At 41.8% G+C, this 110405-nt stretch overlaps 2 protein-coding genes across 7 annotated transcripts; one reads left to right on the forward strand and one right to left on the reverse strand.

Annotated features, from left to right (window-relative positions):
* Positions 1–1292: 1292 nt before the first annotated feature.
* LRRFIP2 (LRR binding FLII interacting protein 2) lies at positions 1293–54892 on the forward strand. Of its 6 annotated transcripts, XM_056857635.1 has the most exons (26): positions 1293–1437; positions 8535–8621; positions 12578–12628; positions 14552–14605; positions 16969–17037; positions 18898–18960; positions 20019–20093; positions 20876–20923; positions 21002–21046; positions 23219–23266; positions 23377–23430; positions 26287–26355; positions 28806–28919; positions 31881–31925; positions 38600–38707; positions 39828–39899; positions 43902–44072; positions 44522–44614; positions 46006–46098; positions 48260–48361; positions 48586–48718; positions 49406–49455; positions 50397–50514; positions 51750–51829; positions 52387–52491; positions 54029–54892. In XM_056857635.1, the coding sequence occupies exons 1-26, from the start codon at positions 1348–1350 to the stop codon at positions 54137–54139; spliced, it is 2148 nt and encodes a 715-aa protein (XP_056713613.1). In that variant the 5' UTR covers positions 1293–1347; the 3' UTR covers positions 54140–54892. The 6 variants fall into 6 exon arrangements, with proteins under 6 accessions (XP_056713613.1, XP_056713614.1, XP_056713615.1 ...); XM_056857636.1 differs by lacking the exons at positions 12578–12628; positions 14552–14605; positions 16969–17037; ... (5 more) ...; positions 23377–23430; positions 26287–26355; XM_056857637.1 differs by lacking the exons at positions 12578–12628; positions 14552–14605; positions 16969–17037; ... (6 more) ...; positions 26287–26355; positions 28806–28919.
* Positions 54893–55447: 555 nt separating this feature from the next.
* On the reverse strand, positions 55448–85277 carry MLH1 (mutL homolog 1). Its single transcript, XM_056857644.1, has 19 exons — positions 85144–85277; positions 84279–84369; positions 84079–84177; positions 81923–81996; positions 78300–78372; positions 77266–77357; positions 75948–75990; positions 75253–75341; positions 72542–72654; positions 71282–71375; positions 70265–70418; positions 62708–63042; positions 62164–62309; positions 60168–60276; positions 59252–59315; positions 58253–58417; positions 57643–57735; positions 56518–56631; positions 55448–55650 (listed from the first exon to the last, which is right to left on the reverse strand). The coding sequence occupies exons 1-19, from the start codon at positions 85257–85259 to the stop codon at positions 55483–55485; spliced, it is 2232 nt and encodes a 743-aa protein (XP_056713622.1). The 5' UTR covers positions 85260–85277; the 3' UTR covers positions 55448–55482.
* Between the last annotated feature and the right edge of the window lie 25128 nt (positions 85278–110405).

Here is a 110405-nt window from a genome sequence, read left to right on the forward strand (position 1 = left end):
GTGGGCGGGATTGCAGATAGACAAGCAACATCTTAATCCAGTTACTGCCTATTTCATGTAAATACAAATAAGGGAGGAATAGTTGTGTGTAAGTGATGAGGCTTTTTGCTCTTTTATGTTACGTTTTGCCCTTCTGAGGTATTTAATTATGCAGGAATACCTTGAAGGATCCATAGCTGCGTGATAGGGTCATGTTGAAGGTCTCAGGTTCAGTCCTTGTTGTCAGGAACGTAACCATGTGTTTCAGGAAAGAAGAATCTTTTCAGTTAATGGATGCTGCTTCATATTAATTTGTAATTTGACCTTATGTGTCATTGACAGAGATTCAGCAGGTGTCACTATTTCTGTCCAGGTATATTTTAAAGAGCATGTGCGCATAAAAAAAGGTATGCCTTGTGTATTTATAGTACATTCTTAACCAGGATACCCAGTGCATTGCATATATTTGATACCCATTCTGCTGGCACAGACCCAGGCACCAGAGCAGATGGTACCAAATGAGCTTGTGAGTACGTACTACGTCCTATAGTATTTCTCTGTGTGAGACTAGAGAAGCCCACAATCTTGAGTGCCTGGAGTTTGATGAGGCAGTCGTGCCAAACAGAAGTGAGATACTGTACATCTGTGGTGAACTTGTAGATATTGGAGCCAACAGAATACAGAGAATGAAGATGACTTTAAAAATTTTTGAGGAGGGAAGTTGCAATGCAAAATTCAAGTGTGTTTAGGACACTAAAATATTATGTAAGTAGACTGTAGTTCCTTCCAATAAAGTATTGAGTGACTTTGTGTAAAATATTTGGAGCAGCTTTTCTTTAAACCACCTTAACTTAAACTCAAGTGCAGAACTGGAAATGGTAATGGGTGTAGGCTGTCTAAAATAATTTGAAACATAACTGTTTTGTTAGGGTAAAGGATATTTGGACTTAGAAAAGTAACATCTAAAACTAGATTTGTAGTACTATTTTTAGGCATGTGGTTCTTGGTGACTAGTACCTAGAAACACACTTATAACAGTAGGAGGTCTTCTAAGAAATTTTTGAAACGTGACTAACGATGCACTCTTGAGCGTGTTTATATCTCTGCTACAGTCAAATTATGCGTTTAGAATCCTGGCTTATAAAAGAACTAGCTTGTATTTAATAATAACATATTGATAGTATTAAGAATATATGTATGTGAAGGACACGGTGTAGAAATGGTCCTTGATTGCTTAAATCTTTGAACAATTAGTAGTACATATGTGTATCTAAAAAATAAACTTGTTAATCTTTTAACTTCATTTTAGATCTGGCCTCTTGGATCTGACCCTATCTTGTGAGAGAATTACTGAACGGATATTTAAACATGGGGACTCCTGGTTCAGGAAGAAAAAGAACGCCTGTGAAAGATAGATTCTCAGCAGAAGATGAAGCCTTGAGTCATATTGCCAGAGAGGTTGGTACAGCTATAATTCCTAGTTAAAATGGATATTATAAAATTGTAATATAGATGGTGCAGATTTTTTAAAACTGATACTATATTTACAATGTGATCTGAAGGTTGTTGATATGTATATTGATCTCTTCAAACTGAATAGCTGCAATTTTTATTAATTTAAAACAAATTGAAATACTATCAAAGCTTGTGCTAAAAATTCAAAATACTTGAAAATTCCGTACCGTACACTTCATGCAATTTGCCCCATCTTAATGACTCTGTAAACTGAAGAGACCTTGTGGTGGGACTTGTGTAGCCCTTCACACTGTTGCAGCAATGCTGGGCAAAGCTGCAGTGCAACATAGGAATGTTGCAAAACTGACTGTAGGTGGGGGGGTACAAATAAAGAGAGATGGCAGTAGCCATATTCACCAGATGCTGTTACACAATTGCTTTGGGGGGAAAGGGGGATTTGCTGCAAGATGGATTTTGGAGGCAAGGAGAGGAGATCGAGTACAAAGGTGGAGGATAATTAAGAGGTACGATTTTTGGTCACTGTGGTTTAATCATTTAAAGAAACTTTGTTGGCTTTGGTCAGTTGCTGTAAGCCTCTAGTTAGCTGTAAGCCTATTGTAAGCCTCTAGTAAGACCACCTTCAGTAAAATCAGTTGTTGTGCTATCTATTTCATCCTTTTATTATTGAGAGTAATGTAGAGTACAAAGATCATAGAAACCACAAAAATAAATTTGACATCAAAACACACATATAAAATCCATCTACAGTTACTCACTGGAACAAATAAAGTTTGCATCAGTTATTGTGATACCCTCAACTTAGCATCTCCTCATTAATCATCTCAATCTGTAAACCGTTATAAATCTTAGTTTGACATCTTTACTATACTAGACTCAATCCTCTTGATATGCTATCTGTTTTTCCATTGCATCTTTCAGAGGATTCGGCTCTAAATCCTGAACTCATATTGGGTGGGTGTACCTAGTCGATTTAGATGTATTCCCCTATAATTCTTAGTCAAGTTCTAATCTTAAATCTAGTACTTTCACTGTCTGCCACGTGCACTTGTCAGTTGCATTGTGCAGATTTTCTCAGATGCTAGAGTAGTGATTTGACAGCCCATTTTGAGCTCTGTAGAATAGGAATAGCTATCTTTCATTATTCATGAAGAATTCAACAAATACAGGTATATACAACAGGAGGTCATTTGTAAGCTTCTAGGCAGCTGCAGACCTTCTGGAAGCTTTGTGGTTTCAGGAGGATTTTGTGAGGTAATGTCACTTGGGCACCCAAGAAAGCAAATCCAGGTTAAAAAGAACCCAGGGAAGAGTCCAGTGGAAAAGAACATGTAAGCTGGGGATGGGGGGAAGCACAGGACTGAGAGTTCAGGGTATGCAGTAGAGCCTCAATATCAGATTGGATGTGCATGAACCTGGGGGCTTGGTGGAACTTTTGATATGGAAAATGGGGAATAATAGGAATACACAATATTTGGCTTTCCTGGGCCTGGAGATAGGCAGGGGGATTCTTGTGAAGCCAGAAGCGAGCCACTGGATTGCCCATAAGATCATTTCCAAATAAGGAAAGAAGTAGTTTCCTGGGCAGAAAGTAGTTGTGTTAAAGATTGTCTTTGTAACATCAAGAGCTTGGTGAAGGCAAAAAGTGCCAATAAATTATAGGACTTGAGTTATTAACTTTTTTGTTAGGGCAGTGAGGCAGAGTATCACGCTTGAAAAGCACTTGATTAAATCAAACTGAGAATAACAATGTCTGGTTGGGTCAGTTTCTCTCTGGATTCACCATTGTACCAAACGTCAACTCCATAGACAAGTTTGAATCTCAGTAAGTTTGTCTCTTCTAGACAAGGGGTTGCTGGAATTTCTTTAGTTTGACCGAACAGGTAGGCTGATTACAAGCCAAGGGGGAGAGACCTATACCAATCAAGTGAACAGTGAAGTTTCATGGCAATAATATAACCTGGTTTTACTGCATTTGTGGTTGGTATGAGCCACACATTTGACTGTTAGCTGTAGTGATAAAGAGCTGCTACTGAAGATTATCATTAGCGCATTAGACAAAGTAAAATCTTATTTCACCTGAGATAACAAATATAAACGCACTTGTCAATGAACTAATATGCAACGTTAAATGTCAGTAGGAATGATCAGAAACAATGATTCATATGTAATGACTTTCTGGATCAAACTACTGTAGAATGCCTGCCCATAATACCACAACATTTGTGAAAATTACAGGTATGAATGTTGGAAGTTGTATGTAACAATGCTGAAGATCGTTCAAAATTAATCATACAGAAATCATACTGAGATATTCAGAATTAAAGAGGAATTTTTGTTCTGTGTCCATTGACCATATTCAAATGCATGTAATGTCTGTAATGAAAAAAACCCCAAACATTTCACTACTGTTCTGAGGTCACATTTGATCATATGAACCCACAGTCACTACAGTGCCATCTGAGACTAGGTGGGTGGCAACTCAAGAAAGGATCTTCTTGGTAATGGCACTAAAATTATGAAATTCCTTCCTCAGGGAGATTTCTCTATATCATGTCTTCGGTCAATGGGTGAAGACTTTTCTGTTCTGTATGGCATTCCTTCACTGCCATCCTTCCTGTTTGTGTTAATGTGTCTTGTTTAACTGTTTTATATGTGTGTGTGTATTTTTTAATATATTTTAATTTTAGGGATTGTTTGCTGTCTTGGGAACACCAAACTGGGTGGAAAGGCAGCATAAAAATGTTTAAATAAATAAAATGATTTGCAGTGCTAAGAAAGTTTTGTGGAATAATCTCACGTGAATCTGATTTAAACTGAGTCAACCCATTGTTCCAATAATATCAGTGTTGATCACGCAGACTGGTGTCAGTTCTTCAGATTGTCAGATAAAGGTCTTTCATATCTCCTCCTATCCAACCCTTTAAGCTGGAAATACTGGGGACTGAACCTGGGATCTTTGGTATTCCAAGCAGATACTCTACCACTGAGCCATGGACCCTCCTATAAATTACTGTAAGATTAATTTCTCTAAACTGGAACTTCTGAGTATTAATGATAAGCAAAATCCTTTAGAAACTGGATAGGTTCTAACTAGCAAACCAAAGGGATACGTTGTTTGGGGGTCTTGTTTTTGGATGAGGTCCATAGTATGGTCTTAGACAATTTTGAACATGTAATTTTGAAGGTTGAACTTGATTTTAAAAACTGTTCTTTGTATAAACTGTTCTGAATGGGTAAATGACTTACCTGGGTTCTTACTACTTTTGTTCTGTTCTTAAATATTTCCCAGTCGTTGTTTAATAGAATTTGATGTGTCTTTAACAAGTTTTTTATACGTTTAACAATATCCTTGAATTGGGTAATAGGTTAAGGTGGACTTGTGTGAGAAAATTCCATACTGTAATCTTGGTTCCCTATTGTATTGTTTTGGGAACAACAAAGATAAATTTCTCATCTGAAACTGAGGGCATAATTTTCGTACCAGAAGATTTTCCCATCATCCTTTGGAGGCAGGAAATTAGTTGAAATCCTTTGACTCCTTTCCCTTAGAGCTGTTGATCCTTGGTTTTCTCCAGCCTCCATCAAGAGAACAGGGAAATCTGAGTTCTCTGCTTCATTTTCTTATATATGTTATTTTCTTGTTTGTACCATTCATGTTGCAATCCCTTGTCTTCATTATTGTGTTTGTGACTTCACTTAAAAAAATCATTGACTGTCTCAGCACAAACTAAAGTGATGGACAGCCAGTTCAAGCAGTGGCACAATTACTTGGCGCATTGAGCGCAGTTCTCCCCGAGCCAAGGAGCAGAAGAGTACACCACTTGGGTGGGTCAGCTGTGGACAGTGTGACTGAGGCCAGATGCACCATGGGCAGCTGCAGCTCAGAAGAGGATGCCAGCAGCCAGAAACCCCAAAGGACTGGAGCGCAGAGGCAGGTGGAGGCCCTCCTGGCAGAGCGCTGGATCATTGGAGGTCAGGAAATGAGGAGGGAATCCTTGTAGCTAGGGTCTGGCCATGCACTGGTCTTCCAGGACAGGGATGGCTAGCCTTGGCTGAAGGGTGAGGCATCAGAGGGGTGCAGTAATTGCTGAGGCACATGCAAGAGGGACCACATATGACTGGGCGAGACCTGAGAAGGGCAGCCCACCAGGAGCTGGGGGTAGAGCCAGATGAAAGGGGGCAGCTTCTTCTGGGCACAAATGTGAGGGAGTGAAGTAACATTCCCAATGAGAGTGCAAGATGGATACATTGTACACGTCAGCAGAGAAATAAAGTTATGTATGGCTGTTTCTGCAGTCAACTGATGAAAGCATGATGGAACGGAAACCCCTACCTAGCCTCCTGATCCTTACCACTCTGATCCCCATGGCTCTGGTCACGGCCCCAGTCACTCAACTGCAGCAGGAAAATTCCGCTCCCAGTCCATATCCAGCTTCACCCTTATTTTAGATGTCTGTCTATATAATTTCTGTCTTCAATATATAACTAACTCTTCTTTGTTAGTCTCTTCCCTAACATGTTTGTCACCTCTTGTGGATGTGGAGTTGTGTTTGTATCATGTTGCTTGGTCTTGTGTTTTTGTTTCCCTTTGCTGGGGCTTTGGAAGTCTCAGAACTGAGGATGAACGACTCTAAGGGGGAGGAGATTTACAGCCAATTTCCTGTCTCCAAAAGATGATAGGAAAGTCTCTCAATACTCAAAATGATGTCCTCAAGTTCCAGATAGAAGGAATGTTCATGGTGAGTGTACTATTTGCTGGACAATTGAACCATCCTCTGTTGAAATGCCCTCTCTTCTTGATTCTAGTTGGTAGAACTGTCGGCTCTTTAACCTAGTTTGTTCTCATTACTTAGGATCTGGGATAAATCTTCTTTATTGGCTCCCAAATTCTTCCTCATAATTCCAATTTATAGTCCTGGTTTCAAAAAGCTAGAAAAACTGAGGAAGTTGAAGTATGGCACAGACTGACATTATTTGGGTTTTTATATTTTCTCAGTGGAAGAAGTTGTGATATTTATGGATATTAGGCAGAAAATATACCATGAATGGTGTACTCTTTACTGTCCTCTTTAGATAAAGGGGTATATTCAAATGATGTAGTGTCCCTTTAATAGATTCAAGGAACTAACACAGTGAGCATTAATTCAAATCCTCCAGTATGACAAAGCTATATATCCAGAATATACGTTGTGCTGGGTGACTTAAATAAATTGAACAGTTAACTTTTATTTAAAAAAAATCTAATATCAGTGACTCTTAGTTGAAATACTGAAACACATTCATACTATCTTATTAGATGCTGGCTTTAGTTCAGTGCAGAACATAAAGTTTGTACAGATGGTATTATATTCTTCTGAGGATACAGGTACTTTTTGGCCTGTTTGTACATGGTTCACACTTCAGCACAGTAAATCTCCTAGTGAGGGAATGGTGGAAGGGTGACAGAGACTTAACCTGAAAGTAGACCTAACCAAGATAAAGAATAAAAGAGAGAGCGCAAAACAGTAGCACAAGACAGTAAGACTGAACTGTTCAATGGCAACAATACAGCAGCAATTTATATGTGACAATCCAATTAAAAACCGATTTGCATGCTCATAATGTTCAATTGTATTACCCAATTATAGTTCCTTTTACTTCAAATCATATCCCCCTGTTCGGCTTCTCCAGAGAAAACCCAGCCCACACAGAGGGGATTTTGGAATGATAAAGGAAAGAAGTAAGGATGCTATGGGAATAACAGGCTCTCAGAGAAGGAAGAGATACTAAGAAGCCAGAGTGGATAGGAAGAAGAAGGTGAATTCTGTGAAGGGAAGCTGGAAAGTATACTCTGTCTTGACAAGGAGGTTACAGTGATTTCAGCATTTGGTCGTGTGGAAGAAAAGGGGGGAGGGGAATCCTGTGATTTCAGCATTGGCAGCACATCCAGGAACAAACTCAGCTTCAGAGATTAACTACTCTCATGAACTTAGCTGTCAGTGGGGGAAAACTGCTATTGTTCCAGTTTGGTGAACAACTAGGATTCGCCCTGGTATTGGATCAAAACTTCTGAGCCTAATTGCGTAATGGGGAACATTAGGCTGTACTTCAATTGGTACAGACTTAGCATCCTGGATATACTTGATGGAAGTCCAGAATCCAGCCTGTGATAGCCTAGTGTCACAGGTAGACTTTTTTGGGTTAAATTCTACGGAACAAGATTATTGGCTTAGAACTGAGGTATGGTTGCACAGAATTTGGAATATAGTGTTAATGATCAAGTTGACTTGATATAAATGTTTCTAGGAAAATTCACAAGAATTGGAAAAGCCATGACATCCATTTGTTTCCTAGTGGAAACAAGTAAGTGCATCCTCTCCTTCCATTCAAACAGAAGTGTAAGGCTATATTGTCCAGAGAGGCTTTTTTCGAATTTGGGTTGTGGAGTGTTTAGTGTTTTAATATGCCAGGCGTCTGGCTCGTTTTTAATCTGTTTTAGTGTAAACCACTTGGAGCAAAGAAGAAAACTGTATAGTGTATATATACAGTATATGTAGTAAGTGAATTAATATATGAATACAATCAATGCTCTGGAAAATGCAATGCAAAAGCAGCTGTCTCATATGAAACTGCTTTGTACTGACTTAGACTGTTGGTCCATTAAGGTCAGTATTGTCTACTTAGACTGACAGCAGCTCGCCAGAGCTTCAGGTAGAGGCCTTTCACATGACTTGCTACCTAATCCTCTTAACTGGAGATGCTGGGGATTAAATCTGGGACCTTCTGCATGCCAAGCAGATGTTCTGCCTTTGAGCTACAGACCCTCCATATTTAAATAGTCTTTTAGAATCTGTGGTAATATAAGAGAGAGTTTGTAGTTTTTCTTTGCATATGTGATCTTGTATTCCCTTATGTTGTAATGTTATACTTTTCTAATAAAACGTTTCAGATTGATGTAAAGTCTAAGCAATACATCACGTCGATATTTAGGCCTTGTTAGTGTTTTCTGTTCATGTTTAATTAGTCATTTTTAATAATATTGCAATAATCTGACTCTTTGAGTGACAGTTTTTAAAAAGCATTTTCTATCGATGTGACAGGCAGAAGCACGGCTCGCAGCCAAACGTGCAGCCCGAGCAGAAGCAAGAGATATACGCATGAGGGAACTGGAACGACAACAGAAAGAGGTACTGATACAGTTACACTTAAAGTAAAATTATGATCATCTTAACTTTAGCACAGAACCTGTTTTAGAATAACACAAACTGGCTCTGTCATTTGACATTGCCACTTGTCTTTAGGCATCATTCTGAAAGCTTGCAAGATATTTTTCGAATTGATTTTTCAGATGTCAACTCATTCAGAGGCAAGATTGACCTCTGCAAAGAGCAGAACTTTCCCACTTCGGGGTCCAATTCTTCTGGCTTTCTGTAGACTTCAGATGGCCTTTTGAAACTAACATTGTAATCAGTTTTGTTGATTTCTATCTTTGGCCATGTCATAGTCTAATCCTTTGCTATTTTCTTTGTAATTGTGGTTCTTACGTATTAATTATTTTACTTAAACCATTTTGTGTACTTAAACCATTTTGTGTACGTCTTAAGTTTTCTAATTAAAAGCATGATAACTGTATGTAAATAAACATTATTCAGATATAGTTAAACGCTTTATAAGTGTGTACTTTTAATGCAAGGCACGAAATCTAATAGCTGACCAAATGAACACTCAGCATGGCATTTGGGATCCTGAACAGAAAAAATTTTCCAGTATGTTGACAGCTATGGCACATGTATCTCTCAGAACTTGGCACATAGATCTGGCTTGCAGAAAATCTATGTGCATGCTAGCTTTAAATGATGCTTTTTCGGGGGGGGGGGGATAAAAATAGGATTTGTTTTATTGTTCTCCATTAAAACTGTCAAGGGTACTGTGTGTTTTTGTGGTTTTGTTAGTGCCATTGCAAGATGGTGAAGCAAAGAATATCTGCGATTTCGTTTGGGAAGAATTTGCACTGTGCATTGGGCATGGAGAGGCACTCTCTTGTAATACAGAGGCTTCGGACGGCGTGGGAGGGCAAAAAAGGATAATACGCGTTTGGGGTAGTATAAAGAGAGATTTGGAAAGAGGGAAAAAAACATGACTGATCTGCTTGCCTGTGCTGGGACCACAGTTTCATATGAATTGCATAATTCAACTTGCCAGCAAATCTGGAAGTGAAGAAGTCTGCTCTCTTAACCCTTCCTTGCATTTATGTAGCCAGAGGCTGGAGAATATGCCAGCATACTGGCTATGATGGAGGAGCAATCTCTGGGGCATGCAGAGTGCTTTACAGTGACAGATTCCTACGTTGTAAGGCAGGTTATCTACCCAACCAAGGACCTAAAGCCTGTGAAAATATCAGCAGCTGAAGTAAAGTAGTAGGTGAAGCATTCTTAATGTGGATAATGGAGATTCACGTTGAGGGTTTGACAGTGCTGACAATCCATATAGCCCTGTGCTGAAAAATGACTGTACCTGTTCTATTTTGGGGCTCAACAAATCCCTGGTGCTAGGTCACCATGGCGACTAGAAATTTTATTGTGGTTCCTAGCAATGATTTTACTGTAGCTTCTCTCAGTAGTTCTTAGACCTAGTATAGAACTCGTTTTGTTGTATGATGTAAAAATGTGCGTGAGTGAGATTCTTGTCATCACTTGTTTATATGTTAACTTGATGCTATTCAATGGTGGTGGATAAATTCATTTCTTAACCAGTTGCTTTCTACACTGGCTTCAATATTCAGTTACATTATTTGATTGTTTTTTAAAAGCTCTAAATCAAAGAAAACAATACAGAAATATGAAAAAATTGTGAAATCATGAAAGTTTGTATTTCAGTGCTTTATAAACAATGCAGAGTAGAACACATCTATTCAGTTGGGATTTCATCCCTTCTCTTTTAGGGTATGTCATAGTTAAAAAGAAAAAAGCACAACCCAGATCTTTTTATACCAATGTGTGGTTAGTAATGCAGACCTTCTTTTGCAAGCAGATGCCACATACGTTTGTACTGACGTTTTCAAAATTGTAACCAATTCTTTGTCATCCTTACATACACTTAAAAAAAAATCCTTATAAAATACCTTTGGATTCCATAGCAATTCAGAGCCAGTAATATCTTTTATATTTTATTTCCTTATACTCCACCTTTCTCCCCCATGGGAACCCAAGATTGGCTTACAACAGTCTCCCCTTTGCCATTTTATCATCACAGCAACCCTGGGAGGTAGGCGAGAGAGAAATGTGACTGGCCCAAGGTCACCCAGCAAACTTCCATGGCAGAGTGGAGATTGAAACTTGGGTTTTCCAGATTGTAGTCCGTTACTCTAACCATTGGCTCCAATCTCTGAATTTGTTTCCAAAAAGTATATATTAAATTTGTCTTGGAGGTTTAACCATGCCGACATTCCACATCATCTAAATTATAAATATGTTTCCATCTCTGTGGCATTAAATACCACCTTAAATGAACTTTAAAACTATTTATGGATATATTTATTATACTCCAAGATATGTTATCCCAGATCCATTCCCATTCTTTTAATGTAATAAATCCTATTTCTCTTTTCTGTTTCCCTTTAAATTCTTTCCCTTTATTATCCAGATTGCCCTGTCTGGATCACCCAAGCTAGCCCAATCTTGTCAGATCTCAGAAGCTGCAGCAGGAATGCTAAACTGAACTTTTGGCATGCTGCGAGCCTAGACTTCAGTTCAGCATCCCTGCCGCATCCGGAGTTCATCTGTGGAAGGTAAACTGAAGTCTAGGCTCGCTCACAGTGCACCCAGCCTTCAGTTTAGCACCCCTCCCTGCCCCAGTTGAACTCCACATGGGGTTTGACTGCGGCGGGGAAGTTAAAGTGAGATCCCTGCCACCCGGCTTCTCTGGACTTTGGAGAGGCCTGGTGGTGGGGATCTGCCTGCATGTCAGCTCCAAAGGTCCAGATTTTGGATCAGTCTGGATTTTGGATGTCCAGATAGGGGATACTCAACTTGTAGTACTGAAAGCCTGTCCCTTAAATGAATCTCAGTATGTTGTCTAGGGAGTTATGGCTCCAGTATGTATTTCTGGCCACTGATCCTGCAAAGCAAGAGTTTGTCAGCTGACTCTCTGTATTTATTCAGAAGTCTCAGTGTTCAGTGAATTTACTTGTAGGTTAATGTGTGCATGTCTTCAAGGAAGTCATTGATTGCTAGGTGTTCTCTGTGCTTCTGTAACTTCCTGTAGAAAGATAGCAATGATTTATGGTATATAGGACCGACAGAGCTCTAGGAAAAGTGTTGCTTTTTTAATCTGTTGCACCATACAATGCAGATTATTTTAGGCAATAATCAATTGTAGCAATACTCTTGCCAGACAACATGTCACCACCCAGAAAAGTGGTAAGCTATATTGAGAAGCCTAACCTTTACAGTCCAGCCCTGAAAGGGGGGGCAGATCCCTCCCCAGAGGCTTCCCGGCCACTGAAAAGTGACTTGTGGGGTATTTTAAAAACAAACGGGAGAAAAATCCTCCATTGCCTCCAATGGGGCTGTGCCACCAAAAAAGCTGGTGCAACACCACCGCAATGCGAGGTGGCATTCCTGGGGCGAGGGGTGAGGAAGCTGCCTAATACCATCTCCTCTCCTTGGAAGGCCTCCCATGCTGGCATGGACTTTCCCTTCTGGTGGCGGGGACCGGTGGCTCCCAGACGCCGGCGTGCTTGCCCCCAAGCCGGCGTTGGTGCCACCTTATTCTGTGATAAGATGGCACCTATGCCAGTGCAGGGTCACAGCAGTTCCTAAGGAGCTTCACCCTCCCTTCAGGAATGGGCTCATTCATAGCCTTTGTTAATAGACTAAAACTGGAGGTTAAATAAGGACACAGTCATGATGCAACTTTTAAAGATGGCTCATTTCATACTGACAAAGGGAGCTTTGGCCCTTGAAGGCTTATACCCTGAAAATCTTGTTAGTCTCGAAGGTACTACTGGTTCTTGTTTCGTTCAGTATTTGAATATGAACATCTTGATTTTTTTTTCTGTATTTTGACAAAATCGGTGAGCAGGATGCGCATGTTGGAACCTTTGAATTTACTGTCAAATAAGATTATTTTTACCTTTTTGTAGCTTTCTCAACGTTCTTATGATAGAAAATGGGGACATATCCAGAAGTGGATGGTAGGCCAGGATTGCCCATTGTGTGTTGTAAGAACACTAATATGATTGCAGTGATCCACTTACTAATAGCTTGTATACTGTGTGCAATTTGATTGGTAGAGTATAGTATAGACACATAGGACTTGCATGATCAGGAATGTATGTTTGAGTAAGAAAAATTTATATACAGAAATTTACATGATGAAATAAAACATTGGAGGAGCCTGGGAGTTCTTGGGTAGGGGTCTTCAAAATGTATTGCCTGCTTTTTTGATGATTGTAAGTATCTTATTCGTATTGATTGGTTGCGTTGAATTGTTTTACTTCTGTTACCCACCTTGGTTTCCAGTTATCTGGAAGAAAGGTGGGCATATACATAGTTGAAATTAATTAATTAATTAAATTGAGTTATATGCATCTACTAAATAAACACAATTATAGCTTTCCCTAGAGACATAAAAATAGATCCGCATGACAAGCATGCATATATCTCTCCCATGGGACTTAAGATTACTTAACTTTGGCTGGATCATACCCTGAGTAATGATAATACTGAATAAGGGAAACTTCAGGAAAGAATTTCATATTATTCTTTGTTTACCGCATTACATAAATTCTATTCTAACCAAAATAATATCCCAAGCTTTCCTTGACCACTCTCCATCGTTATTTGGGACTTTCTGATATTAATGATAAGAGTAAGAATTACTCTTAATAAGAGTAAGAATTAATTCAATAGTCGGTTATTAAGAGCAATCATAGTTATCAATATTGATATAGAGATGTCTCCAGGATACCCATATGTATGTGTCCCATATAATATTTTATAAACATTTTCTATTCCTACTGCACAGTGCCCTAAAATCAGTATGATATCTAGATTTAAAATCCGGATAACTGTTTAAATATAAATTTCAATAAAGGTGAAAAATTCTTATGAAACTTATGATTAGAAACTGCTAACGTTAATTAACTGCATTCACTTCCTTTCCCTTATAATTAAGAAAGCTGTTACAGCATGTATGCTAGTGAGATTTTTGGTATAAATATGCTAGTAGAAGTAAACATAGTTTCTGATTATTAATCCCTAATTGGTGGTTGATTTTTAAAATGTCCATTCTGTCAGTATATTTCTCTGGACATTTGTTGTTGGACCTTAAGATAGTATCACAATTGACATCAGCAAAAATGTACAGTTCTTGTTGCATAATCCCACAGTCTCTACCTGTTTATATGTGTAATATAGTCATTTCAGGCTACTGAAGAGTAATGGGCTAGCAGAACAACTTGGAAATCCCTACCCCAAGGTTTCCCCCTTCAGGATTCACTAAGCACGGGGCAAAGTGCTTAGCACTCATCTAAGGGGCTTCAGCAGACTAATTGCTGCTTCTCAGTTTCTCTTATGCTGGAACATTTTCAGTCCTTGTTAGGATGTTTTCATCCTCCCCCCCCCCCAATTTTTTCTTTTGGTTAATTTACGAAGTCATATTTTTCTGCATACTTGGCAATCCCCTGAATACCCCCTTTTCCTCTTACTTGCTGCTTTTGTGAATGGTGCAGAGATGGCCGCTTTACTGTTAGAATATAGGGTTATTAAAGAAGTAAAAGTTATCATTGGCTGTTTCGCTAAAGGAAATGCTGCAGTGTTTCCAGCCATTTACCATCTTTGGTAGTTACATAAAAGAGCAATGCATGCAAACCTGCTATTAATCCTTCATATGATAATCCAGTTACTTACCACAGAGCTGAGACAAATTTAGACAAACTGGTGACACGTGGCAAATTGAAGGAGACTCAATTTAAAGAGTAGTCAGACCAGCCTCTGTGCTCAATATGGCCCTGTTTTCCACCAAAGTTTCTGAATCTTTTTCTGGGTTAAAAATACTAGCTGTTGTGATCTTATTTTTTTCTTAAATAATTTGATATCTGATATCCTTCTTGTAGGATGATTCAGAGAAGGCTAAGTATTCACACCGGCCCAGCCATCGGTCATATCTGGTTTGTACTAACTTACAAAATCTCCTTTCTTCCTCCCCCCTCCCCATTTCTATTAAACATCACTTCATTTGTTGTTTAATTTTGTGATTAGGGAGCTGATGGCTTTGTGTCTTCTCGGAATGCTGGTAGTCACAGGGTTAGTACTGTTTGCTTATCGTAAGCTATCTTTTATGTTTTTATAAATTATATAGTGTTTGAAATGCTTCAAAGATAATGAATTACCGTATATACCCGTGTATAAGCCGACCCGCGTATAAGCCGAGGTGCCTAATTTCTCCCCAAAAATGGGGAAAAATTAGGCACCCGCGTATAAGCCGAGGATTGGCTTATAACCCCTCCCCCCCCAAGACTTACCTTCTGGGCTCCTGGCGGCGGGAAGCGGCGGATCCGGCGGGGGCGGCGGAGCGCCCTCCCCGCGGCTGCAGCAGGCCTCTGTAGGCCGCTCCCGGCCGGGAGAAGGCGGCGGGGGCGGCGGAGCGCCCTCCCTGCGGCCGCAGCAGGCCTCTGTAGGCCGCTCCCGGCCGGGAGAAGGCAGCGGGGGCGGCTGAGCGCCCTCCCCGCGGCCGCAGAGAGCCTCTAGAGGCTGCTCCCGGCCGGGAGAAGGCGGCGGGGGCGGCTGAGCTCCCTCCCCGCGGCCGCAGAGGGCCTCTGAAGGCCGCTCCCGGCCGGGAGAAGGCGGCGGGGGCGGCGGAGTGCCCTCCCCGCGGCCGCAGAGGGCCTCTAGAGGCCGCTCCCGGCCGGGAGAAGGCGGCGGGGGCGGCGGAGCGCCCTCCCCGCGGCCGCAGAGGGCCTCTAGAGGCCGCTCCCGGCCGGGAGAAGGCGGCGGGGGCGGCGGAGCGCCCTCCCCGCGGCCGCAGAGGGCCTCTAGAGGCCGCTCCCGGCCGGGAGAAGGTGGCGGGGGCGGCTGAGCGCCCTCCCCGCAGCCGCAGAGGGCCTCTAGAGGCCGCTCCCGGCCTGGAAAAGATGGCGGTGGTAAGTTCCCCCCTCCCTCCTCCTCCCCCCCTCTACCGTATTGACCCGCGTATAAGCCGAGGCCGGCTTTTTCAGCCCTTTTTTTGGGCTGAAAAACTCGGCTTATACGCGAGTATATACGATAGATCCCAGGACTCCTTTTCTCTGAGGAATATTTCTTCAACAGCAGAAGATGCTCACTTAGCAAAGGAGGAATCCTTGGTTTGGATTCTGTATAGTATCAAAAAGTGCTTTTTGAGCACCTAGGAGAATCAACATGTTCCGTCACGGGCAAGAATTTCTGTACCCATTTTTCCCTTAAAACATATGATCATCTTAGTGCCATAAACTGAGGTGTACTCCTTGTACAACAACCATTAAGGGTTCGTTTTGAAGCTCAGGATCTCTTTTAAAAATGTAAAGTGTGGTGGTGCCAAAATGAGCAGAATACAACAGCAGCTGGCAGCCCACCATTTAGAATGTTTTGTGCCAAGTAATAGCTTTGGTTATGTTTCATCAACTGCTAAATTTCAGCTAAATTTCAAATAACTGAGAGTGTGCAGAAAAGAAACATCTGAATATGTAACACACTGTGGATTAAATAATAAAATTTTAAATTCCATACATCATGCAAATAATTTTTGTATCTTTTAAAATTGTTCAGCTAAATTAAGCAGCTTAAATTAAAATTGCAGATATTTGAGTAGAAATTCTTAAGAAATACTGGCCTGAAACATGCTAGCATGTTACTGCTATAAAGTATGTAAAAAAAATGAATGACTTGCATGCTGTATGGAATCTCACTTGCATTATTTAATCCATATTATGTTATATATTCAGTCAAGGTAGCAGTGTATGCACACAGTAATTAGAAGTGATGAGGAAGGTCTGGCAGTAGAAAACAACTAATGTTAGCATAAGTTTAAAATGGATTGAAAGATGAAGTTTTTTCTTAGATGCTAAATGAACTACCAAGTACATTTTGATAATTATAGAACTACGCGGGCGTGCTGGTTTGAACTGGGAAAATGGAGGGCTGGTTGCGTTTTTTAGAAATTTGGCATCCTAGTACATTTGTATGTGGGTAAGAGTAGTGTTCATTGATATGGCATAAAATGCCTCATCTGCATGCATTTATAAATATGAGAGAAACAATGACAGGGTGGGTTATATACTGTCACTCCTCTCAGCTACATAAAAAGTGGAACATTTTGTTAGTGCAAAATGCATTTCATTAATGCAAGGTGACAGCCTTCGGTGAGCAGTGTGGCAGGATACAGCCCATTACTTTAGCATAAAGGGAAAATAAATAAAATGTAGCAGTTCATATAAATCAAATAAAAACTTAGGTTTAGAACAAAATTTTTGAGGAGAACTTTTCAGTTTCATTATCTAACTATTTTGTTCTTAAGAGCTCCTCATTGGATGTCAGTGGGTCACACAGGAGCAGAGCAAGTACCTCCAGAAGGAGAGATCCTGTGGTGCGTAGTCAAGAGTTAACATTCTTTTAGTTTGTTCACATCATATTTTGTGCATACCAATGAGAAGTGGTGGTTGGAAAAGATTTTAATAAAATGCTGAGCCAGGAAGATGTAAGAACTGGCCTGATGAATGAGGCAGTGGGAAAGGTTATATCTTTACTTATAGGCCACAGTATCTTGGAGCATCCATAGAAAGTCTACAAAACAACTGAAAAATAGCATGTATAATATATAAAACATTATTGAGGGACTGCATTTCCCTGGTTTCCAGTTTCAACTATGTCTAATAATTTGCATTTCTGATGGTCTTTATTTTTTTACTTTCCATTATACTTTCACTACGATTTCTATTAAAATTTGTTTTTGAATTAATGTTGACTTTGTGCTCCTTGATAATCTTGTGAGATTATGGGAAAAGCAGTGTGTAGAAAATCCACATTCAGTATGTAGACAACAGTTCCTGGATGAATACAAGAATAGTTCAGTTGATGATTAATACTTCATCATGAATTAGGATGGTCAAAGTTATATTTATGATCTGGTTTGAAAAATAGCATGTATTTATTTTAAACATTCACTTTAAACATTTAATGCTGACTTTAAATTACATATAAAATGATTAAGACTGCAATTAAAAACATAAACAGGAAGGAGGGTCAACGCTGAGGATGACTGTAGGGGTTGGGTAAGTGCTCCTTAAGGTAAACTGGTTCCAACCATAGGGCTTTAATGGTCAATGCCAGCTCCTGAATGTAGTAGATAAGTCATAAGAAGCTCTTAACTGTTTGAGTAGGGATTTATATGGCCCAGGCTTAAGTGCATTGTCCCGTTTGCGACTATTCTCTGCCCTCTCTCCAACAGTGGCTCTGCAGATGTAGGCTCTGCTCTGTGGGACTACAGGAATTGTTGTACTTACAGATCATAGTCTGTGCTGTTAAGATGTAATGAAATTCTGGATGAAATACTTTGACATAATGTCATGTGGCAGGTTTTTCTGCATGGGTGATGAGTTTGGTAATCATCTTTACCAAGGGTTTTCTGCATGCTCTTGAAAATAATCTGAGATGTTTTCTGGCATTGTAAAGTTAGTTCGAATGAATTTATTCAAATATGTTTATCATATCCTCTTCAATTTCCTAGATTCCTACTACTGAATGTGAATTTGTGGGTCAATGACAGTTCTATTCATTGAGTTATTAAAGGAAGCTGCTTTCATATCACTGACTTGCACTTCAATTAAACTACATTTAAATGTATTAATTTAAAGCTTACTTTTTCCTTCATGTCACACTACAGCATATATTTAAAACATTCTATCTTGCTTCTCTCCCAAAGGATCTGAGGCAGCTTACAAACTATAATACGTATGTTTATCTTTATACTGAAACTGGTTATCTAATGTTTTGAAAGCTCTTTGAAATAATTTAGCCCATCAAAAATGCTGTACAGCCATCAATGTAGTGACTTTTCTCATATCCTCAGGAATACCATGACCATGCATACCATGCATATATACCATGCATATATACCCTTGTTGTAAAAGGTGCAGGTGATCCACCACCAGAAAAAAAATCATTTGTGACTTCTAGAGGTATATTTCTGTGCTCCACATCCTGTGATCAGACTCATGAATATTTGTCAGGGTGTGGAGGTAAAATAAGTGCATTCAGCAATTAAGAGGGGGCAGGCTATTGTACATTTCCTAGCTTTTGCCCTGGAAGAGAAGAATGGTGGTTGAATTCTATCTTTAAGAAGATATTATGATAAAATAAAATCATCACATGGTGGTTTCGAATTTATATTTCTATTGATGCCACTGCTCCTTGATGATTATAACTTTCTACAATTTTTCCTCAACAGAGCCCCGGTTATAGTGATTCTCATGGTGGGAAGAAGTCTTCCAGCTCACATAAAAACCTTTTGGTTAGTGGTCTTCATCAACGTTCATGAGTGGCTTCTCTGTGCAGTGTATTCTTATATGTGCTTGGTATATTGCTTATAAAAGCTGCATCTTAAGTCTTAAGTCTTGCTTGCACAGTCAGCAACTCATTGCCTACATTGTGATGGCAACTAAGCTGGTAGAGTCAATACAAACAATGATTTACAACAGGGATGGTAAACTTTAGTGAAGACCATTAGGACTCTTTAGTTTGTATGTCTTCTTGATTATACTGGGTTTGTCTATGTGGTTTTGTGCTGTCCCTTTTTGAGGCTTTTCAGAGACTTCTTCGGTAGTTTACCTTAATAATAAAGCTATGAAAAACTATAAATAAAATGCTTGTTTTTCTTTATTTTCAATGGGCATAGGAATGCAGTTCATTAAGCCCCCTCAGTAATGAGTGCTTGAAATTCCATTGAGGAACAGCCTATATAAGGTCAGAAGCTTGAACCAAAGTAAACATCTGAAACCACTTCAGTGAATTATTGCAACACAAATGAAAGATGTTGAAATACTGAAAACATTTCAGAACGGTTCGATCTGGATTTTTAGGATAGCAGTTTTTATGGGCTGTAACTGGTTACCGGTGGTAAATTCTATTGGAGCTAACTTAAGTCATTGAGTTTTATAAGGAACACTGTAAATTAGTCTGGTTACAATTCCAATTAGAAAAAATTATGGCAGTTTAATTTCACATTTTTTGCACATGGCCAAATTCTTTAAATATAATGAAATATGTTTTAAAATATTCTACAGTTAGGCACACCAAGTCAACACTTTGTTTAGTAAAAGGAATGGATACCAGTAGCACAATACAAAATATTTACCATACCTTGGTTGGTAAGGGCAGCTGCCCATAGTAGGTATATACAGAATGAGGATCATCCTGTAATATATTGGTATGCTTTATATTTAGATTTGTAATCTGGAATAAATTTAATGCTACTTCACTCTTTTAGAACATCATAATCGGTTGCATATGTCTTGTGTATTGGATCAAAATGAAATATGTTTGAATGTATATTACATTTTTTTTTGGCAGAGCGGATTTTACCATGACCAAAGAAATTACAGCAGCCTTAGACATAGCAAACCACTTTCCACCTACCACCCTCGGGTTTGTCTTGTTTTCTCTTGTTCAGAGAATGAAATACTTTGAGAGTGCCTTTTCTTAATTAAGACTTAGAGCATGACTGCTAACTTCACGATAGCAGAAAGCATTTGCGTCACTATTTGGGGACTTACAAGATTGCAAAATGTCTAGTGCTTATTGTGTGAATTAGGGTTGGTAGTATATATAGGTTATGAGTTCAGACATGCATCTACTGTTTTATAATATTGCTTGATTGAAGTTGCTTGTGTGTTGCAATGATACAGTTAGCAAAGTTCTGCATGGCTATTCACACTGAAAGTTCACTTAATTAAAAGGCTCCTTGGAGCATTCTTCCAAGTATTCCTCAGTTCTGAAAGTAGGCTTTGAGGAGAAGCTACAGTGAAGAGGTGGTAGGAGCGAAGAGGCCACAGTGTGTACACCTACAAAATTCCTTCAGATTCTGGTATTGGAAATTACAACCTGCTTTTTATGTATCACCATCTGCAAAGGCAGTATTCTTTATATATTCATAAGACTGTGAGGGGTAATAAGATTTCTGAGTTGTGATTAGTATTGTAAGGACCTTGGTTTTTAAGTAGATCTGCCATCATTCTTTAACTCTGAGACTGGTAAATCCTGTTCAACTGATTGAAGGAATTTTAGTCTGATATCTTTTTCGAGTCATTCCTTTGCATGTTTTTGTGACCACTGTTGTGACAATACTAGCGCTTGTTTTTGTGTCTTGTGAACAGTATGCTTCATTCGTATAATGTCAACAGTAATACAATATCTTATTATTGTCACAGTCATCTTCTCTCTACAGTGATCCTTTGGCAACATCTAAGAGTTACAGGGTTAGTACAACGTGATGCAATACATTTAGGTTTAGTAAAGTATGTGATGCTTAAATGAAACACACCTCTCTTCTATAGGTGTCTCCAGATGTAAAAGCTGGTTTGATAAGAAGTGCCAGTTTGGTTCGTATACAGATCTGCATGGTTGTCTTAAACTTGCCTTCTTAAGGATATTTGGGTTTGAGAGCATGGTGTTGGAATTGTACAAGTGTACAAGAATATCTTGGGGAAAGTCAAAGCTTATATAAACTACAGACTGTTTGCCATCTTTAGTAACACCATTGTTGTGCAAAAGTCGAGGCATGTCAGATGTCTTGCCTTTCAGTCAAATGGTAAATGCATATGCTAGAACTTCTGTGTTTCTGTGTTTGCTAATTTTATACGTGCATGGTACTCAAGCTTCACTTCTGCTCTTACCGGGCTGTGGGTGGGGGTTTTGGGTGCTGAATTGCACCCATTCTCCCCACCAGTAGCCTACAAGTATACATCCAGGGCACATCAAAATTGTAAGCAGAGCTATACAGTTTCTATAAGTGGCCTATGCAGGCTGCCTTGCATCAGCTTTAATTCTTATGGGACCTGCCAAATAGTTAGGACTCATGTACCACTCCATAGATTATGGCGGTATGTCTTTGTTTTGCTTCTGCTTTAAGAATGACATGAAGACATCCTCATGAAGGCATGGTGAATGCTGATTTCACAAGGAAAATAAAGGGTTATACGCACAAAGTACATACTGTAGATTTCCCCTGGCTTATATTCCTTAGTGCACTATTGAATTTTGTAGTGCTGGTGACGCTGCCTCTCTGGCAGCAGTTGACTGAATTGATGCTATCTGGAGTTATCTACTTTCTGGCAGTGATAGAAAGTTTGAATCAAACTTGGTTTATGATTTCAAACAAAGGCTCAAACTGATGAAAAAACCCTGACGCAGCCCTTTTCAGAGGAGGGGCTGAGGGCAAGGACAGGAGGTAAAACTATGTAAGGGTCAGTAGGAAGAAGTACCAGGAGGTAGGAAAGCTGAGATAGGGTGACTGGAGGGAGGAGGCAGTAGATGTAGGATATAGGAGTCAAAGGCCTAAGGAAAAGTCGGGAACAGGAAATGGGTAGTGTTGCTGACCCCCCCTTTTTTTCTTCCAGTGGACTTGTTCTATGCCTTTAACAGAAGTCTTTAGGTGCTGGGTGCTCTTAAAGTTGGTAAAACTTTGAGGAGGGGGAAGGCCAATTAAGGACTAGCTACTGCAGTGGTGGGACGGAAATCTAGCACGTTGGGATCCAGTTTGAATGTTTGCTGGAGAAAGGCTTCCTAAGAAAATCATGATCAAAACCTGGAAGAGTAGACCTTGGCAAATAGCTCTGTAGGCTCAAGCTGTACTATTTTCTGCTTTTCAAGAAGCAGTTAATTAATTAAAGATCGGATGGTTCACAAGCTTTTAGATTGTCAGATTCTTGCAAATGGCCAACTATTGCCTATTGAAAAGAATGCCCATCCCATGTTGGAGCTGGTAGAGAAGAAGTATATAAGGAAAATTGTTATGGCTGCTGCGTTAAGTTGTTATAGTGGTATCTGCTGCTGTGACAGTAGGACACCTGGTTTTATTCTTGCATTTTATGTACCTATTTACTGATTTTAGATTGTTGTAAAACGTTGTGAGCTGCCCTGAGCTTGGCTTGGCCAGGAAAGGGCGGTCTAGAAATCAAATCAAACCAGATGCCATTATTTCACACCTTTAACAGTGCTGCTTTCTTCAAGTGTGGCATGAAATTTATACAGTGTTTCTGCTGCTTAAAAATGTGACCGTTTCCAGTCTCGAATGTATGGGCAACAAATACATTGTTACTGCTTAGTTTTGAGTGTGCAAATCACAGCGCCTTTAGAATGATAGGCAAAGATGGCTTATGTTTTCTACAGGATCTCAAGATTATAAGTAAAAAGGATAGAAAGGAATCCTAGGGTTCTTCAGGTATAAATGTGTGCTTTAATTGATTAGATTAGATTCACTGTCTATGCCTTTGTGAAAACTAAATTGCAAGAACAAATATCAGTGTATATTTCACTTTCAACTTTGTATGTGAGTTATGTAGAAATAAAACACATAAAAGCTGCTGTGCTAGCTGTATTCACTGCTGCAGGCTTACACTCATGAGTTCTCACTTCAGAAAAATACAGCTTTTAGGCAGGTATACTTGCATTTTGTAAAGGTGCAGTTGAGTGCCATAATAGAATTCTCAGAGGACATACAGATATGATCTTTATTCTCCAAAAGTATACCAAATGTTCTCTTTGTTCTCTAGGCATCACTGTGTGGTGATGGACTGCATAATACATATAGCTATTATACTGTAAGTTACAGGGGTTTTTCTTCTGGTCTTTACAAAATATTTTTTAACAATATCACCAGGTAAAAAAATCAAACACTTCCTTTTCCCCTCCTTTGCAATTTTGGTTTTAGCCTTCTGAATACAGTTATTCTTCAAGAGCAAGTTCAGCACGAAGTAGTCCAGTGGTGAGAGCCTTCTGTTGGTTTGCATGTCCTGAAAATGTTCTTCTTATGACTAATATTCTCCTGTTTTATTCATTTGCATTAATCCTGCTACTGAGGAATATATGAGTTGTAGATCACTAACAAATACAGGTAATTAAACTTAAGCAAAAGTATAAATTGTTGACTGTTCTGAAGATCTGTGAACGTTTTGCTTTCAAAAAAAGTTCTTTTTGGATGTCACAGTATGGTTGTTTATGCATGTGTACTTTCACTCACATTCGTCCCCAGTCTGAATTGGTTGTTCCTTGGAGTTCTGCATGAGTTTTCCGTCCATTAGCAATGACCTCATGCCCAGCCCTTGCAATGTCCGGGTCTTCCCATTCCTCTGTTAATCGGACTCTCCCCTCTCCCCTGAGCTCAGCCTGGCTGAAATCTCCATGCAGAAAGCAAAGTGCAGGGCACACAAGCTTGGTTTCACTCACAGCCAATTACAAAGCAGCAGGGATTCAAATAGTTCCTGCTTTCTCAGAGCTCTTTCTGAGCAAAAGAAAAACTTTTTAAAACCAAGGCTTGGATTTCTCCCCCTCCCCTTTCAGATTGTTCCTTGTGTGTGTGTTTTGTTGTTGTTGTTCTTAAAATGCTTTTTTATGTGGCAATTGGGTTGGGGGGATTTTCTCTCCCAGTAAGCACTATATGTAAGCCAATTACAAAGAAGTATTTAGGGGGGTGGGACTTGATTTGAGCTTGGAAACTGCTGGTGCATAGATTCCCAACAGGAAGGTGTGGGTCCAGCCAGCAACAAACCACAGGTAAAACTCCCATGCATCAATGATCTATGAGGTATTGTAATTAGATTTAAAAGGTAATAGACATAACACCTCTAGCAAAATTATGGGAATTAGAAATAAGTGTAAATAAGTGTAGAACATGTCACCAGTGTTTTATCTGTGTTGTGCTGGTCCTGGAGTCAGTTTACTGAGAGATTTATGGTAGGTAGAAAAGGGCGTGTCACTTTTCTCCTTCAGCAACAGACTGTCTTGTTTTGTTTTCTATACAAACCGTATCAGGAGCCGGTGTTGTAACAGCCTTGTGGGTGACTGTTTGTTGCAGGCTCAAGGAGGCCATAGTCTGTTGTGTCTCCATCCGAGCCATACACTTTGTACATGATACTTCCTTGCATGTGCATATTTTCCATGCACTGAAAGACCACTGCAAAGTCACCCATTTCCCCTCACTGGGCACCAGTAAGGGGGAATGGAAGGTTTCTGTGTGCCTCCCTTACTCCTGTTCACTCTATACCCACTCTGAACTCACTTGTTTGACCACCTGGATGGGGATATGGAAAGTGCACGCATTCCTGCTCTTTCCTTCTAAAAGAGTGGCACGCTTTGTTATGCCCTGTGGTGGCATATCCAGTTGCTGATGCTATCTGACATCTTACTCTTACGTACAAGTGAACCACCAGGAATTCTTTCCAGTCTGTTCTGTTGGCCCTTCTTACATGCTAGGTTGTGTTTGACCTCCAGCACTCATGAATCTTAATGCAGTGTTTGGGACATTATATGAGACAGGACAAGTTTTTTTTTTACTTTGAAAGTGAACATCTAAATTAGTTTAAACCATGTACTTTCCTTAACTCCTAAGAGGAAAAAGAAAGGACCACCCTTGGCGACACTACTGCAGTCAAGGGAAAACTTTCTGTCAATTTCTACCTACTAAGTAGGCTGGTGCTCCTTGACAGAGATCCAGCAAGGACTGTATTCTATCTCTGTGCAAATTACAGAGAAGATACCCTGCTTCTCCAGTCCTTGGCCAGTAAAATTGTCTCTGTGCCCATTCTACCCATTGTGGTGATGAACATTTTGTTTAGCTGTAGGGTGCCCTCAGGGTGTTGTGAAGATAGCATTTCTCAGCACATTGATTTGGTTTCAGGGTGGATAAATATAAAAGATTTTTTATCTGATTTTTATTTAAATCAGATTTTAAAAAATAGAATGCTTTTGGAGGAAAAATCTATCTAAATATAGTTTTCTGTTTAAGGTACATTATCGTCCATGCCTCTTCTTCACAACAAAAATGTTACAAAATAAACATACAGAGTTGAGACAAAAGACCTTAGTCCCATTGTTCCTTTGCAAATTTATGTAAACAGAACCAACCCCTTACCTCATATGTGGTAAGTTTCAAGAAGTTCCGTGAATAAAAGATTGGAGTGGAACAGATCTGTACAAGGAGCTAAGTGTGAGAAGAGAGGGGCAAGCAGTAAAAATGAAAGTGAAACCTTTGAGCCGTCTGCTCCACAAGTCTTTGGATCTTTCTGCGTAGAGCCAGAGTTTTATCATATTATTCTCTCCCTGGAGGAGAAAAGCTATAATGGCAGTAGGCCATAAAAGAGACCCAGTTTGGGAATATTTTAATGAAGTTCCTCTACCTATAGGTAAGGCGGGCATGTGTGCAAAATGCAAACACTGCAACAAAGAAATGCAAGGCCTGGTGGCCCGAATGAAACTGAACATAGTTCACCTCACAATAATATCATAATTGTCTATCTGTGTATTTCTAATAGTATAACCAAATCAGTCGGTTTTTGATATAGCTGTAAAACTAATCTGAAAAGTTATTCTAAAAACAAAACCTTCATCTGGATAAATAGTAAGATTATACCAGCAAGAATGAGTCTTTATGTAGAAAACAACGATTTAAATCTAGTCTTACTAGATTTAAATTGTGATATAAGTCAATTCAATTTAAATCAAATCCACCCTGTTTTTAATATGCATGCGAGTCACTAATATTATATACAGATAATAGACCTTGAGTCAATCAAAGGCTTATCTATTTGAAACTTAGTTAATTACCTGTCTTTGAATCTTATAGTTTACAGATGATGAAGCAGGGAGTACTGTATCATCTAATCGCGCCATGCGAGGGCGGAGGGATAGCATGGTGAGCTGGGTTGCATGATTTGTATCATGTATTTGCTGTGTTCTATTGGTATCAGCTTATAGCACATGGAATACTGTAGTCCTAATTGCAAGATTAATAAAAGAATTGGCCCTGCTCCCATTGTGTGCTCATATAAAGTAGTTTCCTTCTATTTTATTATTGCATAAGGTGGAGTTGCATGGCACTTGTGTCTCACAGCTGAGAAATATGTCTGTGTTGCTCTGCCATCCTCTTGTAAAAACCCATCCATTGTAATGAAAGCTGTTTTACTACTAATAAAAGTATGTGTTCAAGGCATGGAGAAGATGTTTCTTGCACAGAGTGATCATATCAATGTTAATGAATTTCTGTATTTACTCAAATGCAAGGGTGGTTTTTGCCCCCAGGTATGCCAGCAGAAACAAAAAGAAAGAAAGGAAAACAGGGGGTCATATTACATTTGTTTACAAGTTAAAATTACATCCAGTAATTAAAAAAAATGTGTGACTGTTCCTGAGCTTTTGGGGTGGGGCGGGGAGGCGCAGTACCTGCTTTGAGGATGCCCGCAGCAGGCTGAGCTGGGGCCCAAGGCTCCAGGGCAAAAAGAGGTGTCATCTTCCACATCTGCTTCTTGTCTTTATTGGGCTTGCCAAGTTAAACAGCACTTAACTCCTACTGCACCCCAGGCAGTTCAGAGTACTCCCAGGTATGCCGTCCCATTCCAGATGCGTTCCCTGCTCCATCTCAGTCCCGGGCTGACTCCCATCTTACATGCCCAACCCAGTAATTGGACCCACCTTTCCTCCCTGGCCCTCCAACCCTTCAGCTGTTGGTCCCAGTGTGCCCACAGCCATAAAGGGACTCTTTCCCCTTGCACATCTGCGGCATGTATCAGCCATCTGTGCCCAGTCACGGACATCCGTGGTGACACCCTTCCTATAGGGCACCTTCCTGCACTGGCCTTGTCTCGCTGTTGAGGTCTGGTCCCTCAGCCCCAGTCCTTAACAGTCAGCTCCAGTCCGTTCGGGTTACCACAGTTCCATTTTTTGGAGGGTCATCTTACATTCAGGGTTGTCTTCTCTTCAAATAAATACAGTAAATTTGTGGCTTTGTTTGTAAATGAACTTAGAAATCCTAGATCTGTTCAATAACTCTCTAATTCTGCTATTCCGTTATTAAAACACATATTCATTTGTAGGCTCTAATTCTTGATATTTATAATAATCAACGTAATGTCATGGTAGAGTTTGAGTAGGCTGGAAGCTGGGAGATTGTTTTGCTTGCTCTGTGATCATATAAGAAATGGTGGGGAAAATAATTAAGTGGGAGTGCATGTTGCCCCGGCATTTGAAGTTCTGAAAATAGCTGTTGTGTTGCTGGAGGGAAGGCAACCCATCCTGGTCCTTTATCTGGAAAAGTCAGACGGTAGTAATGAAGGGAGGTAACAATGATAATGTAGGTTGGCTCTGTGTGCAAATGCAAAGGTTTAGATGCAGAAGGGAGAGCAGCCCTACCATGGGAGAAGGGTTGTTATGTGTGTTAATTCCCTCCTCTCATACCAAGGGCCCAGAATGGGTTACTATACTGTTCTCATTGTATTCTTAACTCTGTAATGTTGAGGCTGAAAAATGGTGGCAGCTCTACCAACATCTTCAGTTCACTTGTTCTCCGGTTCGCATGTGCATGAGAAGGTTGGTAATGGCAGTTCTGCTTTTTCCTCAGTATGGCAAATAAAACGAAAGTCCAGTGGCACCTTAAAGGTGAACAACATTTATTTCAATATGAGCTGTTGCGAGTCAGGCCACTTTTTCAGATAGATTATGTGAAGGGGAAAATCATATTGGGAAATCTTGAGGGGGAGATAGATATGTGAAAGGGAAATCTTATGCAGAAGATTGGGGGTGGCAACCAAGATGTCCCAGTTCAATTTTCTCTTCACACATCTCTCTGAAGAAGCGGGCTGTGGCTCTCCAAAGCTCATATTGAAATAAATGTTGCTGGCCTTTAAGGTGCCACTGAACTTTTGTTTTATTTGCAAAGCAGACATAACACAGTTACCCATTTGCCACCTCATGGTGGAACCCCATGTTTCACTAATCGTTTGAAAACCACTAGCATGAAGAACTTAAGCCCTGTTGAAAGGTAAACCTCATTCATCAAAGGAAAGCTTCCTCTAAACTAATTTTAATAGAGAAATAAGAATAACATGGCTCACTTGCTTGTTGAATTATTTTAAATTCAGGGTGAACCTATCTGTGGTCTTTGTCTTTTCTCCTTTGCCAGTTTTGTTGTACTGTGTGGTTACATTCAAAGGATGATAATGTGCTCATGATTTTCCAGAGTTGTCACAATGTAGCAATAATTTTCATTTCAGATATATCTGTGGTATCTGGAAGAAATACTATGATTTTTAATGGAAATGTTTTATTCAATCCATTTTTTTCTCCTTCTGTTGTCTTTTGTCATTGAAGTCAACTGACTTTTCAGATCATAGTGAAACTGCAGCTGATTATTTTAGCCGTTCAAATCGTAGGGGAAGCATTGTTTCTGACTTGGATGATGTCAGCATTCCAGACTTGAACAGTGTGAGTGTGATTAGCATTGTGCTGATGTCATCGCTGATTTACTAATGATTATCTTTTGTCTTTGGGGAGTGGTGCCAACATTGTACTAACATTTGGCTTTAGTAGCAAACATGACTTGGTAATAGATATTTGTTGCTAGCAGTGCAGAACTTTATACAGTTGCAGGCGGTACTTATTTCAAATACAGTATCTAACTTATGAGAGCCAATGTGGTGAGAGCCAATGTGGTGTAGTGGTTAAGGTGTTGGACTAGGACCCGGGAAACCCAGGTTCAAATCCCCACTCGCACCATGGAAGCTGGCCAGTCACACACTCTCAGCCCTAATCCTGGCTAATATTTGGCTGGGAGACCTCCAAGGAATACCATGGTCGGGATGCAGAGGCAGGCAATGGCAAACCCGCCTCTGAACGTCTCTTGCCTTGAAAACTCTACGAAGTCACCATAATTCAGCTGTGACTTGATGGCAAAAAAAATCCAGTTTGTCATTCTTTCAAACTAAATGTAAGGAGATATAGGGGATTGCTTCTGTTAATTTGATAGTAGTGTTCATAAATTCTGCAGATACATATTTGGGAGGATATTTGTGAGGATGCATAGGATCAGGCAATAAGCGTTCTATGTAGCCTTAAAAAAGAATGGATATCTTACAGTCACAACTTGCTTTTGAAGCAGATGCAGAATAAATGAATACAGAAGTTGGACAAAAATCCTTCAGCAATTTGTAATTGGGGGAAATAGTGTGTTCAAGTTACAATTGCTTGTATAAGAACAGGAATGTGGCAAAGACTCCAGAATGCCTCTTTTTTCAGTTGTGAAATGTTGACAGCTAGCCTATGAGTATTTACCACAGAATTGTTGGATCTTGGATCATTTTAAGTGATTACTCTACTAAAAATCTTTTTCCATGTGAATAATTTTTTATTTGCCTTGGCCTCTGTGCCCTGTACCCTCTGTACCGTGTCACTGTGAAACTCGATGCTGGACTAGTAGATGAACCACTAGTCTGATCCAGCAGGGCTGCACTTAAGTTAGTATGACAGTATACTCCCCCTCCCCATTGGTTCTGTTGGAGGGTAGAGTTATGCTTTCCATAGTGAAACTAAGTGTAGGCGTCGAGAAAAATGCTTCATGTGGCAGTACATACATGACACTTTTGATAACGTCATTGTGCACTTCATGGTTTCAGATCGTGATTGATTGTGAACCCTAGTTAGCATTTAGTGTGGGAAGGATAGTGCTGTAGGCCTCAATTAGATTGGCACGGTCAGTTCATGTGTGAGTAGAGATGTAAAATTTCCAGAAACCTTGAAGCCATAGGGCAAAGGGACACATTTTTTGTGGGTTTTTTAGAGGAAAAAAAGGGAAACTTTGGGGAAAGTATGAAAAGTAAGCATTGCCTATGTTTCTATCAACTTAAAACTACTTTTACTGATTTAACAGCATGAAATGCGTTATTTATACCTTAGTCAGCGTATGAAATTGTATTATCTGGCATATTTTTAGAATTTAAAAAGTATAAATATCTTCGTTTTTTATAAGAAAAATTGCAAGTATACACAATACTGTTGCACTCCATGTCACCATAGTACATATACCAGGGGTGTCAAACATAAGGCTCAAGGGCTGGATCTGGCCAGAAAGCCATGGCCCGGCCAAGTGACATGTATGTCATATCCGGCCCTCGTAACAGTTGAGTTTGACTCCCTGACATATATCTTTAATTTTTGCCATTTGAAAAGAGTAAAAGCTGAAGGCAGAAAACAAGTTCTGTAGTAAACAAATGAAGGTGTATTTATTTAGATAAACTCTCATAGAGACAATAGGTAGGACTGCCAGCATGTTTGGATATTAAGCTAAACTTTATAACATTGAAAACAAAGAGTTGGGTGTTTTAAGTATTATTATAATAAAATTATTAAACACATTGCGGCATATTAATTGTTGCTGAAATTATTTATATTTAAACAAAAAAAATCCTTGAGTTATATTGTGTTATATCCCAATATTGTGTGTTGGGAAAGCCCTCAGACTTTTCCATTCTATATGTTTTGAATGTGAAAAACACCGCCTTCAGAAGCATTTTACTCATTCTAAAAGAAAAGAAAAATATTTATCAGGAGTTTCAGATCAAGTTGGCTTAGATGATGCCAAAAGACTTCTGCTTAAACTACTTATTGAATACAAATGTTGTGGAAAGGACAGTCAGATCCATGCCTTGTAGTGTTAAGTATAGATTGTTCATCAGCAATGGCCTAGTGTCTGCTCTGCCAAAGCACAATTCTGAGTTGTGAGCAGGACCTATAAAAACCCGTGCTTATTAGTGTGTTGCTGGTTTTTGTTTTCCATCTGGGGGCATCCTCTCATGCCTTCTGAAATGTCATGCCACAGAATCCTCAATCTTCAGGGATGATGTTTTGGGGAGCATGGGAGCTACAGTTGGAAGGTAGAGGCAGAAAAGCCCCTATGCCTGCCTAGCCACCTGCATCCTGATCTGAGTGTGCATAAAGTGTGCAGGGTAGCTGCCAAACTCAAGCTCTTCATGTTTTCATTAGTTCAGAACATTTTTGTTTTACAGTAACCAGAATACTCATTAATAAGTAGGATAACTTGTCTTCCATTATTCCAGTTTTCGGCCCTGGCCCCTGCCTGGTGGAATAGCCTCTTAGAATCATAGAGTCCTAAAAAAAAGTAGCATGATTTAAGTGTTTATGATACTGACTTGTAGGACTGGTATCACATATGTATGGGACTGTGTGCTCTCCTGTGCAGCTGAATTAAAAGCAAGTTCTGTGTTGATATATGAAGAAAAGCAAAGAGGAGAATCTTCAATTTATAATAATTTTTGCATTTTAATGCTGATCTGGCTTTGTGTTTCCTAAGATTAAGAAGCATCTCCGTATCCAGATTTTAAATACAAATGAATGGGCTTGAATTTATATAGCTATTTCTTCTTTTTTCAGCAAGAAGACAAGTGTGACAAGCAGTATTCTGACTTCTATGTAAGGGTGAGTTTTTAAACAGATTGGGCAGGTTTTTTGTTACAGGTAATTTTAAAGCTTATAGGATTCTACAAATGAATGGCAATTTGAAGATGAATATTGGGATATCTGCAAAAGCATAGTAGGACTTTACTTGACTTTCAGTCAGCAGCACTCCCCAGCCCCTACTATGGTCAATGCTTGTTCAGTTTCCAGGGGACTTTAGGTCACAAATGTTCAGTGTTTGTGGTAGTATTCTCTTTCAGAGGGTCCAAAGGGCATCTTCAGGATGGGTGTTTCCGTTTCCTCTTGGTTCAGGAGGCAGGAATCTAATATGTAAATTTTCTGGCCTCCTGAGGTAAACGCCCCTTATCGCCATTCTATTTCCTGCCTTTATCGGGAGAGCAGCCCTTTTGGGCAGCTCTTGCTTTAAGGAATAGATATCTAGCCCCTTTTTCTCCTGATTCTTCCTTCCCCTTTTCTTTTCCACTTCTAGTCCCTCCTATCTATATCTGTACCCTTGTCTTTTCCTTCTCTTAAAATTAGTTTTGAAAAGGGGGGGTGGAAAGCTTAGTGAACCCTTCTGCCTCACAAAATGACTCCTACATTGCACAGGACGATTTGGATCCTAGCCTGCTTTCTGGGGCCCCATGGAGCTCTCCTCCGATCTCCAGCCAGCTCTCCTGCAGCCATTCCTCCGAATCCAGGGGCAAAGCGAAAGTAAAATCCGGCGCGAGCGGCGCCAGTAAGCGCAAGAGAGCCGGCTCGGCTATGAATAAACGCGCTAAATGCCCCCTCCCCCGCTCATCAGCTGCTCTGGCCAAAAGCGGAGGAAATTCCGCGGCGGTTTGCAGCTTGGAGGCTACAACGGCAGCGGCCGTTACTCCCTCGCAGCCAGAGATGGGGGAAAATAAAGAGGCTGGTGGCTCGCTTTTGGCCATGGAAACCCTGTCCTCAGGCGGCTCGCCTTCGGATCAAGGACGGGACGAAACCCCGGAGACTCCAGCTACCAGTAGGGCGGTTCCTCCCCTTATCCAAGATGGCGGTCTAGCTTTTTTAAAGGCAGAACTCTCAGCCCTAATCAGGGATGCCTTTACTGAGGGCTTAAGAATGGCTCAGCCCCCCTCCTTCCCCTTCTTTTCAGGGAAGCTCCTCTCAAGGAGCTCATGCCTTGCAAATCTCTGCAGTCTCAAGAGGCAGGGCAGATAATTCTGGGGAGGGTAGATGGCCCACAAAAGCAGCCCTAAAGGACTCCTCTGGGTCCCAATCCTTCCAAGTGCAAGGTGGCAACTCTTCAGCCTCATCTGGCGAAGAGGACAATGACAAAGAGGCGGGCGAGTTCAGTTCAGATGGGGAGGAAATTATTGAGCAGCCTAAACAATCTAGGATTTTCAATGCAGAGGAATTTCCTTTTTTATTGTCTAATACCTTAGCAGCCCTTGACCTAACAGAGGACACTGAGACGTCTCTTGCACAAACAAAGAAGGGAACCAAGGAATTTTTCCACATGCATGACACCCCAGACAGGATAGTTCCAGTTCCTGACTATTTCCTCTCCCACATGAGGGTGGAGTGGGAGAAACCAATGGCTTCCAAACAGTTTCCCCTTTCATCTAGAAAGTGAAGAAGGTCAGGCCATGATCAAGGACCCTGCCGATAGAAAAACGGAACTAGCTTGTAAAAAGGCCATGAGGCTTCTGCCTTAGCAATCAGTTCGTCCATTACTTCGGCCTTGGTTTCTAGGGCAGCTATTATCTGGACAAGGAAAGTCACACAGCTCATACCTCAGGAAGAGAAGCAAGCCTTTGAAGGGGTATCTAGAATCTTGAGAGCAGTTTCTTTTCTAGCTGACTCTACCCTTGATACTATGTCTTTTGCGACCAGAGCACTAGCCACTGCCTCAGCAGCTAGAAGAGCACTCTGGTTACCCCCTTGGCAGATAGAACACCGTTCTAAGTCTGTCCTCATGGGGTTTCCATATCAAGGCAAGAGGCTTTTTGGGGATAAATTAGATCCCATCCTGGTAGAAACCAAAGATAAAAAGCAGGCCCTACCTAAAAGTCTTCAGAAAGATTCCAGGGGTTTTTCTCAAACCACTTCCTTCAGGACTTACCACACCTTGCAGAAATTCAGACCTGATCAGCGCAGGTTTCAGTGGAACCAAAACCGTAGTTCCTTTCGCAGAGGGGGTAGGTTCAGTCGGTCAGCCAAATTCTCCTCCTTCCAAGGTAACAAAGGGGACAAACCTGGTCGCCAGAACAAGCAGTGACGCCACATCTCCGCCTGTGGGAGGAAGGCTCAGCCTATTTCTTCATCAATGGTCTTCCTCCCAACCAGACCATTGGGTAGAAAGCGTCATCACTCACGGTCACCAAATAAAATTCTCACACACTCCACCCAACAGATTAGCTGTCTCCCCAACCTCAAAGAACAAACTCAAACTTCAAAGGACCTCAGAAGCGGTTCAACATTTGTTGAACATACAGGCCATAGAGACAGTGCCTCTGCAGGAGCGCTCATTAGGAATTTATTCAATTTTCTTTACAGTGCCCAAACAAAACGGAGGATGGAGACCCATACTAGACTTCAACTTTCTCAACAAGTTCCTTCCACTAAAGCGTTTCCGGATGGAAACTTTGAGGTCAGTCACAGAGGCCCTAAGACCACTGGACTTTATGACGTCTATAGACCTCACAGAGGCTTATCTTCACATTCTCATTTACCCTCCTCACCTTCGCTTCCTCAGATTCCTATATCAGGGAATGCATTTTCAGTTCAGGGCCCTCCCATTCGGGTTAACCTCTGCCTCGAGCGTATTTACCAAAGTGGTGACACTTAGAGCAGACCTGCGCAAGGAGGGGATAAGAATTTTCCCATACCTCGACGACATACTGGTTTGCGCAGATTCAGAACAGCAAAGTCTCTCTCTCTCACACACAACAGGTCTTAGAAAAGTTGACATGTCACGGTTTCATCATAAACTACAAAAAGAGCCAATTGTATCCCTCACAAAGACTAAAGCATCTTGGAGTAGACATAGACACAAAGCAGAACAAACTCTTTCTCACGCAAGAAAAGATCAACCTAATATCTTCCCTAGCCAAAAAAGCATACTTAGCCAGGTCGTCCAAACTCATGTCCCTAGCGAAACTGCAGGGACACATGATAGCTTGTATTCCCACCATCCAATGGGCTCGTCTTCATGCAAGGCCATTGCAATGGCTTCTCAGTCCTTACCAGGCAGACATCCAGAGGAAAAGAGACAAAAACATCATCCTTTCAAAAGAAGCGAGAAAAAGCTTAAGATGGTGGTCTCTTTGGACCAACCTGTCCAAGGGTCTGAGGTTCATTCACCCCATTCCAATACAAATCTTCACGGATGCATGTCCTACGGGTTGGGGGGCAACACTACAGAAACTCCTGGCGCAGGGCACCTGGGAACCCCAAGAACAAAAACTCGACATAAACATCTTAGAGTTAAGAGCAATATTCAGGGCCCTTCAGAGCTTCCAGAGTCATATTCAGGGAAAGGACGTTCTCATCAAGATGGACAATGTGGCCGCAAAGGCACATTTAAACAAACGGGGGATCGAGGTCTTCAGCCCTGCACAAGGAAGCGTTACACATTCTGATTTGGGCAGAGACAAACCTGATGTCACTCTCAGCCGAGCATATACAGGGTGCTGTCAACATTCAAGCAGATTGGCTCAGCAGGGAGACTATCAGCGAGGCAGAATGGTCCCTTCATCCGGAGGTTTTCCACATGATCACGCAGAAATTCGGAACTCCTCAGGTGGACTTATTTGCATCCAACAGCAACCACCAATTAAACAGGTATTTCACCAGGTACACTCAACAGGGAGCGGAGCAGACAGATGCACTGATATGCCCGTGGCCCAGGGAACTGCTCTATGTGTTCCCACCTCTCCCTCTCATTCCAAGAGTCTTGAGAAGGGTACGGCTTCTGAAAGCACACGTTCTATTCGTAGCCCCATTCTGGCCCAGGCGCCCATGGTTCTCATCCCTGGTGCAGATGTTAAACAACAACCACTGGAGGCTACCAGAAAGACAAGACCTTCTGACTCAGGGCCCAATCTGCCATCCCAACCCAGGTTAGTACAAACTGACCATTTGGGAATTGAACAAAAAAGACTTTCAGACTTAGGCTACGATTCAGACATCATTCACACTATTCAGGCAGCACGTAGACCGTCTACACAGAGAATTTACAATATGTCCTGAAAGGCTTACACTAGGTGGTGCAGACGTAAGTCAGTCAATCCTCTTAAACCCAGAACAGCAGGCATTCTGTCATTTTTACAAGAAGGGCATAAAATGGGTTTATCCACTTCCACACTCCGCAGGCAGCTGGCTTCTATAGCGACCATTGTTCCCAGGATTGCTGGTTATAAATTAACAAAACACCCTCACGTTAAATCTTTCCTCAGAGGGATAAGCCTTATTTCCCCTCCTGTCAAACACAGGTTCCCCACCTGGAGCCTGCACACAGTACTAACAGCCCTCACTAAGCTACCTTTTGAGCCACTCACACAAGTAGGCCTCAGGTGGCTGAGAATGAAAGCCCTGTTTTTAACGGCTGTAACCTCTGCATGCAGAGTTTCTGAGTTGGGAGCACTTTCTATCAGACCAGGATTCATCACCTTCCACAAAGACAAAGTCGTCCTTAGCCACGACCAGTCCTTTATTCTGAAATGTAACTCCAAATTTCATAGAGAGCAGAACATATTATTACCCTCCTTCTGTCCTAATCCAAAGAATCCCAAAGAGAAGGCCTGGCACACCTTAGATTTAAGGAGAGCATTACATACATCTCTCGCACACAGCCCATACGAATGTCTGATGCTCTATTCATTAACATTTCTCCACCTAATCAGGGCAAACCTATGTCTAGGGCATCTATTAGCCGGAATATCTCCTCATGCATTAAGACAGCTTATCTAGAGAGCAAGCTACCTGTTCCAGGGGATATCACTGCCGACTCGGTGCAAAGCGCAGCAGCTTCCACAGCCTTTGATAGACAGGCTCCTATCGAGGAGATTTGCAGGGCGGCCACTTGGTCCTCAGTGTTCACCTTCGTGTTTCATTATAAATTGGACCTCTACTCGTCAGCAGCCGCCGCATTCGGCAGACGAGTACTTCAGAGTATAATTCAAGACGTCTAACCCTCCCAGTTAGGGGACTGCTCTTGTATGTCCCATCCTGAAGATGCCCTTTGGACCCTCTGAGAGAGAAAGAGCCTTGGTACTTACCGTGAAGGCTTCTTCTGCTCAGAGGGACAAAGGGCGTCTTGCCCGCCCAGACGTCTGCTGCTAGTTTTTTCTGGGTTATTTAGTTAGTCACCTTTGACAGTTCTATACGGGTTAGTCTTCTTCTATTTATAGAATTTTTTCTGGGAATAAATCTCTCTGCAGTTGTTCATAGTATGTTTATTTCAAGTTTCACTCATGATAAAGGCTCGGAAAGTTTTGAAGTGGCAACAAGGGGCGTTTACCTCAGGAGGCTAGAAAATTTACATATTAGATTCCTGCCTCCCGAACCAAGAGGAAACGGAAACACCCATCCTGAAGATGCCCTTTGTCCCTCTGAGAAGAAGAAGCCTTCACGGTAAGTACCAAGGCTCTTTTTCTATGAATATTTGCTTTGCTTACATATGGCTTAATTGTGCTTTAAGTATGCGAATAACCCATTCAGTGATTTCTTCGATTTGGTACTCCCTGGAAACCTAAAATATGTGTATAACATGTTAGTGTGACTATTTTTTGTTGCTATTGCTTATTTGTATATACGCTTGAATTTACAGATCATAGTTTAGATGACAGTGTGAAGAATCCATATGCTATTGGCGATCTTTGTCTCAAAAACTAATTATAAAGAAGTTCTGTATACTTTAGCTATTGCTCTAAGTCCTCTGCAAAAAGAGGACTGGGTCTGTTCTGCTAGTGGAAGTGGTTTATTTGGTGGAAGCAGCCTTCTACTGCAGGATGTAGCAGTTTCCTAGTGGAGGAAGGCACTTCTGCTTGCAGAACAGACGCATGATATTCAGCTGCGGGAAAACCCAGCCCTGAAAAAATCACAAAGGATATGAATGTACTGAACTATCAAGAAATTTAAGAAACCTGTTGCTACAAAAATATTAGCATTAAATGAAATATCTAGAGCTAACCACATAATATATCTAGGCCTACTGCTGGGTAAGCAGGTGGCACCTGTGGCTTAGGAATGCCTTTTACCGGCTTCAGTTGTTAAGCCAGCTGTGGCCTTTCCTGGGCAGAAAAGATCTGGCCACGATGGTTGCATGCCCTGGTTACATCTAGCTTAGATTACTGCCATGCGCTCCACATGGAGCTGCCCTTGAAAAGTGTTCGGAGTCTTTAAGTGGTACAGAATGCTGCAGCCTGGATGTTGACTGGAGTGGGTCGTGGGGATCATATCTCTCCAGGGTTGGCTCCCAATTTGTTTCGGAGCACAATTCAGGGGGCTGGTGCTGATCTTTAAAGCCCTATATAGTTTGGGACCAACGTACCTGAAGGGCTGCCTACTTCCCTTATGAATTTACCCGGCCACTGTGGTCATCTTCAGAGGCCCTCCTACGGGTGTCCCCACCTTCTGAGAGAAATGCTGTAAAATAAAATAGTATTACAACATCCAGGAACTTTAACATAGTGTGTCTGTTTTCCCAGCCTTCATCTCGCAATTCAGCAACTCCTTTGAGTGGAAATTCATCTAGACGAGGAAGTGGGGATACTGGCAGTTTGGTGGATCCTGATACCTCATTAAGTGAATTGCGGGTGAGCAAACTTTGGTTGCCTAGAAAGTTACTTTCTTGTAGCCCTTGAGAAGGCAAAATAGGCTTGAAATATGACTTCGGACGGTTTTGGTGTATAGAGCTACTTGCTTCAGATGTCCATACGATAAATGAGAGGAAAAACTCAGTTTTGCTAAGAACAACTCCACTATCATGATGTCAACCTCTTGGCCCACCCTTTGTCTCTTGGCAGCAAGTGAATAATTTGTGGTTGTGCATGGGTATCAATATTCCTTTATGGAAATCGTTTCCTCTTTGATCCCCATTCCTGAGATTTTGGGGTCCCTTTTCAGTACCTGCTACCACCTGTTGTAATAAGGAAGCTTTATGGTGCCTGAACTGGAATTAAAAACCCTCTTTCTTGCCACTTAGAGTTTTAGCCATATAGCCCTTTGAAGCTATACAGTTTTCAAAGGGTCTCTCTGTCTTCCTTTAAGATAAAAATGGTCTCTCACCCCATGAACATGACAGTGTGATATGCTAGGCATATTTCTTCCTATTCCTTCATGGCCTCTATGGCTGCATTTATTTTTGCTGAGAAGGCCACAAATTAAGTTTTTTTCCAACTGTTTGAAAAATGTTCCAGAGTAAAATTAATTTTTAGATTTGTAAATAGAAAAGCAATTTCATATTTTTATAGAATAATTATTGATTAGTGTTCTAATACTTACCATCCCATAACAGTCTAGGGAAGAAGGATACAAGCTATAAGTTATCTGGAGTTGGTTCTAGTTCATTATCGTCAATGTATATATTTTCATTGTTATACTAAGACCATAGTACAATGATTTTTGTATCATAGAGTAGAAAAATATTTTATAATTGAAGTTTGGAGCCCAACTCTTTTTTGGTCAATAACGCATAGGACTGAAACTTAGGCAATGAACATTTAAATTTACAAACATAATAAATGTTGGCCATTTATTTGTAGAAAAGGTTAAATTAACAATGCATGTCTTAAATTAGAAAATAAAGATTTAACTCTTAGATAAATTTGTTCCACTGAAACGTGCCAAGCCAATTTGTTTTTGTTTCAATCTCACAATGTCATAGTAAGTTATTTCCAATGTTCTTATGCAGTGGTTCATTCCTATATCCTGCAGGATATCTATGATCTTAAGGACCAGATACAAGATGTAGAGGGGAGATACATGCAGGGCCTTAAAGAACTAAAGGTATCAGGATTTGTCCCAAGCATGCATTCACTATGGTAACATGTTGGTGATGGAGTTCTTGCTGGTTTCACTAACAGCTTTACTAACATACCACTTCATTTTCTTTTGAAGCATGCGGCTAACCTGCAAATCCTAGAATGGACTATGTATAATTTATATAGCTAACTAAATCTGCTTATGCTTAAACGGTTATATGAAAAGGACAGTGAGGTTCAATATTAAATACAGGATATGTTCTAGTAAACAATATGAAAAGTTTATCTATGTCTTTGTGTGGGACGTACTTAATGGCTAATAATTTTTCTTAGCACCCCTCAGATAAAATACAATTTGGTTGGCTTCTTTCAAAAAATATTTGCTTATTTAAACACTTACTTTTTGAAAAGGTTCGGAAAAGACTTCGAGAAGCCCTGCTCTGGCGTCCCCCAGAAGATGGACCTAAATGGATATTTGAACAATCTTTTATAAAAGGCTTGCTAAATATCTAGGATTATTAGAAGCAGCTTCCTTTGGCCTCTCCCTGCTACTATCCCTTGTTTACTGTCCAGTCTGCAGCAAGGAAACCTATGAAAATGCACTTTGTGATTGGGTTTGCTGAATGAGCAAAACCTCTTACCCTAAGAGAAGCTGAATCAGTGTAATCTTCCCATTTACTTATTCATGCTGATAAGGTGTTTCCTTAACTGCATATCGAGCAATCAGGCAGTTACTTACCTAGAGACATAGCTGGATGCTGCCATCCTGTTTCCTTAAAGCCTTATTTCTGCTACTCACCAGATCCTCCTTTCTTCATCCATAAAGGAGAAGCTTTTCTGTGCCAGATTTTAGGAAATTACCAGTCCTCTTCTTCCAACTGCTTTGCCATTCAGCATCCTCAGTTGTTCTTTCCAAATCTGTCTGGGTGTTCTTTTGCACAATATGTGAATATTAGTGGCTCAGAGTTCTCATCAGATGGTGCTGCCAGTGAATTATCGGAGAAGGTGAAAAAGGAACCAGGCATACCTCTGTAACACCTAGTTCCAGCTGCAAGCCTCTGTTCCTTCCAGCTGCCACTGCTAGAGGAGCACGGCACACAGTCAAGCACTCTTCCATCATACCTGAATTTAGATCACCAAAGAATCTCCTCCATCTAGTGATATTTGTATTAAATTTTGTTTGCCGTCTGCACTAGTTTTTGATTAGTCCCCTTTAAGAGGGGAGTGGACATGTTCATGGAGGAGAGGGGTATTCATGGCTACTAGTGGAAATGGATACTAGTCATGATGCATATCTATTCTCTCCAGGATCAAAGGAGAATGCCTATTATATTAGGTGCTGTGGAACGCAGGCAGGATAATGCTGCTGCAGTGGTCTTGTTTGTGGGCTTCCTAGAGGCACCTGGTTGGCCACTGTGTGAACAGACTGCTGGACTTGATGGACCTTGGTCTGATCCAGAATGGCTTTTCTTATGTTCTTATGATTATAGTTTTACTAAGTTTTTTTAGAATGGCAATGCCGCAAAATAACTTGTCTGTCTACCATGTTCTTATGACTCCTGCAAGTTTGAGGTGCTGGTTTAATCCTTTTTTCTTAACGGGCCAAATTGCAGGTTAAAAATAATGGTACATAACCACAGCAAGATTTCATCTGATACAGCTTAACCATCCAGCTCTTTGGGTGGCTAGTTTCCTAGTTTTGTCAAGATCTGATCCAGTCCAATGTCTCCCTCAAACAATATTACTATATGTACTTTGAGCAAGATGACTCCCCTTTATATACGTAAGGAGTTACTTATGCATGGACTCTGGGACCAGGGCCTGAAACAAACCAAGATGCCAACTCTGTCCCCATATCCACTCTGACAACACAATAAATGGACCTAACAACACCAGCTACACCATCTCAGCTCCATTCACTTGTTCATCTTCCAGCATTATATATGCCGTCAAATGTCAACAATGCCCTTCCACTCTCTGTATCAGACAAACAGGTCAGTCCTGACATAAAAAAATTAATGGATATAAATCCGACATTAAGAACCACAATGCTCAAAAACCAGTTGGAGATCAGTTTAACCTTTCATAAGAGTGGCAGTCCTCAAACAAAAAACTTCAAGGGGAAATTACAACTGGAGATTTGAATTCATTGACAAATTCAGAACAGCGGATTCCCCAGGGCTGAATAGGGACATAGGATACTTATCTCACTACATATGCTAATGTTTGCCCCAGGCATTTCCCCTCTAATCAAGTTGATTTCCTTTGCAACCTTTACAACACCCCTCCCAGTTCTGACTGGAATATACTTGTATCTGACGAAGGGAGCTTGGTCTCTCGAAAGCTTATACCCCAAAAATCTTGTTGGTCTCTGAGGTGTTAGTGAACTCTAATCTAATTTAGGTAATTTTATACCGTAACTGATCTCTGCATCACTAGATATTGGAATTGTCCCCACCAGTTCACCAAAAAATGATGAGTGGATAAAGAGTTGGAAGATGGTGATAATCAGAATTCTAGCTCAGAAGAAAAACTATGGCATCCTTTGCTACTCTTTATCTTAAACGAGAGCCCCTCGTCTCCATGAGTGTGTTCCTGAGAAATATAGGAGCATGGAAGTATCTAATATAAATTAACATTCTTACTCATCTGGTCTCTTTATCCTCCTGCCCAGAATATTTCCCCGTACATTTAGCTTCACTGTTTGGATAGTATGTAAATTACTACTGGTATGACTATTTTGGTATTATTTGTGTGAATTGCCTTTTTATAATCATGCAAATTACTACTTGTATGATTATTTTTATTAATTTCATATTAATTACCTTTTTATAATCATGCTGCTCTGTTCTGCTACTGAATCATTTGTGTTGTATTTCTTGTTATAACCAAAACAAAAGCTGATGTTTAATATGTTGATAACAATCTCCTTCAGCATCCAGACTGAATGTTCATTTGCCACTTGCAAATGTGCCCTTCTGTTCTGCTTAGTATTTTAATCATTCTGCTTTTGTAAGCTTCTCCACCTTAGTCCTCGCTCATCTGCATTCTTCAGTTCTCCTTTACTTGGTAACTAATCATGTATAAACATATTGGCGTGACTGCCCCTTGTAGACGTTTCATGGACCTTCATAATTGTTGATGCTACTGCTTTGTGATGTTTCTTGTCTGTTTGGAGCCAAACTGCTTTGAGGCATTTGGGGGATATTATATTTGGCACCTTTCTGGATTGCTTTTTTGAAGCAGAGTAACACTCCGATAGACTGGAAGGTGATTTCTAATAGTGCTCAGTACCTTGCGTAAAAGCACACCTAAACATTGTGCAGAGTGCATTTCAGAAGGAAAGTCTGACTGCATACCATTATCTCCTTTCCCTCTAAGGATGAATAAATGTATATGTGAACTTATTATGCAAAAATATTAAGTTGATCAGAATCTTATACATTTTATTTCATATATATTTATGAATTACATTTGCTAGATAATATCTTCTTGCCTGTATTAATAAGATGATTCCATTATTCCTGAGAATCCTTTATTGTAAAATATTCCTTTTTGGTGAGGAAAAACCTCTAAAGTAACCATGTCTGCAGATAACATTTCTTATGAAGCAATATTAAAATTATGGAATGGTATCCAAATGAATTCTAAGTGACTGAAGGCCCAACCCTAATCTAGACCTGGAAAACTTCAGCATACTGAGGGTTTTAACTGAAAAGAACCTCGATTAGATGATGGGACAAAGACCTTACATCTGTAAACTCAAAAATGAAAGATGAGACTGCACTTTCTTGAGGCTGTTTTATGGAGCCAATTCTGTAAGCTTGCTTGGGTTGTTGGCAGTTGCTGTAAAAGCAGGGTAGAATTAATCATGGAAATAATGCAGTCAAGCAAAGAAGAGAAAAAAACTACAGATATTACTAGGGTCTTTAATTAAAAATGAGTTAATGTACTAAAAGAACAAAAGCAGTATTACTTGGATAGAACATTATAAATGTTTAATAGTAAGTTGTCCAATGTTTACCAGGAGTCACTTGCTGAAGTAGAAGAAAAATACAAGAAAGCAATGGTTTCTAATGCCCAACTGGATAATGAGAAAAACAATTTGATCTATCAAGTGGACACTCTGAAGGATGTCATTGAGGAAAGAGAGGAGCAGTTAGCAGAATACTACAGGGAAAATGAAGAAAAATCTAAGGTACTTGTACTTTATATATTCCCTCTGTATTGGACAGTGTGCCCTGATTAGCTAATAAAAAAGCCTTGAGTGTACTTCTGCATACTGATATTTTTAAACCTACCAGGCCAAGTTAATTAAAAAGAGTTGACTAGTTTGAGTTTCATAGTCCACTATTTAAAATGTTTGTATGTGTTAGTGATACAAGCTCCTCCCCCCTTTATTTTTAATAGCACAGATTCCTTAAACTTAAGAATCTTTAGCTTATTCTGATGAATAATAGCGTATAATGGATTTAAGACAGAATCCTGGTGTTTCTTACGGGACAATGGACTCAGATTAATAGGAAATGTATATTAATATTCCAGACATGTTTGCTGTTGTTTTGTTACCAAATATTGTATATATTAAGCTAATATTACACTCAGTGTTAAGCTTGAGATGATTGATTGATTGTTGTCTTAATATAGGAATTGGAAAGGCAGAAACATCTGTGCTCTGTTCTGCAGCATAAGGTAGATGAACTTAAAGAGGGCCTTCGTCAAAGAGATGAACTTATAGAGGTAACGTGTCAAATAACTTTCATTGAACTAGATTATGTTTTTATTGTTCAACTGAAACTGTGGTGTATTTGTAGACATCACTTACATACACTGAAGTGAGCTTTACCAGTCAAAAGGGATTGATTCTGCTTACTCTGTATGGGTTAGCAGAAAATCTTTTGTATCTATTTTATAGTGTTCCAGTATCGTTCATCTTGTATTTTGTAAGGTCAGTTCCAGACTGAAATGATTCACCTCTTGCCTCTGAATAATTCCAACACTTATTGCAGTTTTTCTGAGTTACTGTGGAGAATATACCACTGAATAATTACTGAATCGCAAATATTTCATAAAGTTGTATGACGTTTGAAAATATATGTAATATTCACAAAGCTCACTTTATGCATAACTTAGCATAAACAGTACCAAACTTGCCTCCCTTATTTGACTTCAGTCTGAAATCATTTTGCTGCTTTCTGTTCCATTATAGATTACCATTGTAAAGTGGGCATGGTAGCATATTGTTTCGTAACATTAATACCTGGCCCACCTCATGATTTTGGTGTCAGAGGGGCTTTGTGGCTGCTTCCCCAACCCAAGAAATAGGTTGGTGGAAGTTTGCCTTAATATTCACAAGTCTACTGCTTGTTCTTCACCATTCCTTGTAGTGTCTGCTACCTTGACTTTAAGGGGCCTCTAAAATTGAGGGATATTAATCTATGGCTTTTAATTTAGAAGCTGTCCTGGAAGAAAACCGTTATCATTCTTAAGATTTTGGAAAAACTGAGGAACAGTTGAAAAATTAAGAAATAATCTATAGTGCAATTTTTTCTTGACTGCACAGATTGAGTGTGATGTATGCATAGAGACAGCATATTTGGTTTTAAGTTGTTTGAAACGTGCACACACAGGGAGAAGATAACTGTAACAATCTCCTCCACAACATATGTGTTTGCATGTGCAGAGTTTCTTGATGTTAGCAAGCATTCAGTCCTGCAATCTCTTCCTGCAGTGCAAAGTGGCACGATCGAGGAACAGTCACGACATGGACTATTTGTGCACATTTCAGTACAGGTTCATTCACAGTGCTTGAGCGGATTCAGGCCGTCAGTAGGATGGACCTGCCGGATATTTGTGTTTGTTAGTAGTATCAGTATGAATTCATAAGTGAGCTAACATTGTGAAAGTCCTTGCAACAAAGATGTTTCCATTCACTACATGGAATATATAGCACACATAATGCTTATCAGTAACTTTGTTTAACAAATGGAAGAAAATCTCTTAACCCCCTGTCTTTATTTATAAAACCTTCATCTTTGTCTTTGGTTAACTGCTCACTCCTGCCTGTTGTCTTGCAATTTCCTTTATTTCTCTCTTTCCTCTCTTTCTTCTTTTCCCTGTGTGTACTGCAGGAGAACCAGCGCACCCAGCAGAAAATAGAGTCTCTAACCAAAGAGGTGTTTGACCTCCAGGAGACAGTTAATTGGAAAGATAAAAAAATTGGGGTAGGAGATCAATTCTGAAGCGAAGAGTGATTAGGAATAGGCTGGTATAGGTTGGCATTAGGTTTGTTGATGGTCAGAGGGATGAACTGTTGAATGAAGTGCTAAGGGGTCTTCATTAGGCCAAACAATAGTTTTGCTTGTGCTAGACTGCTGCTGATTCTGCACTCCCCCTGCTTGGTGCCCCCATGCTGTTTCTGAGGGCTCACGCCACCCCTTCTCCAGAACAAGATTCTGGAGAGCATGGCAGGCGGCAGAAGGAACTGGGAGGGGAACAAATTAAATTTCCTGAGTGCAGTTTAGGACCCAGCTCATTGGTTGCGCTGCTTGATTCCATCCTAAGTTTGCAATGGAGCGAATTCTGAGAGAAAGGGCTAGTTATACACGCAGCATCCATATTTGATATACTAGCTCATACATGTATCCACTCAGAGAAAACATTGAAGTGATTTGGCTTAATCTGATACAAATCTATGTAGGTAGGTCTCAATTAAGAGAAAGTAAGTTCTTGCGATGCCACAGTTAACTTAAGACCCATTGCTTTCAGTGGGACTTCAGCATGATTCAGTTTCTCTTACTTGGAGCTTTAGCTTTATTGATCCATTTTAAATGGTTTCCTCTCCAGAGTGCTAGAATGGGGTGTAGATTAGATGTTGTAGACTCTGTTATGGTAACAAACCAAGGTAAAATTAAGTTTTGGTTTTTTTAAGTCTTCAGTTCTTATGGTGGTTAATTCTTCCTGATAAAATGAAATCATATTATTTGAGTTAAATTAAAACTCTAACTCTTGTGTTGTGGGTCAAAGAATGGAGAGAGGGCGAGCTTATGTAAAATAGTATGCTTTTAAAAATGCCACAGCTAGTTATTGTAGGACTTGATTTAAAGCATAATGGAAAGATACAGGGTTTAAATTTAAGGCTTGTTTGGGCAGCACTTCCCCTCCTAGGACTGTTCCCAGATACAGATCAGCATCTGAACTCCAGCTCCGGCACTCCCTTCTCTACTTGTGAAAACCAGGTTCCACAATCAGTACATTTCTTTACAGTTTACTCTTTTTGTTTGTGTGCTTGCTTTTTCATAGAATCATAGAGTTGGAAGGGACCACCAGGGTCATCTGGTCCAACCCCCTGGACAATGCATGCATTTCACAATTACCTCCCCCACACACCCCCAGTGACCCCTACTCCATGCCCAGAAGATGGCCAAGATGCCTTCCCTCTCATGAACTGCCTACGGTCATAGAATCAGCATTGCTGGCAGATGGCCATCTAGCCTCTGCTTTAAAACCTCCAGGGAAGGAGAGCTTACCACCTCCCAAGGAAGCCCGTTCCACTGAGGAACCGCTCTGTTAGAAAATTCTTCCTAATGTCTAGACGGAAACTCTTTTGATTTAATTTTTTTATTTCATATCAGAGATTAACAACCCAAAAAAATTTTTTTTTTTTGTTAAGTGAACGCAAGCTCTCACTCCTGAGCCTGGGAGTTTAAGCCCAGGAAGAAAAACTAGTGTCTAAGCAGGCCTTAACATTCATTGTCTGATATGATAAGAGTGTTATATAGGGATTACCCTAGAAGTATTTGCCCTCTTCGGTCTGTTGGAAATTGGAAGAGCTGATACTATGAATAGAATTTTTCTAGGAGCTCTACAAAAATGCAGCAAGCCACTTACTTTGTAATTAACGCCCCCACACACACAAATCCCCCCCCACACACACAGAAAACTGGATTTGTTAGTTGGTGTGTGCAGTTATAAGTTGCATGTTTAAAATTTCAAGTCTGTATAAACTATGAAACTAGGCATTTCTGCTCTTGACTTAACCAACAAGAAGCCCAAGCACACATCTCTAGCACAGGGACTGTTAGCTCATTCTGCTTGCACATGAGTGCTGGGCAGGAAGCCCAATACTCCTTTTGAAATAGTTTGTTAGAATTGTATTTATAGTTTATAACTTAATAAATGTTTAAGGTTTGCCAGATCTGTTGCAAATGAAGTATGCTTGTGCCAGGCCTGCATTTCTGGGGAAACACAGGGCTGTAAAAACCTTTACTTTCATCTTTTTGGCTTCTCTTTTTGTTCAATGCTTACCTTGCAAGACAATCTCTCTTTACCTATCACATGTTCTTTCTCTGTGCCACTTTCTTTGTGCTGCCTGCCTACACCAAGGCCCTAGAGAGACAGAAAGAGTACTTTGACTGCATTAGGATTGAGCGAGATGAGCTCAGAGATGAGCTGGCTGACCTCAAGGAAGCAATGAAGACAGGAGAGGTAGGTTAGCTGCAGCAGCGCTTTCTGCTGTAAGAATGGGGGATAGAGCCACAACCACCACCACGAAAAGTACAATATTGCTACTTCAGCATATCCTTCTTCCTCCTAAATAGGGAACACATTTAACAGGAGCTGTTCATATATATTGTTTTGATTAAGTAATTAGCGTATCATCAAGTTTCACCTTGCATTTACGTAGTGTTTACTTTTTTGTGTGTGTGCAGAAAAATGGATTAGTTATAATCCCAGATGGCACTCCAAATGGCGACGTCAGCCATGAGCCGGTAGTTGGCGCAATAACAGTGGTATCACAGGAAGCTGCTCAGGTGTTGGAATCGGCAGGGGAAGGACCACTAGGTAAAATGTGTAGAATTCTTTTTCTAAAGAATGTTGGTCAATTGTGATTTGGATCCAGATGAGCACGTTAGGGCCTCATTCTATTATAAAATGATTTAATTATCTTACGATGAACCAAACCATTACTTCTGTGCGGCTCAAATTTACAGTCATGGCTGTATAAGCATATATTTATAGAGTAGGAAACATATCTACAGGTTTAAATTTATTTTTAAAAACATAGAAGCAGCATTATATGAAAAGTCCTTGAAGTATTTAAAATATATGTGCAAGAAATAGAAAAATATACCTGAGTATAATAGTTTTTGTATCTGTAAACGTTGGCCTTACTCCAATGTACTTTGTATTATACCATAGTCTGACCTGCTTAAAAAAAGGGGCCTTGCAATATGTGTGGATCCATCCATTTGGCTCGTCTTAATACATGTTGAATTCTGGAAGGTGTGATGCTGCTTTTTAATTGTGGCACACTTACTTCCAAGTAAATACAGTTAATATGGAGGTCTAAATCAGCGTTAGAATTACATCCTTAATTTCCTCTTTTTGTGAGGTTCTTCTTCGTGGCCTGTATCTCTAAGAATATTTAAATGAAATCCCATGCAAAAATGTTCTTTGCTGCAACAACAAAAAAAAGCTGGCCTTCCCATATCAAATGTCTCGTCTTCTAACTGATTTATTTTCTTTTAGATGTTAGGCTACGAAAGCTAGCAGGAGAAAAGGAAGAGTTATTGTCACAGGTAAAAAAAAAATCCCCTCAGAATCAGTCACGGAAGTAGCAGTAAATGTTAAAAAATGTCAATAGTGATGCTTTTATCAGTTTTTGTAAAACACAAATTGGGGGAGTTATGTAACAGGCCGTGACAGTAGTTCAGCAACAGTGCATTTTCATTGTTTAACTCTCCTTACAGGCCTATGGCATTGCCCTGCTTCCTTTTGAGATCCTGTCCAGTTGGCTAGTCTTGCTTCATATTTGAAAGAATACGTGAGAGTTGCAAAAGTCCCTCTGAACTACATTAGTCCTTTGAGTCCCTGACCACCCCACGTCCTGCAGTTTAAACATAGTATCTGCTTGAAGAAAACCCCACAGAAAACAGAGGAAAAGAAACTAATTATCCTAGTGTGCCATAGCACTAGAGTGGATTCCCATTTAAAGGAACCCAGAGACGGAGTGCAGCAATTTGCAAAATCTACATGGAGCAATTAATTAATGGCCATCACATAGAGAACCGGACTCTGTGTACATATTCAAAACACTTTGTGCAGGTGCAGTGCATCAATCAATGTCCCAGACTTTTTAAAGGTTCAGTCTAGATTGCTGATGCTTGGTTCCAAAGGTGAATTATACATGTGGCAGTATGGTTTTCCCTTCTGCAGTTTCTCTGTCTTGCATTGCTTATTAACATTGGCCAATAGAAACAACTGATCACTAGTGCTGGTAAACTATGGTGCTGTTGTTGTTGTTTTTAAGCCGTCTGTGTACCTGTGTGTATCTGCATCATCTGAGAACAGCAGTAGCATCCTAGAAAATTTGATCAGATAAATTCATAGTCATTATTTAAGGCTGGGAATTGTTGTGACCATAAAAAGAAAACAATTGCTGGCGATCATGGATTTGTCAGGTCGAGTAGTCAGTGGCAGGCTACTCACAAAAACATTAATAACATTATTTTGATTTCAGATTAAAAAACTGAAGTTACAGTTGGAAGAGGCACGGCAGTCTTCTAGAAATGATGGCACAAATACTGATCTAACAGGATTGGAAAACGGTTCTGATTTGCAGTTAATTGAAATGCAGAGTATGTATATTGTCAGTCTGCAATTCCATGCATTTGTGAAGAAATTGATACTTTTTTCTACATTCAAAGAGGACTTATGGTAGGAACAAGCATGTCTGGAAAAATATTTGTTTCGATCTTAGCTCTGTGTTCAAAGGTGGCTTGCAACTTTGTGCCAAGGTCATCTAGTGTATGAAGTGTAAGGAGGAATACAAAGAGACCGTGCATGGTTCAAATTCCTGTTGGGCCTCTCTGGCCTTCCTTATCATTCTTCCCAAATACCTCACAGAGAAGCTGTGAGATTCAATGCGAGAAGGAACATTTACACTCTTGGAAATGTGGTTAAAACACTGTTGTAAAAGATGCTACTAAATACCACAGAACAGGTGAGGCCTGCCAGTTAAATTCCTGTGAATTTCACGTTCCAGTTGCTTTATATCTTCATCCAGAGCGACATTTTATCTAAATAGTTTAGATGAAATGTGCAGTCATGTAGATTGCAGGGGCTTATTTTGCTATGTGTGTACATATATTCAGCAGCTACAATTGTTAATGAGTTCCTTGTGTGCCCATTGGTGTATGCATGTCATTGTCACATAGCTGTGCATATGTTGTCCTGTATATCCATATACATTTGCCTAGGTGCAATGTCATATTAGTCCTTAGAGCTAGAGAGCTAGGATTTTGATTATCCATTTTACATATAATGCAGCCATCTGAAAAAGAATTAGAAAACATCACTTTCTTTTTGTTGTTGTTAGTAAAGTCACTTTTAAATGTTAGAAATGGCTCTTGGTGTTCATCCCTTATACTTGAAACTGTAACCAGTGCATAAACAGGGTATTGTAGAATGCCTCAAAGATGACAAATTTGGGAAATGTTCTTTTTTTTTAAAAAAAAGGAACCCAGTGATTTTTTCTAACAGTAATGGCTTTTGCCATTAATCCCTGTAAAATAACAGGTACTGCATAAAGGGTTGCAAATGTACAAAAGAGCATCCCCACTCAAAGAAACAACTTACTTTTTCTCGGAAAGTTGAAGTATTGTTTACCAGGCTCCATCACAACCTCAGTCTTGGAATCTGTTAGGCTGGCGCTTTTGTAGGCGGCTGAAACTTTTGAAAACTGATACTAATGTATGATTTTCCCTTGAAAAACAGAAATTCACCATGCAGACCAAAAATTCAAAGCCCAACTGAAGTAGCAACTTACATAATGTCCAGGAATTTGTGGTTTAATTTTTTTTCTTTTATCTAGGAGATGCCAACAGGCAAATAAGTGAATTCAGATTTAAACTTTCAAAGGCTGAACAGGATATAACTACTTTAGAACAAAATGTAGGTATTGAAGTTCTGGTACATATATACAGCTATTTGTGTATATATATCTCTTTCTAATTTCCCTATTCTTCTTTATAACCTGTTGCCAGTGTGCAAATCCTTTCCCTCCATAAGCAAATGATACCTAGGACTTCATGGTCCTATGGAGGAACTGCTCTGTAGATGGATCCATCCTTACACAGGAAAACTGTTTGGGTATATGGGTGAGTTGGCAGATATGAATCAAGACCCATATACCCTTTGAGCGGGGGAAAATGAAGACAAAAGAATTGCTTCATTGTGTTGTCTTGGAACGGAGGAGTGGCATACATACTTCTGCTCATATATCTGATTAAATTGTGATAGAAAAAATCATTGGTTAGTATCCTTTGTGGCTCTGAGGCAGTATTCCCTACTTTGCCCTACAAGCTTAGTTTCCTAACTGGTTACCACAGATGTAACCAGTTTCTATGTCCTTGTTGTAATGCTATATAAGGCAAGGACAGAAAAGGTGGACACTGCTCGCATATGGGAAGGTCAGTGAATCACTGCTCTAAACCGATTTGGTCTTTCAGATTGTAAGACTAGAAGGACAAGTGTTAAGATACAAAACTGCTGCGGAGAATGCAGAAAAAGTAGAAGACGAACTCAAAGCAGAAAAAAGAAAACTTCAGCGAGAGGTAATTCTCCTTTTCCTCTGTGTGAACAAATCATAAATGTTAATGACTATTTTCTATGCTTAAAGGTGAGGCTGGGCTATTTTTGCATCAAAAATGAAAAAAAAAATGTTCTGCCTATAGGATGCTGCCACATGTTTCCAGCAACTGTGCTCAGGAAATTGCCTCCACAAAAGCTTCTACCCGAGCTAGCATCAGGACCGGGAGATATTACTGAGGAATAGATTCCTGTCCTGGGATGCTGCTGCACTTCTGCATCCTATTGGTTGGGGTGGGGGGAAGACAACTATGTATGCTAAATTTATATCCTGCCTTGCATTGCTGTATTTAAGATTACTAACAAAACTATCGCTTGGATCCAATGATAATGTGGAAACGGGCTTAGCACGGTTCTGCTTGTGCAAAACCTAGTGCTTTCCTTCCTATGAAATTGGATATGCAAGTGGGGGATACTTAGTACAATCAGCTACTGTGGTCTCTTTTGTGTGTGTTTCTACTTCGGCAAGAGCTTCAGTGGAAGGGCAAATTATGCATTGGATCCAACCCTGTATCAACAAAAGTGCATGCCTCACAAGATAATTATTATATCTGCTGAATCTTGAAGTAAACATCACTGCCCCTCAAAGGTCTTTCAGAGGTAATAAACCGAAGGTGGGATTTTGTCCCCTATCCCAGCTGTTGCCAGTTTGTAGTCTTGTAGCTTTATTGGACTGTGTCTGGTTAGCTTTTTTTCCCACTCCTCCTCCTGTTATTCCAGCTTCCTGGATAAGGAGAGAATGGGTTGCTAGGACAGGAGTTCCCAGTCCTTGCTTCGTATCTGATCAAATAGCACCAGTTCATGCATCTGAGAGTTACTAACTGTAGCCTCTGCCTCCTTAATCCCCTGCACTTTAGGCATAGGTTATCCTCTTGACTCAAATGTTCAGAGTGAGAAATTCAGATTTATTATGCATCTGTTGATAAATTGAATGAAGAATGAGGTCAAAGTGAGTCACAAATTTCCAGTCACGGCAAGGCGAGCTGGGAAGAGTCCACTGTTCAGAAGGGGCGAGCCAAGGTGGATGTAATAGGAGCACATTTGTGTGTTTATACCTGAACCTGCTGGAGTAATGTAGAGACCAAGAAGGGGAAGACCTAATTTTTCATAGCATATGGGTGCATGGATGACAGAAAACTGAACCCTCCCTACCTGCAAGTTTCTGCCAGGGTGCTGCAGGGTATTAAACTACACAAAAGGAGAATGCACCCTGTTTGATTTTAAAATTAGATCTCATCTTCCTGATCATGTATGATTGCTGTACATATAGGGTTAAACACATTTCCTTTAGTTGCATCTTGCCTGGGTTAAATTCAGAGTTGGTCGAAGGGGCTGAGCTGGCAGAGGTTGTTTTAGAATAACCAAAATTCTGGAGCTTGATTGTTGTTGTTTTTATTTAAAAACTCCTCATCGATACTGCATTGTTTCCTTTATGGTGATTTAAGACAGTCCTGCACATCCTCTCGAACATGTTATACTTAATATGTTTTTCTTTTTTTTAAGTTAAGAACAGCATTGGACAGGGCAGAAGAGATGGAGATGACCAACAGCCACTTAGTAAAAAGGTTGGAGAAGATGAAGGCAAACAGATCGGCACTTTTATCTCAACAGTAGAAAAGAAGTTTAAAAAAAATTATGCACTGCTCCTTGAAATAACTTCCCTTAGCTTGTTTTAATACAGACTTTCTTTGGCACAAACTTTAAACACTGAGCGGTTCAGTGAGTTTTTAGTTTCATAATTAAGTGGCGAATATTTTGTAACCTGAGAGAATGAAAAATGAGTTTGAATTTCTATGTGGATGATGAGTTTTTAGCATCTTAATTCTAGAATCTGCTATAAACTATTTTCACAATTGTGAGATCAAGTTTATTCATTGAACTCCTTCCACCTGCTTTAATAATGCTTGGTTCTTGGAAACAACTGCATAGATTGAAGAGGATGCTGCATTACAAACTAACCAATGACGTGCTGTCAAGACATCACATGGCACAAGTGCCTTCTATATGGTGCAATGTAGACTTCAGTGATTAGATTAAAAACCTTTGGAATTGCATAATGTTTTATTTTAAGATACATTTTGGGGTCTGTTTGCTAAACTTTATACATTTTGATGGAAGACACTTTTGTAAAATATTTAAATTTATATAAAATAGAAGTGACTGTATAAAATTTGCTTTGTTGCATGGGTGATGCACATCTGAGTTCTCAGCTCCCAAAAGTACTGTCCCAAGCTGCTCTTAACAAAAGAGTAGTAACTGTTCTCTTTGTTGTACGTTGTAAAACCTGGTGTGATCTACTTAAGGGTGGAGTGAAACATTGGGTGGGGAAAATGTGGCAGAAAAATTTATTAAATGGACACTTTATTTACCAAACGTGATATTGGCTAAGTCTGATTATGTCTTCTACCTTAAGGTTATTCCTTGTACATTAAGATGGAGATTGTTCACAGGAATTATAACTTGCTAAAATACCAATGTATCTTCAAAGCAGGACTTTGTTACCTCTGATTATATTCATTTCACTGGCTGAATTGGTTAAAAACTGTATCCAGATTCAGCTCCTAGAAGGTCAACTGAAGTGGACAGTCAGCTCAGCTGCACTGAAGACAGACTTTTTGAATTTTTAGTAAGCAATTGCCGTCCAAGATATTTGACAAATCTATTATCCATGGGCGTACTCGCATTTTAGTGTGGTGGAGTTACAGCATCAAGAGAAAGTAAAGAACCTCTGAATGTACCTATCATATTGTACCTATTTACTTAAGCTGCCACGGAACTTTGCATATCATGGGAAGTAGCCAATTCAACTAAGAATAAAAATCTAGATTTGCTAGTCCTGCTTTCCCTATTCAAAGCTGAACCTCATACGCTGCCCTGTGCTCCTTGGAGAAAGACTGGTATAAAACAGAAATTGACGAACAATAAATAGATGCGGGCCTTTATTTATATGTCTGTATTTAGCACCTCTCAAAGACTTTGTACAGGTCTGGTAGATTAGCAAGCTGCAAAATGGTTCCATCTTCTGTAAAGTTCTTCGGAGGCATAAGATATGTCCTAAAAGCTTTGTAAAGCACATGTTCCACTGTCCATTTCCACGAGTGTGTGCTAGGTCCCAATTCATCAGCCTGAAAATGTTTTTAAAAGCTTACATTCAAATAAATGTCATGCATTTTAGTTATGTCTTAACATTTGTAGCTTCAAATGGTGCTATCTTTATCCTAAGAGTACTTTCCCCGCTTCTTTTTTGCTGTCAAGTCATATCTGACTTCTGGCGACCCTGTAGGGTTTTCAAGGCAAGAGACGTTCAGAGGTGGTTTGCCATTGCCTGCCTCCGCATCACACCCCTGGTTTTCCTTGGAGGTCTCCCATCCAAATACTTGCCAGGGTCAAGGATGAGTGTGTGTGACTGGCCCAAGGTCACTCAGCAAGTTCCCACGGCAGAGTGGAGATTCACACCTGGGTTTCCTAGATCCTAGTCCAACACCTTAACCACTGTACCACGTTGCTCAGTTTAAGAGTACTAGTGTTTCTTTAAGAACATAAAACACGAATATTTCAGTGCTTGAGTTATTTACCCTGCTTGTTACCTTTTCTACTGTGATATCCAGCTTGTGGAAGGTATTTCTTTTGCAACACAGCTAAGAATACAGGAATGCCACGTGATTCTTGGTTGATGGCAGATTTGGAAGGAAACCAGCTGGGATTCAGTCTTCAGACTCTCATCTTCCCAGCTATTGTGATGTTACTATTCCTTACTCAAGAGTAAAGATGGCTGCAACTAGAGCCAGTCATATGGAAAGTCACATAGATCCTTTAGCAAGTTCAATTTCTTTTCTCGCTATGGGACAACCTACATATGGAACAGCCAATCTTTACTGTTCAGTCAACCTTTAGAAACTCCACAATGCTGCATGATGAATAGGATTTTAAGGTGCAGCATGATAATCTTTTTACCCTATCATCTGTTAAAGACAGCCAACTGAGTACAGTACCTGTTGAGCATTAAGATCAGGCTCATCCATTATATACTGCTTTCTAATGGAGTAGAACATGGCACATTCCTTACTGAGACTTTCAAAGCATTCTTTTTCTTCATCCCAGTTTACCTGGTGAAAGAATGTGGAAAAACACTGGTGTAGGCTTAGTTTAAGTAAATTGCAAATGTGTTTAAAGAAATCCTTTTATTGTAGCATACGTTGTATGATAATAAGGACAATCTGCATGCTTAAAATATTGAATTGCTTTTCGTTCTAGAGGAAACTCGGCTCTTACAATATCAACCCAACACCAGCTTGAGTTCTTAAGGTGGAGCTTGACCATAATGTTGTGGAATCCCTGGAGGTCTGAAATACAATGACTAGACTTCATGTGGCAAGTATTTCTAAGAGCATTCACCATAGGGAGACATCTCCATAACGACCACATTCCACTTATCAGTGGCCTGAATTGAAGACAAATTCACATGAAAGTGGACTGCACTAAGCATTTCTGTAAGGGCTCTACAAGAGAATTTGCATTAACCTATGCAGTTCATGCTCAGTTTAAGAACAGGACTAAGTGATGACATCCCCTCTTGGAGGTAGGTAAGTGGAATCATATGGAAATAGGCATCTTCTAGGCCCTGCCTCCTCTAGTGCAAACAGCTGCACACACACTAATGGACAGAATAGTTATGAAAATGAAAAGAGCAGAATCTTCCCCTTATGTTCAAACTGACAACTAAAATGGGCATGTGAAGACCCCAAAGAATGCACAGAAAAGCCCAGCATTTGTTTTTGAGGAAGTTTCTATTGTTTGTAAAGATATGATTTGTGATTGGGCATAAAATCCCTGCTAATTTCTCAGATAGGATTTTCTATGGGTAGAAGGGGGATTGCTCTCCAGGGCCCAGCATAATTCTTCACTCCTCCACATGACTTGCAAAACCAGATTTAAATTATGCACATTTGTATACAGTTGTGCTTGACCTGCTCTATTAAAAAAAAGAGAATCTACAGTTCCTCCCTTGCTAACTCTTCTGTCACTGAACAGCACAGGGACCGAAGATGGTGGAAGACCCAATCTACTTGTTAATTTGAAAATACTATTCAGGTGAATATGGCTGAACATCAACATACCTCAGTGGCTAATCGAAGAACCAACATGGGTAGACCTTCCAACAAGGGGATGTAGTTGTCTATCAAAAGTGGTAATCCTGTAAGATTGCCATCCTATAAACAGAGTATTTTTCCATCATCTTGAATGCCCAGTGTTCTTCAAAGTACATACTTGAGTATCAGATTCAGCTAATAGCTATAAACCAGTTAAGTTGCACATTTGCAAAATGCAACTGCTGTCTGTTTGTCACACTTTGTTTTTTAATTGTTCTGTTTTTAGGAATCAGCACAGCCACCACCTATAATTCTTTTGTTTATTGCAACTGTTGCCAAATACAAAGATCAAGAATAAGGGATCCCACTGATCCATGCCGTAAGAATCAACCTAAAATTTCCACATGGCATGATTAAAAACAAGAACCAGCTATGGGTGATGTGCTGTCTTCCAGCTACTTCCAATTCGAGGAAAAATATTTAATGCATTCTATATGGAGCTTTTCCTTAATGCCTAAATCTTTTCTGTACAGTGTCCTACCTCATGTAAATATTGTGAAAAGAATTGTGCAATAGGGTAACGCTTGTAATACAAAACTGCCTCATGCTTTACAAAAAGTCATAAACTTATAATTACCTCATCAATTTCCAGGGAGAAATAGTCTTTCAGCATTTCACTCTTCTTTGTTAGAAACTCAACAATGTATTCAGCAAGGCCTTCTTTTGGACCATCTTCTTCTGTCCAACCACTTTCAGCATTCTCCAAGGCTAGAATGGCTAGATCATAGAGGGGAGCTGGCTCCTAGATTTACCAAAATATGTAATATAGTCACCACATATTTGTTCATGCACAAATGCACACGTGGTTTGAGTTTGCATCCATAAAACTGTCACTGTGAAACTAGGAAGTTTCCTTCACTTGTGTGTGTAAAGTGCCGTCAAGTCGCCGACTTATGGCGACCCCTTTTGGGGTTTTCGTGGCAAGAGACTAAAAGAGGTGGTTTGCCAGTGCCTTCCTCTGCACAGCAACCCTGGACTGCCTTGGTGGTCTCCCATCCAAATACTAACCAGGGCTGACCCTGCTTAGCTTCTGAGATCAGGCTAGCCTGGGGCATCCAGGTCAGGGCTTCACTTAACGTGCATCATTAAGCAATGTTGGCCATGGGGAAGTTAGATGTCACCATCTTTAAGGCTCTGTTATCCCTCCCCCATTTATGTGAAAACCAATCTAGTCCAACGGGGGAGAAAAACACTCAATATCTCAGAGCTCTCTCAAACGAGCTTTTTAATTTTATGCGTTTTTCTCTGAATACTGTTGTATTTTCTTTTTGAGTGTGCTGCATGTTCTTTTATAAGAGGTTTCAATTTTAAAGCTTACTTGGGGGGGGGGGAAGCCTCATATATGCTATACTGAAGATGTGTTTTTAGCCAAACTATTTAGTAATTAGGATAAATCAGTGGGGTTTAGGAAAGAACCAGGTTCTGGTAAAACCTAACCCAAGATACAGCAGCTGCAGAATCACCAATAGCAATGAATTACCTTCTTTTTTTAAGCGGTTCTCAAACAAATGGAGAAACTACACTTCATTATGGAATGCTAAAACAGCTAACTTGGATCCAAGCAGCATATACTTACAGACAACCTTAGAATGCCAAAGTTTCCAAAGTCGTAAACAAGGATCTGGTAGAACATTTCTTGACTGGAAAAGAAAAGACAATTTGCTCTACGCACATTGTTTTCTTTGCACTGGGCATCTACAAAAAGGAAAATCTCACTAACATGCTAATAATATATCTATATTAAGCTAGAAGTTGGAAGTACATATGTGGGTTCCATTTTTTTAGGAGAGTATTGCAGCAATCACTGGATATTTGGTGATAAATAGAACAAACTTAACGAATACCGGCACACAAGTATTCAACCGTCACTAAAAACCTAGGACAATCCACAGGCATTATAAAGAATTTCTCCAGCCATTTTTTTAAGAATCACACCACCTTTCATGACCAAAAACATGTCTGCACAGTGCAAACAACAATGAGATAAAGCTCCTGGGCTGCCAGGTGCCATCATCCCAAGCTCTAGAAGAATTCAAACCAGCAGGCTTCTGAGTCTTAAGCAACCTCAGCTCCTTTTTGACACTCACCTCTCACTGGTAACCAATGAGCAGGCTGCACCCTATCCGCTTTACCCCACCTCTTCAGCTCTCTTACATAGCCAGCTATAATTCAACCAATGCCTTCTGGTTCCTCATGTCCAACTGCTCTCTCATTCCCCATTTTTCTCCAGACTGCCTTATAGTGAAGTGTGTCCTCATCAGAGACAGCCACACAGCCCTAAACGCAAATATGTTAATCGTCGTGTCTCCAGGGCAGTCCCATGCGTGCCTGCACAGAAGACACCTGATGAACAACAGCTACGGGTAATGCTACAACTCATAATAGTGTGCCAATTTCTAATTATTTTCTTCCCATCTCAAACCACTGAACTTGCTAAATGCCAATTATTTTCACCAAACAAGTAACACACCTAACATTGCTCAGGCTGTTACCTGAGTTTTGTGGTATTCAGAAGATACAGTTTTGTCTGATACTGCACCAGTGCCCATTGAGGATTAACACATCCAACGAAGGAGTGATTGTGAAGCATCTCCTGAAGACCTGGAAAAAGACCAAGTGTGTTCAGAACAATTGACGGGATCAAAGATCTCCCTCTTATTTTAAGAGCTCAGCTGCTGGAGTTCTGAGGCACCACAAATTTAAAGAAGCTAGTCTATCTCCTTTAATCCAGTCAGCAGTTCTTTCAACTTAAAAAAAATTGCATTTGGCTACTCATGCTGCTTCTAGACTTGTCTTTTCCTTTTATGAAGCGCCTTATTTTCTTCACTTTTCACTTGTCAAGGGTTCCAAATTTACCTTGAGGATTTTATGGAAACACTGCATTTCAAGTAGGATACAGAAAGTGACATTAAATCGTACTGCATTTGCGTATGGTGACTTTCTTCGTGCATAGGGTATACTTTGTGAACAATTCTAGACCATTTGCATGTGGGAACTGCATCATTCATCATTGTGACCACAACAAACACAATGCCTGCCAAGAAATAAGTTGTTAAGAATTTAACTACACAAAATGCCTGCTAAATCGGGTAAGCGCCATGGTTGTCTGACCATCAGCATTAAAAGGCAAACTAACTACAATGGAACGTAGCCCAGTGATGCCAAACGGACCTTAATAATCACCTACAGTACATCCCAGGGCCTCACAACTTTTTTGGTGACAGAGCATTGAGTTGCATGTTACTTTTTTGAAGAGCCTATTTAGCTTCAGAGCTAGGCACAGCTCTGGGTCAGTCTGGGAGACGCAGCCAGGCAGGCTCACCACTCCAGCTCAGTCCTTACCATGACCACAGCTGCCTACGGAGTAGGCAAAGTTATTTATTGATTTGTAGTGATCTGCGAAGGCCCAAAGGTTCTTTGGAGAGAACTACTTGAAGCTGCCTTATACTGAATCAGACCCTTGGTCCATCGAAGTCAGCATTGTCTACTCAGACTGGCAGCAGCTCTCCAGGGTCTCAGGCGGAGGACTTTCACATCACCTACTTGCCTATTCCTTTTAACTGGAGATGCCGGGCATTGAACCTGGGACCTTCTGCATGCCAAGCAATTGCTCTACCACTGAGCCACCTTGACGATTTCTGTATCACTTCAGGGAGATACATTTTGCCTCCAAGCATTACTGTGTTTGCAAACAAGTTAGTAAGCCTTTGCTTGGAAGTAAACTCTGCTATGTCAACAGGACGTCTACTTAAAAATTAGGTTAAGAGCAAGCGACACCCCCCGCCCCGCCAAGAAGGATGTGCAAGCTATCTACTTTCCTTCTAATAAATATTTACTGGGCCTGAGAGCAGAATGTAACTTGACATCTCTGAACTGCTTCTGTAACTGGGCATAAGCAGCCGCCAAGATATTCTCATTCCAATCAGGGCTGCCTTCATTGATAAGCTTTTCAAAATCAGCATCAGAAATCGGTTGCCATCTAGCCTCCAAGAACAACAGTAACACTTTCCAGTGTTGCTCACAGCAGAACCACCTCAGTGTTCTGCATCCCTAGCCAAAGAACATAAATAACACTTTGTTTTTCCAGGCCAACATTTTGCAGGCCATTCGCAATCAAGCACAAGTTGATACCTTATAAAGAAAAGCCAAACATCAGCATTGCCGCCTCTAAGCACTCTGGTGAATGACCTTTGTTCTAGAAGTTTTGGTGGCGGTGCATGTTAAATTCAACTAAAGAGTAAATTGTTTGGTATGCAGACATGCGTATCTTTAGACAGAGCTGTTAGTGCCGAAGCTGGCCTCAAATACCTTAGCCTACCAAGCAAGTGCTCTTACTTAACCTGCTACTCTGGCCAGTATATCTGAGAAAACACACATGATGCAAATGCTGATGGTTGCAAGCAGCTGAAAGTAAACTTGTTTTTCTAGGTTCATGAAAGGTGTCCAAGAAACATATAAAAATATAGAAATTAGGACCAATAAGCTTACTTGTGTGAACCTGGTTACTAATTTCCTCTTGAAGAGTTAAAACACTAGTCAGGTTAATAATTCTCCTTCTAGGGACGCAAGCGGCAGTGAGATCCTGCCTTACATCTTCCTCCATTTCCACATCGCCATCTGTTCGCTGTTTCTTTCTGCAATACAGACAGAGGAAAGGCATCTGATACCATTTTTAAAGGCACAGAAGCGATCAAAATAGCATGCTGTGATGAACTGAAGACTAGCTTATGCAACCTTCAAGAAACTCCTTCCATGAAAACCATTCAAGAACATTTTTCACAGTCCATTTATCACAAGCTTTACTCTGCCTCCCCCAGTGGTATGTATCCAGATTATGCCAGCCAGTCCCAAAGAGAAAAGGATAGCAAATTCCAATCCAGATTTTCGTTGGAATTTTGCCTTCTACATATAAGAGCAGACAGAACCAGGACCACTGCTTGGCAAGAAAAAAGAGGAAATCCCCCCCCCAATAATATAACCATAGCGATAGTCAGCAGAGGACAAAGCAACTTTCAGCAGAGATAATTCTTACCTAGAAGGTATATCTTCAGAAGACACCGGTTGTCTTTCCATTGACCCTTCTGGTTTATTCATAGTTTCTGCTCCTGTAGCTCTTACATCAAAATCACTGCATTCTTGTGGTCCAGACTCCTTGCAGGCCTGCTTGTTACTGCTTTCCTCTGCAGCAAGTCCTGAAGTCTTGGATTTGTTAGCCGGCTGAAGGAAAGCATCTAGTTTCTGGTCTCTGGAATCGATGCGAACCATCTGGTGGGCATAGACTTTGTCTCCTGTCCCTTGATTAGCTGAAGAAGAACTTGCAGGTTTAACGACATCAGCAGAAGAGGCAGTAATACCTGGAAGCAATGTCTTCGTTGAAGAGACAGTTGGAAGAAGGGAAGCAATTTAGCTGTTTCAGAAACTGTACAAGTCTCTCTCCAAGAATGACACTTATACTGGGGCAGAACAAACACGAGGTGCCACTATGGGTTTATTTGCAAGACCAGGGTTATGACATAGCTAAAATAATTACAGACCTTAAATATGCAAAGTGGCTTTTGAAATAAAGCCTTATCACACTGCACACTTCCTTGTTTGACAAGAAGTCAGGCCCTATTATGAAGACTGTACCATCTACCAATAAGAACTTCACTTATGGAGCACAAGTATTCCATTCTGAGCCAGGAGATTCATTCACTTGCTCACCCCTTTCTTTAGGAGTTAAAACCATCCAGCATTTCTTTCAAGCACATGTTGATTACATTTCGTAGCTTCACCAGAGAGCACGTAAAAACTGCTTTGCAAAGCCAAACTGAGCCAGGAACTTCCAGTTGGCTTCAGCAGTTCAACAGTCTTATGTTGAACAGTCAAAAGCATTTACTTTTTCCACAGGTTTCCTAACCTTTCAAATTCTTCACTAGAGCCTTTTTAAAACATAGACCTCTGCCTGCCTCATAGCTTTCAAAAAACCCCAAAAGACGGCATATGTGAACCATCAACCAGTGTGTGGCACCGTAGGCTACCACACTAAACAGTTCACTTCCACCTGGAGACAGAACAAGATCCCTGACCTGCCTGAGGAATCTCTAAATCAGTGGCTGTCAACCTGGGGCCCTATGCCCCCCCCCCCCGGGGACCCCAGGATATTCCAAAGGGGCCACAGGTGAAAACTGTGTAAATGGGGGGCCACTGCATGAGACTAGGGGGCCACAGAGGGAAATGAGAAGTGAAGAAAATAGAAAACAGTGGTAGAGGCTTTGTTCTCCCTTGTATGTGAACATTGTTGTTTATTAGTGTGTTGTATTCCCTTTTTGTGGGGTATTTTTTCGTAAATTTCTGTTTCCCGATAAGAACTGCATGTGTGCGTTTTGTGTGGCTGTTTATGCTTGTTTGTTCCTTGGCTATTTACAAACAAAACATTTAAATAGCTACCTTTCTACCGGTAGGACAGGGTGCCACAGGAAGGAAACAAGGTCGGAAGGGGGCCACGGTTGGAAAAAGGTTGAGAACCACTGCTCTAAATCGTGTGTGTCAAACATAAGGCCCAGTGGCCAAATCCAGCCCCTTGAGGGCTCTTATCTGGCCTGCGAGGCACCACCCTGTCCCGATCTGGGTTGGGGAGTCCGCTGCGGGTTGGCCAGCTAACCAAGGCAGCCACCTGCCTCAGTTCCGAGGTGTCAATGATCAAACACTGTTAAATAAAAGCACTGCGCTGTTCCTATTAAAATACGCAGAGCTTTATTAGAGAACGATTGTTAGAATATTTTACAATGTTATCAATTTTAAGATGATAATTTTAACCAGGGGTTGCTTTTATTGACCTTACACCTTTATATGTATCGGCAGTCTGTGATTCTGCGGTGCAAAACTATTGTGTCTGGAACATGATTGGTCAGTCGGCTGTATTAATAAACTAGACTTGAAATTTGACATTATAAGAGTATTACCGTTGTAAGTATGTTCATATTTTAAGTAAAAAATAATCATTAATTGTCTTTGCCTGTGTCTTCTATAAAGTTTGTATCTCTGGTGCCTGACATTAAATTTTATGGTACACCTGGCCCGGCTCAACCAAGTGACATTTATGTCATATCTGGCCCTCATAACAAATGAGTTCGACACCCCTGCTCTAAATCCTGTCTGACTCAAACAGCTCTGTTGTCCCACCCCCGCTTCTCCCTCTGAGTGTTCTGGAGGGCCCTCATTGGCCATTGCTGGCATTTTCAACCAGACCACCAGGGTACAAAGGGGACTGGCAGCTATGAAAATGTGGACAGATTCTGTTCTATCATAGCAGGTTTTTAAGATGTCAACATTAACGTCCGAAATAAGTGTTTGTACAAGTGAAGCCTCTTCTAATATTTCAGTTAATTGCTATACTGATAATTGTGGGTAGTTCTCTGCTACAGTCATTTGCTTTCCAGTAGAGTAAGCTGCTTGATACATAGACAAGTAATGTAGGTATGATTATTACAGAAATAAGAACACAAGTAGTTTTAAATGCACTAGTCAAAAAGGGCAAGAGTCCAGTAGCACCTTAAAGACTAACAAAAATATTTTCTGGTAGGGTATGAGCTTTCGTGAGCCACAGCTCACTTCTTCAGATACAGCTAGAATGTGAATCCATCGGTCTTTAAGTAGAGGAACAGTATGTAAATGTCAATAGGAGGCTTGATTGGATTAGGCGTGATATGCAGAAGAGTCTGTGATGTCCAGGGGAGAGATGGGTGTGGAGAAATCAGCATTGGTAATGGGCCATGAATGCAAGGTCTTTATTCAGCCCAGGTAAATGCATTGACTTTAGTTTGAATATCAACTGTAATTCAGCAGTTTCTCTTTCCAATCTCCCTTTAAAATTCCTTTGTAAGAGAACTGCTACTCTTAAATCTGCAACAGAATGTCCTGGAAGGTTGAAATGTTCACCCACTGGTTTTTGAATACTGTGGTTTCTGATGTCAGACTTATGTCCATTTAATCTTTGTCTAAGAGACTGACCTGTTTGTCCAATGTAGATTGTGGAAGGGCATTGCTGGCATGTGATGGCATAAATCACATTAGAAGATGAGCAGGAATATGAACCTGAGATAGTATGGCTGACATTGGTGGGTCCAGAGATGGTGTTCCTAGAATCTATATGAGGGCAAAGTTGGCACCTTGGTTTGTTGCAGACCTTGGTGCCAGAGTCCATGTTCTTTTTAAGTAGTTTATCATCATGGGTGAGAAGTTGTTTTAGGTTAGCCGGCTGTCTGTAAGCAAGAAAGGGACATCCCCCAGTGCTTCATTTTAAATGCATTTTAAATGCACTGTTGGTTAGCTGCGTACAGTTAGGGAATCACGACCTGACTGTCAACATCTAAAAATCTAAGTCAGCAATTTTAATAGAACTGTCTGAAAATCTTAGTCGCAGTATGTAGGCTATGTGACAGATGGTGCTTTCTGCTGGTGACAATGTTAGGGCTCTAAACCTCTTAATCTGAATTAATATGTTAATCTCAATGTCAAATTCCTTGCAGAATTTGGGGATTACGGACCTTGTCCACCCCCCATACATGACATTTGTTTATGGAGAATCGTGTCTGCAAGTAGCATGGTGAAAGTTGCTACCGGGGGGGGGGGGTATATCCTCAGGTAGATCATAATGCTCTGGAATATCCACATTGTAACAACACTATGTCATGCCATACGTAACAGTTTAGGCCCCAAAGCAGGCAACTCTTGAGACCAGGGCACACCTATACCAACATGCAAAATCATTTCACATGTGATTAGGGCTTTCCAGCAGAAAACCCACTAGAGAGAAATAGCTTTATACCAATTCTTGCCTACCTCGCTTGCATAAATGGATACTTAACTTTATTAAGCTGGAAAGGGGACAAAGAATGTTATATATAAGTGGCTTTCAAATGTCCTACATCAAGAAACTCTTTCTAAGTCACTATTCTCTTAGAGCCACATTTGCCAATAAAACTGTGTAGAGCCGTTTACAGGAATTGGTTGGTTTGCAGCACCAGCATACCCTTGTGAAAACCACTGACAAGAACTGAAGCATATGCAGAGCAGTAACTAAAGCGATCTACAGCTACAGACTTCCGGCAATGGTCCAAAAGACTTTGACCTTTGACAATCTTGGCCCACCTCAGAAATACTGCAGCCTTGACATTTGCAAGGGTGTGCCCAACTACGCAGATACAAAGCGGCATCAAGGTGAGACAATTCACTGGAGTATTTTTCAGTTGAGGGCCAAACGAAACATTACTGTTTATGAAACCTGGACCCAGCTCTTTAAAAACAGTCATGTTTAGTTTGGCCCTTAGAGTCATTTTGCTTTTCCATCTGGCGATGGAAAGCTGTGCTTCTTAGAGCATTAGTATCCATTTGGGAACAGAACAAAAGGAAATCTTGAATGCAGAATAAATGGATGCTGCCACCAGGTTCTGTAATTGGTTCACAACAAATTGATTTTCAGGGAGGTACCTCTATGCTCTCTCATGCTTATACTATTTTTTGGCAGACAAGCATATTTCTCTTAGTAGGAAGCTATATGCCGCTTTTATTGATTTATACGCTGCATTCAATTTCTCACTAGTGTCTGTGGAGCAATTTGGAACAGTTCCACATGCCGCCAAGACTACTATTTTTAATTAAATCTTTGTATTTTACATCTTTTGTTAAGGTTAGATGGTTCATCACTGGAAAGTATTCCAATCTAACTCCAGTGATAAAAAGAATTACAGGGCTGTATTTTGGCCCCAGATCTTTTAAAATTTGTATTTATATGATCTCCCTCTCAAGTTAAACTACAGTAATTTACATCTTCCTAAACCGAATGCTCATCATCTGCTGATTTTATTGTACAAAGGTGATGCTATTTTATTATCTTGTACGAGAGTAGGGCTGACCTGTATACTTTGTGAAATGGCAAACATTTGCCAGAGGGTTATTAATTACAGCAAATTGAGAAATTTAGTTTTTTAGAAAGCGTGTATATAGAAAAGTTAGTCAGTCTTGGATAATTAAAGGGTGGGCATCTGATTGAGCAAGTGTGCTCTTTTTGTTATCTTGGATTTCATTTTTCAGCTTCAAATATCTGGTGTACTCATCTTAATCAATCAAGTTTTATTTCGATACAATATCAGCTCTGAATAAAAATCAAAGTTAGGTTAAATAAATAAAATAATAAAAAGTTGATTCTGGGAAGGATGATTTAAAGAAGAGGAAAGATCTTCGGAGAGAAGGAAAGACGCACCTGACCATAAGACGCACCTAGTCTGGGTGCCAGGTCCCCCTAGTTTTAACCCTCGCCTCCCCCCCACGCGCACTCCCATTCCACTCGGTGGCCGTGCGTAAGCGCGGGGGCTGCGCGTCTCCACACACGCGGCCCGAGCCCTGCCCCCAGACACACCTTCGGGCGGGAATGTTTACACGCGCTCCTGGGCCCTGCCTGCCCGATGCCCCCAGCCAGGCGGCAGGAGAGTGGCCAGCGCCTCGAGCTCCTGCAGCTGCCCTTGCCTCGCACCCCTCGGCCACCTGCCCTCCTCCTCCTCCGCCCAGTACAGAAAGGGCGGAGGGGGGGAGAGCGTGCTTTCGCCCACTCACCTTGGCTGCGCCCCAGTCCGGAGAAGTTCCCCCCTGAACTGGCAGCAAAGGGGTCACTTTGGGTGGCGGGGGGGGGGGCTTCCAGAAGAGCGGGAGGTGAACTGCTGGGGCGGCAGGAGGAGGAGAAAGCCCAGGAGTCGCCTCTACGGGGGCTGGCAGGACTGGCTCCCTCACAGGCGGCCGCGTGTTACAACCGTTTCCCCGGGCTCTCGGAGGCTCCTCCTCTCTCTGGTGAATGGAGGGCGGGGAGGAAAAGCCCTGGGCGAGGCGGAGGAAAGAGGGCGGGAAAGGGACCGCCTTCTTCTCTCCACCTCCGCCAGCACTTTCCTCTCGGCGATTCGGCTCCAGTTACCGTAACACACACATTCACTCCATAAGACGCACAGACATTTCCCCTCACTTTTGAGGAGGAAAAAAGTGCATCTTATGGAGCGAAAAATACGGTAGCCGTTTACGAATCGCACTAGACCGGAGGCAGAATTTGGCTACTTGAATGGTTATCTCCCGAGAAGAGTCTGCTAAGAGAAGGGAAACTTTAACTTCTTCCGATCTTCCAGGAAAGGATGACAATATGGGGAGAATGTACTGCGATCTTATGTTGTTGTAGAAGGGACATTGCAGCAGAACATGTTCTATTGTTTCCACTTTCTGTTTTGCACGGGCATAGTCGTTGGTGAAAGCGAGTACGGAGATACCTGCCTTCTAGGAGAGCTGAAGGTAAGGCGTTGAAACGCGCAAGAGTAAAGGCCCTTCGATATTTGGATACTTCCAGGAATCCAAGGTAGTCTGCAGGGTGGAAAGGTTTGATGTATTGCAAGATGGGTGAATATTTATGAATCTGAGCCCTATCTGATTGAAGGGCATGGTCCAAGAGTCTCTGTTTGTTTGTTTCCTTAGCTTTTTGGTGTCCTAATGGCAATATGGCTTGAGAAGAGAGGCCGTGTTTCTGGAGCATCTTCTCTATTGCACTTTGCCAAATTGAGCATTGATTACATCTTAATCATGTTTTGGAAGGAATGAAAGCTAGTTTAGCTGCTGTCACAAAGTCCTTTTTTCAGTCTGTGGTCCAATCTATTCCATTGGTTTTGGAGGTTTGAGCAAAAATCCTGTTCTTACTATATGGAGCCCCTATTTGGATCTCAGCAGCTTTAGCCAGTCTGGAAGTGCTATGGGTTTCATTTTTGCGTACTCTTCTGCGAGCTCCTAGATACATTTCAAGTTCTAATTTACTGCTGGAAACTGGTTATAGTCAAATTTCTCTTATGCCTTGGGTAGCTGCAGTAAAATTTAAACTTTTTTTTGTTAGATTGCGAGTCCTACCAGAGCTCTTAAGATGGACTCAGTTTGATTTCCACAGATCATCTTAGGATAAGTTAATGGAGGACAAGCTGTTGAGTTTAGGCTTTAATTTGTCCTTCTATTGATATACCAAATGTTAGAAGGGCAGCTTTGGAATTACTGAGATTTTTAGCCCTTCTTTTTCCTGTTTTGCTGTTTCCTTATTTTACTTTTCTCTAACAGTTCCAATTTTGTCAACTTTTTTTTCTTGGCTACAATAAATGCTTTACCACTTGCAGAACTGTTCTGCGAGGGTATTAGCCATCCCCAGGGACTCTGCCCTTGTGGTAGAGCTGTAATTGAAACTTGACCTCATTTTGTATTTGGTTGTTATTTGTATTTATCTGTAGGAGCTAAATACATATTGCCTTTATTGAGCAGGTTCCCTTGCTGTTCACATGATTTTTCAACTGTTATATCTTTTGGCTGGTAATGATAAGCTTGTTACTTTGTCTACTGTTCCCTTAGAATTAGACAGACGTGTGTTAAAAATATCCCTGGCATTAAGTCTTAGTGGGACTGTTGTTTTATTAGTTTCACCAAGTTACTTTGGAGGCACAGAGGTGCTCTGATTTTGAAACAGGAACACGAAGGATCAGCATGTCCCCACCACTAAGGAAGCCAACTGTTCTTCTTTTGGTTAAAACCATTCACTTACCTGGGTGAAATACATCCTTGAAGAGTTTGAGCCCAACAATTTGCTCTCTATGTGCTGCTGCACACGCTCCAAGATGCTGTCTTCATGGAGAAAGTGAACCTCATGCTTTGTGGGATGCACATTCACATCTACATTCTGGGGGGCTATTTCAAGGCTGCAAAGGATTTTGAAACACCACCACGTAAGGCAATCAAGTGGTAAGCTCAGCACCAAAGTAGTAACAGTGAGTGACATTACTTACAGATTTCAAGGTTCTCTATACTTGTCAAATATGCAGTGCTTCAGAGCTTTTTCGGTTACAGAGGACATTTTCAAATTTCTCACACATTAGAATGCTATTCAGTTATTCAAATCAACACCTGAAGGTGAATTACACCATCTAGCTCAATATTTAGCACGGGGTCACAGGCAAAGAAAGGACACCCCTTCATCTGCTACCTGAGGTACTTTAACTGGAAACACTGAGGACTGAGCCTAGACCTCCCACATTTTGTGCCCTACCGCCAGTCCACAGTCCAGGAATTTTGTTGAATTTTGGCTAATTTTGTAGTGTATCAGAAGGATAAACACAAGGTTACATTACTGGAATACCAGAACAATATGAAACCTATATTCACTGTTTTCATTGTTAGAATTCCCTCTCTGTTTGTACTTGAGTTTCTATTTGATAATAACCTTTCAGTCAGTAAGAGAGCCAGCATGGTGTAGTGGTTAAGAGTGGCGGACTCTAAACTGGAGAACCGGGTTTGATTCCCCACTCCTTCACATGAAACCTGCTGGGTGACCTTGGGCCGGTCACAACTCTCTCAGCCCCACCTACCTCACAAGGTGCCTGTTGTGGGGAGAGGAAAGGAAGGTGATTGTAAACCACTTTGAGACTCCTTAAAAGTAGAGAAATGTGGGATATAAAAACCAACTCTTCTTCTATGTGACTATGCTCATTTTGTTCACCTAGTTATCCCTCTTTCTTCTTCTTGGCCATCCGTCCTTAAAGTGGAGGCTATTTTATTACTTTACCTTATGTACAAGAATGGATGCATATTTTTGGGTAAATAAGCGGCATATACAGTTTCTATTGCTTTCCGCAAAGCGCTTGACTCAACCAGTCGATCTGCAAATAGAGCAAAAAGCAGGAGAGATGGTTATGTTAGTCATTCATTTATTTCTCCACAATGCCATTTTTACCCCCATCCCTGTTAAACAATACGCCTTCAACTTTTCATTCATCCAACCAACTGGAAAATATGCATGGTAAAGCTTAAAAAATCTAAACGGGGTGGATCCAACCATCCATCCAACAGAAGAAGAAGAAGAAGAGTTGGTTTTTATATAACGACTTTCTCTGCCACTTAAGGAAGACTCAAACCGTCTTACAATCACCTTCCCTTCCCCACAACAGACACCCTGTGAGGTAGGTGGGGCTGAGAGAGCTCTAACAGAGCTGTGACTAGCCCAAGGTCACCCAGCTGTCTTTGTGTGTAGGAGCAGGGAAACCAACCCAGTTCACCAGATTAGCGTTCACAGCTCATGTGGAGGAGTGGGGAATCAAATCCGGTTCTCCAGATTAGAGTCCACCGCTCCAAACCACCGCTCTTAACCACTACACCACGCTGGCTCAGAAGAGACTCTTAAATTGGAGGACACCTCCTCAGATTGGAGGAAGGCTTTCCAAAAGGAAAGGTGGGGTATAAATATTTTAACAAACAAGTAAGTAAACCTTGCTCAGCTGAGCGTAGGACAGAAGCAGGATCCACTGTTCTGACATGCTCTCCCCATACACACAAGCTGAATCTCTACCAGATGGCCATTTATTCCAGTGCCAAAATAGGAAGTGCAAAGAAAACTTGCACTACAATTATGGCTTAGTCCCTCAGCTGTTATACCACCTGTCCCTATACTCTAGATAGCAGCAGCAATCCTGCCTGCTAGCATTCATACAGACTGAGTTTGTCTGGCACACAGATTCCGCTTGCAAACCCCTCAGTCTAAAATGGCCCTTAAAATCAAAGCAAAGCAAACTTGTACTGTAACAAATACAAGAAAGCAAAATGTTGGGACCTTTTATTATAAACCACTCTGATTCTAAATCTCCAATTATGTACTCTGCAGGCAGAAAACACACAACATCACTACCTGCTTTCCCTTCTCCCTTCACTGCTTTTTTTTCCACAAAAGAAAAACAGTACTCAGCATTTGGCACTGTTGCCTCTTGTTAAAAGAGCCAAAGAATGTTCTACCTTAAAGCAGACTGAGAGAAACACATACTTTTGTACTTACGATTTATAAAAAGCAAAAAGGTGCATTTCTTCACTGAATAGTTTGCATTGGTCACATAGCCCGTCATTTTAAAAGCCAGCATTTCATCTTCGCAACCCACTTCAATCAGTTCTCTGGAGACATTTTAAATAAAATGGCAATTTGTTTTTTCTTAGTATTAGGATCACTTTTCTAGTACAGGATACAGCCTTGGTAAATTTGCTTATTTAACACGTTTATATACCATGCTTTTCAGCCAAACTGATAGGATCCAAACCAGGTGCCAATTTCCTGTCTCTGCTCCCCACCCCACCCCCAACAACCTTCTATACCCCCTGAAATTGTGCCCCCAAAGAACGCTACATTTCCAAGAGCATCATAGGCATCAAAGTGGATGCCGCAGTTAAGCTTCTTATGAAAAAGGTTAAAAAAAACCTTTACCAAAGACCATCACCCACCCCTGGGCTGCTTTTTAATATTAAACATCCACCACAATCCAATCACAGGTATCCCATGTAATGTGCACAGCTTGAATCTTAGGGTTGGATCCCACCAATCATTTCTGCTGATGGAAGGAAAAGGTGATTTCCACAAATTACACTCCCCCGCAAACGTTCCTGACAATCCCTCCGTCCACCAGAAGCAGCATTTTGGGGGATATTTTGGGCTGTAGCAGGGACAAGGAGAGAAGCAAAGACGTCACACTGAGACCATGAAAATCCTTCCATCAGCAGAAATTTTCACTCTTCCTACAATAACTTTCCACTGAAATATAATGTTCACAATACAATGGCAACCAAAGCAGACACTATTTCAAGTGAAGCCTTACTTACTAGTATTGTACTAATAACTGGAGTATGAATGTCCTGTCCTTTCTACCTGCCAATATATCTTAACACACTAACCTTCATAACGTGCTTGTGTACTTTCACCTAAAGGTAAAGGTACTCCCCTGTGCAAGCACCGCGTCATTCTTGACCCATGGAGTGACGTCACATCCCGACATTTTCTAGGCAGACTTTGTTTACGGGGTGGTTTGCCAGTGCCTTCCCCAGTCATCTTCCCTTTACCCCCAGCAAGCTGGGTACTCCTTTTACCGACCTCGGAAGGATGGAAGGCTGAGTCAACCTTGAGCCGGCTACCTGAAACCAACTTCCGTTGTGGTCGAACTCAGGTTGTGAGCAGAGCTTGGACTGCAGCACTGCAGCTTACCACTCTGTGCCACAGGGCACCTACTTTCACCTACATCCTTTGAAAAAAAATCAAAGGTCAGGTGATCAACCTGCAGGACTCTGTACACAGCAGAGGGAGATTAACAGCCATGTGAGCCCTTTCGAATGGATAACACAACCGTGAACCAACTTCTATGAGGTGAGTAAGGCCCTCTGCTCTGCACTCCATTGGCTAGCATGCTTTGCACAGTGACTGTCCAGCCCTAAAGCCGTAACTGTCATTTCTAAATATAGAAACCATCTCTCACTGACCTTTGTGCCAATGCTGGCACAAGTCCTAGAGAACAGGCAGACAAAGATTCTGCTTTATTTGCCCTGGGTTGTCTGCGCAGTTACGGGACAGATGTTCTTTCTACGACTGCAGCTGAAAGTCTCAAGGCATCGACAGGACAGCTCAGGTGTCTTTTTTTAAGCAGACACTGTCTTTAAATAGTGTTTTAAAAACTAATTTAAATATAAGTGTTTGTTTATGGCTACATTAAGGCAACAGTAGCTCCAGTGCAATCAGAGGCTGTTCTATACAAACAACTGACTAAGGTTAGGGTGTCTCAGATCCTGACTGGAGCTAAGAGGGCCACCCTGACACATCAGCTAGCCCCATTATGGCTCAGGTAACTGTGTGTGAGAGGGGGGAGACTGAACACTGCCTCTTATTGTTTTCTGGGCTCAGAGGGGACAGTCTTAACTCCCCTGCCTGGGAGAAAAGTCTCCTTGCAAGCCCCCAGGATGAAACAGAGAAATTTCCCATGGGGGAGCTCTGACCCCCCCCCGACCCCCCGGAGATTTGTCCACGGCATCACACAGGCTTGCAAATGGAATTCATTGTGTGTGTGTGTGTGTGTGCGTGCGGGGGGGGGGGTCAGAATGACAACTCTCACTTCAGAGAGTAACTCAGAGTCGGTCTCCCACCTCTCCACCCCCTGCCAAGTTTCTTGCCATTCCCTTAGTTTGAGACACAGCAGGAAGTCCCCCCATGAGTGGAGGGAATCATAATACTGATCACTCTGACCTTTCTCTGCAGGGTGGGGAGAAATTTCTTATCATGTCGCAGACCAGGGTCATGGGGAGAAGTGGGGGTACACACAATATAGGTCCACAGACTGCATGCTGCCCACAGACCATAAGAAAGGTCCTGTTGGATCAGACCAAGGTCCAGCAAGTCTGTTCACACAGTGGCCAACCAGGGGCCATATGTTGTACACGAAACAAGGGATTCCTAAAAATTTCAGTACCATATATTCCCCTCTAGATATGTACAGGGAAGAGGATATGCAGAGCCTTTCGGTCAAAAGTGCTATACAATTTTCCAGAACCTCCTTTTCTTGGTGCCCTTTGGTAAATACACCAAAAACATGTCATACACTAAAGCCATTTTAATATGAATTCTAACAATATTCCATTCCACAACATATAATGCTTCCAATCTAAATGTTTTTATGATACTATTTTAAATTGTTCAAGATTCATCTGTAAGCCAAACTGCATTTGGGATTGATTTACCTGCTAACGGCATTCCCAAAGATGGACCGAATATTGTCTACTGTTGTAGCGTTTGACAGTGTTCTGACATCTGCCACGGTCTCACCTTGCTGAAAATGGAAGACATTAACTTCACATATACTAGTAGGCATGCTATGAAGAACAACAAGCAATACAAGAGTCAGACTGAGTGGCAAGCTATACAGGTAAAATAAACTTGTCTTGATTTTTTTCCCCCAGTGCGCCAATATTTATTAGACTTTTGCAGAAAAAGACTACCCGGCAACATACTGACCGAGTTCCCAGGCAATATGCAAGAAACGTTTTTTTGTCCCAAGACATTATAAACAAAATGGTATTTGGTTATATTATAACCTTGAACAATACAGGGCTGTTGTGCTTTTTTGTTTGTTTGTGTGCTTGGGCAAGTGATGGCTTGAATTTCAATATGCCATCATCCAGTCCGTTGCCATTTACATCTGAAAATGAGAGGGTTGGATATCATCCACACACTGATGGCGCCTCACTCAAAATCTGTGGATGACTGCTCTCACCAGCAGACAAGGGGAACCATGGGAGGGACCACTCCCACCGAATAAATGATGGGAGGCTAAAAAGTAGCCATAGCGATCCCCACCCGGCACCTCTGTAATTTCAGCACAATTATGGCCACAATCTACATTAGTAGTACTGAAGATGCAATTTGTTTAACTTACCTTCTTAACCGAAAAACTGATGCCAGAGTTATGAATAGCGTATCTGGGGAGACAAGATTTTTTTTTAAAGCCCTAAGCTAAAGCATATAAAATAGCAAACAGCAAAGATTTTAAACACATATTATTTCCCCGTAGTGACATCACCATGATATAGCTTTCTCTCCCTCTTGGTAATTGGTTCTTCTACACTTATGCCGTGATGCCATCCTGGTGTCCCTGACCTTACAAACAGCGGCCCAGTAAAATGGAGCGGAAACTCTAAATCAAATGGCATCATGCCACACATTTTATTTTACTATGTATTACTGAGGGGAAGGCAGGTGGTATGATATAGCCTGATCTCATCAGAACTTGGAGCCTAGCAGAATTGGTACTGGGAAGGGAGACCGCCCCTACCCCCCAAGGAAGATTCTGTAGACGAAGGCCCGGCAAACCACCTCTGCTTTTCACTTGTCTTGAAAGACCCTTGGTGAGGGTCACCATAACTCGGTTGTGACATGATGACACGTAGGTACACGCTGTTGGGAAACGGATAAGGGAGAGACATGGGCAACCACATGGCTCCTGTAGGGCCTACATTATTTAAGGGATTTTTATTACATATTTCCTGCATTCAAATTAAGCATGATTGGTCTAGCGAGTGCTCAAGCAATTGGGGTCAGCTCTATGATCCACAACAAGGCAAATGGTTTTCTTCTGCTGGATATATAACCCTGGGAGCAGAAGCAGCTCATCAAACAGACAAGCTTAATAAAGAGACACTGTCCTTCAGTGTTACTCCTCTGAAGATGCCTGCCATAGCTGCTGGCGAAACGTCAGGAAAGAAAATACCAAGACCACGCTTACACAGCCCGGATAACCTACAAGAACCAATGAACTCTGACCGTGAAAGCCTTCGACAATATTTTAAAGCTTAATGAACTTACTGCCCTCTCCCTCACTGTCTCAAATCTGCACAGACAAGTCTGCAGTCCTTCCTCAATCATCAGGTCCATGTCCAAGATCATAAATTTGTGGAAATATTCAACTAGCTTCATTGGGATTCTTCTCAAGGTTAAAACCACGCTCCAGCTGTATCTGTGCCACCATACTGACCTCAGCAGGAAAGCTCTCCTGCTATTCTGAGTTATTAATATATCAAAGATGTTGATCTTGGCTTTTACTAGAGAGAAAATATGCCAATCTAACGATTTGTGGGAGCACCCCATTATTTATTTACTTCAATTTATATCCCCCCTTTCTTCCCAACAAGGCCCCATAGCAGATTACGTTGCCCCGCAAATAGCAGAAACTAAAGCCCCTTATTTTAATACACTACCGGCTAACAACGTCCAGTATTTTTGCATATTCTTCACTTGGATTCTTTAAAGCTTTCCTCCTGGTGGCTACATTGTAAAACAAGTCTTCGACCTGCAGAGAACAGACAGGTTAAAGCAGAAAGCAGACAACAATTGCACTAACCACAGTGTCCTTTAGAGCCAATCAAAAGAATACACTGACTGGATTTCATAACCGTGATTACTAGACAAAATTTCAGTTTTTAATCCTAACAGTGAAATATTTTTCATTGATTATCCTATGCTTGGTTACATCTAATAAGAAATCTCAACATTAAGTGTTCTGGTATAAACCCTATAAATAAAGTTACACTTTGTACAGGACAAGCAGATTGAAAACAGAAGCTTTAAATTTGATAACATAAACACAGGCAAAAACTGTATAAAATTAGTGGATCTCCAGAGCCAGTAATATAGAGAGTGCATACCTTAGTCAGACTGAAAATCAACTAAAAATTGTAAAGAAGTCCATAAGATGCTACATGTGAGAAGTACTAGAAACTGAAACATATGGAGACAATTCTCAACTTTACTACAGGCAAATCTGAATAACACTATTTCAAGAGATAATGCTATGAACTCCCACAAAGGGATACATAAACCTCATGTTTCAGCTTTTAGGATAATCTCTAGTGCTTCGTTTCTAAATAAATAGATGCTAGGGCTCAGATTGTCCTGAAGCTTCATCTTCTGATGTGGAAGCCCTTTTTCTTTAGTCTCTGAGATGCTGATGACAGCCAATACTTTTTCAAGTGATCTGGGGCACTTCCATTATCACTGCTTCATATGTTTGGGGTTGGGGGGGGGAGTAAGACACTGAAAATTTCGTAAATTAAGGCCCAAATCTTTAACTCCAGTGATGAGGACAAGACATTTCTCAATGCCCTTAGGGAATTGTTTCCAGCAGCAACTTCCATATACTAGAAATTTGCTGCAAAGAAATAAAATCTACAGGACTAACTGGGAATGGATCTGGCCCTGTAAAACAAATGCTGATAAGAGGCAGATAACCTACTGCAATCAGAGTTCCCTGGTTCCCAGCGCAAGGTTTGGGTGCGGCTTTCAATTTCCCATCAGAATAGAACGCCCTAAAAGCAGAATAAAGCAGTCACCACTAGATTACTCCACAAGTTATTATTTCAAGCTAGCAGTGCTTTCGAACAAGACTATCCTCTCATCGCCCGGTGACTGGCAGGCAGCCTGCTTAGTTCTTCAAAGATTCACAATTGTATAGCCATTTGGCAGCACACACAGAGGCCTGTCAACAGACGGCGGAGCAGTAACTGGACAGCACTGACTTTAGATGAATGAAGCAATGCCTTCAGTTGGCAGGAGGAAAAAACCACCACCACCACAACAAAAACGCTCCCAGCAGCTTTGCACTCAAAAGCTGCAAGCCTGCTCAAGCTCCTCTGAACACAGTGGGACTTATTTTGGAATAATCGCAGATTGAGCTGCGTCAGGTTAGGCAAGGCAGATCCCAGTTCCTCACAGAACACCTACAATTTAATAAACCATACTGGCTGGGGATTATTTTACACCTATGTGCTCAGTTCAGAGAGAAGAGGTGGATTAGAAATAACCTGCACTATTTTAGCATTCACTGTACAAATAAAACATCTTAAAGGGACATTTGAAATATAATTGCTGCTCTTTGTATCAATAATACGAAGACGGACCTCTAGTGGCTAGATGTTGGGTTGCATAATGCTGACAAGGAGGGGGAGCTAGTTTTCTCTTTTGGAGTTTGTTATTTGAAGACTGATGATCCCTGGAAATTTCACTTCTCATTAAAACCATTTTAAACTACCACAGCTGTGTTAATTTTTCTGTAGCATATATCAGTGCAAGTCCTTCAGAAGTACTATTCTTTTTGTATGATATATTATACTTGTGCTATACTCCTCAATACTGCTTTTGTGCTCACTGACAATCTGCCAAACTCACATTTAAAGACAGTTATGTAGTCTTAGTTGTGATTTCTTCTCTGAACAGATCTCCACACAATACTATAAAACAGTTTGGGGCTTTGGTATAAGCAAAACACAAGCAAGGGAGGGCTGTGAGGAATTGTGCTAGGCAGAAAGTTTTTGACAACTGCCCCCCCCCCCTTATCTGCCTACTCTAAGCTTCAGGGACTCGAACTCACTGGTTTTTCCTCATTTTTTCTTTTCTTTATTATTTTATTTATTTTATACAATTTATATCCCTTTTGCCCTCATCAAGGCCAACAAAATAAAAACACACATAATAAAAACATATGTTAAGAACCATTTAACCAAAACAAAAAACACATCATTCAAACAAAACTAAGTTAAAATATACATACAACAATAATCAACAATTAAAAACAGGGCAGGAAAGAAGGATCACTGAGGGACAGCCTGACAAAACAAGAAAGTCTACTGGCAGAAGATGGCAACAGAAGGGGACTGGTTAGTTTCTCCAGGGAGAGAGTTCCAAAATTACTAAGCTACTTTCACCTTATTACTGCTTCAGTTATTCCCTTCAGGAGCACATTTCGTCCTGTAATTTTTCAAGATCTCTTTCTCTCTTCTGGTTAATTTACAAAGTCATATTGTTCTGCTTGTCTGGGGAGTTTCCCAAGTAAGAGACATCAACTTTGTGCCTCAGTGGTCATGTTGTGCAGCTTTCATTATCAGCTACGTAGGAGGCAGCTGATTTACGATTCAGTACAGGGCTATTCAGGGAGTGGAGCTCATGCGATAATTTGCATCTCAGTCTTGTTAGCAAGATTAGCACGCATTTGACTTAATGCTGAAAATCATATTTGAGAATACCCACAATGGCAGGAATGCATGCCCTACAACAGCTGCCGCTAAACTCTATCTGAAGACATAAGAATCGCAATCAATTTACCGGGCCCTGTACAGTAAAAGAAGTTAAGCAATAATACTCAACACCGATATAGTATTTTAGAGCATTAAAGGCGTTCTGCATACATTATCTCAACAATCCTCTTAACAGTTCCATAAATCAGACCAGTCTACTTTCCATAATACACAGGTTGTGAACTTAAAGACTGTGATTACCTAACAGAGGTAGACTGGAGCAAGATACTTTGTTCCGTAGCTCAGTCTTAGCTACTGTGCTGCACTAAGATTCTGTTTAATAGCTGAGAGAGCAAGAACTCACCCAGGTAGTCAAGTCAAGTTTATTGTATAAGGCCGTAGGCCATTACAATCTAAAACAGTATAATAGCAGGTTAAAATAGGCAGAACCAAAACCATTAAAAGAATACAAAAATTTAAAAAATTTAAAAAAAATTAATTAAATTAATTAATTAATTTTAAAAAAATTAAAAAAACTGAAATACCCCCAGTAGGCTCTAACCAACTTTGCCACCCTTCATGGTTTGCTTTTCCCTAATTTTCTTGGCCACCAGACCATACAGTGCCAATCTTTTGGAAATATACGGGTCCCTATCTGACAACAAATAGATTAATCTGTCAGCCTCAGATGTGACCCTAAAAGAATGTTTGCTAGAAACTTGTTCTGGGGCTCAGTATATAAAGGGCAGACCAGGACATAATGGGGGAGATCTTCCACTGAAGCCCCGCATAAACAAATGCGTTGAGCCAGCGGTATTTTTAAAAAACGGCCTGCAAGGAGCTCCATGGGCATGGTTTGAAAACGCAATGATGTGAGGGCTGCTCTGAGGCTGTATGTTGTAATGTCTGCCAAGTATGAGGCTCTGAAATGGTCTTTTTTAATCAGTTTAAACCATGGGGAGAATTTTGTATGGGCAACCAGATGGTTATCGATTAAAGCATCTTCTTTATAAATCCAACCTCGTAGTTCTGAATCGCTCCCTGAAGACCGGAGCATATCATCTGGGATGGAAAAACGGGAGATAACTCACCCAGGTAGTATTGCAATGCACGTGCCCAATATCTTGTTTAAACTCGGTGTTTGTGTGTGCACTTTTAAGCATGCCAGGGATCCAGGCATTTGGATGGCACATGCTGACAGGGCATGTAGAGCAGCTAAGGGGCCTGCTCTGCTCAGGAGGAGAGAGGAGGGGTGGCTCATACTCCCTTCCCCCTCCTCACTGCAGCCCCCAAGCTTACATGGCTCTTTCTCCGCACTGGTCCCGCAACCACAGGAATTGGCAAAGGGAAGGGAACTGATGGGGAACATCTTTCCACCAGCACCCCATCTCATAAACATTTGTCTCATTCCTGTCTGCAGCTAAAAAGCCTGGTTGCGGAAAGAGCCGAGAGCCTTTTTAGTATGAACCAAACAGCCCTTGGTTTGAAGACTACAACCACTGAGGGAGCAGCCACTGGATTTAAAACCCACACAGAGCTTGGTTTTGAGGAATTTTTTTTTTTTGATTTCTTTCTTTAATGTATTTTTCCTGTTTATATTACTGTTTGTTTAAATTGCGTGTTTTTGTGAGCTGTTTCAGGCCCTATCTCAGAGAACAGCACAGTACTAAGTTATCTAAATAAATAAGCACACTTTCTAGCTGTCAGAAGGGGCTACTGGTATGGAGAAAAACATAACAAAACTCCATGCACTTTTTGCACAGAGATGATATAATACAGGCAAGGAACCCCTTTAATCGTTCTTTCCTACATATGTTTATTGCATTTAAGAACTAAATATACATACCTGTATGCACACTTTCCATCACTTGTTTTAGTTGTTATGGTAACATGGGCTACATGACTTATACTAGCCAGAGCCTGGAGAGAAGAAATGCATGCTTAGAAACCAGTTAAGTCGGCTAACAGTGTAATCCTAAACAGAGTCACTCTCTTTTAAATTCACTTAAGTCAACAGAGAAGTATAACTCTGGGGTACCTACTACTTTGTTGGTATATGTTCAACGTACCTATTACAATAATAGCGAATATCTTTTAATTAGACCCCCTGAGAATCTAATTAGTTGGCATCTCCAACAAGTGAAAAATCTCATCAAATCAGGATTATTATTTTTTTAAATATGCAGCATGTAATTATGGACAAAAGCGTGGGTCACTTGAAAGGGGGATTAGTTACATTCATGGCAGAAAGGTCCATCAGCGGCTACTAGCTATGTGAGTTTGACTAAAGGAACCTACATAATCAGAGTCGGTAAGTTACCAATATTAGACCTTGGCCTCTATGCCCTGTTGATGGTCCTCCAGAATAACTGGTTGGCTACTGTGTGAGACAGGATGCTGGTCTAGATGGGAGCACTGGTCTGATCCAGTAGGGCTCTTCTCATCTTCTTCAGGTATAGGCTAATGGGGGTCTGAGCTTGGTGAAAATGACAGAGAGAAAAATCTTGGGGTTGTAGTAGACAGCTAAATAAAAGTATCTCCCAGTGTGCTACAGCAGTGAAAAAGGCAAACTTTATGTTGGGAATTATTAAGAAAGGGACTGAAAATAAAATGCTTTACTAGGTTGATAACTGCACACATCGTATAAGGGAGACATCTGTAAACCAGTATTACAACTAGAGTCAATTTTACCAGATGTTTGAGTAATTGGTAATATAGTATACAACCTATATACATGCCTGGTTTGATTTAAACTGTTTGTATATGTATATATTTTTGTAATTACATGGGCAGGTGTTACATGGGCAGGTGTTACATGTTACATTGACCACTGATGAAGGCCAAATAGGCCGAAACGCATCTGGCATGTGGTTAGAGACATGAACCTCAGGAAATGCCATTGTGCTACTTTAATGTTTTTTAATAATTTTAATCTAGACATAGCGCTTCCAATAAATTATATTTTCTTTAATTACATACATATATATTTTATTCCACCCAACCTTGGGTACCCAGCTTCTGTTTTCTAGGTTGGGTTTTATTCCCCTCTTTTTTCTTCTACCAATATTATAATGTCCCTGTACAGATCTATGGTGCATTTGGAATAATGTGTGCTGTTGTCGTCATCGTGTCTCAAAAATGACATTGCCGAACTGGAAAAAGTACAGAAGGCGGCAATCAAGATGACTGGGGGTTGGATCATCTCCCCTATGAGGAGAGCTGAAAAGAGTGGGAGTTTTCAGTTTAGAAAAAGGACGTTTAAAGGGGGCATGACAGAGGTTTATAAAATTACGTGTGTGTGTGTGTGTGTGTATGTATGTACGTATGTGTGGAGAGAGAGAGAGAGAGAGAGAGAATGCTTTTCTGTCGCTCAGATGTACTATACATACACACAGTAATCCAGATATTCGATAACTCTACAAAGAAATGCAAGTTGCACAGCAACCGAGGAAACAATTAGTTTGTTTTTGGATGTTTTTGCTGGATATATATTTAAATATATCCTCTTAAAAGACTTTTTCCTTGTTTGAAAATTGCAAATAAAAGGTGATATCTTCAATTCAAGGTACTGGCCATTACATATAAAGTATGACCAATGTAATGCAAATATTTAATATACGTTTCCTGAATCAAGGCAAGCTCAATCATAGATTGGTTTTAGCTGCAATAGTGCAAACAGCAAAACACTATTTATGGCTGCAAACTTATGTATATTGAGCTGGGAGTAAACTCCACTATATACAGTGGACATGAACAGGTTTGTGTCCTTACTGAATGAATTCTGGGCTAAATTTATACATTTCACCAGCCAGCACCAACCTGCCACCCCAGCAAAGCAACAAGTATGTAGCGTATCTGAAATTTCTGAAACAGTGTTTGCTTTGATAAATGGAACTGTTGATATATTTTGGATGGAACAGAAGAGGGAGATAAACAAATAGAACTTCAATGCTTTATAAATAAATTTTATAATACCCTTTTTTCTAAACATAGTTTATTTACCTCGCCTCTAAACCCGTATGTCGAAATACTAGCTAGATCTTCAAAAGTCTGCAGTTTACTTGTTGTAAATCTTTCACAGACAATATCCAAGTCTTCTTTCTGCAGAAAAAGACAGATGTCAGTAAGTAACCTCTTCAGAGTTTTCTCAAGTGTTGCTAGCATTACATTAAATGTACCCTGACTGCTGTAGATTTACTTACCCTAATACCACAGCCGTTGTCTTGTATCTGGATTAATTTCAAACCACCATCCTTAACTGTCACCTGGACACTACTGGCTTTGGCATCCAAGCTATAAGCACAAGAAACAGATTTCAGCCCTCAGAAACAAATTGCATGGTGCCACAACATATTCTATTTCAATTCACTTTCTATTCTAAATGAGCCTGATTTCATCATTTATCTGCACAAGAGCCAATAACTAGACAATTCTAGAACTAATTATTCTGTAGCTAAATGCTTTCCTCACAAATATCTAGACACATCATATAATTCCCCACAAAAACTGTACATTACAGGACCTCAGCAATGAAGTGTCAATAATTATGGGGGCTTTTAAAACAATTTTAAGGTATTTTATGGCCTATGATGTCATCCCCCCCCTTTTTACAGGTTTAAGGTCATTTAAAGCTCAGTTCAAGAAACCCACTTGTAGCGTCTTAGCAGATAACTTAATAGTGTTTCAACAAAAAATGCTAACATTTACAATTAGAAGAAGAGTTGGTTTTTATACTCCGCTTTTCTTACCTTTAAGGAGTCTCAAAGTGGCTTACAACTGCCTTCCCTTCCCCTCCCCACAACAGACACTTTGTGAGGTAGGTGGGACTGAGAGTTCTGAGAGAACTGTGACTAGCCCAAGGTTACCAGCAGGAGTGGGGAAACAAACACGGTTCTCCAGATTAGAGTCCACTGCTCTTAACCATTACTGAAAGCTTGATGCTCCGTTTGTAAATTTGCTGGCCCACCTCAAGTCAGGGACACCTAGCGTTATAAAAGTTTCCAACAGCATCCCATCTCTAGACAAGGAACACCACAAAGCAGATACCCCCAACAGACACAAAGTTACCAGTTCTCTATCATCTCCTTAATAGCATTAGCTGGTCTTTGGATGACCTCTCCAGCAGCAATGCGGTTCACCACAATCTCATCCAACCGCCGGATCACACCAGCCATCAGAGCCATGGTTGGAGTGGAAGGCTTAACCTGCTGCAGAAATTATAACCTGTAGAACACACAGAACTTGAAGTTATGGGATGGCAGGGACCTATGGTTACCAATTATGTGATGGGAAATTTCTGGAGATTTGGAGATGGAGCTTGGGGACAGTGGAATTTGGGAGGGGAGGAACTGTTTCTTCTTGGGGAACTAGGGTTGCAAACCTCCGGGTGATGGCTGGAGATCTCCCTCTATTACAGCTGATCCCCAGGTGACAGAGATCAGTTCACCTGGAGAAAATGGTTGCTTTGGAAGGTGGACTGTATAGCATTATACCCCATTGAAGTCCCTTTTCTCCCCCAAACCCTGTCTTCCTCAAGCTCCACCCCCAAAATCCCCAGGTATTTCCCAACCCAGAGCTGGCAACCCAAAGGGAAATTTATCTCTGTATTTTGGAGATCAGTTATAATTCCAGGAGATATCCAGGTCCAACTTGGTTGCAACTCTACTTTGGGAACCCAAATGTACTGAGGAGGGGAGGGGACTGTGTCTCAGTGGTAGAGCATCTGCTTGGCATGCAGAAGGTCCCAGGTTCAATCCCCGACAGCTCCAGTTAAAGGGACAAAGCAAGCAGGTGATGTGAAAGACCTCTCTGCCTGAGGCCCTGGAGAGCCACTGCCAGTCTGACTTTGATGGCCCAAGGGTCTGATTCAGTATAAGGCAGCTTCATGTGTTTAAGGACTGGGGTTACACAAGTGATGGGTAGGGTTGCCAGGTCCCTCTTTGGCACAGGAAGATTTTGGGGGCGGAGCCCAAGGAGAGCGGGGTTTGGGGAGGAACTTCAATGCCATAGAGTCCTATCGCCAAAGCGGCCATTTTCTCCAGGGGACCTGATCTCTATTGTCTGCAGATCAGTTGTAATAGCAGATCTCCAGCTACTACCTGGAGGTTTAGGTAAATAAAAGTTAGCCTGCTATACAGTTAGTTAGCAAATACAAAATATCAGAAAAACAAGCATTCAACAAATGCAAAGTATGTCTTTGTTCAATTTGGGCATATAGTTAACATACAATTATATAATCATTGTCTGTGCAATATTATGCAGGATAAATCATGATTTATCCTGCACAATATTGCACAGACAATGATTATATATTGATTAATTTTGTATTTAGCCAATACAAAATAGCAGAAAAACAAGCATTCAATAAATGCAAAGTATATCTTTGTTCAATTTGGGCATATAGTTAACATACAACTATATAATCATTGTGCAATATTATGCAGGATAAATTATCCTGCATAATATTGCACAGACGATTATATAATTGTATGTTAACTATATCATTGTGCAATATTATGCAGGATAAATCATGATTTATCCTGCATAATATTGCACAGACAATGATTATATAATTGTATGTTAACTATATCATTGTGCAATATTTTGCAGGATAAATCATGATTTATCCTGCATAATATTGCACAGACAATTATTATATAACTGTATGTTAACTATATGCCTAAATTGAACAAAGACATACTTTGCATTTATTGAATGCTTGTTTTTCTGCTATTTTGTATTTGCTAACTACCTGGAGGCCGGCAACCCTAATGATGGGGGGTTAAGCCGGCTAATGGGATGAGACTGGAACTCTGGGCCAAGCAAGATGGTCCATAGTGGCCACGACAGGCAGGGTGGGGAAAACGATCCTTCATCCATCCATAGAACAGAAAACAATACAAGCGAATAAAGCCTAACGAAGGGGGCAACGCACCTGCCCCTCTCACCTGAGGGGGCGGAAAGCCCACCTTCACCTGGGTGGGAAGAACTTCCCGAAGAGAACCGCGCGACGGCGAGAGGCGGCGCCGGCAGCAAAGGCCGCGCCCTCCCGCCAAACCGTCGGGCTGCGCGAGCCAACCGTCCACGCGCACTGCTGATTGGGCCGCGCGGACGTCGATCAAGCAAGAGGCGGAGAGTCGGCTGCTTTCCGCAGACGTGTTTCCGTCGAAAGGGAAAGGAGTTGGGAAGACTACAACCCCCACAACCCATTGCGCACCGAGAAGGCGTGACGCGGGGGACAAAAAAAAATACAGTCTGTTTCCTGCAGCCGCCTTCTCTTTAAACAGGGCAGGGCGAGTGGCGCGGTCGGGCGTTTCTTTTTGTATCTCTTTCTACTGATAAGGACGCAGTGGGGAGCCCTGTTAGTCTGTCTGCGGTAGTAGAAAAGAGCAAGAGCCCAGTAGGAATTGTTTACAGCTAATCAAGCCTATGCAACTCATGCATTCCTGTCTGTTTTGCATAATGTGTGTGTAAAGTGCCGTCCAGTCACAGCCGACTTATGGCGACCCCTTTTGGGGTTTTCCTGGCAAGAGACTAGCAGAGGTGGTTTGCCAGTGCCTTCCTCTGCACAGCAACCCTGGACTTCCTTGGTGGTCCCCCATCCAAATACTAACCAGGGCTGACCCTGCTTAGCTTCTGAGATCTGACGAGATCGGGCTAGCCTGCGCCATCCAGGTCAGGGCCCTCTCCCAGATAGAAGAGCAAAAATGGATTTCTGGCTCCAGTTCTCCCCACCGGAGTTTCCTTCTCACAGATCGGTACTATCCATATTAGGGTGCACCTAAGCCCATTGTAGCCAGCAGTTAAAGCAACAGCACGTGCCTTAATGTATATGTAAAGTGCTGTTCAAAATCTTACATGAGACGACAAGAGTCACTGGAAAAGACAGTCATGCTAGGAAAAGTTGAGGGCAGCAGGAAAAGAGGAAGACCCAACAAGAGATGGATTGACTCAATAAAGGAAGCCACGGCCTTCAATTTGCAGGATCTGAGCAAGGCTGTCAAAGATAGGACATTTTGGAGGACTTTCATTCATAGGGTCGCCATGAGTCGGAAGCGACTTGATGGCACTTAACACACACAAAGTGCTGTCCAGTCGCAGGTTATTGAGTTTTCAAAGCAAGAGATGTGCAGAAGTGATTTGCCATTGCCTGCCTCTGCATGGGGACCCTGGCCTTCCTTCATGGTCTCCCATCCAAATACTAACCAGGGCCAGCCCTGCTTAGCTTCTGAGATCTGATGAGATCAGGCTAGCCTGGGCCATCCCGGGTCAGGGCTCCCAGTTTGTACCCTGACCCAATTCAAAACGCTAGTGTTGACCTTTAAAGAAGTGAGCTGTGGCTCACGAAAGCTCACACCCTGCCGGAAAATATTTTTTGTTAGTCTTTAAGGTGCGACTGGACTCTTGCTCTTTTCTACTACTGATAAGAACATTTGCATGAAGTTGTAGATGTTGAGACTGCCCTGCAAATTGGATGTGTTTATCACAATCTTTTTTTTTTTTACTCGTCATAAAGGAGTTAGGACAACTCGTTTCAACAATCGCTGTCGCACTTCGTTTTACTCGTCATAAAGGAATTAGGACAACTGCTCGTTTCAACAATCGCTGTCGCACTTCAACGTGTGTGTATTTTGCAATGTAAACACGGACTCGCTTGTATGCTTCTACAACGCGCACACGCTTCCCCACATGTTCACACCCATTTATGCACAGGAGGTTTGGCCTTGGAATTGCCGCTCTCTAGACGCATTTTTCCCATCCGAATTCTCAAAACTCAAAAATAAGCAGAGTTTTGAGAATTCAGATAGAGAAAACGTGCATCTACAGAGCAGCAAAACATCCCATGCATAAGGTATTGATAGGGGAGAGGCTGTGGCTCAGTGGTAGAGCATCTGCTTGGCATGCAGAAGGTCCCAGGTTCAGTCCCCCAGCAACTCCACTGGAAGGGACCAGGCAAGTAGGTGATGTGAAAGACCCCTGCCTGAGACCATGGAGAGGTGCTGCCAGTCTGAATAGACAATACTGACTTTGATGGACCTGATTCAGAGTCTGGTTCAGTATAAGGCAGCTTCATGTGTTCATGTGATTCTTCCCCTCCCCTTGCTCTTTGCGTGTATTTATTTATACTGCAATGATCACTAGTAAAGAGAGAGGGGAAGGATACCTTGAGATCCTTTATCGTAGGGGATTTACAGCTCTAGTGTATGACTCAGGTATTCTTTTAGGAAATAACAAACTAAATGGTTAGCATTCCCTCTTAAGCCAAGCATCTGTGTTGCTGTCAAAATCTCCAGGAAGTGTCATTGTTTAATACCACCAGGCTGGGTTTTCTTACTTGCTCTTCTCCCGAGAGCGCCACCTCATATCAGCTGCTCTTAATCATACAAAAGGGCTATTCATGGCATGCTTGTTGATTCATTGGAGACATCTCTATCATGCTGAGGACTGTCAACAAAGCATTTCCTCTTGAAACCATTAGTATCACTTATCACCTCCGGACTTTTATTTGCTGCACAGTGGAATTATAATGTAAATCCCCCCTACCAAATATATAAATTCATAATCTACCTAGGCAGCCTTAGCACAAGGAATTTAATCATTATGGGGGGCAGCTATTGATTCCTAATCAAGGCATGCTGAAATCAGATTACAACACACATTTATGCTGATGTTACCCTGGCATTAAACCAATGTAGCTCCTCAATGCTGGTGTATTTTTTTTAGGGTGGTGTAATATTCTGGATGGGGTTTAGGGTTGCTAACTGGTTTGGGAAATTTGTGGAGATTTAGAGGTGGAGCTTGGGTAGGCGGGGTTTGGGGAGGGTCCTCAGTAGAGTATAAGGCCATATCCACTCTCTGAAGCAGCCATTTTTGCCAGGGGAACTGATTTCTATACTCTGGAGATCAGTTATAATTCCAGGAGGTCTCCTGCCCCAACCTGGAGGTTGAGCAATCAAAATAAACACCTCTGCACTAATACCAACAGGTATGTGTGTATACAAAGTGCCATCAAGTCACAGCCAACATACAGCAACTCTGTAGGGTTTTCAAGGTAAGAGACATACAGAGGTGGTTTGCCAGTGCCTTCTCTGCACAGCGACCCTAGAATTCCTTGGTGGTCTCCTATTGAAATACTAACCAGAGCCAACCCTTAGGGTTGCCAACCTCCAGGTACTAGTTGGAGATCTCCTGCTATTACAACTGATCTCCAGCTGAAAGAGATCAATTCACCTGGAGAAAATGGCCGCTATGGCAATTGGACTGTATGGCACTGAAGTCCCTCCCCTCCTCAGGCTCCACCCCAAAAACCTCTCACTGGTGGCGAAGAGGGACCTGGCAACCCTACCAACCCTGCTTAGCTTCAAATATCTGACAAGATCCAGCTAGCCTGGGCCATCCCGGTCAGAGCCCAGCACACTAATAATTTCCATTAATTTTATTTGGCACACCAGCTATGCCTCCTTTTTGGAAGAGATTTCCTGGCCAGTCATCCATGCTCTAATTATATCCAGGTTTAATTACTGTAATGTGTATAGGGTTGCCAGGTCCCTCTTCACCAGCAGTGGAAGGTTTTTGGGGTGGAGCCTGAGGAGAGCAGGGTTTGGGGAGGAGAGGGACTTCCATGCCATAGAGCCCAATTGCCAAAGCAGCCATTTTCTCCAGGTGAACTGATCTCTATCGGCTGGAGATCAGTTGTAATAGCAGGAGATCTCCAGCTAGTACCTGGAGGTTGGCAGCCCTAAATGTACAGCATGTGGGGCTGTCCTAAAATATTATTTGGAAAGCTTCCAACAGGTTTGGAATAGAGCAGCCAGGCACACTGTGATTGCATCACTCCAATACTGACAAATCTTTATTGGCTGCTAACTTCTGTACTAATACGATTCGGTGTGACCTAGACCCTCTGAGACAGGGGATCTAATGGACTGCTTTCTGCCACATGGACCTGCCCAAGGTGTTGTTCCTCCCCCTTCAGAAGTTGTGGGTGGCTTTAGAATTTTCTCTCCAAAGAGATTTTACCCCGTGCCATCATTGTTATCATTTAGATACAAAGCAAAGGGGTCCACAGTAGGGCTGCCAACCTCCAGGTACTAGCTGGAGATCTCCTGCTGTTACAACTGATCTCCAGCCAATAGAGAGCTGTTCACCTGGAGAAAATGGCCACTTTGGCAATTGGACTCTATGGCATTGAAGTCCCTCCCCTCTCCAAACTCCGCCTTCCCCGGGGCTCTGCCCCAAAAACTTCCTGCCGGTGGTGAAGAGGGACCTGGCAACCCTAGACCACACTAAGATTTCTTCCATGCTTAAACTGTTTTCTCATTTGCAAATGTAGCTGCATGATTGCATTATCAATGAGAATCCTCTCTCTCTCTCCTCTCTCTCTCTCTCTCTCTCTTTCTGAGAGAGGGAGGGGGGAGGGAGGAGAATGTAACCTTTTCCTCTCCTGCCATTTTCTTTGGATGCAAAGCCACCCTTGAGCTACTTTTACCCCATTAATACTCCCTAAGAAGTTCTGCTCTTCTCTTCTCCCCCAGCCCACAACCCCTTATCCAGAGCAGCACGTCAGCAAAAACCGTTCCACCGCCTGCTCTCTTTTCACTCTGGAGGCCTGCCTGTTTTGCATCGCCAACAATAAAACTGTCTTCTGGTTCTCAACTATTCTTCCATGACCTGTGTTTAGTTGGGATGTGCATAATTTCTAATGAACCACACAATGTGCCGGAACAGCAGAAACTTTATCCTGCTTGGAGGAGGTGGAGACGGCGAACAGGATGAGTCAGTGTTGTTGCAACATGGTTTGTTTTACTGGGGAGGATGGGCAGTCCTCTTGCCTAATGGCTTTGTTGTGCAGAAGGAAAGGAAAAGATACTGCTGGGAGGAAATAGACAAAGACAGCGGGTTCCATCCAGCCCGGTTCTTCAGTCCGTCTTGCCCAGTTACCCTCTGTACTACAACAGCTGTGTCACGTGTTCTGTGCACGTCCCACGGTTTTCAGCGTAGCCTTTCTGACTGGTCAAAGATGACATTTTGGGGGGGGGGGTTCAACAGCAGAAAAAAATTGTTGGATCCGACCCATTCCATGCTCCTGAATGAAGTAGTTGGAACCAAGGTTGGAGTACCAAACTTTTTCTTGTTTGTGAACAAAACAATAACAGTGCAGTCCTAAAGTGGGTTGTGTGTGTGTAAAGTGCCGTCAGGTCGCAGCCGACTTATGGCGACCCCTTTTGGGGTTTTTCATGGCAAGAGGCTAACAGAGGGGGTTTGCCAGTGCCTTCCTCTGCACAGCAACCCTGGTATTCCTTGGTGGTCTCCCATCCAAATACTAACCAGGGCTGACCCTGCTTAGCTTCTGAGATCTGACGAGATCAGACTAGCCTGGGCCATCCAGGTCAGGGCCCTGAAGTGGCTTATGCCCTTCTAAATCTACTGAAGTCAATGGCTAGGGTTGCCAACCTCCAGGTAGTGGCTGGAGATCTCCCACTATTACAACTGATCTCCAGGTGACAGAGATCAGTTCACTTGGAGAAAATGGCTATTTTGGAAGGTGGACTCTATGGCATTATACGCCACAAAAGTCCCTCCCCTCCCCAAATGCTGCCCTTCTCAGGCTCCACCCCCAAAATCTCCAGGTATTTCCCACTCTGGAGCTGGCAACCCTATCAATAGCCTGTAAGGCGTAATTGCTTAGAATACCAATGTAAGGATAACAACAGTCTGTTTTCTTTGTGGTACCTACATTCATATAAGAAGCAGATATGCACAGTGAAAATTTGTAAGTAATTAGTATATGGAAGCTTTCCTCGACTAAATTTTTATTTGATTAATTATCTGATTAATAAGTCTGCCAACCTGCCATAAATTTTGTTAGTCTTTAAGGTGCTGCTGGACGCTTTATCCTTTCTGCTACTACAGAGAGACTAACACGGCTACCCATCGTGATCTATCTCCATAGGTCAGGGGTCGGCAAACTCATTAGTCAAAAGAGCCAAATATCAACAGTACAACTATTGAGATTTCTTTTGAGAGCCAAATTTCTTAAACTTAAACTATATAGGTAGGTACACTGTTTATTAACTTAATAAACTTTAATTAAAGTTTTAAGTCTTAATTAAACTATAGGTACACTGAATAAAACTTGATATCATACTTAACAGTGATCTTATTTATTGATAAAAATTAAATTGTAAGTCCCTGCCATTTTCCCCTCCCCGTCCAGAGTCCTCATCTGGAGACCTGGTCTACCGCCATAAAAGCCTATTGGTAGACCTGGCCTCCGGCTGAGTCCCATTGGGAGGCCAGGCCTACCCATTGGCTTTCTTGGCAGTAGACCTGGCCTCCAGAGGCCCATTGAAGCCAATTGGTAGACCTGGCCTCTGAAGGGGGACTTTTTCCCCTCCTCGGAGTCCAGGTCTACCGCCAAGAAAGCCAGTGGGTAGACATGGCCTCCCAATAGGACTCAGCCGGAGGCCAGGTCTACCAAAGGAAGCCCACACCACCCAACAGTTGAGCGGGCGCAAGAGCAGGGGCTCCGAACCAAGTTCGGAGAGCCGCACTCAACGGGCCAAAGAGCCGCATGCGGCTCTGGAGCCGCAGTTTTGAGACCCCTGCCATAGGTGGTAGCTGGAGATCTCCCGCTATTACAGTTGATCTCTAGGCGACAGAGATCAGTTCACCTGGAGAAAATGACTACTTTGGAAGGTGGACTCTATGGCATTATACCCCATTGAAGTCTCTCCCCAAACCCCCCTTCCTCAGGCTCCACCCCCAAAATCTCCAAATATTTTCCAACCTGGAGCTGGCAACTCTACTAATTAAGCAGTAATGGAAAGCAACTTTTAAGCAAATTTTAACCTGTGATATTGCAAGATGTAGGAGAAGGAGTTCACGTCAGGGAGGAAATGAGATGTGAAGCAGAAAGGAATGCTGAAGGTGGATATGTTCTGTTCTGTTGGTAGGTTGCTATACGAAATATTATTTTCTTTTGGCTTTGTGTGTGTAAAGTGCCGTCAAGTTGCAGCCAACTTATGGTGACCCCTTTTTGGGGTTTTCATGGCAAGAGACTAGCAGAGGTGGTTTGCCAGTGCCTTCCTCTGCACAGTAACCCTGGACTTCCTTGGTGGTCTCCCATCCAAATACTAACCAGGGCTGACCCTGCTTAGCTTCTGAGATCTGACGAGATCAGGCTAGCCTGGGCCATCCAGGTCAGGGCTCTTTTGGCTTTAGGTAGGACTAAATGTAACTGATTGTAATCAGTGTAATTATATTTGCTGTCCAGCAAAATGTCAATGATATGTGTGTGTGTGATTGGCATGTGTTTAATGAATGTAAACAATTAGATTTCAAAATGTGTATTAGAAGACAAATAAGCTGTGTAGTAAATATATATAAATTAGTAGCAGTTAAAGGGTGAAATTAGAACTTGCTGATACTTAGCTGCTGGCAACTTCTCCTGCAATTGCTGACCAATAAACAAATCTTTTCAGCCAAAAATTGATTGGACTGAAGTTGTTCTTCAATAAATGCTGGTAATATTTTTAAAATCAAAATATTAAAAAGTTTCTTCTAATAAGTGGTGCTTTTGTTTGTTGAATAAATTACCCCACCTTTCCCCCAGAAGTAATATCAACATTTAGTTATATTTCACTCATGAGTCAAGTTAAAAGGAAGAGGCTTTAACTGGTTGACAGTCCTGTTCAAAACAGGGCATCAACATTGCAATCTTTTTTTTCTTTTTGTATTTTGACACATTTAAAAGCTGTAGTTAGATCTATTCCTATTTAGGTGTCAAAGAATATTGAAAAAAGTGCATCAAATTGTACACAGAAAGCCCTTTTCATTTCTATTCTTGACAAAAAAAGCTTGCACAATGTTGAGTGAAGGGTAAAACCACCCTACAAATTCAAGCCCATAAATCATTTTATTTTATACTTCAAATTTCTATCCTGTCCTCCCTATCTGAAGCCAGGCTCTGGGTGCGTAACAGCAATAAAATCACAATATAAAACCATAATACCCATACAATTCAAACCAAGGAATCTGACCATACAATATATACATAGTAAAACAACAGATGGCACTCAAGTAAAATAGTGACCACTGAAAAGCTCTGCAATCAGAAATTCTCCCCAGGTTCACAGAATGAACAGAATAATAGAGGGGGGGGGTAGAGAGGCCAGCATTGATGACAACCTGCAGCTGCCCTCAACCAGAGGCCTGGTGGAATAACTCCGTCTTACAGGCCCCGCGAAACTCTTTAAGGTCCCTCAGGGCCCTGATGTTATTAGGGAGAGCTTTCCACCAGGCTGGAGCTAGGGCCGAAAAAATTATGCTGGCTTCTGTTCTAGTTCCAGTGAGGTGTAGTGGTTAAGACTGGTGGTTTGGAGCTGTGGACTCTGATCTGGAGAACCCGGTTTGATTCCCCACTCCTCCCTGAGTGGCAGATGCTAATCTGGTGAACTGGATTTGTTTCCCCACTCCTACACATGAAGTCTGCTGGGTGACCTTGGGCTAGTCACACTCTCCCAACCCCACCTACCTCACAGGGTGTCTGTTGTGGGGAGGGGAAGGAAGGGTGATTTTAAGCCGGTTTGATTCTTCCTTAAGTGGTAGAGAAAGTTGGCATATAAAAACCAACTCTTCTATGAAGTGGTGGAGGGTCGGGGTCTTTGTCAAAGCATTGCCAGCACTGTCCTGCAGTGACAGTGCTGAACAGTTTAAAAAAATAAAAACAAAGTCTAATGGTGAGGGAGCCTATCCAGTGTTGACAATCGGTCAATGCATCCTTGTGCAGGGTGCAGTGCAGATAGCATTGAAAGAGCTAACTGGAAGTCCTGTGGTGGCAAAGCAAGGCATTTTCATCAAGCAGCTGAGCCACAGAAGGCCAAAATCACATCGAGAAATGAGTTTTGGAGGACAGGTGGATATAGCCAGGCTTGTTCGCATCCTATCCACCTTCAAAGTTGTTTCCCTTCTCCTATGCTGATGCAGCACCATGCCCAGGAAAAGGGTATGCACGTAGCTCCCTAGATAACTTGTCATAAGCAATCTACCCAGCAACCTTGAAAAACATCTTGGAAATTATGTTGCAAGGACCATCCCCTACATCCTGTTCTAGTCGCCCACATCCTGTTCTGATCACCCAGCTGACTATGCCCTCCCCTCCTCATTACTGCCACAGCTTATGAGCTTGATGGGGAGGGAAAGCAACCATTAGAGTCCTGTGGTAGTTGCACAGCTGGCCAAACATAGCTGAGCTCCCTGACTGTCTTTATGCGTTATCTCAGTGCATCCCAGAAAATGAGAAGGCCCAGCCAGGGAAACTAGCTATGTTTTCCCAGTTTGGGAGAATGAACACATGAAGCTGCCTTATACTGAATCAGACCCTTGGCCCATCAAAGTCAGTATTGTCTACTCAGACCAGCAGCAGCTGTCCAGAGTCGCAGGTAGAGGTCTTTCACATCACCTGCTTGCCTGGTCCCTTTAACTGGAGATGCCGGGGATTGAACCTGAGACCTTCTGCATGCCAAGCAGATGCTCTACCACTGAGCCACAGCCCCTCCCTCACACAGGTGGATCATAAGGCAGAGAAAGATAAAAACACAAAGGTCTGTCAGCTACCTGTACTGTACAGTTAGAGCAGTACAGTCAGGAACAGAGTATTGGTAGGGATAGGCAGGCAGCACATGCATTTGCTCCAGGCGGGTGGGCAAATCATTAGGCTAGGACAAAACAACCATCATGGAACATATAGCCAAAACCCACTACCAACAAACCTCCTCATCACAAAACTACTGTTCCCATCTGTGGCAGGCTACTTGAAAATGACTCACCTGGTGGGGCAGGACATGCTCCTGGCCCAGCACCAAAACTCACCTGGATGGAGCAGGTGGAACCACGGGCAGAAGGGGGTGGCCAGGTGGCCTCAGCAACAAGGCAGCTTTAGCAGTCTGCCACAGGGATGCTCAGAAGACATGGAGGTAGCAGGTGAGTCTGGAGGTGGGAGTAATGGCTAATTGGGCTAGGGTTGCCAGCTCCGGGTTAAGAAATATCTGGAGATGTGGTGGTGGTGGGGAGCCTGAGGAGGGCAGGGTTTGGGGAGGGAAGGGACTTCAATGCCATAGAGCCAAAGCAGCCATTTTCTCCAGGTGAGATCTATTGGCTGGAGATCAGTTGTACTAGCAGGAGATCTCCAGCCACCACCTGGAGACGTATGTTGTCAGGGTTACTTTTCAAAAGGACCCATTCAAAGGCCAGTGTACCTAGAACAGAGATGTCAAACTCAATTGTTAAAAGGGCCAGATAGGACATAAATGTCACTTGGTCGATCTGGGCCATGTCTCACCAGCCCAAATTGAGAGTGGTGGTGGTTTGTGGCTTATGGTTGCCAGGTCCCTCTTCGCTACCAGGAAGAGGTTTTTTGGGCGGAGCCTGAGGAGGGCGGGGTTTGGGGAAGGGAGGGACATCAATGCCTTAGAGTTAAATTGCCAAAGTGGCCATTTTCTCCAGGTGAACTGATCTCTATTGTCTGGAGATCAGTTGTAATAGCAGGAGATCTCCAGCTAGTACCTGGAGGTTGGCAACCCTAGTGTAGCTGCCTCTGCTGGCTCGCAGGCTGGATAAGAGCCCTCAAGGGGCCGGATCCGGCCCTCAGGTCTCATATCTGACACCCCTGACCTAGAAAAATGGTGTAATAAGAGAACCAGTGTGTTTTAGCACAGCAGTTCTCAAACTTTAGCACCCTAGGGACTCCACTTTTGATTTACAATTTTTCACAGACCCTACAGCAAAGCCCTCCCTCACCAGCCACTGCCTTGTGCTGGACAGACCATTTTGAAAGTGTGTGAGAAGCATGGCACGATCCGTGGAGGACTCTAGTACCCTGAGAACAATACAGTGTGAACTAAATTGGTTATACTTTGAAAATAGGTTTAAAGAAAATGTTTGTATTGCCTGGACATGGCCTGCAAGTTCAGGTCAGAGGACAGTTGATTCTGAAGGATGACAACACAGAAGGTCCAGATCCAAGTTCCAATAAACCTCACTCCTTGATTGGAAGAGACTTTGCACCGGTCACAGCAGTGAACATCTTTATCGGTTAATAATTTCTAGCCAGAGGCTGACTGGACAGGGATGGGAAGAGATCTGGAAAAGCTTTCACAGCTGCTCCAGGAGTCAGACCGGTTTCACACTGAACTTGAAGTTCTGGTATTCAGTTCAATGGCTAAGTTGAGCCAGCGTAGTGTAGTGGTTTGGAGCGGTGGACTCTGATCCGGAGAACCGGGTTTGATTCCTCACTCCTCCACATAAGTGGCGGGCGCTAATCTGGTGAACCGGGTTGGTTTCCCCCACTCCTCCACATGAAGCCATCTGGGTGACCTTGGGCTAGTCACCGCTCTTTCAGAGCTCTCTCAGCCCCACCTACCTCACAGGGTGTCTGTTGTGGGGAAGGGAAGGGGAGGTGATTGTAAGCCGGTTTGATTCTGCCTTAAGTGGGAGAGAAAGGCAGCATATAAAAACCAACTTCTTCTTCTTCTTCTAATATTGTCTATGGTATCTTTCTATCCCTACCCTTGAAATCAATTGCAAATAGAGTGAACACCAGTTCAATTTTATTCTTGGAATCGCTCTGTATCAGGGCTGTTATCTCTTTGGTGCCACTCCAAGTTCCTAGGGCTGAGCTATTTGGCCCAGTAACCACCCAGTGTGTTTTTTGGTGCGTGCTCTGAGGTGACTATGGGTGCCAATGACTGTACAAACCCACACCTTCAAAAGAGGGGAAGCTGCTTCTGTTCCCTTCCTCTGAGAGTCCTAGCCCACATTCCTACAAAACCGAAAGGGCTCCATCTTCACTTTAACCAGACAGACATGGATGGGTAGTGCAAAGGACTCATGGACCCTTGGGAGTACCTTCAGAGAGCCGACCCCTCTCCCAGTTTGAGAGTATTAGGCCATTTATGCATGGCTGTTTCCTCATGGTCACCCCACCAACTACTTTGGGGCTTTGCTTTGATCATAAGAACGTAAGAAAGGCCATGCTGGATCAGACCAAGACCCATCAAGTCCATCATACCACTCACACAGTGGCCAACCAGGTGCCTCTATGAAGCCCACAAGAAAGACGAGTGCAGCAGCATTGTCCTGCCTGTGTTCCACAGCACCTAATATAATAGGCCTGCTCCTCTGATCCTGGAGAGAATAGGTATGCATCATGACTAGTATCCATTTTTACTAGTAGCCATGAATAGCCCTCTCTTCCATGAACATGTCCACTCCCCTCTTAAAGCCTTCCAAGTTGGCAGCCATCACCACATCCTGGGGGAGGGAGTTCCCCAAGTCAACCATGCGTTGTGTGAAAAGAAACACTTCCTTTTATCTGTTTTGATCATGCTTGCATTTTCCGACTGCCAGAGGTCGCCTCACTCTCCCCGCACGTTTCCCCCCACGTTTTCTGGATGCTGGCGAAACACAAATCCAGAAAACGTGGGCAAAACCCGTGGAAACGTGCGGGGCGAGTGAGGCGACCTCTGACGGTCGGAAAATGCAAGCATAATCAAAGCAAAGCCCCGAAGTAGTCGGCGGGGCGACCGAGAGGAAACAGGCATGCACGAATGGCCTTAGAATGAAAAGAACTGGTTCAAGCGCATGTGCTTCAGTGAAGTGCATTATGTTGTGAGAATGAAAAGGATTGTTGTGAGAATGAAATGGAGGAGGGAGGATTATGTATGACCGGTTGAGGTCTAATCTATAATATGTCCTTCATGCAAACCCGCAGCCAGCATGAATCAACTATCACTGGAAAAACAGGCAAGTTACCATTATTCACTATGCCACAATACTGATAAAATTCTCGCTGTACTGAGCAGAGGAAGGACTCCAAGGTCGCTGTGACCTCACTGAAGCCCAAACTGTTCAAGCTCTGAGTGGGGAATCTGTCAAAGGAAACGAAAGTAATGTTACTGCTCTTTGTCCTGTGGCCAAGTCCACTCCTTCAAATGAAACTCAGCTGTATGCATAGAGCTTTTATGTTTATAATAGTTTCTCCTCCCACTGAAACTGAGAAATAGTTTCTCTCACCGTTTTGTTTCCCACTCCCTCTTCTGAACCCGTTGTTTTCCCCATCTCTAAATAAAAACTATTCTTTTCAAGTGCTGTTCGGGTTTTGAATGGGACATCCACAATTCTGTGACCGCTAACCTGGCCCTTTTAAGGCTAAAAGACATTTGTTGCTGTTTTTTTTTTTTTTTTTAGCAAGAGACAAATATGACTCTCGCATGCCTGAAAGTGCATCTGTCTCTCAGAATCAAAGAGGTTCTTTCCGCCTTCCAACTAACACGGCGTTTCCTGATTCCTGCCACATTCGATATGCTGTGAAAGAGAGCCAAGAAGCCTATCTGGGGTCCACCCCAAATCTCAGCCTTCCCTGATGGGATTCAAGCCCTGTGAACACACATCAAAACATCATGTTAAGCCCAGCCCAGCCCAATAAAATTTAAATGGATTAGGCAATTCGTGGAGGATGGGTCTATCAGCAGCTATTCGCCATGGTAGCTAAAGAGAACCTCAGTGTTCCAAGGAAGTATATCTTACAGTACCAGATGCTGGTTTAAAAGAACAGGAAGTAGGTAATGTGAAAAAAAAATCTCCTTTGAAATGGTTGCCCCTCAGAGCAGAGAGTGTAGTATAATGTTATAGAGCGTCAGACTAGGATCTGGGAGACCCAGGTTCAAATCCCTACTGTGCCACAGCAGCCAGGGGTGACCTTCAGCCAGTCAGCCAACTTATCTGACAGGGTGGTTATGGGATAAAACGGAGGAGAACAATTTGATGCTGCAAGCCGCTTTGGTTTCTGCTGAGGAGAAAAGAAGTGTGTAAATATTTAAATCAATAAAAGAGGGTGTCTTACAGGCAAATGGCCTGTCTGAATATAAGGCAGCTAAAACAATGGCCTCTAGAGCAGGGGTCCCCAACCTTTTCGAGGCTGCGGGCACATTTGGAATTCCCACAGAGCATGGTGGGCGCAGCAACAAAACGGCTGCCAAAGGAGGGGGCGCCGGCCACAAAACGACTGCCACAGCTTAACTTCAGTTACACAGTGAAATTCCTTGTGCTGTGGTGGCAGCTGCTGCCAAAGCAACATTTCTTTAAAAATCTGCACAGCCAAACAAATCTCCAATAGTCAATCAGAAACCTCGCTGGGCAAAATCCATGTCTGGCCCCACCCACTCCCTAAAAACCTTTGGCGGACACCGGAAAAGGTGTCTACGGTCACCATGGAGCCCGCTGGCACCATGCTGGGGACCCCTGCTCTAGAGCATCTGCTTTGATTGCAGAAGGTCCCAGGTTCAACCCCCCCCCCCATCTCCAGTTAAAAGACTCAAGTAGGAGGCTATGTGAAAAAAGACTTCTACCAGAGGCATAGTCCGTCGGAACAGACAGTCCCTTCATGGATAGACCAGTGGTCTGGCTCGTAACAAAGCAGCTTTGTCTGGTTTTGTGCTCCTACATATTATATTTATGCTCCTGCCTGAGGTGACAGGTGCATTGTACCGAGGCCATGTGTAAACTCCTTTATTTATTCATGTTATTTATCAGCTTCCCAGTGAACTGGCCATATAAGATTCTGAGGAGGTTCCAACTTCATTTTGGAGGGCAGACTTATTCCAAGCCGAGTCTAGGGAAATTAATCTGCATCAAGCTGTGATGTGCACTACTGAAGCCGCCTTGCCTCTTCCACTCCCAACAAGGCACCTGGTCAGCTCACAAGGCCCCGAGAACTCCCTCCCCCAGGATGTGGGGGTGGCTGCCAACTTGGAAGGCCCGAAGAGGGGAGTGGACATCTTCATGGAGGAGAGGGCTATCCATGGCTACTGGTAAAAATGGCAACTAGTCATGCTGCATACCTATTATCTCCAGGATCAGAGGAGCAGGCCTGTTATATGAGGGGCTGTGGAACACAGGCAGGACAATGCCGCTGCAGTCGTCTTGTTTGTGGGTTTCCTGGAGGCACCTGGATGGACACTGTGTGGACTTGAAGGGCCTTGGACCAAGGGGCCTTGTTGGAGTGGAAGAGGCCAGGCCGCTTCAGTATACAGCTGCCCCATGCATAAGAACATAAGGAAAGCCACGCTGGATCAGACCAAGCTGGATCAGACTGAAGTGCCCCAAATAAAGGTATTTTACCTGTGGCACTATGAACTGCCCGTGTACATAAACAGGTGCAGGTTTCCTCCTTTTAGACGTGACTGACACCCGTTATCTAGGCAAAGGAACCTTCATGTATCAGTAAAAGAACTGGCTTATTGCAGAACTGTTTGTTTGCTTGGTTAAAAATGAAACCATGGGAAAAGAAGAAATGTATCATTATTGAGGGATTCTTTCTGCAGTGTTAGAAAAGGGCAAGAGTCCAGTAGCACCTTAAAGACTAACAAAAGTATTTTCTGGAAAGAAAATATTTTTGTTAGTCTTTAAGGTGCGACTGGACTCTTGCCCTTTTCTACTACTGCAGACAGACTAACATGGCTACCCACTGTGAATTTTCTGCAGTGTGACTCTCTGGGGTCTCGGCTGGAGAGATTTGATCCCGGCTTGTACGTTTAAACTTGGCACCATTACACAGAGCAAACTGTAAAGTACTTTCCCAACCTCCAGTGCGTTATTCTTGATCAGATCTATCTGAGTCACGTTTTTTTAGGCACTGCAAGACCAAGCCCTTGGTCTGCTCCAGCGTGGCTTTCCTGATGTTCTTACGCACGGGGCAGCTGCACATCGAAGCAGCCTGGCCTCTTCCACTCCAACAAGGCCCTGGGCCTAAGACTGGAGAGATACCAGACAAGAAAGACTGGATAAATAAGATGCTGGAACTGACTGAGATGGCAAAACTTACAGCTTTAATAAATCAAAATGATAATGTACAATTTTGGGGGGGAATGGGAGGTGTGGAGAATTTATTGTGAAAATCAATTTTTAACGGGACCATTTAAAGGATATTCTTTGATCTAATCCCTTATCTATAGCCTGCTATAAAGCCTGCTATATAAAACAATATTAACATATGTTAATAGATATTATAACATATATAAAACATATAACATAATTAACATATATAAAACAATATTAACATATGTTAAACAACAATGGGATTAGCTTCGTTAGCAAAAGATTTAAAAAAAAATTTTAGTTGGAAGAGGGGGAGGGGGAAGTCACCTTATTGTTGAATTGCAATATTATTAGTTTTTCTTTTTATTATTGTTACCATTATTTTTAGTATTGGATTTTGTTTCATATGTTGATATATTGAATGAAGAAAAAAAATAAAAATTATTTAAAACAACAACAACAAGGTCCCGGGAAGCAGACCCCTGAGCAGAGGCGGCTTCCCGGCGGAAGAGCGAGGACCCCCCCCTCCCTTCTCCACCCCGGCCCAGCCTTTCGCTTTCCTCCGCTGCGGGGCGGAGCCGGCAGCCCGGGTTAGTTTCGCTTTCGAAGCCCCGCCCGCCAGCTGGGGGGGAGGCCCCGCCCCTTTCCCCGAAATGACGCGGGCGGGCGGAACGTGGCTGGCGCCTTTTCCAGGGGCGGAGGCGAAGGCGCGATGGAGGGCGCGCGGGCAGGCGGCAGCTGAGCGGCGCTCTCCCGCTTTGGAGGAGGAGGTGGTCTCGCGACCCAGGTAGGACGGAGGGGGAAGGCGCACGCGCGCTCTCGCTCGCCCAGGCTGGCCCCGAGGAAGCTTCTTGGAGAGGGCGCGGAGGCGCGCGCCAAGGGGCCACAGGCTCTCGCCTGATCCGCCGCCGCGCATTACACTAGGGAGCTGTGGCTCACGAAAGCTCATGCCCTGCCAGAAAATATTGTTGTGAGTCTTTAAGGTGCTGCTGGACTCTTGCTGGACTCTTTCCTACTTTATGCTACTGGACTCTTGCTCTTTTCTACTTTGAAAGCTCATGCCCTGCCAGAAAATATTGTTGTGAGTCTTTAAGGTGCTACTGGACTCTTGCTGGACTCTTCCCTACTTTACTTGAAGGTGCTACTGGACTCTTGCTCTTTTCTACTTTGAAAGCTCACGCCCTGCCAGAAAATATTGTTGTGAGTCTTTAAGGTGCTGCTGGACTCTTGCTCTTTTGCAATGCCTTGTTTGCGAGCCCGGGCGGGAGTTGCAAAGGGGGTGGCGGGGGGGGGGGAAGACACAAAGGCGCCTCCTTCCCAACCCTGTGCAGAGTTACTCCAGGTTGCAGCGGGCCTCGGCTGGGGTTGCAAAGGGACGGCCGTCCTAAAACCCAACACGATAACGGGAGGGCCGTTGCGGAGTGGCGCCTTGAAGGCCAGCGATGCTGCTTGAAAGGGCGAGCTCGCGCAAGACTGCAAGTGGCTACGGGAAGGGGGACGTCGGCGGGAGTGATCCTGCCTCGAGTTACGCCGTTAGCGTAACGCCCCTTTTGCAGGGTTGGGCGTCGGAACGGTGGGAAAGCGTGGCTTGGCCCCTGTGGAAGGGCTCTGGGGTGGCCTGAAATGTCAGACTGCCTGTCCTGCTTGCAAGAGGGACAACTCCTCGTCTCTGTAGAGCTTTTTGCTTGGCTAGATTGAATGCTAACCCTTCTATGGTAATGAAGGGCAGAATTCTGAATATACCATACTCAGACAGGATCTGCCCTTGCTCTTCTGGCTCTATTGACTCATTAGCCCATGCCCTTTTGGAATGCCGCCTTTACGAGGAACTTCGATTGCACTATATTTCCCCCCTTTTAATATACAAATCCAATGCCTCTGTGACTGACATAATGCCTTTTTTACTAAGCGACATGGACCCCAAGGCTACATTGTCAGTGGCAAGATTTGTTTCAGTCCTTATATCCCTCCAACACTAGATAGATGCTGCTCAAGAGCAATTGATCAAGGAGCTTCGAAGGGATAAAAGGAAAGGATTGCAAGAGGGTGTTGGATTCTGGTTCTTTTTTATTCTATTTTTTTTGGTTAAGGAAACTCTTGTGGTTTGCACCTCCCAAGAGATGCCTGACTTGCTCTTGGAAAACCTCTTCCCCGCCGCCCGCTTGATCAATACGTGGCCATCCCAGAGGGAGTTGTTGGGTTACTCCGCCGTAGTAAAAGTAAACAGGAGCCGTATGGTTCCCTAAAGGCCATTCCGGATGGTCGTCATCTTGTGGCAGCAAAAGAAAACGGGGATCCAGTGGTTCCTTAAAAGAGAAAACCGTGTATTTAGTGTTTTTGTAGGCTGTTCGTTTGCAAAAGAAAAGGTGCCGTGCTCCTACACAAGGTTGCACTCCCTTCCAACAATTTCCCCCGCAGGACTTGGGAGAGCCCTCCATAAAGGTGCCAGTCCTCAATACCAGTGAGTACCATCACAAAAAAGCCCGGCATCGATTTATATGGTGTGGTTGGTCTCAGGTCCCAGTGGACTCCTGTTTTCTTCTGTTTTTGTTAGGCTTTAAGGTACTGTTTTTTTACATTGCTAGCAGAGGAAGGCACTGGCAAACCACCTCTGTTAGTCTCTTGCCATGAAAACCCCAAAAAGGGGTCGCCATAAGTCGGCTGCGACTGGACGGCACTGTACACACACACAGTATTTTACATAACTAGTGATGCCGTAGTTGGTCTGAGTAACGTCCATGAGGCGACTTCAGGTTTACTTGCTTCGCAAGATTTGGCCTGCAAAGAAAAAAAAAGGACAGCAGTTTTCCACCCCAGAGTTTGCAAACTTGCTCAGCCGTTCAGTGAAAATTGGTATTTTTTTTCCTGATTTTGATCACTCTATTATGGGATCAGCCCCAGCGTCTGCTTTCCAATCGGTTCCAAAAGACCATGGATTTGCCATTGACAAGGGCATTGGAAGTCTTATCCAGAACTGAGACCACACTTAAAGTAGTCTTCAAAGTATAGGGCAGGACATTGAGGAAACCACCAAGGCATGTAATGCTTCAAGGACTAATAACTTGAGCATGGTACAATGGTTGCTTTATCAGATGCATGGTATAGTAGGTGAAAATAACCCTGGTTGGTTTGGGTAACCTATGAAAGGTATTTAGGTAGTGTTGCCAGGGTGGGCATAAACTCCCATGTGATTCTTCCTATTTTGGATAGGTGTTTTCACAAAATCCAAGCACAAACTGTGGTTTACTGTCCATGTGAGTCCTCCTTCCTAGTGACTTAAAGCATTTTCCCTTTTTAACCCTAGGACTGGTGGATTAGGAATATGGAATTTGTACTGTTTTGTAGTATATGGAAAGTATGACTTCCAGTGGTTTTTTAAAATAGAACTGACCACATGGGTCTTTATTTTTATTGTTTTAGAAATAATAGTGGCTCTCTGGATATAATCAAGATGGATTCCCCCCTTTTAAAATAAAGTATTATTTGACTATTGAATGTATTATTTCATTAAACTTTATTAATATATTTGATGACAATCCTTTAAAAGTAAGTAAAGTGATTTCCAACATAGATTCAGAAATTAATCCAGGAATTAACAAACGAGGTTTTGTGGGAGGGGCTTTGGGATCTCATTGTTGGAAGGGTTTTAAATTTGAAATGCCTGATATTTTCTAATACAGATGCTTGAAATTCTTTACTTGCATTAACTTTTGTAGCAGTGTTATGAAAGTTTTGGTTTGCTTGCTAGAATCATATATAAGCGAAGAAGTAAAAAAAGAGGGACGTTGCTTCACTCTATTTAAAGAATAGATTTGTTTTATTTCACAAAATTGGCTTAGGTTTAAAAAATTTGATTACAGTTTGTTCCAGTTTGGGAAGTAACCAGTGGTGTGTTTTTCTTTTTTCTTTTTTTGCATTATTGCAAAATAGACCGTTCAGTGTTGTTTCTATAAATACCGTAAGTGTTAAAATGTTCAACTTAAATAAAAGTAAGCAGTGAACTCAAAACAATGTTAACTGACTGTCCAGTATCCTCGGGGTGTGTGTATTTTTTGCATATTGCACAAATATTGGCATTCTGTACAGTTTTCCTTCCATATAATATCTGGAAGCTCTTACCTAGCCATGTGATACCCTGGGGAAAAAACTGGACATTTCCCTCCTCCCTTGCCTTTTTTCAGTTTTTCTGGAAGAAAAAAATTGGGGGCAAGCACTGCAAAGAAACTTCAAGTAAAATGCTTGTTAAGGCAAGTTTTTCCCCATGCAAAACATATAGAATGAAAAGTCTGAGGACTTTCCCCATTTTTCCAATGGAAAAAAATGAGATGTTTTGGAGAGCACTGGAGAAAACCTCGTATTAAGTATTTTCTCTTTTTGCTTGAGAAAAACATAGAGTTGCAAAGCGTTTAATTCATTCCCCATGTTTTGTTTTGTTTACTGCAGAAGTTGTTTTCTGCCTTCAAGGTCTAGTTTTTCCTGTCTGAGATGGCAAAAACTAAAGATACATGAGCTACGGTGGCATAAGAACACTTTCTGAAGTATATTTGCAGTTTTTCTTACAGAAAGTGAAAATATTTATTTAAATTTCATAAATATGCCAAATAGTACAATTGTATGTGCTGATTGAGTTATCAATTGTGCATTTTATGTTGTTCAACCAAGAAAAAAATGCTTACTTAAAATAGGAAAGTAATTATTGCATATATTTAAATTTCCCCCCAAATTTTCATTTTTTTCTGGGGGAAAACCAGCAGAAAAGTGTTATTTTCCCTTATGGCTTCAAAAGTTCTGGAAATTTTCCATCTTGACTCTTAATCTAAATCATGGTCACTTAGAAAAAAACCTTTACTTTTTTTACTGTTTTGTTCTGAGTATGTTAGTAGTGTCCAAAAGCCTTCTGTCTTCTCAGCCTCCTAAGCTGAAGATCAGTTTTCTGCTATTAATGGTAAACAAGGGCGTGCTGTGATCGGTATGAGGTTGTTGTCTAATGCCCCAGTTCCACCAGCACAGCGATCCTCAACCTTTTCGAGTCAGTAGACACCTTTGGAAACCTGACCCAGTGTGGTGGGCACAACCACAAAATGGCTATCGCAGGAGGCTATCCATAACTCTGATTGTAACTCTTCAGAATTTCAGACAGAAGCTCTGTTTAAACAGGATGTTTTTTAATGAACATGTTTAAAAATATTTTCTGGCCATGCACACAAGTTTACACATTGAGGCAGCGAAGAAACACTCATCTGACAGTATCTGTCAGACCTCCAGTTTCCAATCAGAAGATCTGCTGTCTCCATTCATTTTCTAAAAACACTCGGTGGGTGCTAGGATAGGTGTCAGTGGGGGCTCAGCACCCACAGGCACCATGTCAAGGACCCCTGCACTAGCATGTCTTTTACAGGTGGCTTGTGAAAATGCACCTTTCAAAAACGTTTCTGTACTACAAGAAAATTAGTGCGCTAAACCAAGACTTTCTAAGCTTGATATCAGCTTTTCAGAGAGATTGATTGCTTTTCGTTAAATAGGAGCCCCAGTGGCACTTCAAAGAGTAACAAAATTTATTCTAGGATAAGCTTTCCTGACTCACGGTGTGCTTCATCGGATTCACTCGGTGCATTTCACGAGTCCATTCTATCCTCACAATTGGGCACCGCCCTGTAAGGTCGGTTGGTGAGAAGAACTGGCCTATGGTTACTCTGTGAGCTTCCCTGGCTAAGTTGGAGTTCAACCCTGGCTCTCCCAAATCCTAGTCCGGCACTGTACCATGCTGGCTCCCCAAAGCTCTTGTATGGGTATACAATTTGATCCAAACAAGCTATTGAGTGAACTGAGAATATGGATCCTTTACTGGGTTCTACTTGAATGCCTGCTACTAGTGCTACCTGAAGATGCTCGTTTTAGTAGCTGTATCCAAATGGAAAAATGCCAGTTGCATACAGGTGAAACCATGAAGAAAAGACTTTGCATTCTTTCTTCCTTGATAGCTTGATAGAGCCAGCATGGTGTAGTGCTTAAGAGCGATGGTTAGGCGCGGTGGACTCTTAATATGGAGAACTGGGTTTGATTCCCCACTCCTACACACGAGGCGGACACTAATCTGGTGAACTGGGTTTGTTTCCCCACTCCTACACATGAAGCCAGCTGGGTGACCTTGGGCTAGTCACAGTTCTGTGATAACAGTTAACCGTGTTGATTTAGATGTTTAGGTGGAATGTGTAGTCAGGCAGTCATGAGACTTGATCACTTCCACATGTGTGGGTGGGCGTGCATGTTTGAATGTACTCTCATGCAAAAATCTTTCAGATGTAGTGTTGGCTTTGTAGAGTGATTTGCTTGCTTTTAATGTGTCAGTTAGCAAAAAGTCAATTTCCTAAGAAAACATGGGATATGTGAAAGGGTATTTACAGCAAATCTGAAATAGATTCGGTTTGTCCCAATAGTAATAAGAAGAGTTTATTTTTATATGCCGACTTCCTCTACCACTTAAGGCAGAATCAAACCGGCTTACAGTCATCTTCCCTCTTCCCCCCCCCCCCCCCAGCAGATACCCTTTGAGGTAGGTGGGGCTGAGAGTGCGTGACCATCCCAAGGTCACCCAGCTGGCTTCATGTGTAGGAGTGGGGAAACAAACCCAGTTCATCAGATTAGCCTCCACTGCTGATGTGGAGGAGTGGGGATTCAAACCTGGTTCTCCAGCTCAGTCCGCCTCTCCAAACCACTGCTCTTAACCACTACACCACACTGGCTCTCCTGGTTCACCTGAGAGGAGTTTAAAACAAGCTTGCAAATAGCTGCAGGCCCTCAGGCAGGGGCACTGTATCATAAGCGTCGTCCCCCCTTTGGTGGTCACAATTAAATTAGGTAGATGGGTAGATGTAGGCAAGTGGGCCATGATTTCCCCCCCAGTTTACTAGCTACTTTTGGAATCTTATTTGCATGGCTGATTGAAAGTTTTTGGTGTCTCCTGACAGTGCCAACCTAAGCAAAGTTATACCCTTGAAGTTAATTTTCTTATAAAGGTGTAACTCTGTTTAGGTTGACACTGTTAGAACAACATATGTTAAGATAGTCCTGAAAGCATAGGTTGTATTTCCTCCTATCAGTAATTTTTTAAAATAGATTTTAGAGTAAACACACACAAGAAGCACAGCAACAAACTATTAATCATAATTCCAGTTAAGTGTTGTTTGGTATTTCACTGTTGTTTTTTCCTGATGAATAGCCTTTGGACTATAATGTATCTTAAATAGAAAACTATCTTTAGAAAGATTTTTTCCTCCAAAGGCATTTTATTTTAAAAAATCCAATTTAAATAAAAAAATCTGATTTTTTTTATTTTTTTTTAAATCATTTATTTTTATCCACCCTGGTTTGTATGGATATTATATACCCCAGGGGGAAAACCCTACCTCTGTTTGTCTCAGGAAAGTACTTTCAATATGTACTATCATTTGATC

This window comes from Euleptes europaea, chromosome 11, assembly GCF_029931775.1.
Source record: "Euleptes europaea isolate rEulEur1 chromosome 11, rEulEur1.hap1, whole genome shotgun sequence".
NCBI classification, from domain to species: domain Eukaryota; kingdom Metazoa; phylum Chordata; class Lepidosauria; order Squamata; family Sphaerodactylidae; genus Euleptes; species Euleptes europaea.

Excerpts from the sequence above, each read along its gene's own strand:
- LRRFIP2 (XM_056857635.1), top strand. The coding sequence starts at position 1,348 with ATGGGGACTCCTGGTTCAGGAAGAAAAAGAACGCCTGTGAAAGATAGA. Across the intron at positions 14,606-16,968 it reads CCAGCCATCGGTCATATCTG|AGCTCCTCATTGGATGTCAG; the intron begins GTTTGTACTAAC and ends TTTGTTCTTAAG. Across the intron at positions 46,099-48,259 it reads GGAAAGATAAAAAAATTGGG|GCCCTAGAGAGACAGAAAGA; the intron begins GTAGGAGATCAA and ends GCCTACACCAAG.
- MLH1 (XM_056857644.1), bottom strand. The coding sequence starts at position 85,259 with ATGGCTCTGATGGCTGGTGTGATCCGGCGGTTGGATGAGATTGTGGTG. Across the intron at positions 84,178-84,278 it reads ACAACGGCTGTGGTATTAGG|AAAGAAGACTTGGATATTGT; the intron begins GTAAGTAAATCT and ends CTTTTTCTGCAG. Across the intron at positions 59,316-60,167 it reads CTGAATACCACAAAACTCAG|TCAAGAAATGTTCTACCAGA; the intron begins GTAACAGCCTGA and ends TTTCTTTTCCAG.